This window comes from Eufriesea mexicana, unplaced genomic scaffold (genome assembly GCF_001483705.2).
Source record: "Eufriesea mexicana isolate 0111107269 unplaced genomic scaffold, ASM148370v2 scaffold1482, whole genome shotgun sequence".
Lineage (NCBI taxonomy): Eukaryota > Metazoa > Arthropoda > Insecta > Hymenoptera > Apidae > Eufriesea > Eufriesea mexicana.
The window spans coordinates 606992-742266 of NW_016909634.1; the positions used below are offsets into that span (position 1 = coordinate 606992).

The 135275-nt window shown below is 31.1% G+C and overlaps 7 protein-coding genes across 8 annotated transcripts; 3 read left to right on the forward strand and 4 right to left on the reverse strand.

Annotated features, from left to right (window-relative positions):
* Positions 1 to 3138: 3138 nt before the first annotated feature.
* Positions 3139 to 8155, forward strand: LOC108548267 (uncharacterized; the record flags this gene model as incomplete). Its single annotated transcript, XM_017901120.1, has 3 exons — positions 3139 to 3403; positions 4136 to 4414; positions 7980 to 8155. Coding segments are annotated over 3 exons (720 nt in total), but the record flags the coding sequence as incomplete, so codon positions are not given.
* Positions 8156 to 14133: 5978 nt separating this feature from the next.
* Positions 14134 to 16064, forward strand: LOC108548279 (uncharacterized). Its single transcript, XM_017901133.1, has 3 exons — positions 14134 to 14145; positions 14929 to 15264; positions 15774 to 16064. Exons 1-3 carry the CDS (start codon positions 14134 to 14136, stop codon positions 16062 to 16064), a joined length of 639 nt encoding a protein of 212 aa, XP_017756622.1.
* Positions 16065 to 22965: 6901 nt separating this feature from the next.
* LOC108548280 (pupal cuticle protein) lies at positions 22966 to 25808 on the reverse strand. The gene is made up of 3 exons (XM_017901134.1): positions 25744 to 25808; positions 24798 to 25069; positions 22966 to 23176 (listed from the first exon to the last, which is right to left on the reverse strand). The coding sequence occupies exons 1-3, from the start codon at positions 25756 to 25758 to the stop codon at positions 22966 to 22968; spliced, it is 498 nt and encodes a 165-aa protein (XP_017756623.1). The 5' UTR covers positions 25759 to 25808.
* Positions 25809 to 30795: 4987 nt separating this feature from the next.
* On the reverse strand, positions 30796 to 32807 carry Cpr92F (cuticular protein 92F). Its single transcript, XM_017901121.1, has 2 exons — positions 32787 to 32807; positions 30796 to 31215 (listed from the first exon to the last, which is right to left on the reverse strand). Exons 1-2 carry the CDS (start codon positions 32805 to 32807, stop codon positions 30796 to 30798), a joined length of 441 nt encoding a protein of 146 aa, XP_017756610.1.
* Positions 32808 to 44484: 11677 nt separating this feature from the next.
* LOC108548269 (cuticle protein 18.7) lies at positions 44485 to 46679 on the forward strand. The gene is made up of 3 exons (XM_017901122.1): positions 44485 to 44568; positions 45862 to 46182; positions 46482 to 46679. The coding sequence occupies exons 1-3, from the start codon at positions 44485 to 44487 to the stop codon at positions 46677 to 46679; spliced, it is 603 nt and encodes a 200-aa protein (XP_017756611.1).
* Positions 46680 to 46806: 127 nt separating this feature from the next.
* Positions 46807 to 48931, reverse strand: LOC108548287 (UPF0160 protein MYG1, mitochondrial). 2 transcript variants are annotated; one of them, XM_017901143.1, is made up of 7 exons: positions 48836 to 48931; positions 48584 to 48719; positions 48342 to 48437; positions 48036 to 48269; positions 47760 to 47961; positions 47274 to 47446; positions 46807 to 47210 (listed from the first exon to the last, which is right to left on the reverse strand). In XM_017901143.1, exons 2-7 carry the CDS (start codon positions 48694 to 48696, stop codon positions 47039 to 47041), a joined length of 990 nt encoding a protein of 329 aa, XP_017756632.1. In that variant the 5' UTR covers positions 48697 to 48719; positions 48836 to 48931; the 3' UTR covers positions 46807 to 47038. The 2 variants fall into 2 exon arrangements, with proteins under 2 accessions (XP_017756632.1, XP_017756631.1); XM_017901142.1 differs by having other exon boundaries at positions 47039 to 47210; positions 48584 to 48792; positions 48896 to 48931.
* Positions 48932 to 51126: 2195 nt separating this feature from the next.
* LOC108548296 (serine-rich adhesin for platelets) lies at positions 51127 to 121100 on the reverse strand. Its single transcript, XM_017901160.1, has 6 exons — positions 121052 to 121100; positions 62188 to 62249; positions 60618 to 60741; positions 58545 to 58701; positions 55462 to 56119; positions 51127 to 55328 (listed from the first exon to the last, which is right to left on the reverse strand). Exons 1-6 carry the CDS (start codon positions 121083 to 121085, stop codon positions 51366 to 51368), a joined length of 4998 nt encoding a protein of 1665 aa, XP_017756649.1. The 5' UTR covers positions 121086 to 121100; the 3' UTR covers positions 51127 to 51365.
* Between the last annotated feature and the right edge of the window lie 14175 nt (positions 121101 to 135275).

A 135275-nucleotide genomic window follows, 5' to 3' on the forward strand; every position in this document is an offset into this window, starting at 1 on the left:
ATTAGGAAGAGAAATGAAAACTGAAAAGAAAAGGTAGAAATGCAATTATAACATTAAACAGCGTCTCAGCGTGAACAAGATTATTTCTCATATGTAATTACGAACTGAGAAAAGTGTCTCGGATGTAACTTCCTCTGTCACGATATAACCTACTTCTCACGTGATGTACGAGTCTCACATGGTTTCTCAGGTTTCTGATTACCAGAAATGCAGTTGGGACTGCCTTCTCATTGCATTTTGCTCACAAATTAGACGATGTCGCAAGTATTTATCTTAACAGATAAACAATAACGGTACAAAATTTGGTAAATATTATTCTATCACTATATACAAAACTAAAAATAATTTCATCTCATTTTACATAGAAATAATTTTTACAACTTGAAAATCTTGTAATTATAGAGCTTTTCATAATTTAATATTTCTATTACTCCATAATTTTGCAATTTATAAATTTTAGGATCAATAAAATAAAATAAAATTCAATATATGACGATTAAATTAATTTATGATTTTGATATTTAAATTTTCTATAATTCCCTAGTGTCTTTTAGAATTTAAAAATCTATAATTTTATTATTTTATGATGTTACAAATTTAATAATTCCAACAACCTTCTCCTTGCCAATTATACACGCATTCTTTCCTCTACATCTACATAGGCTACCACTTGAACGAGTAAGTAACCCTAGTGATCTTCAAACACATAATTCCATAGTGTTCGAATCCCACGCCCATCTCTGCATGAAATTATTAATCTCGTGTCTGCATGCTGCACGTTACCCCACCTACAAAATGCTGTAACTTTTCCAACGACCATCCAATCCAATTTCTTTCAAACTCAACACTGTAACCCACTTCTGGACTATAATAATCATACTTGACTATGCAATGTTCCAACAGCATTTATAACCATAACCATAAGTTAATTCATAAACTTTATTTCATTATAATTCTCAAATGATTATGTTCTAATTTAATTCCTCGGTTATTTAATCGAATTTATTGAATTTAATTTAATCTAACGCCGATGTAAGTTAATTTTAACTCAATTCAAACATAATTTCTATTTAATCTACCCTCAACGTTGATCTATATCTGTATGGACCAACTTTAGCTGTTTGTCGTTATTAGTTATGGAATAAAAGTTCCATGACAATGGCAATATCATTCTAAATAACTCCATCTTTATCTGAATTAATTTCAATATTAACCCAATAATCCCAATGCAATTGCAGTTCGTACTAATCCTATTCTAATATTTCCAATCAATGGAGAGATTACACACATTATGTATGTAATATCATCTATCACGTGCACATTTCTAATTCAATCTTCGCCCAATCTATTTTTCCTACAATCCTAATCTAATTTTTATTGCATCCTGTTCAAAACAACTTACGTTCAAATCATGCGAATTGAACTCACTCATCAGCCTACTCCAATTTCTCCAACCAAATCCAAACTTATCCCAAACCATACTCATACCAATTCTAATATAATAATTCTCGTTCATGTCCCTTTTAATACCGACCCACGCAAATCTCAGCCCACTCGATCCAAATCAACTCCGATCCAAGTCAATTCCAGTCCAGTTCGAACTGACAATTGCGAATTTTTGCAATTGCACAATCCCTCAGTTCCACGATTCCTCGTTGCCTAATTGCACTTCTAACACGACCCACGCTCCCTGTGCGCTTCCTGGCCCAGAGACAAGTCGAAGCTTCTGCCCAGGGCCGATCATAGTCTCCCCAGTCCCATCCTTCCGGTCCAGGAATGCATGGACCCCGTTGAAATGCCAAGGTCCTGCACAAAGCAACCGAAAGGAGGGAGTATCCTTTTTCCTGTCGCGCTTCCCAGGCTACGTGGGCTAGCCGATCACCTCCTGGCTCCCTCCAGGTCGTGGCCAAGTGGTCCATATGGGAGGGGGCGGATGATCACTGCTATAAATGCTACCAACCGCCGTTCTCCAGGAACACAAAACGTCGGGCCGGGCCGGGTAGCGTGGCTGGAGCGGAAACGAGCGAGTACTGGCCACCAGCAGCGCTTCGGAAAGGGGAAACAAGCTCCAGAGGATCGAGCAGATATAGAGAAAGAAAGAGAAAGAGATTGAGAGAAAGGGACCATGAGGGGATTGGTGAGTCCTGCTTGCACTCGTGGATAGGTCGACGTGGCGAACAAAGGAAAGTGAAAGGTTAGGGTAGATCAGGTCAGTGGAGGCCCACGCGAACTGGTTGATATGATATGTATAGTGGATCTGATTTGGTATAGTCTTGGTATAGTAAAACTTTCAGGGTTTTGATCGATTTTGGAATTGAGATTGTCATTGATCAAGCTGGATAATAGAGTTGGATTTTTAAGTGAAATTATTTTTATCATTGAGAAATTGTGGATAGGTGAATTGGGATTTTATTTTTCCTTGGGATTCAAGGGTACCGAATTAGAAGAATTTTTAGCATAAGTTTTTTAGTTTGAATGGGAAATTGTATCTCAAAGTTTATTAAAATTAATAAAAATATATACAGTTCAATAGTTAGAAACTTCTTAACAGATGAATAATGAACTACAATAAGACTCTTCAAAGTAACAATTGTTTTTTCATTGTAGTCTATTAACTTAATATACCAAAATTTTTAATAGGTTTTTAATTAAGTTAAAGATATTATTTCTTCTGGAAAAACTTTTATAATAATTAAACAATTTTACCTATTAACATATTACATAAACATTATTCATTTCATAAAAATTCAAACTTAAATTTAACATTAATTTCCAAAGTAACTATTAACTTGTCTAATAATATTAACAACTATAATCCCAAAAATACTATCTTAAGTCCCAATTAAAAATTGTCAATGTTTAAATTTACATTAAATTTACATATATTTTATTAAGGAAATTGTAATTCTTTATAAAAATACTTAATTCGCGCAAATAATTTTCATTAAAATTAACCTACCCCAAACCCAGCCTTTAATTCTATAATTTTCTAATCTACCCTTCTTTTTAAGCACGCATAAAACTGCGATTTTATTTTAGATCGTATTAGTCGTCATGGTAGTGAGCTGCAGAGCGGGTTTCCTCGGCCCACCATCATTCAATGAACCCCAAGTGCACCCGCAACCTGCAGCACAGAGGTTCGCACCCCCTGCCCCGGTTGGCCAGGACGGGAACGTGATCGACACACCGGAAGTGGCCCAAGCGAAGGCCGCCCACTTCGCAGAATTCGCCAGGGCTGCAGCCAGAGCTGCCGAGGAAGCCAAGAATCAACCCCAATCAGCCGAATTCAACCCTCAGGTGCCGGCCCAGGCCTACAACTTCCCCTCTGTGCAACCCACCTCTCCCAATTTTCTCAGACCACAGAGTTATCAGTCTCCTGCACCTATCTACCAATCTGCTCCAGGTAAAATAAAAATCTTCGTTGCATATTTGCTTCAGGACCTTATTTCTAAAACTTTTTATTAAATTTTTTAGAAATAGATTTCGAAATATGTAATGAGTTAAATAATTTTATTAAAGATGAAACCTTTGAAGAAGGTAGTGTGAAATTAGAGATTTGAAGATTTCGTGATTTGGTAGAATATATTTACCAAGTATGGGGTTTTCAGTGTAAATTTTTAGAGACTTACTTTTTTAAAAATAAAAGGACACAATATACATGGTAGTTTCGATTTTAATAATCAGGGAGATTCATATTTTCAAAATTTGTATCCACTGAGAATATAAATTATTTTATCTTTGGATATTAATAATAAATTTAGAGTGAGTCTCTTTGAATTTAGAAGTAGGGGTAGTTTTATGTAATATGTTAATAATTTGATTTAAAAATTTGCGAATGTTCTGGAACAGAAATAAATTAAATCCACACTGTGTTCAAAAGAATTTATAACTAATACCATTACTATAGTAAGTACACTCAATAATATACTTATAGCTAATACCATTACTATAGTAAGTACTCAATAATATCCAGAAAACCAATGATATCAAATATCACCAATTAACCATTTCCACCACTCTCAATCCAATTCCAACAATCCACAGTACAAACTAAAAATTGAACACTTTGTTTCGAAAATTTTTTCAGACACTTTCATAATAACAAACCTTTAATGTCGATTTTTTTCGAATACAGCAATGAAAATTCCAGTTCCAGCATCGACGTACAACCAACCGAATCCAGTGGCCTATCAACCGCAGTATACCGGAAATTCGAACTTTGTCGGACAGCAAAGTTATGCTGCCAACGTAAAATCCACCCCGTTCGTGCCTGCACCACTCGCGGAGGATGGAACAGTAATCGATACACCGGAAGTGGCCGCTCTTAAAGCCGCTAGGTTGGCGGAGCTGGCCGAGGCCGAAGCCAGGGCGTATAAGTTCGCACAGGAATTCAAACCGGAAGTCCAAGGCCAAGGTACGTTCGCACAAGGAAATTCTGTCTGAGGATGAACTTGATATTGAGACATGCAAATTGATTTTCGAAATTCATGGACAATTTTCAATTTTTATTTGTGATAGTGAAAAGTTTAGTATATTTTTTTGTTTGTTTGTTTGTTTATTTGAGGATATTAATTTAGAAACTAGGGAATTTTTCGTTTTCTTAAATTTTTTTAAAGTTCCTTTATTGTTTATTTTATTGTCTTCAATACTTTGAAGTATTGAATTTCTCTTTTCTGTTGGAGAATATTAATTTTTTTATTGTTAAACTATAAAAGTGTTGAGATATTTTGTATCAAAAAATATTTTTTTAATTATTTTTCTTGATCAAAAGATTTTTCTTGATTAAAAGATATCAAATGTTTTTAATTTTATATTGGAGAATATTAATCTCTCTCTCTCTCTTTTAATTGCTTTATTGAATATTTGTAATTTTCTCACTTTTTATATGTAATATTAATTTTTAATTACGTATATTTAAGAATGCTTATTTTATTGTCACTGAATTTGAAATTGGAAATTAATTATTTTATTGGAGAATTTATTTCTTTAAAATTTGTGGTTCTCCATTAAATTTGTTAATGATCTAAAGAAAATGAATGTTATAAAATTTTTATAAAATGAACATGATTTAGAAAAACATAAAATAGTTTAGGGGTTGTTTTTCTTAGCAATTTTAAAGAATTGTTATTTATTAATCTTTTAAACATCTGAAGCATTATACATTTCTTTTTGTTCACTAGAAGATATTAATTTTCTTGTTATGATAAAACAACTATCTCAATTTTTATTTTGATACAGGTATTATGCACGGTCCTTTTATCGCAATATCTAAGCTAAAAATAATTATTCTGTATACATTGAACATACAAAACTTGTAGACAGTTTTTACCAATTATGTAAAGCAGAGCGTTACGTAAAATAGTTGTCATGAGAATGACACGAGAATTTAGGGTAGTCATATAATGTTGGACATGCTTGAATAGAAGTGGTGATAATTGCTTTATTAAGTACAAAATTAAATAGGAATTCATCAATGGGAAAAAATAACTGGAGCACATTGTTTCACTAACTAGAAAGTTTGTTACTATACACTTAATGTTAAGTTTATTAAGAAGCATGAGCAAAATATTGTTACATCGAACATAAAAATTTATCTGACTTTCAAAGATTTGAGTCAATTGACGATATTAATTTTATTCTTATCAACGATTACTAATAATTATAATGTATGTCAATAAATGACAGATAATTAAAATCTTACATTTCAATAAACTTCTTGAAAAATTTTGTACATACTCTATTTACATATAAATTAAACATGTAATGATTATTTCTTACAATCATTCAACTATTCTTAGTATATAATTTTGAATAATAAATATTTATAATAAAATTGAAATAAATAAATTGAGCTTTTAACAAGAGCGTATAACTCTTAACATCATAGTCATCATAATTATTTCAGTGATATCTATTAAAAATTATTTCACACAAAAACTGAAACATGAAAAATATATTTTAAAATAGAAAAACCTTTTTCACGATACACTTCCAATTAAATAAACTTAAATTCATTTATTTAATTATACATATATAGGTATAGTTAATCAATTAAAATTTGTATTAACTTTCTATAAATATTTATTAACTTATATTCAACTAATTAAATGAGTTCTGAAATTGATAGAATTATTTCAATTACTAAGTACACAACTTTTAAAATATTTATAATTTAAAATTAAATAAAAATTTCACCAAAATTCGAAATAATTTTTAATATTCGCTGAACGCTTTCAAATTAACATTGACAATATTTCTGATTCTGTTTTACTTGTAAAAAGTCTTACAAACAGTTGCTATCGTACTCTTGTCATTTATGTCGCATTATAACATTTATTGCATGTGTCGAAGAATTTCTATAGGAAACAGAACGATTGAACCCTAGCTATTGCTATAAATACATTCGTAACACCCTGATGCAACGTAAGAGTCGAGTTGTTGCTCAACAACTTAATCGTTCGATTGTTCCTGTGAGAACGGCCTGTATGGCCACTAATCGTTACGAATATAATCGTGACCCGGCCATTTCTTCTCAGGAATATCAAACAACGTCGTAGGTCACGAACGAGTTTCACTCTAGTTATTCGTAACTTATACTTTGCATAAACGCCTGTCTTCGAAGATCAGATGTTGTCTCGCAATCAGGTATAATATTCTTCATTACTTCAGAGAAAAGAAAGGATAAATAAGAAAATGAAGCTGAATTTCAAATTCGTTGAATTCATTAAATTGAAATTAAATGAACAGAATATTAAATAAAATTTATATTAATATTATCAATATTGAATTACATTAAATAACAATTTTACTAAATGGAAATTTAAATCATATACCTTTAAAATATTAAAAATAATTTACATAACATTAACGTTATTAGAAAATTAATTAAAATTCAAAGTTTCTTCATAATGAAATTTCGATTTCATTTCATAATAATTTGGATGCATTTTATTTTTCTTTTAGATACGAAATAAATTCCACCGTATTTACTAATAGTTTTTATGTAGGCTGGTCTTTTATTTGCGTGAAGTCGAAAGAAAAGCTGTTCTTAATTGAGCAACCCCTTTTATCTTGATCTCTTTAAATGGACAGTTGTTTCATTAATAACGAGGAGGAAATGCTCGATTGGAACCGGTTCCTCTTGCTTCGATTCATTCGATTGCCGCTCCCAAAAGCAAATCAAGAGTGATTGAATTAGTCGTACGAATAAATTACAAGAAGGAATTTTAAACTTCCTTGACATGTGTCTCGTTGATCGATTTTTTTAACCTTCATCTGATCATTATATTTGTGTCCTTTTAATTGGATATTAACTGGTGAATATATGGAGTATAATAAAGATAACAGTCAAGCTTCAATCCTGCTTTTAATATAATAAAATTTTAATAGTCATTTAGGTATACCATATTCGCAATGTTACTTTAATTAATAGAAACAGCCAATATTAATACAGTTATAACGAAAATAGTTTTACAACTTTCCTCAAGAATTTATATAATTACATTTTTTAATTTAAATTTGATCTTTTTCTAATCGATGATCATATTTATGCCAAAGTTTGGTTTCCTGCACAAATCAAACATAATGGAATCTTTGTTAATATCAAAGTGCCTTTCTGCGTGCTGTATAATATACAATTTAAGTTTCTTTGATACTTTTGAACTATTTCTGATTCCATATTAAAATACGAAATTTAAAAAAATATTTTTTTATAACGAAATTTTGCATGTCCATTTTGCTATTATATTAGAACATGAGATTTCATACTTCTACTTTAGAAATTATTTTGACATGTAAGCAATTTTATTCGAAAATGTAATAGAGTCAGAAAATATTTGCATAAATTATTGTTATAAATAATGAAGAAACAAATAAAGTTTTTATTTGTGTTTTTAAGGAACGAAAATTCCAACAAGAAAGAATAAATAAATTTTTAAAAATTTTCAGAAATATTTAAGGGAGATATTAATTTATTTCAGCTTATGCTGGCCCAGCTGCTGCACCAGCCCCATACAACGCTGGTCAATACAATTCTGCCGCGGCGCGAGTATTTCCTGGCGCAGCGCCCTCTTATCCTGCAGCTCAACCTGCGTTTGGCAAGCCTGCTTTCCAACCCCAGAACTACCAATCGCAGCAATTAGTCGGAGCATACTAACCTCAAAAAGTTCTCGACGTATTTGTACATAATTTAGGTCAATAAATTGTTTCCCCTCCTTTTTTTTAAATTGTCATTTTTTATTTCCCTCATTTCCTAACTTTGTTAATACCTCTTTCTATAGAATAATTAATTTTCAACGTAATATTAGAGATAATTAAAATTATTTCCTATTGACTTTATACAATATTTCTCTAGGATATAAAATATCTTAGAGAAGGAAAATTTAAGAAGAACGTGTTTCCATTCCCAAACTTTCAAAAATTTTAGGACTGTTTCCTTTTCAAATTAATTTTTGTGGGTTATTAATTCTAGTTCTCTTTGGAAAAATGGGGTACAAGTAAATATATATATCAATAACCATAATTAAAAAATTTTAGCATTTTTAGTTTAATGGTTCTAGATTTTTTAAATCAGGATGAAACATTTAGTAACAAAAGTAAATGTTTGTAAATTTCTAGTCAAATAACTCAATTTTGAATATTTTACACCAAACAATAGATGTCTCCCCTGTTTCTATACCTAAAACTTTTGTATCACTTATTTATTTTCGAAAATATATTTTGTTTAGTCTATCACAGTATAAATGACATTGTTTTTATATCTAGAATTATTAATTTAGTATAAAGTATATAGTACATAACAATATATTTGGTATAAAAAAATAATTTATTAATAAACTCTTACATTTATCGTACATTATAAATAAAATTTATATTCATTGTTTATATTTGTTAATAAAATTTTGTAAATTTTATAAGAAATATTTATCTCTTACTCGAATGTAATTTATGAGGTGACTGAAATGCAAGAGTTATTTAATGAATTTTTATTAAATAGGTTAATGCTCAATTCTCGACCAAGAATCCACCAAATCAATGCACTGAACAAATTACCAAGGTGTATTACTTAGTTGTCAGAAACCGCGAGTTAACCTACATTCGATTTCGCTATGCATTGCGGTTAACGTAATCCAAGAATTAGAAAGATGTCCTCATCTCGATCGGGTTAGCGAGAATACTTCTTCATGGCCATATAACATTAACTTTTTATGTATAAACATTGAAATATCCAGGTATATAATGCCTAGTAAACTTGTTATATATAATAAAATAACAAACCTGTTCATTTTCCGTTAGAATTTGTATTTCTTTTAAAAAAATAAATAAATGTAAACATGATTAAATAAATAATTCAATACTTGGATATTTATAAAAATATTATTTCATTTTTGAATACTTATTATTATTTTTCATTTGATTTGGTTAATATTCTTTGTTATAAAATTAAATACTGAGGCAACTAAACAAGCTATTTCCTATTGTAATTACTGAAATATTAATTATAATGGTATAAAGAAAAATGCACTATAAAAATCTATAATTGAAGTTCTTGCAGATCATAAAATATAAAAATTATCTGAAACATTTATTATTATTATCGATCAATAAGTCATAAAAGTTTCATTAATACTGATATTAATAAAAATATATAAGTAAATCCATAAGAGAAGAAGTATTATAAATTAGAATTAAATAATTAACGAATTCCTGTAATAAAAATAGCAAAAATTTTGGTTTATACAAGTAAATTATTTCTTCGTTAATTTGTGTTTGCAATCTCACATTTCCTAATCTAGGGAATAATAAAATTAATTAAAAACGAAAGATGAAATGATGATCAAGAGGATGATGACAAAATTCGAAGATGCATAATTTTGATTGAAGCAAAAATCGTAGAAACACGGTGAAAAAGAATTATTGCTTTGTCTGGAAAAGTTTCAGGGTTTCTGTCAGATATTATCGTAACGATTGTCTCGTGCGATTGCGGTTTCTGCACGCGTGATTTCACGCGAAAAGAAGTGGTCGCTGCAAAAAGTTTCACCATTAAAATACAAAAAAGGGTTTAGTTGATTGATCAACGAGAATGTGTACTTTTTCTGGTGTTAGCGACTTCTCAAGTAACAACGAAACTTTCCTATTATTTGTTGAATATCACGCAATCAAAGTTGGTATTAAGAAATTTCTAATTCAATTCATTTTATTATAATTTTCTTAATTTTAGTTTATTCATAATTTATAATATATGTATAATTCTGATGTACCTACATAATTTATTTTCTAATCTTTATGTACCAATTACTTTTCAACGAAATATATTTTTATTTAATTTTTCCTGTATAATGAAATTATTGTGCACTCTATTTTGTTTATTTATAAAATAAACAAGAGACAAATATATTATTAGACATCAAGTAAACGATAAGAAAACATTCTATTTATTTTGGAAATAATTTAATTCCAATTTATTTGATAATTTACTCCTTGTTTTTTAATTTTCGACTTCTATTAATAGATAATAATTTTACTCCATAAATTCAAATTCTGTTAATAAATATAATATAATATTAAACATAAAAATAGCGAAATATGAAATAAAAATATTACTTCGTCGTTCAAAAAATGCGAATTAATTATTCAGCAACTACGACACAAAATAAAAATTTAAAATTAAGGTCAATAATAAGCTTGAACAATAGGAAATGGATAGATCAATCTTTCTTCAACTTCGAAATTCTTCTCTTCATTGCAACCAAACAATTTTCTTGTAATCATATAGTGGATAATACACAGAAGAGTAACTGCAAATCTCATTCAAATAGGATTAACTTTTAGTTACAAACTATCTTCGGACCGTGGTACTTGCAACATAGGTCATACCGGTGTACGAAACACGTGAGAAGAAACTAACTGGGGAACGTGGATTCGTTCCTCCTGAACGAACTCGAGCATCGTGATTCGTCGCTTTTGGAAAGGTCGAGAATTGTAACTTGTTCCGACTGAGCCTATGTTCCTCAGCACGAGCACGTGAACATATTAATATAGAATTGAGCTGATAATTGTAATTTAAAATATTGAAAAATAATTTGCAAAACACAATTGAAGTTACGTCGGATTTGACTACTTTAATTTGCATAAAGTCAAGAAAAGTCGAGAAAAATTATTTAATTGATTAAATTAAATATAACAAAATAATCAAATTACAATAACAATACAAATTATTTCCTATCTGTTAAAATAAATTTTTGAAAATCTTGAATGCTAAATTAATATAAATAAGTGCACAAGTTTTTATTCACTTTTTACTAGGTTACACGAGTTTCTCTATTTTATTATATTTTTATTTCGATCAAAAAATAACGAAGGATTTCACGCATAAAATGCTGAAAGATTATGTTAATAAATTTCAAATTTCGTGTAATGTAGTATTTTGAATTGTACAATGTGTACCTTGGTCCGTTCACTATAAAACAAATTAAAAATATTGTTCGTACTTTCTGGTTGAGGATGTGAATATTATCGATGAATTTTAATTAAACATGATCTAATCGCGGTCCGCCCACATGTTAGAGGGCCCAGTTTATGTAAAAGTTTGCGCAACTGTCTCTTGAAGTTGCCGACTGAATTATATTATATTACATTGTGAACAGGGAATCTAAATTGACGTTAATTAATTTAATGAGATCAATGCGTTAATTTAATTGTTTCTATAACGTGAATTGTCATACAGTCATTTGGATTAAACGTTGAACTACGTTACCATCACAGCATATTCTAAAAACATACCTTCTATTGCTTGTATGTGTTACTTATTACTTCATTCATTCTTTGTTTTTAACACTAAATAAATTTTGTGAATGCAAAACATATTTTCATTGTATCAAATAAATTTGTATTATTTATTAACAAATTTAATACTACAAATTTTTAAGTACAACTTGAGGTAAAAGTTTGCTTTTACTATACAAACACATTATTTAATGCTATAGTTACTATTTCCTATTTCTATCACATTTTGAACCAAAAATAAAAATTGAATTACAAAATAAAGTAAGTACTTTAAAATTTTTAATTTTAAAAAACTATTGAAACTTAAAAATTTTTACAATTCTCTTTACTGGCTCATTTATTATATTAAGAATAAAAAAGAAAGAAGAAATGAAAAATTAAAAGAGAACTAAGAAGAAAATAATAAAGCTTCAACCTAAATAAAATATTCTAATTATAAATTTAATATTAATATCATCACAAGAAAGTCTATTTAAAACTACAGTTATAATTCCTTCTACTACATTTTCCAAAAAGAAGAACACATGTACAATTACCGGAATAAAAATTATTAGAAAAGTAAAATATACAGACCAACCCCTAAAAGTTTCCTTAAAAATTTAATTCCTTTCCCCAATATGAATCATAAATTTCATGCATCAAAGTATTCGTAAAAAAATTACCATTACAATTATTCATCGACGAGACAAAGGGAATGGAAGAATCTGCATGCATATTTCAAAGGGAGCCTATGAATTTTAAAGCGATATCGATGAGCAATTGGTGTGTCTGTATCTGGGCCATCGTTTATAAGGGAACGGTAGCTCATCGTGAAAAGAGGACTACCTTGAAGGGATAACTGGATCACTAGGAGGATCTATGATCCCGTCCAGTCGTCCGTGAATCGGGTATGTGTAGAAACCGCAGAAAAGTTTTGCCTAAGTTGCGTTTGCGGCGAGGGGGTTGAGATTGCAACGCGTGAAAACTGACCTCGAAAAGTCGAGACGAAACATCAGGGACGTTTGAGGACGGCTGTGAACCAGTTCAGCTTTTTTCATTGACAATTAAAGGCTGCCATTTTTTTTATTCGTTGTTTGTACACTTTGATAGACATATCTTGAGCTTTTATTAAAGAAAAGAATTGATCAATGACAATATTTCGATCCTTTTTAAAAGAAATTTTCAATTTTATAGTAACCATGATTTAATACTGTATATGGTTTAGCTATAAAAGAATTTTTAAGCTTCTAAGCAAAAACATAAAAAATTTTTAATTTTGGAAATAAGTTTTATAATTGAATTGTTTTTAACTCTCTTTAAAAGCTTACAGGAATTTTTAAGGATTTTTACAGAAATATTTTTAACTGTTTCTTAAAAAAATATTTTCACTGCTTATAGTAATTATATTGATATTTTGTTGTGAAAGAAATTTTTTAACTTCCTAGTAGTAGTGTTTCTTTGAACTTTTGTCATAAGAAGGAATTTATGAGCTTTTTGGTACGATTATGTTAAATTCCTCTTCCAAAAGAAATTTTAATTGCTTGTTGCAGAATTACTTTGAACTTCTATAATAAAATTAGTTTACCGGACAATTCACTGTTTATTTGGAGAAATAATTTTTAAACCTCTTATTCCAATTACTATAAGTTTCTATCAATGATACATGCAAGCCATTTGCATTCATCTATCATCAACTTCTATTATAAAATTAATTATAATACATCTTCATCTATTTTGACATTTGCTTACACATTCATTCATACTAATAAATATATTGTTTCATAACATTTACATTATTAAATTATTATATTTATACTAACCAACACATTATTAATTTATAATTAATTTATTCAATGCTAAATATCAAACAAATAATCCTCCTTAATAAAATCAAATTAAACATTTATCCAATAATAAACCTAACTACCCTTACCAAGTGAATCAATTCTTAAAATTCTATAAAACATCTAAATCAACCAAAAAATCATTATAATACCTAAATTATTCAAAATTAAAAATTCCAATGTAATAACTAATATATTCCCAGTTTTTAAATTGTTAAACTGTATACAGTAGCTACCGAAAGAAACCTCAGCTTCTTAAGACACTTGACAATGAGCCTACAATATTTCACCGCAACTTTACGGAGTTTTAATTTCAACACAGACGCATCCGACAGGAGCACGGTTCACGTTTGCATCATTAGCGGGAAAACAATTAAGATATCGTTTTTCATGTCAGGTGTTGATCATCGTAACGTGGTTTACCCGCGGATCGAAGCCGCGACGCTATAAAAGCTAGATGGACCGATCGGACAAGCCACACTCGCAACCGAGACGTTCGTTTCGTGGCCGGTGCTGTCCCAGCAGCATGAGCTTGCTTGTAAGTGTAATTAAATCGGGGGAAAAAATTCTTTCGTTATTATTAATGAGTTTCGATTTAATAGGAAGTTAAATGTGGAAACAATACATTTGGTGTGAAATTTTATATAATATTGGATTTTTAAAAAGGATCATTTAGGGCTATTTAAGGCTATTTCTAATTTTTCGACGTTTTTTCGTTGCAATTGATAAATTTTTAAATTTGATTCATATTTTTCTAATACCTTCTATCTTGCTTATTTTTATATTTATTTTATTTTGTTTATTTTATATTTATTTAGATTTGAAAAGGAAATTTGTTTCGTTACTTCCTTCTGTTTTTAATAACAAATAGGTATGGTTAGTATTGTTTATTTTCTCAGAATATTTTAATTTAATACCTCAATTTTTTAATTTCCTTCAGATTAACTTGTTTCTAGTACTATTTCCAGAATTAAGAACTCAGTCGTTGGAAAACATAAAATAAATAAAAAATAAATAAAAAGAAATAATTAATCAATATTAATAATTTGCGTCAATATTAAATTATTATAATAATCTCGAAACTACTAAATTTGAAATCTAATTCTTTGTAAACTAGTTTTGAAAATGTAATTAATATTCCTAACCTCAACTTGTTAAATTTTGCACTAACAATCAGACTTAAAATTTATCGTAACGTTAATTTTCAATGACTCACATTAAATTGTCAATCTGCTTTCCCTAAGTTTCTTCAATTTCTCACGTTTCAAATCTAGAAGGAAACTCATAAGATGCAACGTGATCCCTCATTGCACTTTTTCAGATAGTCTTGGCCGCATTGGTGGCGCCAACTATCGCCGAGACTTACGTGGACAGAGAATACTACCAGTACAGAGGCCCTCCGGCACCATTATCCAGCAATGGGATGGTCTTGGACACGCCGGAAGTGGCTCATGCAAGGGCTACTCATTTAGCAGTCCACGCTGAAACCATGGCTAGATTACGGAAGGCTCAGAACGATTATGAGATGTACGAGAATAACGAAATGTCGTACATGCCACAAATGATGGACCCCATGGAGGCTATGGTGCAAAAACGACAGAGACAAAGGTCGTTCCCGCCTTTGGATCACGATGCAAATTCTATGGAGAATCCTGCGGTAAATGAAATTATTTATTATTTATAAATTTGTTATTTTATATATTTTAAATTTTTATAATTTTTTGTACCATTAATTATTTTATTATTGTTGAACTATTAATCATTTTTTTATAGTTATAGAGATGTTAAGTACTCTATAAAATCTGGGTAATTTCAATTTTAGTTATCGAATTAATAATTTTTATTTATTACATTGAAATATATTTTGTCCAAATTATGTATCGAAATCATGTCTTTTAGTAATTTAAAAATTGATGAATCCCAATAATTTTATAATTAAATAGAAGAAGGTATTGACAATGTATTTTTAAATTGACTTAAAATCTAAATTAAGTATTGGACACCTACGAATATTTAGAATTCCATCCCTAAAATTCTAATTCCTTCTGAAATAAACAATTTATCTATTAAGATCTAGATAAAAGAAATTTCTGAACTATTAGTTAATAACTTCCGTTTTTAATCATTTTTTTTTTTTCTTATTTTTATATTTGTCTAATTTTCAAGATGACAGATGCAAAAAGCCCTCACTTAGCAACGCATGCACACGCAGCTTCAAAGGCATCCGAATTTTACGAATTCGACGTTTTCGATGGACGAAAAAATTGGGTTTATCTTACTCCTATTCGACTCACCTACAAACACACGCCATCGATGGGTTATCGAGGCCCACTAGCGCCACTAGGCCCAGATGGTCGCGTGATAGACACACCGGAAGTGATGAGGGCGCGCGAGGCTCACATGAAGGCGCATGCTCGAGCTGTGGCTCTCTCCACTCAGAATGATCTTTACTATTGAAAAGAAGAGGAATTTTTTACTTAATCAGACGATATTCAGGTAAACGGGTATGTACGATACATCTAATAAATAATTTTGATACTTTTCTTTTTAAATTAAATCTACAAAGGAAACATTGTGCAGAAAATATTAATATCATAAATATTACAAATATTATTTTATATTTATTATATTGCAAATATTATAAATATTATATAGAAATTTTATATTTTGAAATATGTCAACATTGAATGATTAAAATAACTATGGATAATGAACTGGAACAAATTAAGAAATGAAAAGAAGCTTTCATTTTTTTAATACTTCTATTATCTTCTCTCTGAATTTCTATTTTCAACAATGGAAATGAAAGTTATGGTATTTTATATTTTATAATCTGCATGGTTAGCATAAATACAATTCTAGTAAAGAATTATTTTTGCCTTTCTTCAAATTTTTACGAACAGTCACTTTAATTTATTTTCTTGAGAAACAAAAACAGAATAATTGTTTAAATTATTATAAAAGACTAAAGCTATCGATTATGCGTTTACCTAAATTTCGTTGAACTTATTGTAAAATTATATACGTATATTTAAGTCGATGACGTGGAATCGAGATTCGATCAAATCGTTCGATTTTCTATCAAACTGTTCGCATTCGTTCAACGAAAATCATGCAATGTAATTTTTGCAGCAATTACGAGAACATAGTTTATGTTGTACCTGATTTTTTACACATCATTTCAGACCTCGATTCTCGTTTGCTTAACAGTTTGACGAAACTCGAACGAAGATACACGTTTTGTAAATAATGTTACTTACACTTATCGTTAATATCGTTTCGGTTATTTTATATAACATAACCATATTGTTATTTCACGTTGCTGTTATTGCAATTTGAATTTTATTGCCATACAATTGTTAATAATTATATGATTTTAACTAGACCTTAAGATGATATATTTATAATAGTCGTAGATGTTACTTTTGTGAAACGATGAATCGTATGTTAATTAAAAAATCTGTCACTCTTGCCACCGTAGTGTATTCTGTACTTTTTATAGTCTTCGCAGTGAAATAAAATATGAATGTGGTTTTGGTGTCCTCTATCCTCCATTTTCTACCTTTCCCAGTCTTCAAATATATACATTTTTATTGATCATGGTACCGAATATACTAAATTTCATTTACCTTTTATTTTATTTTACTTCATTCAATACTTTGTTCAATAATCGATAATATATTTTCTTATTTAAATTTTGAAAATTTCCAAGCTTAAAGAGAATACGAAACTTCGAATTTTTGAAACACGAAATTTTGTTTCTAATTTAATTTATGACACAATTCAAAATTGCTATTTTCAAGCAGTCTATCCAAAGGAATTTGTAACCAAAAACAAAATACAAAACAATTTCTCTAACAACAAATAATTTGAAAATTACAAATACATTGTAAAATTAAATTAGAACACCCTGTATATCGAATAACTTTTCTGTTTTGCAAGTAAGAGGAGAAACAAGAAATACAAATCTCTTCCAGATGTTACGTGTGTACAGAGTACTCTCATTCTGTCATCCCACGGTGTAACATATTATGCTGGATTACTCATGCTCGAATGTAGGTAAATAAGTGAGCAGGTAAGATGGGCGTCGTCCAATGAGAAATCGAAAGGAAGAGCGCAGCCAGGTTGGCGTGAGTCTTGTGTAATATGAATTCCAATCGATAAGAGTTCCCTGACATTAACCGGAATTGGCGGATATTGAACGTTATGAATCCGGGCGGAGCCTATTGTTCAAATTTCTTTCGACATTATAACGAAGAAATTGAATAAGGTGCAAATTGCATCTGATGCCCTTTAATTTTTGCTCTAGTATATAGCATCGAATATGGGAACTTGAACAGTAAATTTTTATCATTTACTAGACAATTTTTATTTGGAATTTGATATTAATTTTCAAGAAAATTAAGATATAAAAATAATTTCTTCTTGGATAACTATGAGTGCTTCTATAGTACTGTTTCGATTTTTATTCATTTTTATTTATTTTCATTTCTATTCCTATTTTCATTTTCTTTCTTAATTTATTTCGTTTTGCTCCAAAACTAGTATTTAGAAATTTTTTAATTATGCGAAGATGTGTATATCAGTATATAAAATAATAATTCAATGAATCTAAATAATAAAAAATAATAATAGATTCGGTCTATTAATAAATCTTTACTTTAAATTATTTATATTACAACTCACCACTTGACTCACTACTTAATTATAAATTAATGAGAGAGCTTTGACACTAAAGCACTAGAATAGTCAAACTAAAACTAGTATTTAGAAATTTTTTAATTATGCGAAGATGTGTATATCAGTATATAAAATAATAATTCAATGAATCTAAATAATAAAAAATAATAATAGATTCGGTCTATTAATAAATCTTTACTTTAAATTATTTATATTACAACTCACCACTTGACTCACTACTTAACTATAAATTAATGACAGAGCTTTGACACTAAAGCACTAGAATAGTCAAACTAATGAAAACAATGGTTTCCTAGCAGTATATTTTTACCTTGACAACCAACACGTAGACGTTTATTCAAATAAAAATATAACTATACGATACCTAACTATATTTATCACACAACTTTAATTATTACTATACATATATATTTATCTTCCTTTTACCAAACTATTTTTTTTAATAATATCAAATCATTTTCATAAATTTCTTTAACATACTTTTTTACAGGCCACACTTTCTTGATTTAAAAAGTATCTCAGATTATAATAGAATATAGTTACTTAGAACACCCTTAACCATTCCAACACTCCCAGCCTCACCAAACCCTCCACTGTCATCTAACCTCAACTCGATATCCAATGACCCGTGATCCACGGTGTCCAGACATGATCCATTAAAAGAAAACGACCCTTCCAAACGATCGCCCAATCTCACCTACTTCATTGTGCCAACAGGAAATCTCGACCTTCCACGCCCCAAACGTTCACTTCCCTGTGTGGACAACGCTCGATTTCAATATTCACTGCGCTTAAGCAGCCAATTACCCGCGATCGTGCTGATAACGTCGCTGATCCAGATCTAGAAAACGATCCACGAGCGGTGTCTGCTACCGGTACAGTTCGCCTTGCACTTATCCAGCAGACACCATGGAACCGGTTCTGTCCGTGACTCGGCCACCGTGTATCCTAGACGCTGGTATACCAGCAAGGACGCGTCTGGTCAAGCTTGACGAGGAATGCGTTGGGTTTTCGGGCCAGAAAAGTATTGGCACGATGGTGTTACTTAATGGGATTTACAACCATGGGGTCGACGAGGTGCACCTGTGGACATGGAGAGTTTCAATGGAATAGTTACGTGGATTGGTAGGAGGATTTGTGAGTTTGATTTGGGTTTGGGGAGATGTGAGATGCTATTTCACAACGTTAGGTTTTCTTAGGTGTAAGTATTTTGGGTTTCGTGGAATTGTTTTTAGGTTAGATTAAGTATCAATTTGAAAATTTTATGGAGTCTATTGTTTAAGTTTAGGTTAAGTACAGTTGAGTTTTGGGTGGTGCTGAAATGTCTGGGGATGTTTCTATATTTAGATTGAACTTGTCAAAGTCTAAGAATATTTTTAATTTATGATAAATTTGTATTTAGGGTATTCAAAAATTCTTTGTCTAAATTTGCATTTGGATAGATATGATTGAGTATTGAAACCTTATAAGACATCCCTGTGTTTGAATTAGATTTGGAATAATTTTATTGAAATCTAAGAACTTTGGGTTTTGTGGAATTTCTTTTAATTTAGGTTCCATTCGAATTTTGAATTTTTACAAAATTCTTATTCTGAACATAGGTTAGGTTGGTTTGTGTCAAAGGAAAGGCGATAGAATGTTGGATTATGTTGAGACATTTATCTATATAAATTAGGTTTATTAATTTTACAATTGAGAAGACTAATTCTCTGTTAATTTTATCTGTGTCTCTTCATAATAATTTTATTTTTTGTAGAATAGCTCATTCAGCAATGAATGGTCAATGATAATGTATTCACAGGTAAAATCATAATTTATATTCTCATAGCTACTTATTACGCCTCCATGACAAGGTTAATGATGGATAAGAATGTCAAGAACGAAATCTTCTCCTCGAATCTTCTTCACATCCACTTTGTCATTCAATATAGTCTCTTATAATCATATACATATATGCATCTCGAACAATTAATCTAACATTAACGAAAAAAGTGTCAATATAACAAGAAGTGTACAGTAAACCAGAAAATAATTCTAAAAAATAATTTGCAGAAATAATTAATTCCCAAATAAATTTTCTACAAAGAATATCAACATTTCTGCAGCTGAAATATAAAAGACGACAAATAAAATATTTTATTTCATTACAATATTATACTAAATTATAAGTATTGTACTTATACACACACGTAAATTGTCATATTACCTGGATAATAACTGAAAAGGAACTTAAGAATAAATTTTATGAAAGAATTTGTACGTAAGAATAAGAGATAGGAGACAATTTTAGAAATTTAAAGCTTCGAAATCATAAATTTTCACTCAAAAACCGAATAAATCATTAGGTATCCTGCTTCCTGCGCCCACGAGTTTACCTTTAGAGTCCTGAATAAACTAATCGGCGCCGTTTTCACGCCCATGTACACGTGTTGGATTTCACTGTGCAATCAGATTTGCACGTAGTCGCTCGAACTCTAACTCATTTTCACTGCCGTGTTTTCCGAGGCGAGCACGAATCGATCTGATTCGTGTCACGGGCATGTTAGTCGACCACACGTGCCTGTTACCTGATTATCGGCTCGATTAGAACAGCGGCGCGCAACTTTTAATAGGCTATTAACACCCCCTGTGGTCGTTCCACGATTTTACGAGCCTGACTGACGAAGTATAGAGCATTTGACATATTATTATTGCATTCCATAATTTTATTTCCTTTTCCTTTTTCAAATGCAAAGAATTACGTTCTAAAAAATTTTTTTTTAAATTAATGTGTCTTTTCGTCGTCGTCTATGTATGGTTTTATTTCAGTTTTTAGAAAGGTCTGTGATAATAAATAACATTTACATTTCTTTTCTTTCCCTTTTGATAATGGATTACATTCCGAACTTTGTCAAATTAATGTGTTCCTTCTGAACCATCTTCTAAGTCTTCAGTTTCATTTTAGATTTCAGAATGATTAGTATTACGAAATTAAGTTTATATTTTCCTTCCTTTTCTTTTTTATTCCTACAGAAAATCAGTAATATTATGGAACTATTGATGAAATAAAAAATTTGTTTTCCACTTTTTCTTCATAATTTGTATTTTCGTTCTCTTCTCCTTCTTTTCTTTTTTTAATTTTATAAATTTTCGTAAAAGATTGGAATTATTGCGTAATAAATTAACTACAATAAGGAGATTCAATATTAAAATGGAAGTATAGAAGAAACTACAATTTAAATACGAATGTTACATTACTATTAGATTGATTTCTTTTAAAAAAATTATTAAAAAGTTTTCTTAATACCAAAATACAATTTTTAATAAATGCATCCACAATATTCGACAAATATTTAAATTTGAATTACTTTCTCTTTACAATCAGAGCACTACCATAATATTATAATATTTAGATAAATTGATATTTATGATATTACGATATCGAAAACAATATTCGAAAATTCCTTGGGAAATTTCCGAAAATTGATTAATGTGTCAGAATGCCCAATATAGATCCTCCAATTGAAAGAAATCTGTCAATCTTGTCCGAGCAAAACGTTTCACTGCATTTTATTCATTTTATTCGTTTCATAATCGTCTCCACTATGTACACGCATGATAATTTACAAATGTACATATATTTGTAATTAACAGAAGAGAGAAAATGATAACATAGAACATTGCTTATGAATAATTCACGTGCAAAGGTTAATTCCCACGCAAACGCAGACTTTCCTTGACTAACGAGCGCGAAAGCGATGAAGAGATCACCTTGAAGAAGAATGTGACAAGAGGACATTTTTACGGGATAATATCTGTAACGGTACAAGACACCGTTATTTCATTGACATTCAGCGACAAACACGCACTTCTATTTTCTATGCTTATCGCGATACGCCATTTTGCAAGTTTCAATTCTCGAAAATAATTCCCTTCGAAACACATATAAAACTCTTTCGAATCTGTACCACTGCGAATAAACCATTTCAAAAATTGATATCCTATTAGAATATACAAAAATTCATTCTCACTGCGATACTACGAAATTTGTTTTAATTTTATAATACGATATTAAAGATTATCGAATTTGCTTCGAGTCTAAACTTCCTTCAATTCATTTCCAACTGGAAAAAGAGAAATATCACAAAACAGTTGAAACACCACGAAATTCTTTTCGTAATTCCGTAATGCAACAATATCGAAGACTACATAGTTTCCTACAATTTCAAAAAATTCCTTTAATTCGATTTTAAATCAAAAGAAAAGTATTATTTTACCTAGTAGCGTTCCATTTTCGAAACAGTCGTTGTAATAAATACCAATGGCGTACTCGCAATGCAGAGGCAGGCAGGAAAAGGATCTAGGAAGATCCGAGAACAAGAGAAAAAGAGAAAAGGGAAGGTAGGAACCAGAGAACTGAACGAAAAACGGACGACAAAGAGGTAGATGAGACGGAGGATCACAGAAGAGAGGAAACTAGGAGGAAGGAAGCTTGTGTGTTGTAGAAAGATTCTGAGAAAGATACTTCGTTGATTCTATCGAGAAAAATTCATCCGGAGGTAGTTGGAAGTCGATGATACGAGGGGATTTCCCTAAATCCTCTCGAGCCATCGATCACAGTGAGCGAATGAATATTTCCTGTCGGCTTAGTCGATCTTCTGCGACTGTCAACGCCAGTTTAATAGTGATTCCAATTGTTTCCAGGATTCCAAGAGGGGTTGTAGCCTCCTGAAGGGTTCCATGATGGACTTGGGCCTGCTGGAGCACCCGGAGGAGCTGGGGCTCTCTGAGCCTCGGCGTTGAACAACGAGAAGTGCACTGCCTTGGCCTGCTGCACTTCAGCTGTGTCCACCACGCGGCCATCTGGTCCCAATGGTGCTGGTGGGCCACTAAAAGACAATAATTTACCAATGATATGAATATTTTCCACATCTCCTAAATTCTTTTTCATTTATATAACAGTAGTACTGACAACTGTTACATGAAATTAAATGAATATTAAAATCGAGATTATAATTTTAATTTTTATATATATATAATATATAATATAAAAATAGGAAAAATTATTAATCTTAAATTAAAAAAAATATAAATTATAGAATATTTATATTCATAAAAATTAATTAAATTAAATCAAGGATAAATTAATCATAATATAAAAGATAAAATAAATATAATTATTGGTCCTTAATAAAAATATTAAATTATAATTAAAAAATAATCATTCTTTTGAAATTAATTTAAATGCATCACTAAAAGGTTGTAATAATCCTTTATAACCAATTTTATTAGGACCTTTTCGTATTTGAATTATTGATATAAATTTTCGTTCCAATAATGTTAAAAAAGCAACTCTAATTAACAATAAAATTATTATAATAAAAATATTTATTACTCAATAATAATAATAATAAATACTTATAAATTTATAAATTATTATTTATTATAATAATTTATAATTTAAATTAAATCCTAAATTTAATACACTTACATGCTAAAATAATTAAAATTTTTAATATAATATATTATTAATTATTTAATTTTAAAATAATTTTTAAATTAAAGTCCTTTCGTACAATTAATTTAAATAAAATTATTATAGATAAAAACCGATCTGACTTACGTCGATCTGAACTCAAATCATGTAAGATTTTAAAAGTCGAACAGACTTAATTATTAAATTTCTCCATTTAAAATTTATCTTAATTCAACATCGAGGCTATATATATATAAGTATAAATAAGTATAGTTATGTTATTGTTTTAATAAGAGTTGAGATTTTAATTTTGAGAATTGTAAAAGGTTTGGAACCAGTTATTTTGACTAATTCCATAACTTTAGTATTATTTCAAAGGAACCAAAACCAAATTGTAGATAAATTTTGTTATAGTGAATTGATTAACACTAAACGAACCAAGTGGAGTTAAATGACCCTTTTCAAAATTTACTTTATAATTGCACATTTATTGTTATTTCTTTTGCTCATCTGACTTTCTGTAAATTTTTATATCACCTCATTGTTTAATTTCTCGGTTTCCGTTTTTCTTTTAACTTATTTTTCACCAAGAAAAATTCTTTGCATACCTTATGTATCACGAGGGGTCATTTGACCCCTTATGGAAAGAATAAGTATGTGTAAAGTTTAGTATTAATATTATATTGTACGTTTAAGACTGTACTGTTAGTAATTTTTTAAGTTAATATTCGAGGAAATGAAATAACAATTATAATGAAGATTAGTGAGATAAAATATTTTGGATATTTCCTTGTACGTGTGAAGATAAAAAGATGTCTGGTTAAATGAAATTTGAAAGTAACTTCCTCAAAATTTGAAAGATTTCTATTCTTACTTTGATAAAAGAAGATAATATGATTACAGCTATCTTTGATTACTAATTTTATTAAAATTCCGGTTCCAATCTTCGAAAAAGAAAAGATATAATAATTTCCGCGATTTGTTTCTAGAAGTTAGTTATAGAAATTCCTGGGATATGAGACAATATGCAAAACCTGTAATGCGGTGCATAGTTTCCAGGTGCGTAGGAACCAGCAGGGCCGGGGTAAGGACCAGCAGGACCTGGTCCCTTGGGTGCCCTCGCATTCGCGTCAGCCAACGCAGCCAAATGAGCTGCTTTCAATTGGGCCACTTCCGGCGTGTCCACGACTCTTCCATCTGGTCCCAATGGAGCTGGTGCTGCGTGCCCACCATAGGCGCCAGGATGCCCACCCCCATACCACTGTGGCGCAGAGTAGGCCACGTTGAGAATTACAGATACGAGAATCTGAAAGAAAAGAAAATTAAATAATTAATCTTGGCATTCATATTTTTTACCCTAATTCCTTCGTTACACTTCTGTGTAATTTCATACGAAATTTTGCGAATCACTATTTAATACAATTACCCAATTGTCATCTTGTAGAAATTTAACGAAGAGAGAAAACTATTTTAAATATGACATTACTAAAATTAAATGAATTTCGTATTTTAAAATTGGTATAGGAAAAGATATTACAACAAAAATTATTAATTTGTACTATCGAAAAAAATATATGAATTAAAATTGCTTATGGGGATAATAAAAGGGACGAAAGGAAGGAATTAAAATCGAAACTGAAACCTAGGAAGCAACAGAGAATAATCACTTTTCTCAAAATTTCATTCTACAGCCCGAAAGCAAACGCTAAAAGGAATCATTTCCAAAATCACTATAATCCAAATCTCAAGCAAAAAGAATATCTCACATTTCCAAAATCACTATAATCCAAATCTCAAGCAAAAAGAATATCTCACATTCCCAAAATCACTATAACCCAAATCTGAAGCAAAAAGGATATCTCACATTACCAAAATCACTATAACCCAAGTCTCAGGTAAAAAAAAACACAGGGCACAGGAAAAGTCTCAATAGGAAGAGAAAATGAAGGAATAAAAATAAAAAAATAACGGCATACTCACAAGATACCGAATCATGTCGTCGAAGCTCAGCGCAGGTCGATCCAGCGACTATCGACAGAGCTTGGGATCCGCATTATGACTTCCACTATCGTGGATCGTCCAATTTATAGGGGTACAGGGCGTCGTCGCGTGCCCCACCCCGTGCGCGACAACGGGGTACACAACCACACCCAGGAAAATGCTCTGCTTTAAAGGCTGCCTTGCCCTGCCCCGTAACATTTACCAGCCATTAACAATGACACCGCGTGTCCCGTAACCTCGTCAGGAATAAAACTTGCCTAGGCGCTATGCACTGGACGTGGACACGCACGTCATCGCGGATGCAGTCACGACGTCCTCGATATTCAGAAATGCCCGGAGACTTCGACGGCCGCGTGAGTGCTGGGATCGGCTGGGCCAAGTGACTCGGAGACCTCGACGCCCGCATAGAAGATGCGCTCTGAAGATCGTGGACGATTGATTCGTCTTTAACGAAACTCGAATTCGTGGAATAGAATTTTGGGAATTTGGGGGTTAGGAATGGGAAAGTCACGAGAAATTTTTAGTTATCACCTAACCCTTTAGTTATGGAAGCTATGTATTCAAATGATGGTGTCTTTATACTTTGGCTTGGGTTTTCTATGGATGATAATGATAGGTAGGGTTCCTCACCATTGTTGGCACACGTGGTTGTTTAGTGGGACAATGAACATTGTTTTTATTCTATCATTAGTTTAAATTGTTACGTTTGTGGGCTTTTCGAAGTTGTTCAAATAAATAAAATTGATAGATGGTGTGTGTGTAATATGGTTTTAATATTTAGTTATTTGTTGCTAGAAGTGTATCTATACGTCCTGTGTCCTGGAAATAGAAGAGGCTTTATGTTGGTTTGTATATGAAAAATTATTTTAATTATGAATATATAGAGTGCGAATTAAAGATAAGTATTTGAAGGTATAGATACTGTTGAATGAATGAATGTAAATTGCATATTTTCTCTGAAACCTAAATATATAGATTTGTAAGTGTGAAAAGGTTAAAAAGTTTCTTTTTAACTCGTTAAATAATTGTTCATTACTCAGAAATTTGTTTTATTAGTTATGCAGTTAAAAATTGTAAAAAAAAGGAATAAATTTTAATTAAGTTGTCCTTAATTCATAAAAACGTGAAAATTATATTATTCGCTTCAAATGGAGACGAAAAATATTGGAAAAGATTTTAAGCTTATCAGATTATAATTAACTTAATATAAATTACCAGAAAATCTACTAGAAATGGCTAGACTAGCAATAAATCACTAGAAAATTCAAGGAAATAATCGAAGTACTTTTGCCTCAAACATGAAAACGTATAAAGAAGGATAAATAAGACACTTTTATATTTTTATGATTACAAATACCGCAAAAATCAATTTAATTACTATGTCTGATATATTCAGATATCTATCACAGAAAACTTTGTTCCATGACAATAGTAAAAATTACTATTTATCATCACTGAATTCGATATTCTTTAATCCATTACTAATATACTAAACATGACTTTTGTCATTTCAGACAGATATTTCAAAACAATAACCATTTATTTATCCGATATTCTCAAAAATAATAATTTTAACATCACTAATACACCAATATTCTTCAATTTTCTTTCACGATTCTAAAAACGATTTTAGAATCGTCATCAATGCCGATATTCGAAATAAAAATCATTTGTTTCATCGACATCCTCAAAAATTATCATTTATTGTTACTGGTATATCAGTATTCTCCAAATCATCTCCATGATGTTAAAAACAACTTTTTCGTCATCAACACTGGTATACTAACAAATTACCATTTATTTTATCAATATCATTAAAAATTACCATTTGTTTCACTAATATCCCCAAAAATTACCATTTATTTCATCAATGTCCCTGAAAATTACCATTTATTTCACTAATATCCCTAAAAATTACCATTTATTTCATCAATATCCCTAAAAATTACCATTAATTTCTCCAATATCCCTAAAAATTACCCTTTCCCCAACAATCCTCTAAAAATTACCATTTATCATCAGTAATATACCAATATTCACCAATTCCTTTTCACAATCCAAAGGACTACCTTTTCGTCACCAATACCAGTATCCCCAAATAATCTGCAACAGTTCGTGATGCAATCACTGAAGAATGACACGAAACGCTGCAGAAACCTCCATCCTTTGCGTACATATGTAAATAACACGCTGCGACAACGTGTTTCACAAGCATTTCACTCCCTATGCCCTCCGCAAGCGATATTTCATCGGTGCCCACAGCAAGTGGACGAAACGAATTCCTTCGATCGTCGCCATTCCGTGTTCACCCACCTCTACGATCAGCGTGTTGTCACGCGGCGTCGCAAACGGTGCATTCGGTTCTTTCCCCAGCTTTTTTCCCCTCTTTCTTTCATTGAAAATAACGAACAGTTGCGACAGTTGTCCCGGTTCAAAGACCACCTCGCGCATTGTTCGCGTGCTGACCTGAACGGAACTGCGAGCTTGTCGCCAACGCTCTGATAACGCGAGACAAACGTGGTCGGGACGTGCACTGCCGTCCGTGAGTCTTCGAACGCATGCTGGGTTCAGGTCAATTTTTATTTCCATTTATTCTTCATAAGCAGCTAAGAATGATTTTACTATTAGACGATTTTACTGAAATATACTCTTGACTAAAAGGACGCACAATGGTACTATGTTTAGTTTCGATTAGGTTCCAGTTTGATTTTCTATTCGTTAATGAACCAAAACAGCTATTATTTTTGTCTTCGTGGTTAGTTTATAGCATTTTATATTTGTACTTATACGCAGAATGGTTCGTGTAAAGTGACGCCCTAGATTGACCTGAATTATTTAATTATTGGAGAAATAAGGGAAAATTATTTTCTCGTAAATGGCAAGATACGAAGGAGTAACGATATCTGGTTTTTGTTAAGTAACTTAGTAAAAATGAAAACAATCGAAATTATCGTGTTAAATGATTCACTTTGTATATATTCCATTTTGCAATTTAAAAATTTATACATTTTTGCTTGGATTTGTTCTATTTCTTTTTCAGGTTGAAAATTCGTTACTTGGGATTGTTTTTAATTTACTTCTTATTTTTCTTATTATAACATTTTCCCCTCTTTTTACGAGGTTTGTGATTTGTATGAAGTTCTATAAGTTGATACATACTTAAGACCCTTTTACAACTATAATTTTGCTATTAAAATTTCTTCTAAAATTTCTACTAAAATTGCTTCTAAAATTGGTATGCTCTTACTTTGGTTCGTACTCTTTGTTGAGTTCAAAACTGAATGCCAGGTTACTCACCTGTGTTTTTAACTTAATTTTTATTTCTTCTTAGGTACAATAAATTTACAGAATTAACAAGGCGTTGAAAGATGTAAATGTCTGGCTTTGTGATCAATGCACCAAAAACCAGTTGAGATCGACAGACCAAATCCAGGATTTTTCTAAATCTCACGTCTCAGATAAGATTTTAGGTATATTTGTTCTCAATTTGCAGGAGGTTTCTAACCTCTTTACACCCTAAGATAGCATACCCCAGACGGCCCTGAGTATTCTCATATCAGTAGGTGTTAGCACTCGAGGGTTTCATGTACGATCACACTAAATGTTTTCCATTGTCTATACACAATATACACAAGTTTTTAAGCAAATGAATACAAACATGGTAGTGCCTTTATTTTCAGTGAGAGACCTGTGAAATAATTACTTTCTTGTAAATTGACAATAAAGCTTGACCTAACCATATAACAAAATTCTGTAATAGTGATATAATAAAATCTAATTGCTAACAGAAGGTATCTAATTCTAGCTACAAATTTAAATAATTATACGAAAGTAATATAATTTAAGACACCTGTATTACCTAACTCCCACATACTATGAAAAGGGTCAATAACCGTCGAGTTGAATAATTTGAGCACATAGTTTCAAAATAAATTTGACACTTGTGAGTTACTTGCCCTATCAGAGAACCGTATTACATCTTTGGACGTAGTTATTGAAGGTTTATTTTAGCACAAATTTTGTTTAAAGTTAATATACATGTCTGGTACTAGTCAAGTCTGACTCGTGAATAGAACTGGTTTCTGTCACTCCTATATTATCTCCTGCTTTTAGACTGTAATATAAGAAGAAACAAGTTACATTAGGTCTGTTGAACTCCATCTGAACCCTTTGTTTCTCACAATGACATAAGGAGGAAGAAAATGTCACCTAAGAAACCTCGCTGATGCCAATAACTATGACTTATACTGAATAAATCACGTTGACTTCGTGTGACTGATTAGGATAACAGTTCATTTAATTCCTGACTTGGAATAAACAAACTCAAATTCAGTTAAAAAATATTTTATTACGTTAAAAAGCAGTATTTATATTCTTAATCATTTTAAATTTCAATCGAATTTTTAGAACAAATGTATACTTAAAAATTCATTCAACGATATCTATGACTATTTAAAAATTGTATAAATTCTGCAAAACGATTTTTCCAAATAAATTTCAATTTTAATCAAATTCTCATAAACACAGGAGTGCTATTTCTAATTCCATAAAAATAAATTAAAAACATATATTTTATATTTTATATATAAAAATATAAAAGGAATAAAAATTTATATTTTATTCTATCGAGGTATAAAAGGAGAAAGGATTAAACACGAAAAGAAACGAAGACCAAGTGTTTGTTAAATACTTGCAATCACTTTAATCAAATACCAGTCGAACATAATAAAAACACCATCGTTACAATCCATGATCTACATCTAACTTATAAAAAGCCTTTCCCACCTTTCTATAATATTATACACAACTCCATGCTTCGTAATGTTACAAAACCAGACTATTGTATGAACAAGAACATCAACAAGATCTCTAGAACGTACATCGACTTGAGAACGACGGAAATAGAAACCAAGAGTCTCGATTAATTTACAATCTCGTGAAAATGTTGCATAAATCAGAAACTGAATTTCCTCCTGGTATACTGATCGAGATTTCACGATTCCGTCGTCAATGGCGTCGTATGCATCTCGTTCACCAATGTGGTTGAGGATAGGGATCGGCGTAAGAAATCTGAGCTATTTTCGAAATTTGGTCCGCGTGTGCCGCTAGGTGCGCTGCCTTCGCATGCGCCACTTCCGGCGTGTCGATCACCCTTCCGTCGTGAGCCAAGGGTGCCGGAGGTCCATGGTATATGTTCTGAGCGGGAACGACGTAAGAGCTGCTATAGTCTTCGTATTTCCCATCGGAATAGTCGCCGTAGCCGAGTGGGCTCGCTTTAGCAGCTTCGGCTGCGTGAGCTGCTAAATGAGCTGCTTTCGCGTGAATCACTTCCGGTGTGTCAATCACCCTTCCGTCGTGGGCCAGAGGAGCTGGAGGACCGCGGTATGCTGCCCCATAGGCTGCATAACCTGGCACGATGGATACCGAAAGGATGAGACACGACAGAGGGAGCTAAAATGAAACACAAGGTGCAATTGATGGTTGAGTGAAATATTTTATTGCTAAAGTTCAAGTTATTTGGAAATGAAGAGTTAGATGTTGAAGTAAGTATTAGGAAAATTTGAAAGTTGGTGGTGGCCATGGGGAACGTGTTGACAGTGGTTGTAAGAGAGAATTTATTATTTTATTCAGTGTGTTAAATTTTGTGTATATTCATTTTTTAATGTAATATTTGTAATAATATTGGAAGTAATAAGAACTTGGGATATAAATAAGATATTAAAACATTATGATATCTTATCGAAAATATTTTGATTCAGTTAAGTATGTCAGCATTGTAGTACTTACTCTAGGTATGTCAGTTCTAAGAATTGTAGATGAAGTTTCGATTAATATTAAAATTTATTCCAAATGCAAACTGGCTTTGTTGAATCTGAATTGTATCAGTAACATGGTGTTGTAAGTCAAGACACTAACTAGAATATAGAAGAATTCGATAAATTTGAATAAAGGTGTGTAGGGAGTAGATTGAAATATTGTTGTTACTAAGAAATAGTTGATTTAAAACATTTTAGAAAGTGTAATGTAATTTTAAATATGAGATGATAGGAAAATGTGAAATTAAAGAAGGAGTTTCTATAATTATCAGATAGTAGTTAAGCTTAGTAGTGACTCTGTAACATTAATACAATTTTAAATCAGATAAAAAGCATATAAATACCTATAACAACAATAATAATTTAATTAATAAATTGAAATAAAAGAATATAGAAAATAAATTTTAGAGAAGACTGAGGAAATTTTAAGGGTGAAAGAATAAAAACAATTTTGAAGATAGTAATAATCAAAATAAGAATTTAAATGAAGGTATGTAAATTAAAGTATTAAAAATATAATTGCAATGAGAAGTAATTAAAAATGAAGTTATTAGAAGAGAGGAGCATTGAAGGCAAATATGAAAGAAGATACAAAGAAAATATTGAAAATTATTGGTATAATAACAAAAAAAAATCTAAAACTAGGAATACTAATGATAATGAACTTCAAATGAAAGTGTATGAGAAATGTATTGAAACAGATAACAATAGAAAAATAATGTTATTATATACGAAGAATTATACTACAGTAATCAGTGACTACTTTGAGATTAGTTACAAGTTTAATTACTACTTCATGCTTCCCGAGAAACTGAAGCTTTAGAGACTATATAGTAATCACAAAACAATGAATTAAGAAACAAGATCTAATTGAAACATATGAAACTTATCATGTTACAAATTATCTTACTACATGCTACTATACCGATGTTAACTTAAACAACCAAGCACCTGAACCCGATCCCATCAACCACCAAGCACTCTGTCAACCCTTGTCTAACTACATACCGTACAACTTGTACGAACAAAACTCAACCAAACCACAAAATACTCATCAGCACCCTATCTATACTAAATTGCAACCTAACCCTAATCCCAATACCATTACCATTCTCCAAACCACATACCAAGCTCCATGATCAATTACAAAGTCCCTGTTACCTCGTCGAACTATGTCAAATGTGTAATCTTATGGTCGTTACTCACGAGGAGCCTCATGTTAGCCATGATCCACGACCTGATGCTTTTCTGCCGATCGAACGGGCCGTGGTACACCTTATATAGTCGTGGAACAATACGGGCGCCCACTTAGAGCAGCTAAACAAGCGGACACGCCGGTGTACATGAAATATTCGCGCGCGCACACGCACGCGTTCCGCTTGATTTTCACATAATAAGGGGTGGGGAGAGGCATTTCTGTTTGGCAATGCGGGAAAAGAGAGTCGGTTGGTCGATCGCCGGGGAAACGATATCGGGATCGCAAGAAGAAACCAAAAGCAATGGGTGAAATAGGTGAAATAAGGACGATTGCACCAATCTCTGGCGAGAAAGATTGCTGTGGACGAAGAAGAGGCAAGGGTAGGTCAGTTGTGAATTTTAGGTTGGTTAGGTTTGGTCTCCATGGGGGTGAATTGGTATACATGAGTGTCATAAGTAACTTATTTGGGATTTGCAGTGGGTTTCCTACCTTGATAACTAAATTTTAATGGATGATAATTATTTATTGTGCTTTTTCCGTTATTTATCCCACATTGGAATCTTCACTTTTCATTTCAACAAATTCTTCTGAGTTTTTCGGGTTCCTTGAGTTAATGGTTTCCTTGTGATGGGGTTAATGTGGCAAATGCTAGTGATTGAATGATGGAAATGTATAATTGAATTTAGGGGTGTCTTATTCCATTTTTCTTACTTTACCCCTTTTCTTTTTTTCTTTAAGGAAATTATATTTAATATTTTTTGAAGGGAATCAAATTTCAGTAAAATAAGTGACTTAATGAATTGGACATTTAAATTAAATGATAATAATATAATATAATATAATATATATAATATAATAATATAATATAATATATATAATATAATAATATAATATAATGATATTAGAATATTGTGTAAAAAATTGACAATAAATACATTCAATATTTATACATTTACTTCAGCACATATAATCTTATTCAATAATTTTATTTATTCAGAAAGTTTTGTAAATTAGAAATGAAAATTTCAAAAGTTTTCTAAGTCTTGTAGACTTTGATGTCTTTCTGTAGAAAAATTGTATATATGGGAGAGATTATCTGCCTATGATGTACTCAAATTATAAGTACCACTAATCACTCTATTATGCAACATATGATTATCCAGCCCACTTCGGTCAACTTTCATGAAATCAAACTCTAGCGTTTTGTAATTCAGCTCAGCTCTTATGGTCAATGGCAATGGCAGTCTGAGATTCTCGAACGTGATCCTTGATGCAAATTCTGTAAGATTCCATCACGTGTCATTACACCCGAGTTCTTAATAAGTCCTCAAGCAATTACACTTTGCGAAACGCAAAACAATGGCAACCAATAGCCGAACAATCGTTTCCAACAATCGTCCATGGCTTAATTGGGACAAGTTCATTACGATGAAATCATTTTCCAGCGATTATTCGAGATCTGTCTCCAATGAAAATGGCGTAAGGCATGGGGTATGGTTGGTGGGTGTGCAATTAAATTTTGATACGAATAGATATATATTCTTTCTACAATTCTAATATACTGTAGGTTTGTGTAATATAGTATTGCACGAAACAATAAATCATTATTTCTTGGACATTTTCCTTGATCGATAATATCACTTACGTATTTGTTATTTTTCTCAATTTTATTTTCATAGTGATCGAATCGTATCGATCTAACATTACGTATCTTTTACTTTTTCATATCTCAAAATAATATTAATAACTTTTTAAATTATTTGTATAATAACAATAGAGTTAAAACATTTTCACATTTCAATTGTATTAAATTTAAATTTGAAAATGCTTTTTGTATATTTTTGTAAGGAGCAAATAGTTCCCACCTATACGTTGTTCCAATAAATACAAAATAATATAATAAAATACATAATAGGATTTAGCAAAGAAACTTCACTTCCTATTACTATGACTTAACTTAATATCAGCAATAAGTAAGGCTATACATAATCATATAGTCAATATTAATATAAATTATTGAGATTAATTATTACTTAGCAATTAGTATTAAAGAATTGTTTACTAATTAATAACACAATTATTTAGTATTGCTGTTACATTAGTATCACACATTAGTTAGTATAATCATTACCCAATTAGTACATTTGCCAAAAACTTTCAAATAGCAATTAACAAGAAATTGTAATCTTTTATAGTAATACAACGATCTTGTTATATATCACTACTGTCAAAAATATTTCTCTGTAGTTCGTCCACCACTTTCCATTCATTTTGACTAACACACGTAACCTTAAGGAAACAAAGAAAGAAGGAAATATAGAGGCCTTAAGACACATGTTAACAAAAAATGATCGAAGAAGTTATTAACCCAAACAGATTGTGTGGTGTAAAAATAGAATTGTCGTAAACTGGCAACAGTTTGCTGTAATGATCGTAGAAATATCGTTGTTGGGTAATTGATACCGAAGTTCTGTGTAAACCTGGGCATTTCACGCACGAATGACGGAAGACGAAAGAATTCGAGGAACCATGACGAAGGAATTTGCAACTAGCGACACCCGCTTGGGTAAGCTTGGGATTATGATGTACTCGAACACCGTGATTAATGCAATGTTAATGGTTTAACGTCAATGTCAATGACGTGGTTAAGGTAATAATAAAAACCGAGTTGATAGTAACATAATTACTTCAACGATTTCTATTCATTCCTAAAAATTTTTACTACTTTTCCATTGTTTCCTTATTTCTATTTTTTAATTTCTCCTTTTGTGCTATTATCTTCCAATAATTTTTATCATGACTGATTTCTTTTTTAAATATACGATGTTTAAAGGTTCCTTCAAATAAAGAGTAATTATATGTTTATAAATTTTGAAAAAATAATTACATAATAACTACTATTATATTATTATAAAAATGAAAAGTATGTTGGTAATAAAAATAATAGAGAAACAATGAAACACCAATTCTATGGCGCAAGTTTTCATGGGAATCTTAAACAAGATATCTTAAATTCTTATGATATTGTTTTCAAATTTCTTTATGCATCATACTTTATTTCATAAACATTAATTTTATAAACAAAAGCTAATATAACGTCACATAATTAAGTACTCGCCTAATAGAATTAATTTAAGTAACAATTAATTCTAATAATTTGAAGTAATGATTAAAAAAGTAAATTTTAGAAGAATGTTTTGAAAGAAATGCAACCATGCCAAAAATGTTGTTGCAAAGTAATTTTACTGTAAAAGTGTCTCTACTATATCCACTGGTTAAGATACCCCACGAGATTAGGTTAAAATCCAGCTTTGACGAGATTATTCTATCAGTAGCATGCATTCTCCACTTAACGTAGATTATCCCAGTGGCTCTATCTGAACCTATCAATCATAGTAATCACGGTATTATTATATTCCATCAATAGGGTACAGTGATGCGACAAGCCATGGAGCAAGGATCAATAAGCCATCAGCAAGAAGGTTACCTAGCTTTCCAATACTCCATTATAATTAATTATTTATCCGAATAAACATTTTCTAAATAATTCGAAATATTTATAAATAAATTTAACACGAATAGTATGAAGCTAACGTAATAAAAACAATAGTTACTGATACTAAGATAGTATATCTTACTACTAATAGTAGTAGGATACATTGATTAGAATATTAATGTGAATTAATAATAAACAATATTAATTACAATATGAATGAGAATTAATAATAAAGAATATTAACTGCAATATTAATAAAAAGACATTAACGTCGATTAATGTGAACGAAAAAATACTAGTAAATATAAAGGATAAAATAAAATAAAATAGAGGTATTCGAAAAATTTGTTTAATATTCCAAAATTCTCCTCCAATTTTTTATTCACTTATGAAATTCCATCAAGCATCAAATGAGCCGTCCACTGCACAAATTGATTAACTCCACAAAACAAAAAGTGGAGAAATGCAATGAAATAATGTACATTGTTTTTTAAAATTCCCTTTACAATTTAAATCAAAATAAATATCGTAGAATGCATACGACTATACCAAGTACTTTGACACTTAAATTCAAGATTTTTCAAAAAGAGAAGTTAATCGATTTGTGCAGTGAACGGCTCAAATATGCGTTGCTTTCGACCTTTTGTATAACGAAATTTCTCAAGTATGGTTGCTTAACATCCTAAATACATCGTTTTCACCATACACCTGATTTTCTATTGACGAATCGATATTCCAGGGTGAAAATGATCCATCATTGACGCTTTTTTCATTCCTTGTCCGTTTGAATACCAGTTCGAAAGAAGTCTAGTCCGTCTTTTATGACATCCGCTACTGGTGCACAGCAGCGTAAATAATCGAGTGAATGTCGATGCTCGATACGTGCAACAGGCATTCGCTGTCGATAACCGTCCCTGGCCTCGTCCAGGCCAATGTGTACCGGGTTAGTGACACGCCTAATCGTCCCATAGTGTTCGAGAATAATCCTGGATCAGGAAGGAGGAAGTCACATTCTCTTGGATTCCAACGTCTGCTTTGGAAAATCCTTTCGCTATTATTGTGCGTTAATTCGTGTTATCCAGTGCTGGTGTTATTCAGTTTCAAATAAATTTTGGATAATTATTAATCGTTAACATATTTGATAACTCAACAACAAGATGTATATCTTTTTTTCTGTCTGAAGTAATATAAACATGAAATATATAGTAATTAATATATGGTAATATGGTAATATATGGTAGTTATGGAAATACATGGTTCAACTATGATTATTTCGTTAATTATTATAAACTTACTTTCATTTGTATCAGTCTTATAATTTTTTTAAAAAGTTTTTGAAGTTTCTGTCAGTATCGCTATCATTCAGTAATATACTTCTTTTAAATTCTTTTCTTTTTAATTCTTCATTGAAATTGTTATTTCTATAACTCATAAATTAGTTAAATATTTATTTATGTTGATCTATTCGAATTTTTTGAACAAATCTGTTCAATTTAATATCTTCCATTTCCATTTTGAAAATTCTCATTCCTATCCAATAATACTCAAATTTGTCTCCTTATAACATATGAAAAAAAATTTAAGCATGAGTGCATGAGTGGCAACCATTTACTGTATACCCCAAAACGATAGCACATCCACCTAGCTCACAATTATTAAACAGTAACACGAAGTATAGTACTACCTTGAAAATTAATTGAAGTTCAGGATCGAATCTGACCAACTTTAAAGGACGATAGATCTTTTAAAGAATCTCAAGTATCTTTTTCATTCATTAAGAACGAGACAGATGGAAATACGTGACGCAGAATATCCAACTAACAATAAGTCTCATAATAGGCACGCTTGGTCACGCTTGTTTGTATGCTTGAGAAAGTAGATAAGGTTAGGGATTTGCTTCACGAAGCCAGTTCTAAGATAAAGGCCAATTTCCAAGGCACTAGTGCGATTAACGCCATCGAAATTTAGTCAGTTCATTAAGATGCTACAGGACAATTTTGGCTCCTCGAGCTATAAACAGAAAACGATTCGTAAAATTATTGCTAAATACGTGTGAATATTAATTACTCGTATAAAATAAAGTGTGAAATAAAATATGAAGGTACTAATTGTAATAAAATAATTTAAAGTTTATTAAGTTTAAATAAAACTTATTATAATATGATTTATTAATTTTATTCGTATTAGCTTTTATCTAAATTTATTATTCCAGATTATGACAATAATACACCTTGATCGTAATTTTGGTTATTCAGATAGAAAAATTTGCATACGTATGTTGTAATTGGCACATCATAAATATAACACACGTGCACTGTTTTCTCGAAATTACGAAACTTGGTATACTTTATTGATGCAAAATTATAGTTAGTATTTGAACTTTTATTTTTAAAAACAAAGCGATTTTTTCGAATGGAAAAACAAGATGAGAATTAAAGTATACAAATATATTGTCTGTAAAATATTCTGTAATAAAAGCAAATAAATTTTCAACGATTTTATTACGATTAACTCATTGTGCTCTTTGTCAGTTACTTATTTTGACTTTAAAGATAACTTAACGATATTTTAATACACCGATATGCTATTGAGGTACCGTTAAATTATCGATAATTTATCGTTTATCGATAGTGTATCTCCGTTCCATAAGCTTCATTCCCCAGTACTTTACAACTGAATAGGCAACTGCTATTGAACCAACATAATTTACATGTCTCAAAGATAATTCGCATTATCAGCAGTCCCATACATTGAACGTTGTGACGAATGAAGATCGCAATGAACTTGTGAAATACTACAATTTCGTAGATCAGTATTGCTGATAATGTACAGCTAAATCAAAAATTTATATTCAAATGCCGCAAAATAATAAACACCATTTTCCCCAAAATTTTAATTTTATAATCGTGCTCAATATCCAAAATTTTCTATTCGTGCCCGAAAAATAAATATCGTTTATCTACAATCGATCCATGATATCAATTTATTCTCTGGTTCTACTGCCAGATCTGGGTGATCAGTTCTCAGAGTTATTAGTTCAAATTGATATCATTTATAAGCAAATCGATAACTAACATTGCTATTTATTAAATAATAATAACATTGTTATTTCCATATTTCTTTATTTCGTAGTATAAGGTTTTAGACTGTTTAAATGAAGTAAATAAATATTACTGGTTTTTAGGAATTAGACAGAAATCGATACCCAACACGAGTCTATGAAACGATGCTTCGTGGTCACAGGTTAGGTTCTCGTTCCTGCTGCCTAGTTCGCGGCGCCACCGCCCACGCAACGAGCGCTGCGTGCCAATTAATGGCATCGCGGCGATCGTTTAATGCGGCCCTTAACCGACCTGCGTGGATAACAGCCGATTAAAAACAATGCCGCGTGACGAGATTCACTGGAATCCCATGGATAGGGCTTTTGTTCCTCGTATCGAGCGATCTGGGCATTACTATGACACCCACGCGATACGCCACGCGAACTACGCTATTTTCTGACTATTTTTCAAAGAAGAGTGAACCTTGGTAAATATTTTTTTATTTTTGTTCTTGCATTTTTTTTATTGGAATATCTGTTTCTGAAGAAGAATTTGGAATGTTTTGATTTGTGATTTCGAATATCTTTTGAAAACGTTGGAAATGAACATTTCTTTGTGGGTGGGCGATATAGAGTGCTGTTTGGGAGTTATGGTTTGGGATTATAGCATTGTGAGATTTTGAATTTTTATATTATTCGAAATAATTGTTGGTGGGGATCAGAGATCGTCAGGAAGGGGAATTTTGTGTGGACCAATAGCGTGAAATAATTTGTCATATTTTGTGTTCGGAAATACTAATTTTTGTTGTGTCATTTCGAATTTTTGTTTCTTATGTTATTTTTGAGGTAATTAATACAAGAGAATGAAAACAAGCGAATTAATAATATCGAATAAACTAAAGTTTAGAATATTCATTTGTAGCATTATTTAAAATAATTTATGCACGTGAAATGTAAGAGAAATGTCGATTCTCCATAGATTAGTGATGTAAAATCATTTTTCAATATCTTTTGAAATATTAACTTCTATTATAACATTTCGAATTTTGATTTATTAAATTAGTTTCATAAATAATAAAAATGACAAGCAACGGAAATGGAAATTCTATAAGCATTGAATATTTTATTAGTATAATAAAGTATAATAAAATAATTCAATTTCCATTTATTCAAAGTTTATTAGATTTACTATCACATAAGGGAATATCGTTTCTCAATTAAATATTTTATAATCAAATATATTTTCAATGCAAATTTTCTTCCACGATTTTCGACTCCCATGACAGTATATCAATTATTTAAATTAAAAAATCATATACAATCATAAGCTTACCAAAAATCATTCCCATAAAGCAATTTTATTGTAATATAACATATATATAATTTTTATATTTGAAAAAATTCTAACTTCATCCTGTTTGGAAAGTTCCAAAACAGATCTTCAAAAAAAAAAAAAAAAAAGAAATTTCGCCTGTGTGATTTAACGACGAAAGTCTGAATGATAAAGCAAACTTAAAACCATACAGTTTCGTAACTTTCGATAACTTAAGATATCAGGAAACTGCGATCAAAAAGAGAATCTACATGCATGATCGAAGGCATACGTGCGTGACGATAGACAAATTTCTGTTATGCAAAAGGAAATTGTTTGGCGATGAATTTCACGTGAATCGCGTAATCACGTTTTTAATATGACGACTATTCTTTGGTTCTTTGTTTTGTGTCTCGTGTCCTGTATGTTTATTTATTTTTATTACAAGGTGTACGTCTTTGCTTTTTACCTTGCAAAATGGTATTTTCCAAATGACATATATTACAGTAATCACGTGAAACCTCGGATGGTATTGGGTAAAAATATTTGTATAGGTTAGGTCACTGAAGACGAAAATTTATCACGAATTTCATTGAATTTCTAAATATTCAATTTCTAAAATTTGAACAACCGAAAAGGGAAAGCTGAGAAATTTCGTATAACATAGAAATAAAATTAAAATTAAAAATTAGAAATTAAGGAGGGAGATTAAAAATTTTTTAAAATCGAGAATCTAGTAATTAAAAAATCTAATATAATATTTTACAGCAAGCCCTGTGTGACAAACAATTCGACAAGACATAAATTCGTTGATTTAATTCAAATAATTACGTGCAAATTGTAACGTAACTTACATACTTAAGTTCATAAGTAAGTTTTATTACATTCCATCACTGTAATTTATATATCACAATAAAATATCTTCGGCAACCACCATAATTTAAATTCTTTCAAAATTCAGTCTCGTGTTTCACAAACATGTACACCTTAAAAACAGTAATCATCTTGTTTTCTTAAAAATAATTTCAATAGTCGTGTCTTAATTTTGCACAAATTTTCAATAACTCCATCGACCGACTCGCGTAACGATATACCCAAACAAAACAACTACATTATTACCAGAAAGAAACGAGCTCGCACCTTTTCCCCCCCATTTCGATGGCAAAGTGCGTAAGAAAAGTTTCATTTCAGTCAATCACGTACGATTGATTATTCCGAGGACACGGGACAACCTTCGTCTCGATCGATGTACCAATTTCCCACTCCCCCGCCCCTCATTGCCACGCCACGACCCGTAAATCTTTTCCCTTCTTTTCGTCTAATTGCATTTCGTCCCTGTTTTTCCCCCCCTGAATCTACAGATTTCAGCTCGAGGTCGTACTCTCGATTTACGGAATAATTGAGAAATTAATTCGATAATAGCCTCTTTCGCGTGTTCCTCGGTGATTTATATTTTCCCGCCAATTTTCGATCGATCGTTGTAATGTGTCCAGAATATTATTATTATTATTATTATTATTATTATTATTACTACTACTACTACTACTACTACTACTACTACTACTATTACTATTGTTATTATTATTATTACTATTGTTGTTATTATTATTATTACTATTGCTATTATTATTGTTGTTGTTGTTGTTGCTATTACGGTAAATAAAAGCAACACAAGTCGTTAAAGGAACGATGATTGATTTCTTCCATAATGATTAGCCATGTCGAAAGTGACGATTGAAATTACCTACTTGTATAACATTTCATCGAACGCGCAGGCGCCGATATTTACATGGAGGCGTGTCCAGTTAATGGCGCACATCCACGTTGTAATTTAAACTACTTGGGAATTTTGAGAAAATTGAAAATAACGGATGTATCTCCTTTTTCATTCCCTTCTCTTTCATTATTTTATTACGGGAAAAAGGATTAATTTTGTTTCTATTTGTATGAAAAAAATTTCTATTTGTACGAAAATTTTGAGATTTTCTCGGTTAGAACTTTATTGAACATAATTTTATTTCCAACGTATTTCAAAATTTGTCTTGCTCGCGGCGAATATGGGAAATTCCAGCACAAATCATGAGAGTATATGTAAATTTTCAATTTCTTAAAATGAGGTATAACCTAATCATGTGTATCCCTCAATCTTATTTTTTCTCCTTTTTTTCAAATGTATCACCTTGATAAATGCATAAGCTCGTGTTTTAATAAAAACTTCCCAATTAGCCCTTCCATTACTCATTTTACAACTTTCTTAATAACCAGATGTATCTTGATTAACAACCAGTTACACGTTTAATGACTGGTCAAGGCAAGAAAAATTAAATTATGGTATATTAAAAATTTACTTCTATACGCATTATAAAGCAAGAAATTGATAAATGCAATTAACTTAAATTCACATTACCAAATATCGATCGAGGTAATGATAATAATAATAGTTTATTAGTATTGTAAAGTGAAAACAGAAAGAAAAAAGATGTAAAGGAAATAAGAAGATAAAGAAAGTAGAAAATTATAAATACTATAGTAATTCATAAGCTTTTTCGTAGTTTATTTATAAAAATTATTTATAAGCTCCGTATATTTCTAATAATATAGATGTTCACGAAAAAGACCATAGCAATAAATTAGAATCAAAAACTGTTTCACTTTGGACACTGTCAACCACATATTGCTTTTACAAACATATATAAAAATAGACATGGCTTGTTACAAAATTATTAAAATTTTATAAGAATGCAAACATTATCTAATTGGTATAACAATAAAAATAATTTTAAAATCATTATGGATCAGTGAAATTTTAAGAAATAAAGTGATTCAGAGATTCTTACTGCTATTACATACTGTACTATCAAATTTCAAATTTATGTAAAATTGTAAATTAATTTTAATAGAGCAAGATTATCGATTAACCACGACTAAAAAAATAAAAAGATAGAAAATATTACAATTAAAAAATTATAATTTATTGTAACTTAAATTATAATCATAATATCCAAAAAAATAAACCCAGCATATTTTACATATCATTTAGTATATTTATTACATTTCGAGTAGACAAACATTACCCATTTCATAAAAATCCTGTTATTTGAAACTAATAAAATAATCATACCTCACTTTTCAGTTACTTGCACAATTTTTACTTATGTATACGTAACTTTTACAGAATAGCTATCACACATCCTTTGCAAAATTGGAAGTACTAATTAATAACTAAATACCGCATACCAAAAAATTAACGAATCAGGAAGAAAATATTTTTCCACAAAAAATTTAAAAAATATGTACGTAAAATTTCTGTGAAAGATCTAAATAAATATTATATATAATAAGTATTGTTGGACTACCACCAAATGCCTTAGAAGTCAAGTCACATCACATTTTCAGAGGTATGAAATTCGAAGAAATATATAACAAAACAGTACTGTACACTCAATATATCCGTTTCCTGTATCTACAAATACATCGTTAAGAAAAAAGGAGAATGATTGTCGCTTTTTATTCAATTTCAACGAGGAAATCACATGTTGTACCTGACCTCGAGAGATCCTTTGAAAGACGAGCAGACGAGAGACGGACAGCCCGGAGTAATGTCAATGTCACCACTTTAGGTGTACCACTTGCTTCTCAGGGTGTGGTCCCCTCCTACGGGTCGTCGACTCCCTACCAGATTCACCTATATAAAAGGGGGCACCGTGGCTCGACAGGGCAACACATCAACGTTGGTACTTTAGGGCGAGTACTGGTTGCAAAATTTCCATTTGAATCGACCAGCAGCGTTCTTTCTACACGATTAACCATGAAAATAATAGTAAGTATGAGTATACAGGGACTTTTCTTTGCATAATGATGGTACCTTTATTGGAGAAGCTTTTGAGGGATGTTGAAGAGGTAGAACTGGGTGGGTTTGAGTTGGGAGCCAATGACAGGGAAGTAAGTGGAATTATAAGTGGAATTTATTAGGTCAAGGCTGGCTGGTACAATATTTAGAATTGATTATTAAATTGAAAAGTCTATTTTAAAATTTAAAGTTAGTTAAATTTTTGTTGAAATATGTAAAATTAAGAAATTTAAAGTTAGATACATTTAGAAATAATGATTGGTTTTAAAACTGATTATTGATCAATAAATATTCAAATCAAGATAAATGAATTACAAAGACTTAATTATTCAAATGATTAATTTGTTGGTCTTAATAAATTTAAAGTTGATCATGATGTAATTTTTAAAACTTTCATTCTATATAGATTCAGGGTAACCTTGATTCTATTACTGCATTTATGTGAACATTTGTACAAAAATTTGTATTTTTCATTTTGTATATTATTATTGTAAATGCATAACTTTAAAAAATTTTTTCATTTATTCTGTATAAGAATTTGACAATTAAAAAAGGAAATTAAACTGATGTTAAAAAATGAGGACTGTATTGAATATTAATTACTAAAAAATTCATTATATATTACAAATTAACTACTATTTTAGTAAAAAACAATATGAAAGAATAATCTATAGTCATTATTTATTAACGGCTAATCAATTTTCCATACCACTAGATTTCTCTGTATGGACATATTAACATCCCACATTCTTGCAGAAGCTTCATTACATAAATGATTACACCTTCTCATTCATGGAATCAGTCATAAAAAAAATTCATTTTATACTTTACTACTTTTCCACTAACCTATTTCTTCTTTTTTCCACTAACTAGTTTATAACTAGTTTATAATCATAAGCTAATTATATAGAAAGTATTTTAAACACTAACACAATTTGAATTCATTATACCAAAGCCTCATCCTATAAGATTAATCCAATTAAAAATCCTTCTAACTTCCCACTACACTTCCTGCATTCCTACCTTTTCTAGATTTCTTCCCTCATTTCATTACATTCTACGCTTTTAAAAATCATTACTACCATTTTGACCCAAATCTTGATTATAGTTTATCAAATATACATCATACCTAAGTTGAAATCAAAACTTCTGAACCACAAAACTATCGTTCTATTACCCATATTCTTATTATGTCCTTTCATCAATGTAGATCTTTCAATACTTTTCCATAATAATACATATTTCGAAAAGATATCCCAGTTTTACTTTATTTAATACACCTTTACCTATTTTTTATATCGTTTATCTATATTCATTCCAACAAATACATTCTATTAAATTAATTTAACCCTTTTAAAACATTAAACTATTCTTCTAAATTATAGGTCATTCTTGTCACAATTTATTGCCTGGTCATCGCAAAGGCCGAATATGTGGGTTCAGTGTTGCCGTACAACCACCTAAACGTGCGTTTAGTTTATGATGACAAAGTCTTAGACACGCCGGAAGTAGCACATGCAAAAGCAGCACACCTCGCGACTCAAGCGTACGAGGCAGCAAGGAATACGCTTGGTTACGCTCACGTTCCGGCTCTACTCCGTGTTTATGCACCTGCAGTTGGCGCGCCCATTGGTGTTGATGGACGTGTTGTCGATACACCTGAGGTCGCAGAAGCAAAGGCTGTTCATCTAGCCACACACGCGCTGGTAATTGAAAACAATTATTTCCTGAGAAACTGAAAATGCAATGGTGATTTATGGTTTAAACTAGGGTGAAACTTTTTTACTCCTTTTGTGACATTCAGTTTCCCTTAGAAAAAATAATTTATGAAGGAATTATTGAGTAACAATGAAGATGCAAACAGATTTTTCAGGATCTGTGGTTATAACATTATCTATGAAATATATTCTTCTAACTTTTCAGTAAACTAAATATTTTATTTTATTTATATCATAGTGAATTAGCAATGACACTAAACTTCCTACAATTTTGTTTTGTTTTGAAGGAGGCTGCAAAGAAACTAGGACTATACCCATATGGTGCTCTAGCCTATACCTCAATACCTTATATTTATGGGTCTAATCATGGTGCCCCCCTTGGTCCCGATGGAAGAGTAGTGGACACCCCAGAAGTTACAGAAGCAAAGGCAGCTCATTTAGCTGCACACGCTCAAGAAGCTGCCAAAATTTCTGGAAAACGCTAATTATTTTTAACAAAGAAATTTATAACGAACAATGATGTAACAATAAATCATAAAATTATCTTTTATTCGGTTCCTTTCCTTATGTATATTTTCAAAACATTCATAATACAAAATAAATTGTGTCAGCGAGAAAAGTAAGTCAGGTCACAAAAATTATGCTATTTCTATATGGGCCTTGTACAATGAATTTCGATAATGAATTATTTTACCATTACACAAATTAAATTTAATATCATTGTTTTTAAATAACTGGAATATAATAAAAGTACAGAAATTGATACAAATTATATACAATTTTTTTATTGGTTAAATAAAATTCTGAAATAATCATTCCTATTCTGAAATAATAGAAATTATTGTTATGTAGCTTTTCCTAGTTCAAGAGCTTTATGTGCCATCATTAGTGCTCCTTCTCTGGTTAGATTTCCACCAATAAATTTGCCTGGATGTACAAATATAGCACCTTCAATTCCAGAGGCTTTTACAAGCATCTCATCTCTTAAACCTCCCCAAGGTTCTGGTAGACATAGCCTATAAAATCACAATGTGTTATAATAATCCTAGTAATAATTCAACTGTCACTTGACTAAATACCTCATTATAAAACTCCCAACATGCACAGGTACAGTGTAAATCATATAAGGACCATTCTTACAAATAACATATTTTATCAAAGGCTGTATATTTTGTTCTTTTTCTATTGTTATAAGATGTTGACTCCATGGTGCAAATTGTAATAATTCTACAACTTCCCCACTAGGATGAACCTGTAATTATTTATTACAACTTCTGCTTAAAAATCTTCATGAAGTTTTGTTACAAAGAAATACTCAGAAAAGTAAACATCCATTTTAACATATACAAAGTAAATTATTCTTATATAATGTATTAAGAAAACAACTATGATACATTTTAATATAACTAATAGCCACATATGCTTATTCTGTACTTATTCTATTTAAATTTATGTAAATATTGCTTTGAAGATGCACACTGAATTGCTATAATCTTCATACCAGTACTATTATTAATTAGAAATTGGCAATGATAAATAAAATACAAAATTTTTATTTCATCTACCTCAAAACGATTTGCAATAGATTTCTCCACAATAGATCTAGCTGGTAACCAAACATTTGCTGTGTAATTTATATGCTGCAAAAACTCTTCCCCAGTTAATTTAACTGCTTTGAGAAACTGTTCATTAACATCAGCATTCTTGTCATTCCACGCAAGGTTTAAGAATTTAACACGAGAAGATAAATCGGTTACAATAGAATATCTAAAATGTGTAATATATTATAAAAATTAAACTTGACACCTTAAGTATATATAACAATGATACTCTTAACTTACACAGGTTCCTCTTCGAACATGGGAATCCCATTATCAATACCATCAACTTCTTTAATGAGGGTATTATAAACTTGTTTAAAAATTAATTCTACATCATTGTCACTTGCTTGCGGAACCACTTCTTTAATAATTTCATGACCAAAATGACAATAAATTAATCCAGCACTACTTAATTTAATTTGCGAATCATAACCTGGTTTCTTTATTACAGTGCTTAATGATTCTACAAAATTCCTGATTTGTAAATTAATAAGAGTTAATTCATCATATTTTCTTCATAAAAAAACGTGCAAAATCAAACCATACTTCATATGATGATCGTAACGATGCTTGGAAGGATCATATTCAGCACCAACATCAACCACAATATCACAAGTATCTAAAATACTCATATCACGTGATCTATGAGTATAAAATATTCAATATTAAATAACACATACAAATTCACTACAATAATATACAAAATTCTATACTTTTATTCAACTTATTCATAAATATATTTACAGTTTCTGTTGCAAAAGCTATCTAGCTTTATTAGAATATCTTACCTCACTATAACAGCATCTTTGTATCTTGGTAGTAGTTTCAACATAAAACAAGCCAGCGCTTCATCGCAATGAAAAGTATTGTCATGTGTTCCGATTTTCACATGTTTCGTCATCGTTACAGACTTCCACGTTTTAGCTGAAGTATGAATTAAGTTGCTTGGTTGAACAAATAGCTTTATGAAATTCCGTAGAATCATACCAAAAGTTCCCTTAACCGTAATAACCACATTAATAATTAAATTATACTCTCACCCTAATAAAAAGAAAGCTCACAAAATATGATAAGATCACTATTATTTTAATTTTGCTCACGTATACATAACCTTGAATCAAGTCATATGTACAGCGTGTAACCGACAACTATCTAGTAGGAGTTTAGCATAATCGGCCAATCAGAAATTACACGTACTACACTTGCGTATATACGAGTTTACACTATAAAAGTACAACATAATACGACATTTAACTCACAAACAATTTGAAACAAATAACACGTATGATTTATATCTTATTGTAGGTTGAAAATGTGATCTTATATGGTATATAATTAGGGATATTCTAATGAAAATATTTATTAAAAAAATGTTTGTTTCTCAAGCACATTTGAAAACATGATATTTACATAAATATATTTTTGTTGGTAATATAATATACAGAAACAAATAATTTCTCACGAGTTTTATTATTTTAGACTACAATAATATTACGATACCGTGACATGTGTCTTGAAAGATGAATATATTTACAATTGTTAAGGGTACTTATACGAAATTACATTGATCGAATGACATTACATATTTCGAACTGCCTCTTCCGACATTAAGTGCGGAATACTATTTAGGAACGAAGATTAGATTAGATTAATCGTATTAAACTTGATGTTACAGAGAAAATTATATTTTTTGTAATGATCTCATTACTATGCTCGTTTCGAAAAGTTAACAATCATATCTTCGATACAAATATCAAAGGGAAAGGGAGAGGTAATTATGATGTCTTATGACGATGAAATAAATAAAAAAAAAGAGAGAGAAAGAAAAAGAAAGAAAAATGATCATCGTGCAGACCATGAGAATAAGAGATTGCACGTAGTATACAATTATTATTAACAGCGTACAGGGCTTCTTAACATCGATTACGTGTTACTCTACAGAGGTACACATATTTACAGAAACTATCGAATGTACACGCTGAGAACCGTTTATTAAACATTCTATACGCTTATCGACCGCATTAACTATCTATAACTGCTAAAACTAGAGCGGAATAAATTTACGTGAGAGCATGTATATATGCATACATGCATTTACTATATATACATATATACACGCGTGCAAAAGTGTAGGTATGCGTAGTGCGTATATATATGTATACTGTGTGAGTGTATATTATGTATAAAATAATATACACAGGTATATAGACATATACGCATATATTCATGTACACAAATACAATGTATGCAGACACATGCGCGCGCGCGCGCACGCACAACACACATATATGTATATGTTTATGGAAACTATACATTTATCAGTATCGACAGGAATTTCGATTCAAAGAATTATTTTTTCCGCTAAGAAGAACAAACATTAAGGATCTATGAATCTAGATAAGTTTGCAACGAACACGATTGATCTGAAAAATTATTTTATCGACAGGGCAATTCGAGTATTTTCAGAGAGTTTCTTCTTCATTTTTCTTTAATATTACTGTACATCCTTGTTAATCTACTCATGCAGTTGCATCTAGCCAGCTGATACGAATATTCGTTCATTACATACGAATTTGTTGAGCAACGCGCGACAAATTTATTGCTGTATCCCTAGGGGTAATTTTCCACTGACGTTACGTCGTGGAAAACATCGATGCGACGTAGGAACAGACGTAATTCTCTTTATCCTAAAGAAAATCGATAGAGGTCTGTTGTTCGACTATTAGATTCAATAAATTTGTACGAGAAAGATTCTGATCTGTTAAATAAATGCAGAATGCTTGCTCGTGTATTCCTATGTTGAATAAGGACAGTGCAAGTCATGATCGTTTATCTAAGTTTGATATTTGGATGCTGTTGTATTTTGAGTTTCTCACTTGACTTTCAATTCATAAATTCTTCATAAAATAACAATAATTACTAAATATCAGATCACAAAATTATAAAGGATTGAACCACAATGAAAGAAAGCAATAAAAATTCAATATAATTATCGATGAACATAAGAATACAGTTATATCCAAATATCGATTTCTACTTTATCGTCCGATCATCCTACTTTATCGGCCAACTGATTACACTTTATCATCAGAGCAATTACTCCACTACTCCATCTTATTTTTCTTCTTTCTCTGTCTATCACTTATATGAAAAATAGAATATACAGCTTTGTAATCATGTACTACCTCAAATATTTTATACGCTGAAAAAGGAGCGGGATCACTCGTAACATAATTAACTTCGAGTCAACCGATTGAAATACTACATAGCACTGTCATTCAACCATAAGTTCTCTTAAGTTTATCGTTCCCGTCTCCCAGTGAACTGCGTGTTCGAACTTCTGAAGCATATTAATTTTAATAAGTGTGAATCCATCATCGTCATGTACAGGGGTTATGGCAAATGCTGAGGGAAAGAGGCGCCGCCCTTTTCCACGGGATCTTACCTATTAACAATATACATAAATATACACTAGGGGAGGCCGCGGATTCACCAATCACCAAAATCAACGTTGCCAGCAGACACGAAGGGGAGGGGGTATAAATCTGTCGAAGATCCTGATTTTCCTCGTTACCACTGCCTCTTCAGGCATTCCTTGTTTCGAACGTCATGGCGACAGCTTTGACTTTCTTCATCAAAAGCGGTCCCCTCTTCGCATACAAATCGGAAGTCGAGCACCTGCCTCGAAGTGAACCCAGGAGAACAATAATGAAATAATCTGCAGTCTCTATTGTCGCCGTAAAAGCGATACATTTCCTTCTCCAAGCAATTGAATCCATCCTGCTTCTTCAGGGATGTCGGTTTTCGACTTAGGGATCTCATCGTTGTTGATTCTACATCTTCATTTTGCTTAGAGGTGGTTTCCGTAGCAGTTGTCGTTTGCGGAGCTGAAGAAACTAGAGGGACCTCCGTCACATTCTCATCCACGAGATTGGTAGACGAAGCAATTGACGTTTCTTCCTCTGTGGTTGACTTAACCGTGGTCGAGGATGGTTCTTCAGATTTATCTGGCTCAATCGAGGTGAAAGTCATCGGCAAAGCTGTAGTACTGACTATTTCTACGTCTACCAGAGTGGAATCTTTAGGCTCAGTTGCCTTCTCGGTCTCTGTACTAGTATACTCGACTTCCTTCGACATTTTCTCTGTAGTAGAGGCGAAGGTAGATAGTCTAGAAGTAGCATAGGACGTGAAACTTTCCTCTTCATCGTGTTTTACATTCGTTGGAGACTTTTGTTCGCTTGGACTAGGGATTTGATCGTCTTTGCTCTTCAATTGGACCTGGTCCTTGTGTACTGACCCATTTGGAGACTTCGATTTATTCGCGAACACATTCTGCTCAGGCCTGCTAACTTCCGTGGTAGTCATTAACGTCTCTGTGATCGCCATTTCCGTAGTTTCCGTCGAATCCTCGTCCATATTAGTCATTGTGGTTATCGCAGTAGTCGGTTTACGAGATAGTAAGGTGAACTTTCTGATCACTGGCTTGGGTGCCAGTTCGTTGTATGATTTAGGTGGCTTCGCTGGCTTCGGATTTAGTAGACTCAACCTCGGTTTAATAACCACGGGATTCGGAGTCGTCGTTGGAGGGATGTAATTATAATTCTTCCTGGCAGAGATCGGTTTGAATAATTTTGGAGGTGTAGGACGAACTGTCGTTGTCGTGGTAGTGGTTGTTGTAGTCGTGGTTGTAGTTGATGTTGTCTGTAATAAGTCGGTTTTCTCTGTATTGGAGTCTTTTGGACTCTCAGTTTTTTCTGTGTCGTAGTCTTTTGGACTCTCAGTTTCCTCTTCCTGGCCTCTTTCAGGTTCTGTGGTGGTTTCTGACTTGTCTTCCTCGTTCTCTTTCTTGGTGTTCTCCAATTTGCCATCAGCCAGCATTTCCTTATTAGTTTTCTCGTCGCTTAAACTGTTAGAGTCCGAAGAGTCACGCTCTTTATAATTATCAGGCTCATAATTATCATCGACGTAATCGTGAGCAATATTTTCGACAGATTCCGATTGTTTCTTAGTCTCTGGCACGTCTTCCTTTTTATCTTTAGGCAACTCGTCGGTGAATTTGAGGACACCTTCGGTACTTTCCTCCTGATCACTCAAAGTATGCTCATCTTCATCGCGATATTCAGGGGTCTCTTCTCTAGCACTAGTTGTTTCTTCGAAATTAAGATTTTCCGAAGTGACAGTGGCATCTTCGGAACTTCCAGAATCCCCGTAGTCATCTTCTGCGTCCATTTCATGAGTACTTTCGTAAAATGCCTCGGTAGAGTCATGATACTCTGCGGACGTTTCCTGAGAATTGATCTCTTCGCTCTTGGTTGTTGAGTACTCTCGGGATTCCGTCTCTTCCTCTTTCTCACCTTCAACTGTTTTACTCTTATCCTCTTTGTAAGACAATGTTTCCTTCAGCGAGTCATCCAACTTCATACTCTTCTCCTTGCGAGAACTTTTGCTTACTTCGTGTTTGTCTTCTTCGGCATCTTCGTTGTTTAAGACTGTGGTTGATTCATCTTCGACAGCTTCGTGCTCTATCGAAGACACTTCCTCGTAGTAGTTTTTCTCTTCCATTGAAGAGTTCTCCGTAGGAGCTGCAGGCTTTTCTACGTCATCATCGAACGCTGGTTCTTCGACATCCTCCTCTTCTTCAAATACTTTTTCGTCCAAGATCGATGTCGTTGTTTCGTCCTTATCCTCTAGAATTTCCTCCACGTTCTGTTCATCTTTCTCCGAAGTTTTAGATTGCTTCTCCGAAGTTTCGTATTCGTTAGCCTCACTTTTTCTATTCTCCTTTCCTGAATCCTGATCCTTGCCAATCTGTAGATTCTTCAAGTAACCACCATGACTATTTATAGCCCTAACATCGACTTCCTTCGAAGTCCGGGATTCTGGTTCATCGAATATGTGCTTGTCAATCTGTTCAGCTTTAGAATCGATCGTTGCTGCAGTTGATTCTATCTTCTGGTCAAGAACATCAGGTAATTTGACAGATTCGTTATTTCCATTCTTGGTCTCCTTTTTCCTGGCAGATATTTTAGCTCTGGAAGATCTGATCCTGGAACTTCTTCTTTTAGCAGCTGGTTTCGACTCCATAGGTTTCTCTTTCTCACTCTCCTCCTGTGGATTTTTTCCCCGGTTATTTACACTTTGCTTCAGCTCTCTGCTTTCTTCAACAACGTCTTCCGAACCTTTAGGGTTACTGGAGTTAAGTTCCCCTGTCGAATCTTCTTCTATTACCGCTTCAGTGGTTTCTTCAGTCGTGGAAAGTATTGGGATTTCGGTGAAGACTTCAGTAGTACTCGAAGAGTCCTCATCTTTGGATTTCAACTTCGTATATTCGTGTGGCTCGAGAATGACCACATCGATGACTCGTTCTGGCTGTTTGGATATAGAATCTGCTTTATCTTCATCGTTCGTATTGTTATTCACGTCAGAAGAGGTCTCCTGTTCCTCTTCTTTCTCGTAGTCAGGTGTTTCCACTTCTTCGTCCTTTAAATTTATCTCGATATTTCCCTTCTCATCAGCATCGATATATTCTTCGGCATCGGATTCCTTAGTATTTAACTGCAAAGGAATTTCAAGCCCTTCTGGATGTTCCTCAGCCTTGCCTTCCTCATTTTGTTGTTCTTCTTCGGCCTCGTCGTCATACTCCTTCGCCTTAAAATACTTGGAAGCCTTTGTTTCTAGATCCTCCAATGAATCCTTCTTCAGTTTATTCGTGCCCCTATCAGATCCAATTCCCTGTAACCTGCTTCCCTCGAAAACATTGCGAATAGTGTCCTCTGTGAACTCTCCTCCAAATAGGATATCCCTAAACCTCATCAGGCTCTCTTTGATCGACTTGAAGTCCTTGTTGTCGTTCTGAGTATCGACATTTTTGTCCACGTCTATCAATTGGCCGTCTTGTTTCCTCTTAGAATTGCCACCATAGACGAAGGAAACCATGGAACTTTTAGTCTGGCCAACAGACCTCTTGAATCTCCAAGTTCTTTCACCTTCGCTGCTCCTCCTAGGAATTCGTCTGCTGCTTCGAATCTTTGGAACGTCTCTGTAGAATGGGTCAAAGGACTCGTCACCCTCTTTGTAATCATCGTAGCTAGCTGGAATCGTTGGAAGAGGAAGAGTCACCAACTGGGTGGTGTTCAGAGGTCTGCCAGACTCGTCACTAACGCTTGCCTTGGCTGTTACGATGACTCTTGACTGAGAAGGTAGCAGGGACGATGGATTCTGAACTATTCTTTGAAGATCAGGAGGTGGTAGGTTGATAGTGATCTGGTGGGGCTTCAGTTGGGGTATCTGCACAGGGGGCAGCACGTGTATGTGTTGGGTAACCTGTTCAATAGTCGATTGAGAAGTTTGAGGAGGCTTGGAAGAGGTTCTTGGCGTTGGATAGAAGGACCTGATCGTGGTTTCGTCAGTTGCTGGAGTAGGTAGGAAGTTTCCTGAAATTCTCTGTTGCTGGGAGCTATGGCTGCTGGTTTTCGTTTGCACTGATCTTGATGATTCGGGTGTTGGCACCGGAGATATCGTTAACTTTGAGACCTGAAAGGAATTTGTCGATTAAAATTTGCAGGTATTTTGCAAAAAATATAATTTCTCATCAGTGAATTGGTTAATTGAAATATTGCTAACTTAAAAATTTTTAAGATTGAGATTCCACTCGAATTAAAATTACCTTTCCTTTGTTGGTCGACTGGACAGCTTCCAATGGTCTAATACTCTGTTCTCCATTCTCACGATAGTCAGATGTTTCCCTAGGATTATTACTGTGAATAAATTGCTCCGTGGTACTGGCAATTCCGTGATTATGAAAGATAGGATTTATCAACGCTGGGCTGTTTCCATTGCTATTTAGCAGTGTCTGGATAGTGGAGGAGGTCGCATGGAACAGTGGCGCCACTGTCGACGGTTCGTTATGGATGATTTGTGGGCTCGAGGTCGAGCTAAACCTAATCTGATGAACCTGAGGCGGCTGGACAGTGGTCGAACTAACACCCTGATTGCTGAATAATTGATAAGAAGTAGCCTGTTGATTATTATTCCTTTCTCCGTTATGGAAAATATATTGGTGATGATATCCGCCATTTTTGTCGTCATACAGTGATTTGGATTGGCTGGTGTGGACCTGAGGGAACGGAGGTTGAGGTTGGAAGTGTTGAGGATATCCTGTAGGATGGGAAAAGGAATTGGGGGATGGTGTCGTAGATGGTTTGTTCGGTTTCGAAGTTGTCGTGGATGTTGTAGTTGTCGTAGTAGGTCGTGATGACGTAGTGCGTTGATGGTCGTCCAGTCCATCCGATGACTCGATATCATCCTCGCTATTTTCGTGCAAACTGTAAGCAGTTCAATTATTAAAGCGTTATTTATAATAATGCTCAATTTAAAAACAAAAAAGGAATTTCGAAAATTGAAGATTGGAAAATTAACTTTATTAGTATTGCTTTAATTATAATCCCTTATAGATTGAGTAACTGGAATAATTGAATGGAAATAAATTATCAATAATAAAGAAAACAATGAAAGTATTAATAGAAGGTTAATGGGTAAATACTATTCAGATTACAATTAATAACACAGTCTGTAGCACATAACAAAAGGAACAATTTTTGTTCAGTAGACATATGTTCCATCTCTTTCTATTTTTTACTAATAAATGTCCAAAAATTAAGTAATTAGGCGCCTGACATCGAGCAACCCGGCAGCGTATTCAGGCGGCGCGTGGCTGCCTAAATGGTTGCTCATCTCTAGGCGTCTAAAATTTCAATCTTGTAACCTCAGTTGCTCAAAAATGAAACGAGATCGGATATATATTTATTAAACAAAAAATATTCCTTTCCTAATCCTCTATTTTTTCATGCTTAATTAAAATATCTGTGATTCTTTTTGTTCTTCCAGTACCTTCAGACATATTGTAATTTATCTGTTACCCTATCCATCTTTCCTTTTCAATTTTCCATTTCATATTGTATATCGAAGAAGCACGATAAATAAACAATAATAAATTTCAATTTATTTCAAATTCTGTTGCAATTACCGACACTCTTCGCATTCTCAGTGTCTCGAAAGATAACACACAGGATATATAATGGCAGTATGCGTCAAATAAGGAACGACCGATCGAAAATCGGTAATATACGCAATCACCACGCCTCTCGATCCTGTATCACGCGAGCTACGTAAGTAAAACCGGCAGGTATGCGAACGAATGCACCTTTGGTCCTTACGAAATCGTGTTCAGTATAGGTGAACGTCCAGATAGTCGCGGGCAAATATTTCGTACGCGACAGCTGAACCGAGTCGCGACAATAATTATTTTCACCAGCCAATGAATTCCTGTTAGTTATGTCCTGCCGCGAAAGGGTACCAGGAGAGCGAAAATGTTATACACCGGACTCGTTTCGGTAGAACAGAGTTGATATTAGCGAGTTGTAACCGGATAAGAAGCTTTTAGTAGAAAATGGAACTGTTGCATATTTTTTTTTCAGATAGCAGATATGGCGACTTCAATTACGTAAGGCGAACAGTTGCTTTCCTCATGTTGATTCGTTGAGTGTGAATACTGAGTTATACTTTCAACATTCTCAGGTATTATACACAGTTTAATAGTTTTCTCAATAAGGAAAATGATCGAACCACTCATAAATCGGAAAAATTATTTATTATGTGTGTTCAACAAGTAGCACATCCCACCATTGTTATACATACACTATTGTACTATATGTACTATACTATGACATTTGATGATGACTTTAAACGTATTACTAATCGATATCATAATTTACTATAATAAATAATTATCCAGTATACTTTTAGAATATAAAATAAAGTAAATACAAAAGAATGCAAATTTAAAAGTGATTTAAAATAAAACAAATATGAAATGAATTCGAAATAAAATAAACTCAAAATTAATTTAAGAAGGTATTTTAGTAATACGACTTAAAAAAATCAATTCTTTCTTTCTTTTATATTTTCTCAAATGATATACTTTGAAAAATGTCTATGTGAAAGGATTTGTTCGAATTCGTAAAATTAGCAAAGTTATAGATGTTTAAAGTACTGCGTACAGGTATTGTACAAACAGGTATTGGAAACCATATTTTTTGATATGGCTGATGGAATATCTCGCGTTTTAGTTGAGCAATTGACTTAAAATTTCGAGGAGATCTTCACTGAATATTACTTTATCGTATAAACTACGGATTTCAAAGTCTGACGTTTCTTTCTATTTTTGTTTATCACCCAAAGGACAAAAAGCACAAGGAAAATGGATATTTAAATTTCAAAATGCTGCCATTATTTTAATCTTGGAAATTTTGCTGTTTCAGTGGTACATACTATAGCCGTATTTATACTAATTAAGATGCTTTTTAGTTTTCTCATTTTAGATAATCAGATGGTCCAGAATCGTATCAGCCATTCGAGCCCGTTTTTGAAAACATGATTTACCTAAGGCTATATAATTTCCATAATTTTCAATAATTTTGTTAAAAAAAGAAAATGGAAATATTCTTTACGTATAAATAAATATGAGTGCGAAAACTGTATATCAGAATGTATTATGGTTTCCTTAGAAAATATTCCAAAAAGGTCGATTTTTATTGGCCGGATTGCAAGAATATTCGTTTATGATAAATAAAATTTAAAATCAAATTAAAATAAGGCACGTCTCAATGAGAAATAAATAATCGAATCAAGCGAAGAATAAAGCAAAGTTATCGTAAAAATGCAGTTAAATTGATGTTATTATCAAATTACCTGAGAGTGACCGCATTGTTCCCATAGAGTTCCAAGTTCAAGTTGTAGAATCGCTCGCTCTTGCTGCAATCGACCTCGTCCACCCTCTCGCAGACCCTGGTTTCCTGATCGAAGACGGTTCCATTCAGACAGAGGAACTTTATGTCCATAATCTCGTCTGAAACCAAGTCTCATGGTGAAGGACAGGGTCATTATTCGGGGATGCTCTTCTGGGTCATGATTGTCGAGACGTTTTAGACGTCTCTCACCACTTCAAACTAAGTTTAATTACCCTAGCAATTTTGTAATGTATGTACACGTTTGTATGTATTGTAGCAAATATTTAATAATAATAAGAACGAGGAAATTTTGCTTTCAGGTGAATATTTATTAATGGATGTAAAGGTTCAGATTAGAAAGTAAAGGACAATCGATCACTATTTAGTGAGTGGAAAATATTTCTGATTTGGTGTACTTAGGTATGAAATACGTTATAGATATCAGAAATTATGCTTTTCTAACAGTACTATTAAATATCAAAAGAGTGTATTTTTGCCATGAAAACGAGAGTTTATTAGTAATTCTACAAAACAGACAAAATTTATAGACGATCATGGAATTAGAATTTTTATAGAAATTTAATTTTACAAGAAGTTTTTATCAAAAAGAGGTGAAATCTTTATAGAAGCTTTATATTTTAAAAAAGGGAATAAAAATATGTAATGTAAATGTGATATAAATATGCCAAAATTTTTATGGGAAATATACGATATATTATAAATATTGTACAATTATTTCTATAGCAAAGGTTGTACCAAAGCAATTAAATTCGAAAGTAACAAACTACATGTACGATTTTGATCAAAAAATCAAAAATCATACCAAGAAAATACTTCTTTGTTACTTGAACTGTTTCGAACAGTTTAATGCATGCAAAAATAATAAAATATGTTAAAAATATTGCATGCCAAAAGAATACAAGGTCCTAAAAATAAAAATACAAAATTCAATACATGAAAAAACTATAAAATAATGAACTATAAAAAATTTGCATATCAAAAGATCATTAATGGATCAAAAAATATTCGAAAAATTTTGGTGAAATATTACGTCAGTGCATCAAAATATGACGAAGTTTCTAAATATGTTTTGTCAAAAACAAAAAAACAAAAAAAAGGACAAGATAATAAAAAACGACACTGCTTCAGATTTAATGCAGATACTCGAGCAAAGGTTAGACGATCGAATCGATCCCTCGTGACGAGTCGAAGCCAGACGATCTCGACTTAGGTCAGTAAACGTTCCTCGACGACCGTGACATTCTCTTCCGAGTGATCTCTCGATCGATTACAAAACTTCGATCGGCGCTCGCCAGGCCCCCGGGCGGGCCTCTCGATCCTTCGATCGCTCGATCAATCGATTTGTCGAGTCTCGACACCAGTTCTAGCTGACGTTAACTTAATTATCGATTCTAATTGTCACGACACCGAATTAACGATAAGTCGATCGATCGATCGCCTGGGGAGTCAGTCTAGGATTAATCGATCGGACATCGATCGTTCCAAGCAGCAATCGAACGTTTAATGTCGACTCTATTTTTTTCAATGGGAATTAGAGAGGTAAAAATGATATGAAATACTCGATTTTGATTAATTAGTTTTTCTTTTTTGAGAAATGACCTGGAATAATTTATTTTATTTTCTTATTTACCATCGTTCTCACTTTCGTTATATTTTTTCTCGTAATTTATTTTATATTTTTGTTTCTTTATTTTTGAAACAAAAAATAAAATAATTTAGTTTGGAATAAGGAGGGAATTTTTTAAGTATGTTTTGATGTTTGTTAAGTCTGCTTGAAAATGAAGTTAAAATGGAGGATTTTTGGTTTCGATTAATGTATTATTTATGGTACTTAGTTAAGCTTGTATGTTAATTAAGAATAATTAAAATGAGTCTATAATTGAAATTGGAATAATTACAGTTTTGTTTGACTATCGTGTTCTAAGGAAGAGAATTATTCTGAGTCGAGTACTAATTTAAATTATTTAACTTGAATCGAGTATAGGAAAGTGTTGTAGAAATATTGCTGAATTACCTTTTTGACCAATTGTGCACACGTGGAACATCTGACATCCGACTTCAACATCTGCATAATACCCACCAATCACCTTCCCTTGACACGAGAAATTCGTCTCTGGCAGGTTGTCGAAGTCCAAATACTTGGGAAATAATTATTACAAATGTATAAAACGTTAACAGTAAAATCACTCTATAAAATTATAAAATTATTCGAAAACAATTTTTAATTTCGAAAATATTATTTCAAATTAATGAACAATGACTATTTTAAAGAAATAAAAGTTGTAGAAAAATGAGCATAATTCATATTTTCTTTTTAATGCTCTTTAATCTCAAAAATGTATTCGAAATAATACAAGAATTGAAAAAAATGAAATCCAAAGCTAAAATCTGGGACACAACTATATTACTACCTTCTTAGAAATTTCGATATTTTATTTACATTTCTATATCGAAGAATTTTTCATATTTTATTTGAGCTTCTAACCTCATTAATTTTTAATTTAAATTTAAGTCAGTCACTGTATTGAAAATTTAAAAATACTTTATTCGAGTCTCTACTTTCTCGAATCTCTAATATTTCAATATTTTGTACAAATTTATATATATTCAATATATGTACAGTATAAATATTTTTAATATATTTTAATATTCATTCGTATCTGTACTGCTCGAAATTTGAAAAAATTTCATTTGTATATATTTTACTTTAATATTTTGTTTTTTAAATATTCTGTATACTTATATGAATTTATATAATACTGTTAAATACTTATATGAATTTTGATAATTCATATCCTGTACATATCTTTACCTATTTATATATTTCGATATTTCGATATGTTCATATTTCGATACTACGGTATTTCAATATGTCCATATTTCGATATTTCGATATTTTAACGTTTCGATATCTCGATATTTCAATATTTCAACGTTTTGATATCTCGATACTTCGATATTTCAACGTTTTCATATCTCCATATTTCGATATTCCGATATTTCGATATTTTAACGTTTCCATATCCCGATATTTCGATATCTCGATACTTCTATAACTCAATATTTCGATATTTTAACGTGTCGATATCTCGATATTTCAATATTTCAACGTTTTGATATCTCGATACTTCGATATTTCAACGTTTTCACAACTCCATATTTCGATATTTCGATATTTCAACGTTTCCATATCCCGATATTTCGATATCTCGATACTTCGATATCTCGATACTTCAATATCTCAATATTTCGATGTTTCAACGTTTTAATATCTCTATATTTCGATATTTCAACGTTTTCATATCTCGATATTTCGATATCTCGATACTTCGATATCTCGATATTTCGATATCTCGATACTTTGATATTTCAACGTTTTGATATCTCCATACTTCGATATTTCAACGCTTTGATACCTCGGTACTACGATATTTCAACGTTTTCATATCTCAATATTTCGATATTTCAACGTTTTATTATCTTGATGTTTCAACATTTTGATATTTCGATATTTCGAAATTTCGATATTTCCAAGATTTTAAATATTATGAAATTATGCAACATGTCGTTTAAGATATACTCACGCCAGGTTCCCCCGCGCTGCATAACAAGGAGCCATGCTGGAGGTTGAGGATCGACAATAAAACTGCAACAAGGAAATAAATTGCACCGAAATTAATTGGACAATCGAAACTTTCACATATATACATACAAATAAAATAACGAAAGTTGCAGAATGAAGGTGTCGCGCGAAATCGAAAATTATTTTCACGCTACAGAAACCAAAAGAAAATATACGTTCGGCACGAGGATAATTTACTGAACTAATTTATGCGTTTGCGTAACACTTCTACCCGGAGACCCTGTTACACCAGTTACAGTTATAATTACGAGCAACTATCGACACGCACCGAGGTCGTTGCTCTGGAATATTCTATACTTGTATCTTGAAAAATTTCATCTATTTCTAACAACCACTGATATATCGTATGCAATCTTATTAATCATAACTTTCGATTACGTTGTTGACAAATAGCTTGCTACTCGGTGAAAGATCGAAGAAAGTCGATCAATACGTGTAGCCTTTTATTTCACTCTTGAAAGTTTAATTTACCTGTCGTTGGTAAAAGGTTGCTTATACAGCTTATGGCAGATTACGAAATTCGAGAACCGTTTTTCATTTTTCATAATGAAAACATATTCTTTCTTACAATATATCATATTAATTACAACAATTAAGTTGTACCTTATTAGATTCTACATCTCACCTTTCCTTAAAGATGACTTTATTATTCATTCAAATTATTTAAAATGGCAATTTATGTCTTCTTTTTAATAAACTTAAAGCTTCCAAAATTGGTTTAAACCATAGGCAAAATTTCCACGTTTATAAAACAGAAATTCTTGCAAGATCTCTAGAACCAAAATTCCCCAAGTCCCGGAAGAAAATCCCCAATTAATAAAAGAAAACGATAATTTCTAAAATTTCAAAGAATCTTTTAAATTCCTGACAGAAAAATTCCAAAATTCCAAAATTCCAAAATTTCGAATTCGTAAATAAAAATTTTCAGAATCTCAAAGGAAATTTCGAAATTTATGATAATCCAAAAATATGAAAAAGTCCGGATTATTAAAAAATCTCAGGATCGTATATGCAATAAGCAAATTCCTTTCCCTTGCCACACAGGACACGTCACTTTGCCAGTGCCAACCAGTGTCAAACCGGATCGACTTATAGAAATGGGCGATGGAAAAATGTGCCGATTTCAGAATCACTTGTCATCGGATCCGGCCAGAGCATTGATTTCAATCGGTGTTCGTCAGAAAAATGATTATTAAATAAAGTAGAATGTCCCGGCGGAGAGAATCGATCGGCGATCGAGTGGCCAGTTGTAGGCCGAGGTTATCCGGTGTGCACGCGGGCCATCCAATCAGAAACGTCCCCGGATCCTGTCGATCTCTCGCGAATCTAATATTCGCGATCGAGGTCTTTCGCATAGCTGCAATCGGTTTCCACGATATCGTGGTTCTGTCGTGAATTCGATCGAGATCGTGTGAAAACGGAAGTCCTCCGTTTGAAAGGGGGTGAGAGGTGGGGGGCGGGGATAAAGATAAACGTACGTAGGTAATTACGAGTTATGGGGTAACGCGATTAATGTAAATTGTATTCCAATAATGTCAACTATCGTATATCAATTGTCAAATTAATATTAATTTTCGAAATGTATTATAATTTTTTGATTATTATAAATTTAATGAAATTAATTAATTTGAAACAAAGTAGTATTATTTTAAAGCTATATTATAATTACTCTATAATTATAGAAATTATGTAAATAAATGATTTGTAACGGTGCTGATAGCTTTGATGACTTCTTGGTTTGAAAGGGGGTGGGAGGTGAGAGAAGGGGATGAAGATAAACGTACGTAGATAATTACGAGTTGTGGAGTAACGTGATTAATGTAAGTTGTATTCTAATAATATCAACTATCGAATATCAATTGTCGAATTAATATTAATTCAGTATTAATTTTCTTATAACTTTTTAATTATTATAAATTATAATATTTTAATTATTATAAATTTAATGAAATTAATTAATTTGAAACAAATTTGAATTATTTTATAGCTATATTATAATTACTCTATAATTATAGAAATTATGCAATTGAATGATTTGTAGCGGTGTTAATAGCTTCGATGACTTCTTGGTTTAAAAGGGGGTGGGAGGTAAGAGGAGGGAATGAAGATAAACGTACGTAGATAATTACGAATTGTGGATTAACGCGATTAATGTAAATTGCATTCCAATAATATCAACCATCGAATATCAATTGTCGAATTAATATTAATTCGGTATTAATTGTTTTATAATTTTTTGATTATTATAAATTTAATGAAATTAATTAACTTGAAACAAAGTTGAATTATTTTACAGGTATTTTATAATTACCCGATGATTATAAAAATTATGCAAATGACTGTGGTAATGGTTTCGATGACTGCTTGGTTATCAATGATGTGGCTGATTGGTCAAGCATAGGCGAGTGTAATCGTGATGTAAGTCGAAACTGATGATATTCGATTGGCAATCGTCGAGTAAATTGGTTAAATAAAATTGCATTAGTGCTGTGATTCGACGTTTTTACGAAGTTCGTTAATGTTATTAAAATTGTGGAAAGTTGGTGAGGTAATGTGTAAGGTGTTTAGGCATGGAGGTTGAAGAAATGAGAATTTCAGTGGAAGATGTAAATATAGGCTTAGGATCTGATTAATTTAAATGTTGAAATACTTAATCTATCCCTAAATATCAAACATATAAATAATTCGTGAATTTAAAATTAATTAAATAAATATAGTTAAATTATTTGATATTTGCAATTTTCTTGGGATAAAGGAGAAAAATATTTAATATCTCGAGCTATGAAATTTATTGAAATAGTCACCATTAAAAAATCAGAAAATATTCTGTTTGAAGATATAAATATTAAATATTAATATGAAGTGAATATAAATATAAAATAGTAAAAGTATTAAAATATAAATATTATATTATTTGTGTTAAAACGATTGATCATTATTCATTACAGAAATTATAAATCTATAAATTACAGGAGTTTATAAAATGTATAATAATATTTATAACAATTTCCAATATAATTAATTTATAAAATTCTACTTTTCTATAGCAAGAACAAACTTTATATAGGGAAATTAAATATTAAGGTTTAGGTTTTTGGAAATTAATATTTATAGTTATATTTAATAGTATAGCAAATTAAAAAAATTTTGTTTTTCTTTTAATAATTCGTGGAATTTTGGTTTCTATTATGGAATTTTTTATGTGGGACCGTACTTTCCATTTCTCTTTCCTTTCCCTTTCTAACCTTCCACGCAATATGCTCCATTATATGTAATACATTCATTTTAACACGGTTTTTTAACAATTCGTCTCGCTGTGGTGAAGTATGTCATTGATCCAGTTGCTTAACAAGTCTTCATTCCACATAAAAGCTGAACCTTCACTTATAGTATATTATATAACAATAAAGTAGCGAATTTATTTTAAACACAGATTCTTAATAATTCTTTCATTTGTCTATTTATATAAAGAATGTCAAACGATGCAACGAATTTTTAAACGAAATATTTCTAAAACATTCAAAAACATTTTTAATTTTTAATAATTTTTAACAAGCTTTTTATTGTAGTATATTAATATTGACAATTAATATTTGGTTGGTTAAATTAAATGTGTAGGATATCTAATTCACGCATTTAATATATTAATTAATGTAGAACAAATTAAATCACTGCAAAAAGCATACTTAGAAAATTTCAACAACAATTTAGTAAATAAAATATTAAATCTAGTATTACAAGGCAAAGAATAGAGATTTTCTATAGTAAAATATCGTACATACCAATTTAACAATTTTATAACTAGATAAATGTAAAATTTATTTACCATATTCTAAGTTTAAATTTCTTTAATCTTTTCCATTTTTTAATTTTATCTTTCTTCTAAAATAAAAAATCCACTTAACCTAAAATTTGTATGGGTTACTCTTGTTATAAATTTCTTTTTATCGTAAAAATTCAGAACTGAAATCATGGGAGAATAGTGAAAATATTTATTAAATTACACGTTTAATAATTACAACACATTAGCATAACGTGAAAACAAGTGAAAAAGTATATGTATATTTCCCTAGACTCTCGCCTTGGAAACTGATGATCACTCTTTCATCTCTAGAAAGCTAGACGGAGTTATTAATGACATTGCCTGAGGTGAAATTGACGGAAACTGTAGTCACGTGACATAATCAGAAATGCCTGGATAAAAGGTCAACAAATTCTCGAAGAAATTTTAGGGATCAAAAAGGAAGAAAGAGCTTCATCATTTAAATAAATCTCTTTTTATTCCTTCCGTAGCAGTAATTTATATTAAAAACAGAACGTCCTTTCTTTTTTATTATCCTACGTTATATTATTTGTGATAAAAATTTTAATTGATTTGATAGCACAGAATAGCGCAAATTTTCAAGAATTGGTAAGAAAAAGAAAGATTTTTATTTGACTATTCACTTGTTATTTCCATAATCTCAAATTCGTTTAATTACTTTTTTATATTCGTTTATGAATATTGTATTACACATTTGTACATTTACTTATTTATGCACGAGCGTCCATGATTTTTTTTTTTAAGTTCCATAGGATCAGATTAAGAAATATAAAATATACAAAATGCTAATTTCAAATAATTTAAAAGATTAAGTAATAAATACAAGTGGTTTTATATTCCTGCCTAGGTACGTCACTTATGAATCATCCTATATTTTCGTCGAAGAAAGATAATATATAAATCCAAATTTGTGAAATCTCTACACTTGGTAACATATTAATTCGCAAATCATAATGTGAACACTTTTTCTGTAACATTTTCATTCTTACACAATTAGACTGCACTTTTGAATCAACCTATAAACAAATCGAAACAAATAATTTTAAAAAATCGAATTCATAGAATTCCAACACGTTACAGCCTGTCGTTTACAATGCAAAATAAATACCATTTTTTCAATATTTTTCTACTCACAACCTCACATTTGAATCAGCCTATACTTTCGTCGAAGAAAAATATTGATTTTCAAAACCAAATTCTTGAAATCCATTTTATACCATAATAATTCGCGATTCGTAATGTTACCTTTTCTATAATATTTTCATATTTACTATTGAACACCACTTTTGAAGCACTCGATAAACAAATCGAAGTAAATAATTTTTAAAAATCAAATTCATAAAATTCCAATACGTAACAGATTGTCAATTACAACGCAAAATAGACACCATTTTTCCAATGTTTTCCCACTCATGGACTCTTGGGCCTCACATTTGGATCAGCCTATACTTTCGTCGAAGAAAAATATTGATTTTCGAAACCAAATTCTTGAAATCCATTTTATACCATAATAATTCGCGATTCGTAATGTCACATCTTCCCTAATATTTTTATATTTACTATTGAACACGACTTTTGAATTACCCTATAAACAAATCGAAGTAAATAATTTTTAAAAATCGAATTTATAAAATTCCAACATGTTACAGCCTATCGTCTGCAATGAAAAATGAACACCATTTTTTTCAATAATTTTACACTCACGATTCCCAGACCTCATATTTGATTCAGCCTATATTTTCGTCGAAGAAAAATATTGATTTCCAAAACCAAATTCTTGAAATCCATTTTATATCGTAATTCGCGATTCGTAATGTCACCTCTTCCCTAATATTTTTATTCGCTATTGAACACCACTTTTGAATCACCCTATAAACAAATCGAAGCGAATAATTTTTAAAAATTAAATTCATAAAATTCCAATACGTAACAGATTGCCAATTGCGACGCAAAATGAACACCATTTTTCCAATGTTTTTCCACTCATGGACTCCTGGGCCTCACGTTTGAGTCGCCCTGTAGACACTCCGAAACAAACAATCAATTAACACCCTAGTGTTCCTGGTGCCTCTCGAAATGCTAGACAAGCATCGTCGTCAATCATCAGCATCGGGAATCAGTGGGATCACACGTTCCACTTCCCGAGCGCGAAACTCAATTTCGTATCGAGGCAAGACATTTCCAAACCAGATTCCACCGTCTAAACGCAGTCCATTTGTCCATAAATAATTTGACATAAGGAGGACGGATCGGGGATCACGGATCGTTGCTGCTCGCGTCATCGGCGTCTTTCATAACTCCTCGTCTTCGTCTACGTTCGCGTAATTTATCTGCCATTCAGATTCCGATCGTTAAAGTTCGTTAATCGAAACCGCGTGCACAGTCCTGGCTCAAGTCTCTCAATCTTTTTCCCTATATTTTTTTAATTTTTTCCCCACCTCACTAGAGCGCTCTTTCCGTCTCTGTCGTTCTCGTGTTATGCGGTAGCATCGTCCGATGAGGCAGTGATATAATCCCTTCAGCATGTAACGCCTGTGTGAATCCCGTGACATTTAGATCTGCCAACTAGCCGACCCGGTGCTCGTCTTCGCGGGACAAGTTCTTGACAGTCCGCTGCTTACGTCTGGTTCTCTCAGTGCATATAGGCTACAGGGTGATAAGAGGCACGTCTGGGATCAAGAATTTTGGGCGATGGACGTTGGATGGAGGATTAGAACGGTTGGGGTGTCAAACATGTTAATTTATTTCTGGCTACCTGTATTCGTCAATTCGTTATTTATTTATATAGTTCACGTTCTTACTTTATAATTATGATACGATATGGGATTAAGGGTTTAGGGTGATGGGGGTTGGGTGGATGATTAGGGTAGTTGGGGTGTTAACCCATTGCACTCGAGAGGTGAGCTTGGGTCACTATTTCATAAAATTTGGAAGATCGATATTAATTAATATATCAAATCAAAGTTAAATAATTCTACAATTTTATTATTATACAATTCGTTATTCACTGCTCAAAAATGTATCGTCAGTTTTTTAGTAGAGAATCTTCGAATTTCAACTCTTCTCTAACCAAAAAATCGTCGAGTGCGTTAATCGAAAATAAGTCAACCATTTGCACTTGAGAGACGCCCTCCAGTCGCCATTTGATAAAATTTCGAAGATCGATATTAATTAACAAGCCAAATTTAATGTGCGAGATATTGAAATTAAATAACTCTACGTGTTAATTATTATACAATTTCTTATTTACTGCTGAAAAAAATGTCGTCAGTTTTACAGCAGAAAATCTTTAAATTCCTACTATTCCTTAGCCAAAAAATCGTCGAGTGCAAAGGGTTAACTTATTTTCGATTAACGCTATTTGTGAATTAGTTATTTATTTATGCAGTTTATGTCGTTATATTATAATTATGCAGTATATGTAGCTTATTTTGATTACTTTTGTTATATTATTATCTGATTATTTATTTATGGCTTTATTTATATGGTCATTTGTTTATTTTCGTTGTCCCATTATCTATTTATATTTGTTATATAGTCAAATAAATAGATGAGCAAGGAAACAAGAAATACAAGTGAGCGAATAAATAAATAAATAATTTGATTAAATGATAAATGAATACAAAAATGATTTACAGGAAGGAGAACAAATAATTGTGTAGAAGGAAAACAATTTAGAGAAAATTAGAAATTTGGGTTTATATATCTACTATAATTTGATTTTCGAGCTTGTATTGTAACCATCTATATTAAATGCAAAATATTGTGCAATATTATTATTAAATATTAAACCTTTCATAATCATTCCTTTTTCTACAAATAATAGTATTCAAGAATTAGTGTTACAGTATTAATTGCAAGTATAAACTTTGAAATCATTTTCTCAAGTTCCACTTTTGAGCGAATATAGCAGAAATCAGGAATAATTGATATGGAAAAGAGGGGAAGAAGGAAAACACGGAATTAATGAATAGTGATAATAATATGACAATGTAATAATGAGAAGAAAATAAAAGATAAGCATTAGAGAGTACATAAAGATTCGTGTGCTTTCCACATGGAAATAAAGAAACAATTAGCAAATAAATAGAGTGAAACTGTTGCATGATGGTATTAAACAGCAGCAATTAAATAATACTAAAGAGATTATTTTATTCTTCTGAGGCAATGTGTCGTGGAGATAATATTTGAATTTGGTTCCCATTCGATCTTGTCAGATGTTAATTATACCGACGACCAGTGATTCAGTGAAAAAAAATAATCACCTTAATGGAGACCACTTTCTGCTTAAATGTAACACCTTGTGGAGAATTCGATTTCTAGATGGTCCTCAGTAAATTAGGTCAGTTGCGTGATGTAATAAACATGTTAACCGTTTCAATAAAAAATGGATCACCTTGACACAGGTAACGAATTCCTTTTATTATTTACAAATTAACTTATTCCATTTAATTTATTATTTTACATTTTATTTATAGCTCGTTAAATACTTGATCGTAAATGGAAGAACTCAAATGAATCCTATGATTGGATCCCATAGAAATTTGGAATTTGGGATAAATTTTGTTCCAAATTAGATATATGGTGGATGCAAAATTTGGATTTGACAAATACGAAATTTTTAAAAATTTCTAACTTGTATTGATTTCATAAAATAATTTATGCACCTAATGACCACATAATCAGAGTGAGAAAAAATATTCTTACAATTAATTTTCGTTTTTTATTCAATATTTTATTACAATATTTTATTACAATATTCCATGGAAAAAAATTATATTGTGGACATTAATTGAGTTTTGTATACATATTAAAATTAATGCAATCTTAAGAAAATAATTAATAATGTCATTCTATAAAAATTTCGATAAACCTTTACTTATAATCTTATACGAATAAAAATGATTTTATTTGAATAAATAAATGGAATCTGACAATTCATTTCTGAATATTAGATTTTCTAAAAATACAAAAAGGTATTTCCTTTCAGTGAGACATTACGAGTGTTTAAAAAATGCGAGAAGACGTGGTAACTGAATCTCATGTGATGAAAAGTAATAGTCTTAAACTGGCGATTACGTAAAATCATGCAAACTCCACTGTTTAATTTTCCGAATGCTCATGCTGCTCGCCTATGGGAAATTCGTTCGGCTAACGTTTCCAGCGTGTGGGTGTACAAACGACTTCCGTTTGTTTAACGAGCCTCAATTTATGAAAACGAGCTACTCGATTCTACTATAATTAAAATAACACCGGAGAAATATCGTTGCTCGCATGATAATCATGGGAATTGTCTGGTCCTATGTAATCATAGTTATATCCATTCGCGATTCGAATTTAATTATTTACTGATCATTTCCATAAATTTCCATGAAATTATAGCATTCTTATTCATTTTGCTATTCGTATCAAACACTGTAAAAATATCAACGAAAATTTCAATAAAATTATACCACTTTATTTCGTTTTACGTTTCATAATTAAATTATAATCATAATAAAATAAAATTATTGTGATAAAAAGGATAAAACTGGTCATTTTCATAGAATTATATCGTTTTTAATCATTTTGTTATTCACAATAAAAATTAGAAAAGTAATAATTAATATTTCTACAAAATTATATCGTTCAATTTTATTATTCGTGATAAAAGTGACAAAAATAGTGATCAAAATTTCTATAAAGCTATATAACAATGATGACGATGATATAAAAGTAGCAATAAAATTATAGCCATTTAATCTATTTTATCACTCGCAGCAAGAGTTGTAATAGCAGGAATAAAATGGAAAATTGGAGATAATTTACGAAAAGGATTATCGAATTATATAATCGACCAATTCGAGAACGTGCGATTGGAACGATTATTCGGAATCGTGACCACCAGAAACAATCGAATTTCCCACAAATTATCAAACAAACAAAACAATTAGTACCTATGGCCATTTGCAGTCGTGGGTCTACAATAGGACAATTAAACCTTGAGAAAGAGAAAAGGTCTGTTTGGGGCTGTGCTGGGCAATCGCGAATTCTATTCGACTACCGAATTAACATGTCGATTAGCGCTCGCTCGATACCTTTGCTTGAGAGTTGCTTAAAGAATTGAACACTTTAATTTAACCTTACCTTAAAATATTTTAGAAATTTTCTCCAAATTTTAGAGAAAGGAAAATTAAGGTAGAAAATACAAGAAAAAAATCGTTTAATAAATTTTCTGGTTCAGAATTAATCTTAAACGATTAATAAACAATTTTCCCACTCGAAAAATGGCAATGAAAAAAAATATAAAATAAGAGCAGAATGAAAAGAAAGTATAGAAGGGAAATAGAAAAATATTTTCAAAAATAATCGACAAATTTGAAAATTGTCATAGCTCTATGAAACAGAAAGCTGAAAATTTGAAAAATATACTATGTTTCAAGTCCAATAAAAATCTAAATAAATGTGAAATATAAATTAAATATTTCACATGAATCTAACAAAAAGGAGGAGAATATAAAAATGGAATTTGAAAAGGATTAATATAGCAGAAAAATTTAATAAAAATCCAAAACGAAGTTCTAAGACAAATTTGATAAAGAATTTTTAACAGAATAATTTATATACTGTCGTAAAAACTATAGAAGTTTCTAGAAAATGGAAAATACACGTTTTCCTATTTTCCATTTTCCTCTTTTTGCTCGAATTTCAAAGGAAAGAATGGCGTTCGCGAAACGGAACAAGGTGAGCGAAGAGGAGACCAAAGAAGAAACCGAGGCTCGATTATCGCAACAGTTACAGCCATTACCGTGATATTACCGTTACAGTAGCGTCTCTAAGACGTTACTACATCTAGCAAGAAGATTACTCAATGTTGCTCATCTCTCGAACGCTCTCCATTCTGCTCGCGATTCATTTCAATGAAGCTGTGACTTTTCAAACGGTGAAATCTCGAGCTTCAAAGAATAAATTTTTATTTCTGTAATAACAACTGATTTCGTACAATATTTGTTTATTTATTTATTTATTTATACGAGATTAACCCATTAGAAAAATTACAAGAAAATTATTACAAAAATTTATAAAATTAATGGCAACAAAGAAAAATGAAAATAAAAATAAAAATAAAAATACACAAATATACAAATATGAATGGCATAATATATAAATTATTGCACATTTTGTTATTATGTTAACACTAGAATTACCGATATTTAATGGTTAACTTAAGCATAGCTGACATATATGATAGTAATTTTAGTGGTACGACGAATGGAAGTAAGTGTATTAATTACAGTTTAATTAATATTTTAATAAGAGTGGATATCGATTATTTTCTAAAAATTCTGAGAAGAAATTGGTAGTTTCTTAGAATAGGTGGTCAGTGTTGCATAAATTTCTTGGATGCAATTATAGGGTTTTCCTATAATTCTTCATTTTGTGACCAATTTTGAAATTTATTTGATATACTCGATGAGTTTATTGGAATGTGTCTTGATTAACGAAGATCGAGAAGTTACTGTTATTCGTGGAACTACCGTCTGCATGGTTGGTATAATTGGAACGCACTGTTGGCTAATTATACTTGAATTAGAGGCTCGTTATAGTTGGTTGAGAGGAGAAAAAACGATTCAATTTACCAATCTTCGATTCTAGTCTATTAGTCTCAATTTTATATAATATCAGGTATTATTTATTATGCATTAATTTTTGCAATTTTGACAGATGAAGTTTTACTTAAGACGATAATAGTATAAAATATGCTTCTTGTTTCTAATCTGATGACTTATGAAATTCTTTCTGTTATAAAACAAATCTTAATTATGAAAACGAAACTATTTCGTAATTAATTTGAATACCTTCTATATGCTTTACTCAGATTGGTTTTTATCTGATAACGTAATCGTATTTAGAATATTACAATACACCATAATTTTAATATTGAAGATATTAAAATTAAAATTAAAATTGTTTAGAATATTCAAAATAGGGTGCTAAAAGAATACTATTCAATTTAATGTACACTAGGTACACTGTTATACACTATTATTTGTATTATTACATTATATGCAATATACTACTACATATACTATTCGTACATTGCAAACTAGCAATTAATTAATTTTCCTCCCAAAAAGTAAATGTATTCTTTTTCTTTTTGAGACACACTTCTTTTATTTACTTAATTTCCAAACAAATTTCTGATATTCCTCATAATGAATTAAAATCAAAATGATCGAAAGATAAATGCAAATATTGTATTCCTCCTAACCTAATTTATCCTCTCATCTAATTCACATTTTCCAAAACCATATCAACCCTCGTTCCATGCTTATAATTCTTTTATCACCCCCAACAATATTACTTTTTTACTTTTCTTTTCTTTCTCAATATTTCCAATGAATTTTCGAAATGAATATAAATTATAAAATATAAAAAAATATGAAAGTTTAATAAAATAATATAATAACAAATATAAAAAGCTAATAAAATAATATGAAGAATATAAGAACCTAAAAAAGTAATATAACAAATATAAAAACCTAATAAAATAATGCAAAAAATATAGAAACCTGATAAAGCAATATAACAAATATAAAAACGTAATAAAATAATATAAAAAATGTAAAGGCTAATGATGAAACAAGAATAAAAATCTGATAAAATGATACGAAAAGTACACAATCAAAAATCTAAAAATTCAAGTCAAAAGTAAACGCGGATTGATCGATCGAGGAACTCCTTGTATGACTGTCCAGTTACGTACGGCACTGCATTTCCTGGATCGATAGATCGCCTACGCTGGCCGTGCATTATCGACATTCAGTAACCATGGATATTCGGTATAAAAGCGATCTGTACGCGCGATCGAGAAGGTGAAAGGTGCTCTTCTTACGTGATTTTACAATACACCCGCGTGCCAGAGTGCCCTTTCGACTCTAATAAAACCAGCTGGCTTTCAGCCGATTCGAACGAGCCGCTTCCTCCTGTTCTTCGTCCTCGAGAGAACGCCTTTCGAGGTTAGAAACATTTTTAGGTTATTCAAGATGGCTCGTGCTGGTGGAAGTTCTGATGTGGAACGTTGAAAAGTATTGGGGTATATTTCTAATCTCGTATGCATATCTCGTGATATAATATTGTGGTTTTTTCTAAGTTTTCTTTAATTATGTGAAATCAAAAAGTGAAAATAAAGGTATGAATATGGAAGCAGACAATTTTTATAATAACGTTTCCATTCGTTATTGAAGAACATCTTGTAAAATACAAGATTCTATTTTATTAACATAGATAAATCATTTAGGTATTTTACACAACTCTTATGCAAGTAGCTCATATGCAATTACGTACATTGATGTATACATACATGTATGAATTATTGTAATATTTTTGTTAATTTACCGTAACGAGCAATTAGTTATTAACATAATTAATATTACATAATTAATTCAAGGTTCTGGTTTGGAATACTAAGTTTTTGATCCCCTTTACAGAAAGAAAAAGAAATACTTAGAAATATATTTGTTAATATTTATAGTACTGTAAGGTCTGTGTTAATGTTCCTGATCTAGATAGTAATCTGAAAAGTTGTAGCAAATATTTGATCAACTTTATCAAATGTAAAATCTTTTTTTTTATTTTAATTGTCTTTATGAAATTCTATTTTTCCCAGCAAATTTTTTTCTTCCATTCAAGATTTGACCAATTCAATCTTTATAACGAACTAATCTCTTATTAAAAATTTATTACATTTCAATTTTAATAACCTCAAAAGATCTCCTGCACCAAGCTTCAGATTTCTAATTGAATTCTCAATTCCAATTAATTTTTTTCAATTAACCTACTTTTAACTACTAAGTTTTCTTTCACTAAAAATTTCTATTAAACATGTATATTTTCTATTAACATATATTTATATAATAACATAACCTAAAAACGAAGCTTTACTTTGCACAGGAAAGATCACATATAATTTCCAACATACTCTAATAAAAATGAACCTAAAGATATCCCATTACTCGACTAAATTTTTCAACCAATTCAATCTCTCTCGTTGAAAGTTGATAAAACCATCAAGATTGGTAAATAAATCACATTTGATGAAGATTTATGGCTCGAGTTAGGGAAGAATCGTGATTCTCGATCAAAAATGATTCCTTTCTTGTCAAATTAACCTTCTACAACTAAACTATTATAATTTTTTAGAATTTTTTTCCATTAAATGCTTCTATTAGTACAAAATTCTTCCCATTCCAATATGATAAGTTACAGAAACATAACCTCAAATACGGCACTGGAAAGATGTTAAATATCATTTCCAAAGTATTTTACTAAAAATAACCCTTAAGAAATCTCATTATCCAACATTTTTCAACTAATTTAATTTATTTTCAACCAAAACTAATCTATCAAACGGAATATATTAATTAAAGAAAGAGAATATTGGTAAATGGATCACATTTGACGAAGATCTATGGCTCGAGTCAGGGAAAATTCGACATTCTCAATCAAACATTGACCCTTTCTTGTCGAATTAACCTTCTACAACTAAACTTTTACAATTCGTAAAATATTTCTCTATTAAATACTTCTATTAGCATAAAACTCTTCCCATTCCAATATGAGAAGTTACAGAAACATAACCTCAAACACAGCACTGGAAAGATGTTAAATATCACTTCCAAAGTACTTCAATAAAAATAACTAATCTATCAAACGGAATATATTAATTAAAGAAAGAAAATATTGGTAAATGGATCACATTTGACGAAGATCTATGGCTCGAGTGAGGGAAAAATCGAGGTTTCCAATCAAGAAAGGACAAGACCAACGCGGGAAAAAGAACAAGATCCACGAGGATGAAAGTGAAGGTGAGCAAAGAACCGTTGCAAAATCGGGCCGTGATGGTAAAAGGACGAGAAGCTCGCAATTTGGTCGATACGTCATCACTTTCTAACGATTATGATATCGCGACGCGTCGTTCGCGTAAATGGAGCGTCGAAAAAACCAGGCTTCGCGTGTAATTGTTACATAAAACGTCCGATTGACGTGTTGGAGTTTTGTTGAAAGTGTTCCGAACGAGTTTTAATACAGATGTTAATAACCCGACGTTGCATAGTCGGAGATCTTTAGAGCGGAGAGTAACGAGTATAATTGAAAGTTTTAAGATAGTTATGTTTTTATTCCATAGGTGTAATCCTTTGATTTATGATAGGGAATAAAAATTTTTTGAATTTTCTTTTACATTCTTTTGCTTTAAACGCTATTTTAATTATTTTGTGTACTTGAATATTTTATCGTTTGTTTATTTATTTCAAATACTTTTTGAATTTTTACGTCGAGGATAGTTTGATTAGATAATTTTTGAATAGTACTTTCTTTATAATTTAATAGCAAAATTAGTATTATTTTTTAAATAGGTTTAACTCTTTCTTTTTACTTTGGAATAGGGAAGATTAATCTTTTAAATTCTTTTTCCTTAATATATTGTTTTATTTTACTCCATATGCAGTTTTAATTATTTAGAGTGCTTCATTGATTGTCTTTCCCTTTTTCAATTTTATATCATTTATTATTTTAATATTATTTTAATAAATTATTTTCCTAAATATAATATTCGAAGTAGAAGAGTTTTCTATTTTATAGTGAATGATTAAATAATAAAAAACAATTTTATTATCACATTTGTTGTATGTTATATTATTTTAAATAAATTTCATAGCGAAATAATAGTCTTCTTATTTTTAAATTCACCAATGACAGCAGTAATTTGTTAATTGAAAAGAATATCTTATTAGCGACCAAATTTGTTTCATAGTAATAGAAATAATAATATTCTATTAGACAATAAATAATTCTAATATTGAAAATATTATTCAAGTAAATAAGGATTTCTTAACAAACAAATTTCATGAATACACCAAATAAAATTGTTAACAATTTTGGAAAGTACCAAATTAATTAAGTTAACAGAAAAATAAAGAAGTGCATAGAAACACTTAAAAATTCCTAGAAACGTTTAAATAACTTTTTCAAAATTTGTAGCCTGGTAACTCGAGTAAAGGATTCTTTTACGTAACTCGAAATTCACGAATCTCCATAGGTCGGTATAGATTTACAACCAGTTGCATAACACCTCTTCCTTCGACCTTAAATGTTAGCATAATCATCTTACCTAAAGAACAAAGCTGCTTTATTTCCTTAACGTGTTCCTTTGTTATCCATCTCTTCCCTTTACAATACATACAGAAACATAGTTTATAACTGATTACGACTATCTTCGGTTATTTTTAGTCAATGTTTTGTATTGTAATTGTCAGTCGATCAATCGAGTCATCAAGGATCGAATCATCATTAAACAAGGAACTGTTTAATGCATATTATATTATGTATTTAATGCCTTTTTGTCTAGAATTTCTTTGTGGTAAATATGTTGACAAAATATGTAAATTTTGTTTGTTAACAACAACTATTAATCACTAGCAAAATTCTAAGATTAAGATTAATAGTAAATAAAAATATTTCAGAATCTTTTGTAAATGGAACTTTAGGTTTCTTCTTTTTAAATTCCCTGCAATTTCATTATTATTTTAAGAGAAATCAACAATTTGCAGAATTCTATGACTAAGTATAATAGTAAATTAAAATATTTCAGAATCTTTTGTAAATGGAACTTTAGGTTTCTCCTTTTAAAATTTCCTGCAATTTGAAAAAGAAATACGTGTTTGTATTTTTGATTTTAAAAATATTAATTAAACTGGCCAAACGCCATCTGTTCTCATCTTCAAGAAACAGTATACATACTAGCCTTTCGACAAACATTAGTTTTCTATATTAACCATATCCATTTTAGAAATTGAAATTTGCTTTTCTCCATACTCTTTTAAAGACGATAATTATTTTTCTAAAAAAGAATGCAATTACTATTCTCAAATTCTACAATTAATTCGAATTTCGTATCTGCCCACTTCCTCGAAATATGAACTACTATCTTTTTATCAAACATTCTCCACTATTAATTGCTTCTAGAAAGCAAAATAAAATTTTTCTTTCAAAAATTTCTAAAAGTACCCAGTACAATTATTTTTAAAAATATTATTATAAAAATTTATTTATTGTATTTCTGTAAATATTACTACCTTCTGTTTGTCCAATATTCAGAGAATATTTAATAAGTAAAATTACCTCCTTTCTCAACAAAATATTCGTAATTAGATATTTAAGTGGTATATATTCCATTCGAATTTTTAAAACCCCATCACTCTCTTCCATAATGAATAACATACTATCATTTTTGAAAACGAATCCTTCTTCTATATTCACTACGCTCGCGAAATTTAATCATTTCCTTTCTAAACGGTGCAGAAGTTATAGTAATTGCTTTACCCAAGGAATGCAATTACCATTCGAATTCCATAATTGCCATCTATTTCTTTCCCCAAGTAGTAATTTACTACCCATCTTCAAACATTATTCACCCAATTTTTTAGAAAATAGTATTAACTTAGATAAAAATACGAATAAATGTATTAAGAAAAAAATAAAAAAGGAAAAGGAAATTAAGGCTTCTGAAGTTATTAAAGGTAAAATCAAAATTTGGTAAGCACCCAAAGAAATAACCAATTATCACTGTTACAGATGCTCCTCCCTTCCATTGACCATATCCATTTAAAAATCTAAAATATAACTTTCTTTCTTTTCAAATCCTCCGAAAATTTCACCAATAAAAGGAAAAAAAATTAGAAACTTTTACTGACCGTCCATTTTAAAATTAATGAATTTCTTTTGTTCCTGAATTCCTTGAAAATTTGATAAAGAAAAAGTTACAATTGCCATACTTAAAATTCTATGACTAATTGTAGCATTATTATTATCCACCATTGCAGATGTTCCTCTACATTATTAATCATATCCATTTAAAAATCTAAAATATAACGTACTTTCTTTCCAAATCCTCCGAAAATTTCATTAATAAAAAAAAAAAAGTTAAGAACTTTTACTGACCGTCCATTTTAAAATTAATGAATTTTTTTGTTCCTGAATTCCTTGAAAATTAGATAAAGAAAAAGTTAAAATTGCCATACTCAAAATTCTATGACCAATTATAGCACTATTATTATCCACCATTACAGATGTTCCTCCCCTCTATTAGATCATATCCATTTGAAAACCTAAAATATAATGTTCTTTCTTCCCAAATCCCCCGAAAATTCGACCAAAAGGGTAGAAAGGTTAAAAACTTTGACTGACCGTCCATTTTTACATCAAAAATTGAATTTCTTTTGTTTCCAAATTCCCCGAAAATTTTATAAAAAGAAAAGAAAGGTTAAAAATTTTGACTGACCGTCCATTTTTAAATCAAAAATTGAATTTCTTTTGTTTCCAAATTCCCCGAAAATTTTATAAAAAGAAAAGGAAGGTTAAAAACTTTGCCTGACCGTCCATTTTTAAATAAAAAATTGAATTTCTTTTGTTTCCAAATTCCCCGAAAATTTTATAAAAAGAAAAGGAAGGTTAGAAACTTTGACTAACTTTCCATTTTTAAATCAAAAATTGAATTTCTTTTGTTTCCAAATTTTCCCAAAATTTTATAAAAAGTTACAATTGCCATACTTAAAATTCTGTGAACAATTTTACAAGCATTGCCCACTCCCTCCTCCAAGAAACAATCTACAACCCGTTCTCCAAACATTTTTCCGTCATTATTGCCAACATGATATCCCGCAATTTCCCTAGTCGTATTTTCCACGTCTAGGACAGAGATCCCCATTAGGTCTATTGTTCGCACTTATGTATTGTACATTCCCCAGCTGCTGGAGGATAAATATTTAACAGGTGGCCAAGATGACTTCTCGTTGTAGAAAGTCCACGGCGCTGTGCTCGACGACGGGTTTCTAATACATCAATATTTCTCGGCGTTCCCGCGGCGGGAAAAAAGCGAGAGCACAGTCGGGTGAAAGTTTACAAAGGATGAGAATTTGGATGGTGCTCGAACGTCCTCATAAATATTTAACAGGCCGGATGATCCCAGATGGGTCCTTTCTTTGTGCCTCTCACGAGTGTCTTGTTTGGCAGTGTCGAAACATGTTTTGATACCAGTTAGCATGATTCAAGTTTTTGGAATTTTTCCTATATTTCTTCTCCTCCTTTGTTCTTTAATGGCGAAATAAAGGTGAATTTTATATTCGTCGTCGGTGTGGAATGGTGGATTCCTTGACTAAATTTTACATACATATTTGCGAGTGGAAGAGATATTTCACTCGAAATGAATCGAATTTTTATTTTTCCTGCATTCCTGGACAATGAGATAATAGCTTATGGCATTAGAGATTTGCGATTGGTCGCATTCCATTGAAGAATTTTTATAATTTTTCATAGCTAAATATAGGTGAATTTATTTTTAGGTTCTGTGAACTGGCTGATTTATGAAAGCAAGAAATATCATTCAAAATGAATCTGATTTTTATTTTTGGACGGTAGAAGGGAACTGATAAATTATTACAAGTGTTTGAATTTTTCGAACTCTGAATTTTTACATTTTTACCTTCCATTTTTCCCACGACATTTTGTACCTGAATATTGCTGAAATTTATTTCACACGAGTTCAATTTATAATCATTGCACGTACATAAATTATTTATAAAATTAAAAATATATACACTGGTAAAATACAAATTCCTTTTCTTAGTATCTATTTTTAACTTTTATCTCCAAATATTTTTAAATTAATTCAGAAATTTGATTAAACGATCTTTCAACTTTTCTTAATTTAATAATAATATTTTAATTATTTTATATTTCAATCTTTTCAGATTCTGTATAAAAATATTAATATTTTTAGCGTACGATCTAGTCGAAAAGTACAATCCTTTTTCATTCGATTAATTATTGTAATTTTTTCTGGTTCCTTTTCAGTATGGACGATGATACAAGGAACTGAGTTATTCTAAATTGCTGGACATGCTTTCGTACATCTTGTCACTTAAGAAAGAACTTTCCGCAGTACATCGTCTTCTATAAATAGAGTTTATTAGCATAATTATGTGTCCGGACAATCAGACCGACGTGCTTGTTCGACAGAGTAGGCAGACAATGTCAATCCAGGTCAAATAGTAGAATGAGACACGAGCCTCGTTGGTGAAACAACGTGACTTGTACGTTTGCATAAATTTTTTAAAATACGGTCCCACCTTGAGTCATTAATACCTCAATTAGCAAGAACGATAAAAATCCTCATTATTCAACTATTATTAAAAAGAACAAGATATTTCGTGTTCCGAAGAAATTAAAAACCGTAATTAGAACGCTTATAATCTCGTGTTAAAAACTGAATGAAAAGCAAGTAATACGATTTTATCATATGACTCGTGCTTTTCTGAGGGAATTAATTTTTAACGTTGGTCGCGCTCGTATCAGAATTTTTGTCTGAAATAACCCCAATAACGGATATGAGTGAAAATTAGAAATTAGAACAGAGTAGAAAGTTGTAGAGAAATTTATAAAATTAAAGGAAATACATTAAACCTGCATAAATTTTCGATATATTAAAAAAGAGAAGAAGGAACGGATAATAAAATAGCCCGAACTATACTAATTTCGTGAATTAAAAAATTTGTAGGAAATCGAAAATTTTAAGTAACAGGTAAATTTTTGAAATCGACTTTATCGAAAATTGAAGAGCCAAGAAAATAATGGATATTATTTTAAACTATTTATAAATTTTTAAACATTAAGTTTCATTTACATGGAGGAACCTCAGTCTGTAAAATAAAATAAAATAAAATAAAATAAAATAAAATAAAATAAAATAAAATAAAGTAAGATAAAATAAAATAAAATGCAGTAAGATATGTACACCAGATAAATTTTTAATTTCGATTCCAAAATTAAAGTATCGAAGGAAAAAATATTATTTGACACTTCGTACCTCTTTTTCACAAAGATCGTCAACGATTCCATTAATTTAAGTAGAAACCACGATATTAATTTCGAAGCTAATTTTCTGCAATACCAAGCCTAGTACAAAAAAATCATATTGCAAATATTCGACGCACTTTTTCACGCGAAATTACATGGTCACCAATCATATTCCCTGTCTGAAATCACGTATGATAAACGATAAAAAGTTGTCGAAAGAATGATAAACCCGTGAATTTAGTAGAAGAATTTTGCTCGAACAGAAATTCCACTGTGCGAACCGTATAAAAATACACGAGTACCAGGAGAAAAAGAACAAAACCGTTGCCATACCAGTTTCTAATGTCCAAGAGAACACCGCTCGAGGGAGTTCATAAACGAAAGTGGCGCGACTATCGAGCGGATCGATTTATTTCCCAGCTGGAACGTGCTGATCTCGATTTAACCGATCTCTGTGCACTTGCAGCGGCGCAAACACGCGTATCCCACTGGAGCATGGCCGCGATCTATCGATCTGTGCACGCGTTCCACGCGGATACGTGAAAATCGGCTGAGCCGACAGTTACGAGTTTCGTAACTCGTGTTTCGTGCGATCGCCGCGAGTCTACCAGCTTTCCTGCACGGTTTGCATACGTTCACGGGTTATACTTGTGTTGCAGACGGGTATGTATATCGGTGGTTTAGTTATAATGATTTCCTTGTACGGATGGGTTGTACGTCTCAGAGAAGTATCGCGAGTGTTAAATATTTTTAAACGAATAATTGAAATTATCATAGTCATACTGACACTACTCACGATGCTATTAATACTACCCTATTATAGTGTAATAGTACTACTTAAATCACTATCACTGCTAGTAATACTATTGCTACTACTATAGTAATATAGTAATACTAATATTAATACTAATACTATTACTGCTAGTAATACTGTGAAGTTTATTTTACTACTATAGTAAAAGCTACTATAATACTATAGTACTGTATAGTTTATTTTAGATCGGTATAATATTACAGTAATATAAGAATCATGTAGTAAGTAGTATAGTAATGAGATACAGTATGAATAGTAATAACGTGCATATAGTAATAATATTATTCCTTTGCACTGGGATTTAATTGTGAAAAATTATACTACAATTGAAAAGCTAGATTTAAATAAAAGTTTTAGAAATTATTCGGATTTCGTGTTGAAGTATGTTAAATATAGTTGTGGTCACGAGGAACTATTAATACTACTCCATTATAGTATAATAGTACTACTTAAATCACTATTACTGCTAGTAATTCTGCGAAGTTTATTTTACTACTATAGTAAAAGCTATTATAGTACTATAGTACTGTATAGTTCATTTTAGATCGGTATAATATTACAGTAATATAAGTATTATGTAGTAAGTAGTATAGTAATGAGATACAGAATGAACAGTAATAGTGTGCAGACAGTAATAATATTATACCTATGTACTGGAATTAAATTGCGAAAAATTATACTACAATTGAAAAGCTAGATTTAAATAAAAGTTTTAGAAATTATTCGGATTTCGTGTTGAAGTATGTTAAATATAGTTGTGGTCACGAGGAACTATTAATACTACTCCATTATAGTATAATAGTACTACTTAAATCACTATTACAGCTAGTAAATTGTGAACAAAAACAATGTCATGTACACACTATCATATTATGTACATATTACTAATATTAATAGTATTTCAGTTATGCCACCAATAGTTATTTTACAGTGACTATAACTTGATAAAAAATTAACACAAACCTAATTAATTTGTCAATGATCTTTTTATAACGGTTATAAAATTGTAAACAAAAACAATGTAGAAGAGAAAAGTAGTTTATCGCATTTTTAATTTCATTTTAGCAAACATAAGTGTTCAATAAACTCTAGTATTTTACAATCTTTTATGTTCATTGATTTTACAATCAATTATATTCATCTTCGTTTACTAACGATAAGTTGAACTCATTTCTTCACCATACAAAAACTTCCTTTCATGAAAATCGGTTTTTATTCGCAATTCTTCTATACCGAAAATTTTAAAAACATTCTCTTTCTTTTGAAATCACATTTTTCAAACATTCTGGAAAGATATTTTAAAAATTAGGTTACCAATTCACTTGAAATTTTGCATACATGTACTATGATACATATACCAGTCGATGAACCTAAAAATTAAACAAATAAATAATTTAAACAACGTTTATATACATAAATAGACGAAACATTTTCGCGAAAATATCGATATTTTCCTTCACAGAGGCCTCGTCTATTTACTACTATAGTAAAAGCTACTATAATACTATAGTACTGTATAGTTTATTTTAGATCGGTATAATATTACAGTAATATAAGAATCATGTAGTAAGTAGTATAGTAATGAGATACAGTATGAATAGTAATAACGTGCATATAGTAATAATATTATTCCTTTGCACTGGGATTTAATTGTGAAAAATTATACTACAATTGAAAAGCTAGATTTAAATAAAAGTTTTAGAAATTATTCGGATTTCGTGTTGAAGTATGTTAAATATAGTTGTGGTCACGAGGAACTATTAATACTACTCCATTATAGTATAATAGTACTACTTAAATCACTATTACTGCTAGTAATTCTGCGAAGTTTATTTTACTACTATAGTAAAAGCTATTATAGTACTATAGTACTGTATAGTTCATTTTAGATCGGTATAATATTACAGTAATATAAGTATTATGTAGTAAGTAGTATAGTAATGAGATACAGAATGAACAGTAATAGTGTGCATACAGTAATAATATTATACCTATGTACTGGAATTAAATTGCGAAAAATTATACTATAATTGAAGAGGTAGAATTCAATAAAAGTTTTAGAAATTATTCGGATTTCGTGTTGAAGTATGTTAAATATAGTTGTGGTCACGAGGAACTATTAATACTACTCCATTATAGTATAATAGTACTACTTAAATCACTATTACTGCTAGTAATTCTGCGAAGTTTATTTTACTACTATAGTAAAAGCTATTATAGTACTATAGTACTGTATAGTTCATTTTAGATCGGTATAATATTACAGTAATATAAGTATTATGTAGTAAGTAGTATAGTAATGAGATACAGAATGAACAGTAATAGTGTGCAGACAGTAATAATATTATACCTATGTACTGGAATTAAATTGCGAAAAATTATACTACAATTGAAAAGCTAGATTTAAATAAAAGTTTTAGAAATTATTCGGATTTCGTGTTGAAGTATGTTAAATATAGTTGTGGTCACGAGGAACTATTAATACTACTCCATTATAGTATAATAGTACTACTTAAATCACTATTACAGCTAGTAAATTGTGAACAAAAACAATGTCATGTACACACTATCATATTATGTACATATTACTAATATTAATAGTATTTCAGTTATGCCACCAATAGTTATTTTACAGTGACTATAACTTGATAAAAAATTAACACAAACCTAATTAATTTGTCAATGATCTTTTTATAACGGTTATAAAATTGTAAACAAAAACAATGTAGAAGAGAAAAGTAGTTTATCGCATTTTTAATTTCATTTTAGCAAACATAAGTGTTCAATAAACTCTAGTATTTTACAATCTTTTATGTTCATTGATTTTACAATCAATTATATTCATCTTCGTTTACTAACGATAAGTTGAACTCATTTCTTCACCATACAAAAACTTCCTTTCATGAAAATCGGTTTTTATTCGCAATTCTTCTATACCGAAAATTTTAAAAACATTCTCTTTCTTTTGAAATCACATTTTTCAAACATTCTGGAAAGATATTTTAAAAATTAGGTTACCAATTCACTTGAAATTTTGCATACATGTACTATGATACATATACCAGTCGATGAACCTAAAAATTAAACAAATAAATAATTTAAACAACGTTTATATACATAAATAGACGAAACATTTTCGCGAAAATATCGATATTTTCCTTCACAGAGGCCTCGTCTTAACAATTTTCGACTTTTCCAAATTTTTAAAGGTTTATTGATTAATTACGTTCATAAAGCTAAGAAAAATCTTCTTTTTTTTTGATAAATAGGGGAAAAACTACAGCTCCTTCCAATTTCAAATCTCGTTATGAAGGAGCTACACATATAACCGTATAACTCCAAAGTGCAACATTTTTTAAAACGTACAGAAAATTCCTCTTACACTCTTCCAGTTACTCAATAAAATCTCGTAGTTTTCAGAATGGTCAGGTAAATACTTTCGTGGAAAAAAATTCCCAAGTATACGCGATCTGCTGATTGACCTCGGAACATTTCATCGAACTTTCGCTTGAAACGCAATGCAAATCTCGAGTACTCTCTAGAAACTTACGACGCAGAACGGCGAAACGGTGTTTACAGTGCGTGCGAGAGGATAGCGTGCGCGGCCGCGGCGAACCAGTGTAACTGGTGCCTCGACTTCCGGTTCGATCCGGACGCGGTGTTCACGGGCCGCGTTTCCGTGGGTTTCTGGATTACGTGCCGCCGCGACGGTGCGTGCCGGTTCATTATGCCGAAGAAAACAAGAAAGAGGCGAGAAGCGAGTCATTGCTATTCGAGGGCCGCCGCAGGAAACGGAAGTTCCCGATTATCCACGAGACACGACAAGTATCCTCGGATCGCCGTGTATTCCCGCATTACCGACGTCAAACTGTCAACGTAACGGGGGTATTGTTAGAAAGAAGATGATAAATCTTGGAGAAAATTCTAGAATGTTGGAGAGTGAGTTTAAAATTTTTTAGAAATTGGAAATTTAATTTTAATATCGTTTGTATTATCATATGAATGTTCGAGGAATTTTAAATTCTTTTATCGAAGACGACTGAAATATTCGATTGACATTACAAACTATAATACACTGTAATGTATACCTAAATATATAAATTAATATATACCTAAATATAGTGCACACAATTAATATTAATCAATATGGTTTAATAAAAATGAAGGAACGCGTGAAATTGTGATCCCATTTGGAGAAAAGTCAGTATAATTTTTATCAAAAGCAGCATTACCGCCGTTAAACTGTGAACGTAACGGGGGTATTGTTAGAAAGAAGATGATAAATCTTGGAGAAAATTCTAGAATGTTGGAGAGTGAGTTTAAAATTTTTTAGAAATTGGAAATTTAATTTTAATACCGTTTGTATTATCCTATGAATGTTCGAGGAATTTTAAATTCTTTTATCGAAGACGACTGAAATATTCGATTGACATTAGAAACTATAATACACTGTAATGTATACCTAAATATATAAATTAATATATACCTAAATATAGTGCAGACAATTAGTATTAATCAATATGGTTTAATAAAAATGGAAGAACGCGTGAAATTGTGATCCCATTTGGAGAAAAGTCAGTATAATTTTTATCAAAAGCAGCATTACCGTCGTTAAACTGTCAACGTAACGGGGGTATTGTCAGAAAGGAGAAGATAAATCTTGGAGAAAATTCTAGAATGTTGGAGAATGAGTTTCCAATTTTCTAGAAATTGGAAATTTAATTTTAATATCGTTTGTATTGTACGTATGTTCGAGGAATTTTGAATTCCTTTATCGATTGACACTAGAAACTGTAACACACTCTAATGTATACCTAAATATAGTGCACACAATTGATATTAATTAATAAGGTATAATGAAAATGAAGCAACTGCATATTTTCAATTAATTAATGTGATATGAAAATAAAAGATATTGACAATCTATTTGACAAAATCTATTTGACAAAAATCAGTATAATTTTTATCAAAAGCAGCTGCATATTTTCAATTAATATAATAAGATTATTAATAAGATTATTCAATTAAAATTAATATAACATATTAATATAATAGCATTATCCATTTAATATAATAAGATACAATGAAAATAAAAGAGCATGTATAATTGCAAACGTATTTAACAAAAATCAGTATAATTTTTATCAAAAGCAAATGCATATTTTCAATTAATTAATGTGATACGAAAATAAAAGAGCATATGTAATTGTGACCCTATTTGTAGAAGAATTAGTATAATTTTTATCATAAGCAGCTACATATTTTTAAAAATCATGAAAATAAAATATCGTTTGAAACAAGTCGTTTTGACAGTCACGATAGTTCTGCTATCAAATGACTTCTTGCAATTTTATAATGTAAATTGATAGATAATAAATCTTGAATTTCTGCGATGATTGATTTTTTGAGAAGGTTTAGAACAATAGTCAACAGACAATTTCTTAAATATTGAGAATTTATAGAATTTCATTGGAAATATATTTTCACTTTAATTTCTTCGTTTCAATTTAACTTACAATTAGTAAAATTTAAATGATTAAAATTTTCTGTATTTTCTCTTATTTCCTACTGTTTGTTGTCCTCGTTGTTTATATTTCTATATTCCTTATTTATTCTCCTATTAGCAGAAAAATATTTTCTTAAATCAACTATGTTCCTTTTTTATTGACACGAATTGTAACACGAATAAAAATAGAGCTGTCATACAGTTCTGAAAAATTTTTGAAAAATAACTTAAAAATAACTTAAAGACTTCACAGTTGTGTCATACTTATATAACAACTGTTATTCAAACAATCATAGTCGATTATTTATTTTATTTGTATATTACATGCTTATTTCAATTCTTATCGAGCTTTAAGAAATAAACCAAAACGTTTGTTACTTTTTTCCTTATTAAAATAACATTTACTATTTGTTAAAAGAGTTTCCAAGTTCCTAATTATTCGTATTATTGTAAATTAAATGGATAAAATATTTTGAAATAAAATGTAACGTGTTTAATTTTCCTTGATTAAAGTGGATGTTCGAGTGATTCATGCTTGTGATTTGACTTTTCTGACACATGTCGTCATCGACGCGCGTACACAGGAACACGTGTCTACTCACGCAAGCGCGTACGAAGAGGCGAGGGAGTTTCATTGAGGAGCAGAAAGATGAATGAGTCGAGGAAGCGGACGTCATTCACAATAAATGTCACTCTCGCGGATACTGTCGATAGTCACGTGAATCTTCGAGCAATCTACTACCATCGCACGTGCTTCATTCTTAATAGTAATACATCTTCATTCGGAATACTATTTAACAATTATAAATTTTGTATGTTCTAAAAGTAATACCGAAAAAAAGTTTCAAGACAATAAAATCAAATTAATAATTCTCTAATAATCATAACAAATGCATAAAACAGAAAGAAAATAGGATTATTGTAACTAATCGAATTTTAAATATTCCTTAAAAATTGTTTTCATATTTCGTTCTTATTTCAAATAATTATTTATGCAATATTATATTTTAAACAATCGCTTTCCTTTTTCTAAAATTAATTCAATCGATATTTCAATTTTATTTGATGCTTTAATAAATATTATTTAAAATATTAAATAAAGAATATGGTATATGTAAAAATTTTACATCTGCTGCTAATTGGTAGCTCAAATAATTTTATCAAATTAATTTTTTCAATTTATTCGATCTCTTTATAATCGTTTAATTATTTAAATTATTCAGGTTTCCAATTAATAGTAAATATTATATTTTGTAGAATTTTAAACGAAAGTTCTATAACAACTTTTCTTATATATTTACACTGGAATTCAATTTTCTAACATTTTTATTCAAATAACATTAATTAGAAAAAGGAAAAACAATTTCTAAACAGTCAAATTTCATTTTTCCCTCTCCATGTTAAAACGATAACACTGAGAACACAAATAAAATATCTCGTTTTATGTTTCAATGGAGTAACTCCAAATGCAAAAAGAATCTCGTTAATTACATAATTACCCTTCGTGGAGAATTTTCTCAAAGTATACAAACTCTGCTTAAACCACTATTATTAAAATAAGCCATTTCGTTTCATTTCTTAACGAAATATTTCTCTTAAAGAACGAGCCTCATTAATTATATCATTACGACAAAAACTGCTCCAGAACGTTCACAAATCGTGCAACGAAGGAAGGTGGGGTATCGCGAGACTCGTGAAAGGCGGCCAGTTACTTCGATTTGCGTTAATTATCGAAAAAAGGAGAGGAAAAAAGGAAAATGCAGAGAAGGGGAGAAAGAAAAACGAAAGAAAAGAAGGTTCCGTTTCTCGATTATTAAAACAGCGTTCACTCGCAAGGGTTTATTACCTCCTGGCCAGGAAACGAATTGCTCGAGGTTCCTTCCCGCATTTCCTTTCATAATGGAACGCGAATTTTATTCGCTTATATCTGAATTTTTCTTAACGATGCTCCTAGATTAATTAATTTTAAGAAATCGCTAAGCAAAAATTAAAACTGAGAGGAATAGAATATTCGTAATAATTTATTTGCAAAATTTGTTGCGATTTTTTATTTTATTTGGGATCCAAAAATAGGATATTGGTAATAACGAAAGAGTTATTCTTCATTTTTTTGTAAGAGAAGTTGAAGTATAAGCAGTAGTATACATTGGTATTTTAATTACTTGTACCTCCGGGATACAATATTTCTTCGAAAATTAATTGCTTTGTATTTTTGTACTTATAATGAAAATTCGGTATATATGTTGGTGTTCGAAATATGGAATAATCGAAATAGTTAACTTTTGAGAAAATCGAAAATCCTTTACAGCCGTGAACCTCCTTTTACATCACTATTTATCCCTTCACTTCCTTCAACAAGATATCTCGAACCTGTTTTCATTCGTCTGATGCTTTGATCGAGATATCTAGCCTCTGTAATTACATAATTTTTATTTCAAAATTCATTAATCTTTAACCCTTTCACGATCGAGAAATAATGTATGAAAATGAAATCCATATCGGAAATTTGTAATCTAAAATTCGTTGCCTAATACGTAGTATTCCAGAAAATACTTGGACCACTTGCTTATCAAAGAAAAGGAAAATTAATTCCAAAAAGTATTTATTCGATTTTATTATATATTTATTTAAAATATTTTAAAGATTCGATTTTTCACAAAATACTGTTAATTTCCTGTTCTCAAATTAACGATTTTCTGTATCAGTATAATGATATACTTTCAGTGAATATTCTAAAAATGTTTCTACTAAAATTTTTAAGTCAAAACACAAGATTTAGTATCGAAACATTCACTAGTAATTATACAGGCAAAATACGAAAAGGAATTATGAAATTCCTTGTCAGAGATAGTGCAAAAATTAATGGTAATGTAAATAATATTCACGACAGTAGAGAGTTCTCAAAATTTTTGAAAGTGAAAAATCAGTGACAGAAAATTACGAACACAGGGCTTGTTCTTACCTCTATCTATATTTTGATCAAGTGATGGATGTTGTAGCAAATATGGAAATATAGTGCAATTAATTTTGCAAGAAATATGGTAAACCAAGTGAACTGAAATATGAGTTTGCAAATATGGAAATGTTGGGCTATCAATTTTGAAAGAAATAACATAAAACTAGAAATTCAAATGTACGAAACGAGGTCAGGCAATATTTCACAAAAAAATTGATGAAATTGAGGAAGTATATGACAACGTGAAATTCCAAAAAGCATAAATTGCAGTGATGTCATGAACGCAGACTCTACATTTATTCAAAAAAATCGAAATTTTTTGTAGTAGAAATACGTAATACCGAAATTATAAATAAAATACTTAATTAATTCAGTGAAACTAATTATTATGCACGGTGAAAAGAAGAAAAAAAAAAATCCAAAATGATTCTAAAAACATTTGAAAGTTAAAAATTAATTTATAATACTTGGATATACAGAATCACGTTTACTATAAGGAATAGAATTTTTCTCAAGCAATGCACAACATTGTAGTTACGGACACAATGGCCAATTAATTCTGTGAAACTAAAAATCCAAGCCCATTATCCACGAAACGCAAATAAATCACATGCTAATTCATTAAGAACCATAGAAAACCACATTCCCGAAGAATTCAGGAAATCCAAAATTCGTTTTTTACTCGGTATCGTGAACACGGAATGGAATCTAAAACAGAAAACTTTCATAAGTAATGCATAACGTTTCCCTCATTTTTCTTCCGATATCGTGAATACAGAATCTATTTTGATTTAAAATTCTGAAATTCTTCATAACCGAGGAATACTACTACAGTTAGAAACATAATGCTTAATTAATTCGGTGAAACTAAAAATCCAAGCGTGTTATGCAGGAAACAAATAAATCACATGCTAATTTATTAAGAACTATAAAAAGAGACTACATTTTCAGATAACTCAGAAAATAAAAAATTCGTTTCCCATTCCACATCTCGAGCAAAGAATCTAACCTTAAAAGTGAACAATTTTTCGTCAGTAACGTACAACGTCATAGATAGGCACACTATGCTCAATTAATTCACAGAAACTAAGAATCCAAGTCCATTACCCATGAAACCCAAACAAATCACATGCTAATTCATTAAAGAATTCAGGAAATCAAAAATTCGTTTTCTATTCCACATCTCGAGTAGAAAACCTAACCTAAGAAATGCAAAATTTTTCGTAAGTAACGTACAACGTCGTAGATAGAAACACAATGCTCAATTAATTCACTGAAACTAAGAATCCAAGTCCATTACCCATGAAACCCAAACAAATCACATGCTAATTCATTAAAGAATTCAGGAAATCAAAAATTCGTTTTCTATTCCCCATCTTGAGCAAAGAACCTAACCTAAAAAGTGTGAAATTTTTCATCAGTAACATACAACGTCGTAGATAGAAACACAATGCTCAATTAATTCACTGAAACTAAGAATCCAAGTCCATTACCCACGAAACCCAAACAAAGCACATGCTAATTCATTGAAGAATTCAGGAAATCAAAAATTCGTTTTCTATTCCACATTTTAAGGAAAAAACCTAACCTAAAAAATACAAAATTTTTCGTAAGTAACGTACAACGTCGTAGATAGAAACACAATGCTTAATTAATTCAGTGAAACTAAAAATCCAAGTACATTATACACGAAACGAAAATGGAGAGCACGGTACTCGTTGGTACAGTCCGAAAGGGTAAACTCTCCCCTTATCATCGCCTCCGCATCTGTTATCTAACACCCAACTCGGTCATAGGAAATCATGCGAAAACACCAGACGGTCGACCACTTTTCCTCGAGAAGGGAAAAAGGCTGTCGCCGGTAACGCGATTCGGCTGGTTGAGCTTGGCGCGCAAAAATGCGCGTGAAAGGACCCCGAACGCCACGTGGGCGTTTTCGACGGCTTCTATTTTCACCGAACGGCCGCTAGGGCTCGACAGCTACACAACAATAAGAAGTCGACGCGTCGATCGCGTAACAGCGCCATCTACCCGCAATACTGTCGCCTTGCTTCAGTGAACTCGTGTAAGTACATAGGAACCGTTTGATTCATGGCATCGATACTGGCGACTTAATGGGGTCAAAGCCGCGATTTTTGGATGAAAATTTTAATAACCTATAATGTAACGATTTTCAAATGTCGTGAATATTATTCGATTGATATTTTTGCTTTTTGGAATCTTTAGAAAATAAATTTTCGTTTCAAATTGACACTAGAATTATTAAATCTTTCAAAATGACGGGTTCCTAATTTTTCTTTGTATTTTATTTTGCAATAGACAGGTGTTTTTGGCAGAATTACTGTTCTGAATTTTATCGAAATGAAAGTATGACCATGTATAGTTAGTTTCTATAATATCAATTAAATTATATTTTTAGGTAGGCAATTTCAATATTGATGAAATTTGGGAGAAATTCTATAAATATAATAATTCTATAAATTCTATAAATTCTATGAAATAATTTCCATTCTATAATAGAAAAGAATTTTTCATTGGGGGTATTTCAGTTCCTGCCAAGATGGCGACCAGCTATCGATCTTTTATCGAAAAAGATTTTTAAAACAGCTGATATTTCCACCATTTTATTTTATAATATTTTTACTTGGAAAAGTGTGAAATATGAAATTCTAAATTTTAAACGAATACAATATTATTAAATTTGCTTGTTAAAAATACTCTACAATATTAAATAATTTTATACATGTCCAAGGTGGCATACCCATTTAAAATAGTATACTGTCATTGATGTTACGAGTTGATATTTGATATTGAAATTATTCAAGTATGCTGAATTATTACATTCATGGTACGAATTAATCAATTTAATTAAATTAATTATACGTTGTATGCTTGAATTATATGTTAAGGAGATATGTTTTATAAAAAGTTTAGGAATATAACGTAAATTCACTCAATTTTCAAAAACTCGTTATCTCGACGCTATAATAAAATGACTTCGCACTAGCAATTTATTTACTCCAGTAATCAATTTTCATTTCTGCCATCAAAGTGATAAATTAGTTAAGCATATGTATTTTCCAATAATTAAGAAAAATTCGATGATAATAGGATTAAAATTACAGAGTAACTATTTGGCAGATAATTAATATCGTTTATGGCATTTTATGTTATGACTTTGTAGTGGTATTAAAAATTTTGTAACTGCATTTACAGCAATTTCAGCATAAATCATCGGCTATATCCACTAGGTTTAAATGAAATATGATACAATTCAATTTTCTTCATATTATAAATAATTAGTACTTACCATCTTAATTGCACGAGTATAACATAGATATACTCTTACACTGAATCTGTGAAGCGTTTCCTGATTTATAAGCGAGAACTTGCAATTAGGATGATAAAGTTCGAATAAAGATAAATGTAAAAGAATTTTTATATCCATAAATTATAAAGAATAATTATTTAAGAATTTATAAAAAATATACAAGCATAGCTAATTAAGACAGTAGTGAAAATTATTTTATAGTTCTTTCAAGGAAATTAAAACTATCTTTGAAGCTAACCTAATTAATATTATATCTATCAATATTTTCGTTATGTTCAATTTAAATACTCTGCATTATGATATTACAATATTTCGAAATAGAAAATAAAAAATATCCAAATTTCATTTAATGTAATAATTATTCTATCATTAAAATAATTATTACGAAAATACAATTTCAAGGATTTACAATCTTAACACAACCAATATAGTTATTTTTATCACTATTAAAAGATCTTCGAGCTAATGTAACAGAAGCTCTCAAGAGAAGAACAAGAGTATGAGAAGTTCATTTTCAAATATGAAATAATAAAAATAACGCTTTAAATTAGTATTAACTAGGATAGATACGAGAATTTCGTGTGTCCTTCAAAGCATAATGGCAATTATTGTATAATTATTGTATAATTATATTGTATATAATATCTTGACAAAGAATCAATATACCAATATTTTTCTAAAAACTTTTCTCAGCATCAATGAAAATTTCAGGTATATACGAAAATAAAAAATATATTTCGAAATATATATATACTCGATCAAGCTTTGAAGTTTTCTCGAAATTTCGTTTTCATTTTCGAATTCTATTTTTTTATACAATTCATATTTTATATATATAATTATAAAAATAGTATATTAAATAGTATTATAATAATAATACATATATAAGTATAAAAATAGAATTCGTAAATGAAATCGAAATTTCAAGAAAACTTCAAAGCTTGATCGAGCATATAGATATTTCGAAATATATGTTTTATTTTATATATAAATAGAATTCGAAAATGAAAACGAAATTTCGAGAAAACTTCAAAGCTTGATCGAATATATATATATTTCGAAATATATTTTTAATTTTATAAATAAATAGAATTCGAAAATGAGAACGAAATTTCGAGAAAACTTCAAAGCTTGATCGAGTATATATATATTTCGAAATATATTTTTAATTTTATGAATAAATAGAATTCGAAAATGAGAAGGAAATTTCGAAAAAGCTTCGAAGCTTGATCGAGTTTCCTCGGAATAAGTTGTCAGAAATTATCGAAAGGAGCTTCGATATCTCTCCATTGTACTCTCTATTAATTAGGCGACCGTCTAATTGAAAACGCCGCGCGTTGGCTCGATTTTCTTTCGCAGCTCACAATGCAGGCAAGGTGAAACTCGAACGCAGAAACGACGAAAGGTCGTCGGACGAACTTCAGGGGCTTCGAGTGAAACACGCCATTGTTCTCCCCGGGCGGCTATTAATTAGAATTAATTAGGAGGACGCGTGGAATTCCGTTTCGTATTCCGGCATCCTCGACTTGGTGAAAAATCGAGTCCGTGAATGGGAGAGATTATGCAAGGAACATGGAAAATCCGAGGGATGAAAGTTGATTCGTTGAAAAGCTGCTCGGACTGAACATGGCGGGACGATTGTTCTGCGTTGTGATTTATTGTAATTAAATCTCCGTTCACGTGTTTCGCGATTTCGATTCGAGTATCGAGGGTTCGGAATGGTTTGATTTCTTCATGGGCTGAGTGTTCGTTGTCAATCGTTAATTGGTTGCAGTTGACTGGCAGGCTTTTAATTAGAACATGAAGCATCGTCGATGGAACGAATTAATTTAATTACCGGTGTTTTCAATTACAAATAGAATTTCAGTTTTCGTTGTGAACGTCGAGATTTCAATTTCAATGTATTGTAATATACATACAAGAGCTGTGAAAACAATTAAAATAAAATTTAAACATCTCCTTGTATATCTCTTGCATATTTTGTACAATATATTAAATATCTGAATATAAATATTGATTTTATATACAGAGTGTCTGTTTTAATTAACGATAAATATAGTGAACTACCCTTTAGGGAAGTGATATTAGGAAACAACATTTTTTTGAAAATTTGTGTGGTCTAGAAAGAAAAAAAGTGTTATGTGACAAATATTTTTACAAAATTTTTCTTCGATAGAGAATTTGGAAATTAATTTATTTTTCTTAAATGGAATACTGTAATTATTTTATTTAGAATAACAGTGTATACAAATTTTGCATTCCAAATTCACCCTTTTGCAAATCAAATTAAAAATTTCAAAAATGTAAAATATATGTAGATGGAGTAAAAGAATAATTTATAATCTATTTGAAAGAAAAATAAATAATTTATCAGGACTGAAATTCAATGTAAGAATATTTTGATATTTTTTTACTGAAATTCCACGAATTCCAATACTTGACACATTTGCACGCAATTTTTCAAGGACCTATTAACCCACTTTTCCCACGATTTCCAAACACCTTCATGACCCACGATCCAGCTCGATATGCACGAAATTTTCCTCCCGACTGGTTTCAACTCGCGCGTGCGAATTCCTTTTGGTCCAGCGAAATCGAGAGAAAAAGGAATCCCATGGAATGGTTTGCAAAAACCTTCACGACCAGCGCAAGAACAAACTTATGCAAACATAACCTCCATTCTGCTTGGAGATCGGGATTCAAAATGGCGGCGGAGACTTCATAAAATTCGACAAATTCTGTGGTCGAGATACCTCCAATAAAATTTTATTTATTTAAAGGAGTAATCAATTGCTTGTTCGACCGAGAAGATATACGAGTGTTTTATGGTGTATTTACGAAGCAAAGTAAACAGGCTGGAAATTATTATATAATGTATCGTCGAAGATGGAGGCGATCAAGGTAAAGACGCAGCCACGTTGCATTATTTATGTCACATGCATTGTCTGGTGGAATATGTGACACGTTTGATATTTTATAGTTCGCGCATTTCACCCAGTGAATTTGAAGTCTCGTTTTATTACTCCCTCAATGCCAAGCAATTGTTCGGTTTATTTACTCAACCAGGTAGACATTTTTGGGTGCATCAGTTCTTACATAATGGCTTCTTGTGTCTCAATATTTCAAATATGAAACGTAATATATGTTCTTGTAACGGTTTCCTATTTTGAGTTTACAAGATTTCTATTACGATAAATTTCGAATATGAAAATTGAACAAACTTTTACGGTGTTGTGAGCATTTAATGTAATTCAATTTGGCATAGTAAAAAGTCAAAATATTATTTAAAATTAACGTAGTATTTCTAAGAAGTTTGAGCATTTAAATTTATTTTTATACAGAAAAAATTGTAATTCATAATAGTTTAATTTTATGGAAATAAATAATTTTCGAGGAAATATAACGGGGGTAAGACCATCTGCAAGATTTGCAAGGAAAAGATTAGTACAACTAACCAAATTTAGAACAGGACACGCAAAGTGTGTGCATTCGTTTATTATTAAAATCCAAAAAATTTGAAAAATGTAGTCATTGTGATATTATCATTGATACACAACACATAGTAACACGACATTGACAAAAATACAATGATATAAGGAAGAAATTAAATACATATATCAATATTTATTCATTTTTTAAAAATAAAATGAGAAACAAAATAAAATAAAAAATTTGAATCCTTCAAAGAAAGAAATCCTTTGGATTTAGTATGCAATTGGAATAACAAAATAGACTGCTATGAGCGTATTCATATAATATTATAATTTAACCTCAATTACATAAAACCTAAGCAATTTGTAACTGAAATATGGAAACTCTGGTTACCAATACCCAAGTATGAGGTATAAGATTAAATAAATAAATAAAAGAATCAAGTTATAATATTTTTACACCTAAACTATATTATTACTTTATAATACAAATATATATATAAATAAATATAAAATTCTTAAAAATAGAATCATGCACTTCACGATAATAAAAAAATAAATAATTGAAAATTAAGTAAAAAAATTAAATAAATAAAACATTAGTTAAATGGAAAAGAAATAAATAAAAATTAATAATTCGGATCACGGTCGTCTAGGGAATTTCATAGCTTCGATCTAACCTGGACGTTGCTCAATCGGAATTTTCTTCATCGCGGGAATATTTAAAGCGATTTTAATTCGCGGATATATTTCGCGATTAACAGCGTTCCGCTAAAACGCCGTCGAATTATTCCCTCTTCTAGTTTCGCTTTCCTTTTTTTCTAAACATTCCTCGCTACGGTTGGTACACATTATTGGCGCGAGCGCTGATAACAACATGGCGACGTTCGTGTTTCCCCTAGACGCGAGAACATGCTCAACAGGCTATATAATTGTACGAGATTATAGGCACGTAGCCCGGAAATCGACGGAATGGAAAAGCAGTTGGCCAATTAATTTCTTTCCAGGAATTTCCACGTCGTTAAGAAAAAGAAGCGTTGCTGATTACCGTCCATTTTCGATTCAGTTTCGGCACGTTTATTGCTCGAGACAAAAAGGTTCATCTGGATGCAGTGGCATTAGAAGAAAGACGTTCAACTTTTATTTCCACTTTGTTGTGCAATTGGTGGTTTTTAAAGGTCTCGTTTCACGTTCAGGCTGATTTTTATTGTTACATTGAAAGTGGAACGTAAGATTGCAAGTATTAATAGGAATATGAGTCGTTAAACTTACGTATAGTTAGCATACGTGTAATTTATTTTCGGAAAAATAGTTTGATTTTTGAAACTGTTTTTTGTATTTCGTTGTAATTGTTTGGCTTATAAAATTGAGATATATTGTGAAAACTGAGATACATTTATACGATACCATTATATGTTCCAATTAAATGTTATGTAAGAGAACATTCACTGTCACTGTTATAAACATTTGGAATCAATTACCAGCTACTAAACCTGCAAGGTGCACACAATGGATCATAAAACAAGTCCGGAAGTACCATAACGACGCTCAGGTTAGTCATGTTTTGCAATGAAAGTTAACAGCAAAAACAGTCAAAACTAGTTCTGCTTTTGTCGAAAGGTACAATGTACCAGATTCGTGTGTCAAACACCAGACACCAATCCTCTCTTATTTCCCCTTAATGATCACAAATCCTAAACAGAAAATTGTACAAAATTTAAAAGAAGTAGCAAAATACACGATGTCAAGTGAAGAAAAAAGCAGGAAAGCTGTACTTAAAAAAAAAAAAATGGAAAAATTGTAAAAGCTCTTTGCTCGAAAAGGTAAAGAGGAAAGCAAAGAAACTTTGTACCAAAAAAAAATAAAAAATCGAAAAAGCCAGAAAAATTGACAAAATTGGAAGAAGTTATTTTCATAAAAGATTATAAAAAATAAAAATATTTCCCTTTGAAAAAAAAATTAAGAGAAGAAAAATACATTTTCCAAAAGATTGGTAATAGTAAAAATATTTCTTCCGAAATAAAACTGAAGAAAAGAAAAATATTTTTTCTCCCAAATTGTAAAAATAAGATAAAAGAATATTTCAAGAAAATTCGGGGACAAGTGGAAAAATCTGAAAAATCTGTAAATTCTTTTCGAAAATATTAAAAGGAATGGAAAATTTCTTTTGGGAGAAATATTCAGGGTACAGATCATCAATGGTGAAGATTATTCGACAACGTGAGAGAGTGAAATTAAGATCGTGACTGACTGACTCGCGTCTTACGTGACATCGGCCAGAGACACGCTTCGAAAGGTCTAACCGCATCCTTGCGCCGCAGTTACGCGGTTACGTAAGGAGAAAAGTCAGACAGGCAGTCAGCGGGAGCAGGATAGCCAACTGAACGCGAAGTGGGGACGAGAAAAGTCGAGAAAAATGCCTAGAGTCCAACGAGATTCCAGAAAATGCGCAGCTATTGATAGAAAATTCTATACACGCTGTTTGCACTGCTTTCCGTTTTCTTGCTTGTGAAAGATTGCTCAGATTGATTCTAAATAATTGGCAAGAGCCGTGTTTAGGCTTGGTTCGAAGTCTCGAAGGAAACAGCTGAGACTCCGTGGTTACTTTTAAGTAACCAACTGTATTTAAGTACTAGGACAAGTGTTTTTAAAATTTCATAAATTATTTATATTTAATTAAATTATTAAATTATACTATACTTATAAACTACAGTTTATTAATAGAATAAATAACAATTTATTAGTATACCAATTTATAAATAAATATTAAAATAATGTTTATATTTACTTATATCAGATATATAATTTAATTCATTTGTAATTTATTAATAGGATAATTAATCTTGCGATCCGTTGAAAATTATCTGACCTATTTGAACAACCTAGAAAAATTGACAAAATGTTTATATCATTAATTCAATTAATTCAAAAATAATCATTAATTCAAAAATGAGGTAATTGAACTTCTGATGTATCGAATTTCTTTTAAATATTTAAAAAATTTGAAAAAATTGATGGAATGAGATTATTTAAAAATAATATCATCTTGAGGTTTCAAACATTATTTTTAAAGAAATTTTTCTGTAAGAATTCGGAATCGCAATCGTGAAATTTATGGTCCATGGGGTGGTTTCTGAAATTGTATAAGAGATATGGAATCTTGAAGATTGGGAATACCCGTCTTACGAAAGGTCACACGCATCAATGGAAAGAATCTTAAAATCAGATTTTCGTATTAGTCGAACGTTTGGATTAAAGCGATTAAGTTTTACACGTGGATAACGTGAATAAATTCAGAACTTTTAAAATTAAATTGTGTCGTGACTAATTGGAGAGGAAGTGAATCTGTCAGAGCAACTACAACGATGAAGGTCGTTATGGGATCACATTTCGAGGCCAGTATATCGTTGTGGAAAACACGTGTGCCATTACAATTAATTAAATGTTCACTCGGAAAATGTTGATTTTGTTTACCGATTAATTAGAGAAAATCAGAAAAATCCGTGACGTTTAAACCATCTAACAAAGATTTTTGTTTAATTTTACTGATTACATTAATATGTATTGTATTAGTCTTATTAATTGTATTAATAATAAAAATTATTAATTTTATATACGTGACATAGAGAAAATTTGGAATTCTTTGAAAATTAAAAAGAAAATAGACACTCTTAACGCTAATTCATGATACGTTTCGTAAAAATCCAACAAAATTTGCCAATCAGAAGTCGAAGACCTTAATTTATAACAAGAAAATTAGTATACTAAGAATAATAAAAATTTGAATAAACATCTGTAAAATGTACTAATAATATATGTGATTTAACTCGCATTTCGGTTATACAATTGTAACAAATATTCATGCAATGGAAATTTACAACCTCCAGCTGAAACTTGTAAATTTGTTATCATTATTAATGGGAAGATTATTATGCAAGGAATCACTGATCCTTTGAAACAATTTATTTAGTAGAATGGCAAGAATTCGTAATACCAATGGAAACCTACCGCAATTTTTATTGCGAAATGGTTGAATAAATTATTAATAGTAGAATTATTGAGATCAGATTCTGTGTTATTTTCTACAAATAAAATCTTTTGAATAACTTTTCGTACTGCAATAAACTTCACATCCATGGAACATGACAATTACACGAACATCCTTATTGACACATTCGTCGTTATTGACGCATACGGTGCATCGACTCAATCATTTAAGTGATGCTGCTAACGCAACTGTTGCGTTTTTATTCTATGAGTTTCAACAGAAAGCCTTAGAAAGACAAATAAAACAGCGAGCAATGTGGAAAAATAAATATTATTCTTTAAAATGCAAGATATTTGGCAATAATGACGGTAATAATATAATGATAATAATATATAAGTTTTAAGGTGGAGCATTTTTAATATACACAAGCATGCATTAATAAAATTAGTATATACTAGTACCAAAAATATTTTTGTATGCTAGTAATATTAGTATGTACTAATATTCTACAGAAAAACTAGTCTATAGTAACTTTTACTAGTATCAACATAAATTGACATTTATTCAACATATTGGTAAGTATTAGTAGTGTTAGTACTATTGTTATGTACTAGTATCTTTTAGTAAGATTAGTAGTACTAGTATTACTTACTACAAGTACTTATGTCTGTAATACCAGCGATATTAGTATGTTCTAGTCTATAGTAATATTTACTGGTATCAACATCAATTGGCATTTATTAAATATATTGGTAGGTATTAGTAGTACTAGTACTATTAGTATGTACTAGTATCTTTTAGCAAGATTAATAGTACTAGTATTACTTACTACAAGTACTTATGTATGTAATACCAGTGATATTAGTATGTTCTAGTCTATAGTAATATTTACTAGTATCAACATAAAGTGGCATTTATGAAACATACTGGTAGGTATTAGTAGTACTAGTATTACTTACTACAAGTACTTATGTCTGTAATACCAGCGATATTAGTATGTTCTAGTCTATAGTAATATTTACTAGTATCAACATAAAGTGGCATTTATGAAACATATTGGTAGGTATTAGTAGTACTAGTACTATTAGCATGTACTAGTATCTTTTAGCAAGATTAGTAGTACTAGTGTTGCTTACTACAAGTACTTATGTATGTAATACCAGTGATATTAGTATGTTATAGTCTATAGTAATATTTACTAGTATCAACATGAATTGGCATTTATTAAATATATTGGTAGGTATTAGTAGTACTAGTACTATTAGTATGTACTAGTATCTTTTAGCAAGATTAGTAGTACTAGTATTGCTTACTACAAGTACTTATGTATGTAATACCAGTGATAGTTTATTCTAGACTATAGTAATATTTACTAGTATCAACAAATTGGCATTTATAAAATATATTGGCAGGTATTAGTAATACTAGTACTATTAGTATGTACTAATATCTTTTAGCAAGATTAGTAGTATTAGTATTGCTTACTACAAGTACTTATGTATGTAATACCAGTGATATTAGTATGTTCTAATACTCTATTCTTCAGTAACATTGGTTTAAGCTAATATTTACCAATACAGGATGGCCACTGAAAGACTGGATAACATAAAACAAAAATAACTTTTACAAACACGTTTCATTAACTTTTTATTATTTAATTTGGAAATATAATTGATAGATTTTTTCAGTATTATGTGTGAAAAACATCCCTCAAATAACCACCATCTTTCTGCACACAAAAAGAGAAATAAGCAACTAATTGTGACTTTCATAAACTCTTCAGATTTTCAATGGCCACCCTATATTAATATAAAATAATATTTATTAAAAATATTACTGTATATTAATAATATTAGTAATATGAATACTAATGTTCTCTAGTGATATTAGTAATACATATTAGTACTTACTAAAAATATTTATCTACAGTAGCAATAATATTTACTAATATTCGTATAAACTAATATTTACTAAAAATATTACTATATATCAGTAATACTAGTAATAGAAAATACTCATCTACACTACCAATTCAAGTAATGGATATTACTATATACTAGTATTTTCTAGTAACATTGGTCTATCTAGTAATTACAAATAATATTATTATAACCTAGACTAAAATTGATTAAAAACAACAATACATGCTACTAATATTAATGTTACTAGTATTCACGAGTAATATCGATACGTATTACTGTCTGCCAGTAATGTCAGTACGCATTAACGCTACACCAGCATCGAATGTCTTAACGAACCACTTTACACAGCAAACCGAAGCAAGAAGAACAGCAAAGTAAAAACCATACCACCTAGACTTCACGTCTTCCAGTCAGGTGATTAATTGAACTTCACTTCGGTACCCCTAATTAGGCGGTCAATCGATACCTCATAGTGACGCGCGACTATACTAACGGTGTTATGGTCGCGCTCGGACAAAGACCGCGTGGCGAGCCAAAAGCGAAAGTCAATTATTTCGTTCGGCCGGTCGTTATGCAAAATTCCACCAATACACGCTGCGCTGGTTATTTATAGAGTGACTGGCCAATTCCACGGACTTTCTAGGCCTGTCCCCTGCGACCGGGGTCGTAATTTTGACGACCTTTCGATTAATGCCCGCGCATTATGCGTGGTTACATAACGCAGTAAGAGATCCTACAAAGGAAAGGAAGTAGAACTCTATTTATAAAGCACGTCGAGGAACGAAACAGTTAGGATGTCTGGGTCGATCACGTAACAGGAATTCGCTGATCATCCCCACTGCTCATCGCTCTTCGTTCGAATAACCGCTCTATACCACTGCTTCACTGTGTCAGACGTCTTGGTGACGTCTCTAATGGTAGCTCTTAGGCTGTCCGGAAATAAATTCCAGTTTTCAGCTACGACGTCTGCAGGCCTGCAGCTCTGCTTCCAATGAACTTGTCCGATGAGGATTAAGATGCTTAGAGTTCGTACAGTGTTCAGAGGAAGATTGGTTGTTTCACCTGATCGACGAGAAAGTCTGGTGGTCGAGAATCGATGCATTCCTTCAGAGATTTCAGCGTAGTTAGTGTCATGGAAGACTTTCTGGTATAGAAGCTTGATCAACGTGTGTTCGACAGTTGTTCCCTTATTGGGTATTTAAATATAGGATTACATTGTGTGGCATATATCTAAATTTCTAAATTGAAATACTTGTTATGAATATTTTGGATGTGTTATATTATATCAGATATATTTCAATTTATAAATTAAGATATTAATTAGAAATATTGGATGTGGAATATATTTTAATTTATAAATTAAAATGTTTTAATATAGAGTTATTGTATATGAAGTATGAGATTCGTGTTTCAGACAGTATGAGCTGGTTTATGTATTGCTTTGATATTTTGTTGAAAATTGTAGGAATTTTTTCCTTCCCCATTCTTCCTTCTCTATCTCCTCGACTTCTTCTTTATTGATAGGCTAAAGTGGTAGTAACTGAACAAAGCAGAGAACAAAGATTTATTCAATGAATGACTGTAAAGTATCTATGCACAATAGATCAAGATGAACCATAGTTAACCTTGAAAATTTTTTTGGGATACCCCACAGAAATACGACGTTAGATCACAAAATTAAGTTGTCATACATTTCTGTACATCTTTTAATTCGTCTTTTCATGCTCTGTAGCAATGTATATGAAAAGAGATATGAATGTGTCAAAAAAGAAAGTTACGGTTTTGAAATTTCGAAAATTGATTTCGAAGAAAGGATTCCGTTTTTGGCGTTGCATTTGTTTTATCTGAATACCGAAACTCAGATTCTGTTTCATTTAATGGTAAATAAATTTATCCTATAGATTCTAATATAATAATCTTAAATTAGTTGCCAGTGAGGACGTACTTTCAAGGGTTATTAAAGATTATATTTAATTATTACATTTAATTCAGAATAATTTACGTATGATTAATGAAAGAGAGGAAGAGAAAGAGAGAATCTTTAATAATTTAAACACAGAATCTATTTTAGAAAAATAATTCTTTGTTACAAGCTACAACAAATTTGAACTATTGAGAATTACTAACGGAACTCTATCCTTTTGAAATGTCTTCGTTTTAAATGGGATTGGTGTTAACGGTGACGCTGTTATGCGAGTCGAAGACAAAAGTGTGCTTTTTATTGGTGTCTGATAGCTATTGGAATTTGAAAAAATCATAAAAAGACTTGAAAAAAACTTGAAAAAGAATTACCAGAATTTATAACGATAGAAAGGTAAATGCCACGTGATATGGATAATAAATGAGTAAGTACTTAATTACCAAATCGATCAGCAGAGCGATAACAAGCATTCCGGATGTCCAAGTACGGCTAATGATTCGAAGTGACGTAACTGTCAGGTGTCATACGATTAATCGTTTGAAAGAAGACATAAGAGAGTTAGGTGGCAAGCAAACGAATATTGTATTATTTTAAAAACCACAAACGTCGAATCCAATATAGTTTTCCGTAATGAGAAACCGTTTTGGTCTATAATTTCTGTAAGTAATTAATTTAAAAAATATCTATAAGAGTTAATTAATCATCTAGCAGAGTGCTTTAAAACTCAAATGATAAATCGAAAGGGAAGAAACGTATTTGACATTAATCAAATAAAAATTTATACGAGTATCAATCTTCCCGGAGACTTGCTTAAAAATCGAAGAATAAATCGCAAAAAGGTGAAACGCATTTTCGAACAATTAAAAAAGAATCGAGAATAGCATCAATCTTCCAGTGGACTTATGTAAAAATCGAATGATGAATCGAAAGGAGGAAAATGCATTTTCTACCAATTAAATAAAATATAGCATCAATCTTCTACCAGACGTAGTTAAAAATCGAATGATAAATCGGAAATAGAGAAACGAATTTCCAACGATTTAAATAAAAACTTGTATTGAAATTAATCTTTTGCTATACTTACTTAAAATATACTTATTTAAAAATGCGAGATACAAATCGGGAAAAAAGATATTGCATATGCAAGCAATTGAAAAAACTAAACTTAATAAAAAAAAGGAAGAAAAAAATAGATTGATGAATGTAAAAAAAAGAAACTCATTCTAAATTAATGCAATAAAAATTCGTAATAGTACCAGTTTCATTTTGTTAAAAATATCTTTAAATTAAAACATCCAATTAGAAAAGAATTCGGAGAAGCAACGATCAATGGCCTTGTTTAAAAACCAAATTGCATTTTAAATCAATTCGATAAAAATTTACAATACCATCAACCTTCAGCTATACTTATCGAAAAAGAAAAAAAGGAAACGTATATTTAATTGATGAAATAATAGTAATTATCTTCCACATTCTAAACTAATTAAAACAAAAAATTCACGATAATATCAGACTTGCATAAAACTCGTTTAAAAATAGAAAGATGAATGAAAAAAAAAGAAACACATCCTGAACCAATGAAAAAGAGAAAGAAAAAGAATTGAAAATAATATCAATATTATACTAGACATTTAAAAATTGGAAAAAAGGAAACATGCTGAACCAATTAAGAAACACTCACAATAGTCAACAATATTCCACTATATATAATTAAAATTCGAAAGATAAATAAAAAAAAGATACACATCTTGAATTAATTGAAAAAGAATTCACGATACTAGACTTATTTAAAAAATAAGAACCAAAAAGGAAAAAAACCATCGCGAATCGATTAAAAAACAATCGGTCATAATATCAACTATTTAATAGTTATTTAAAATTTGAAAGGAAAGTGGAAAAGAAAATAAATATAATGAACACCATACCAGTATCTAAACCATAAGTAGTATCTAACAATGTATAAAAAATATACACGTTTCCTATAACATATAGTCATTTCTATTTGTGTATATAATACCGCAGTTACGTTTTAATAAAACAAATAATACCATAAGAGTAAGAAATTAAATATTAGCTATTTACCAAAAATTCCTCCACTTTTAAAGCTACCACAGTGAAAGAATTAAAAATCAGAACAGACAGTACAAGAGTGAAAAATTTGATTTCCTCTGTTAACCAAACATTCCTTCACTTCTAAACCTACCACAGTGGAAGAATTAAGAACCAAAATAAGTAAAATAATTTTGGAAAGTTCATCTTTATCTATTTACCAAAAATTCCTCCACTTTTAAAGCTACCACAGTGGAAGAATTAAAAATCAGAACAGATAGTACAATACTGAAAGAATTAAGAACCAAAATAAGCAAAATAATTTTGGAAAGTTCATCTTTGTCTATTTACCAAAAATCCCTCCACTTTTAAACCTACCACAGTAGAAGAATTAAAAATCAGAACAGATAGTACAATAGTGAAAGAATTAAGAACCAAAATAAGTAAAATAATTTTGGAAAGTTCATCTTTGTCTATTTACCAAAAATCCCTCCACTTTTAAAGCTACCACAGTGGAAGAATTAAAAATCAGAACAGATAGTACAATAGTGAAAGAATTAAGAACCAAAATAAGTAAAATAATTTTGGAAAGTTCATCTTTGCCTATTTACCAAAAATCCCTCCACTTTTAAAGCTACCACAGTGGAAGAATTAAAAATCAGAACAGATAGTACAATAGTGAAAGAATTAAGAACCAAAATAAGTAAAATAATTTTGGAAAGTTCATCTTTGCCTATTTACCAAAAATTCCTCCACTTTTAAAGCTACCACAGTGAAAGAATTAAGAACCAAAATAAATAAAATAAGTTCGAAAAGTTCATCTTTACCTATTTACCAAAAATTCCTCCACTTTTAAAGCTGCCACAGTGAAAAAATGAACATTCAGAAGCTAAATCGAGGAACTCAAACGCATTCCTAACCAACAAAATAAAGATCTATGCCAACATCAATCTTCCATCGCACGTATTTAAAAAACGGGGAGAAAAGAAGGAAATCCATTGCTCGATTCGCATTTCGAAGCGATCGTCTCGATCCGTTTTCCTTGATTCTAATTGAAACGCGGAAACTGCCGGTATCTTTTCGATCGTTCGAAAATATTCTTCCGCATTGTTCACGCTTCTGCTCCGAGGCGGCGCGCCACGCAACCCGGTTCGTTCACCAACGGGGCAGGGACTTTCTTCTCTTGATTGCGACACTCCGTGATCTGCGGCGCTCATTTCCATGCGTGGCGACGACACAGCGCACGCCCTCGCATCGTAAACGCACAAATGATTCAACCATTCGCGAATGATTCATTCGCGACGTTGTTCGCGACTTCGTGCTATCCATCATTATTTCATCACTGATCATTTTCGACCTGATCTTGATCTTGATCGCGTCCAAGCCTACAGCTGATCTTGGGTCAGTGACATTGAACTCTGATTATACATTTAACCTAACCTGCAATTTTTTTGGAAACTCAGTCGTGAGTCATTGAAATGATCCTCATTGAGGTACAGGTACATTACTGGTTAACTTGGAGGATGAGATATTTTTGGATTCTTTATTATAGCCTAAATTAGACGGATGAATTTTATTCGGTTGATTTAAAATTATTTTTTAATTGGAAAATTCGTTGTAATTATTAATATGTGGATTATTTTATGATCTTTTTAATCAATATGCGAATTGTTGGAATTTTTATTATGACAGACCATAACGATATAGATCATAGTATACGAGATGTTCAGTACAGTAGATCATATAGATCACATAGACCATAAAGATATGTACTATTTTAAGATATAGATATCAAGTTCAAAATTAAATAGATGAATTTTGTTCAATGAATTTAAAGTCATTTTTCAATTTAAAAGTTTGCTTTTCATTTGAATGTGTGATTTACATCACAATTTTTTAACGATTACATTAAAATTGTTAGAATGATTGTTAAATAATATCTTACAATTAATACATTATCGATGGTATACTAATTGTGGGAATTGTATGTAATTATATGGAAATATGTAAAGTATGCATATACTCACTTGAAGTAATGTAAGCATTTTGTTAACGAAATTCGATCCTAAAAACTGGTCAAAATAAAGCAATAAAATTGAAACAGGTTGCCAATTCTGTCAATAAGACAAGGACAAAATTTGTGAAATATTTTTTTAAATACCATGCTTGTGCAAGATTGTTAATTGAAATCACATTGATGATTCGCAGAATTTGAAATGAAGTGAATTTACATCGGTGGCAACCATAGTGAGGATTATAAATGACGTGGATTCACGTTAGCGGCAACCACAAAAAGGATCCTAAATGACGTAGATTCATGACAACGGCAAGAAATATTTTCAAAAATGCTTTTCGTATATAAGATGTGAATTGTCTCGTGTTTTTAACGTTTGAAGAATGGGAAACGCCGGTCCACGTCTTTCATCGGCGATATGTAAAGCGAGGAATTTTGTTTTCGAGTCTTAGAATATGGAATCTGAGCCTGAGTTGACTGACTTTTCAAAGCTGGAACTAGTAAACGTGTCGAATCATGAGAGAAATGAACATTGAATTAAGTTTTATTGAGATGGTACTTTTATTAATGATCCTATACTTATTTATTTTCATCATAACACTTCAACTATTATTATTGAAACTAGAGTTGTCAAAGGAGTTAAAATGACTTGTTTCAAATTCTTTATTTTTGAAATTGCTAACAATATGCAATTATTTTTGGCAAAATTAATATTCATTTTTGTCCAAATACACTTATTTATTTCCACTGCACCATTTTAATTATTCTCACTTACGTACACTATGTTTAGATATACATTACAGATCGGTATTTCTGATGTTAACTAAGTACGCTGTATTTAGATTAGATCAACGTTACAGATCAGTAGTTTTAGTGTTAATGGATCTTAAAACTACACTCGAATGATCAAGTCTTTCGAGAATTAATGAGCTCTGTTAGTGGTACTTTTAAACTGATTTTAGAATCAATACTATTCAGCTATTTTATACTCCATTCGAGATATTTGGTATTCAAGTTAGGCTACTTAATCTTGTAACTTAGGTCAGGAACTTTGGAAAATTGTTTCTGTAATTCTCTCCTCCATTTCTTCAATTTATAACGTAATTTGTGGAATCAATAGCTATAGTCCAATAAGTATAATAAAATTAAATTAAAAGTCACGTAGTATATTTGAACGTGTGCTCTTTTATTAATAAGATTATTTATTTTATTTGCGAAATTACAGAAATCAGTTAGCATTGTATCGTTTCATTAATGAGATTCGAAGTAATGAAGAAATGGGACTTCTTACTTGGTTCGTCAGTTTTATGAGCAGAATTCCATTGATGGGACTATCCATGAAGCCATTAATCACTGCAGACTGATATTCTTGGAAACCTTATTCCATTCACAATTTGCAATCGTATTGACGGAATCATACGTCAACCCACGACAACGTCGGGCCTGACCAAGTTGCAACTTCGTTTCCTATCTACTTGATCTGTTTGCTAATTTATTCACGACTCTGCTGGTTAGTACACGATTTCCTCTGAAATCTCCTTGACAGATTTGTGAACGCTCTGATCTCGTTCATCGAGCCACTGGTTGCGACTTTATTTGCAAACTTGCTTGAAATTCCATCGGCGGATTTGAATTTTTCCGCCATTAAACTAATTTCGTAAAATTATGTCACTGCGAAATTCTGTGAGAAATATATTACGGAAATTCCGCGAGGAATATAAACCAAGGATTAAAGTGAAATTTGTATTCGTTCTAGAAACTGAAATAAAAATTTGACCTATTTTATGGATATCATTGGTTGAATATTTAAGGAATATCTTGCCTAGTTTAGTGATCAAATAAACAGTGAAATGAAATGAAATGAAATTTAATTAAATTTCGAATGCTATATTGTGGACTATATAAATTAATAACTAGTATACATTTTGTCTCTTTGATTTTCTTTCAAAATTTAAGGAATGTCTTGACTAGTTTAGTGATCAAATAAACAGTGAAATGAAATGAAATTAAATTTAATTAAATTTCGAATGCTATATTGTGGACTATATAAATCAATAATTAGTATACATTTTGTCTCTTTGGTTTTCTTTCAAAATTTAAGGAATGTCTTGACTAGTTTAGTGATCAAATAAACAGTGAAATGAAATGAAATTAAATTTAATTAAATTTCGAATGCTATATTGTGGACTATATGAATTAACAATTAGTAAAAATTTTGTCCCTTTGATCTTCTGTATGAACAGGAAATTAATTGAAAATTCTTTTCTATTTTATTTTACTGTCATGTAATTCCTATTTTATTATTATTTATATCTTTATGTAATTTTTATTTTATTCCTTTATTATTATTTTTATTTTATTTGTTACAAACGAAATAAAATTAATTTCAAAATGAATAAAATATTTCACTTATATACCTCGTAAATTAAATTTTAAAAATGGCACTAAAATTCATATATACATCACTGCGACATATGTGTGACAGCAAAATAATAATTTCACAGTAAGTGTTTGCTGCACAAACAAATGCATAATTTCTTAAAAATAGTTGTAAGTCTTTCTCGAAGCATCCCACGAGTGCGTTTACCCTCAAAGATGCGCGAAAAACGCCCTCGTGATTGCAGTAAGATTGCAATGATCAGTGAGTCATTGCTCGTCTACGGAGCTCTCGACGGTTTGCCTTTTATTGGTATCTGTCCGACCTCTTTTAAGGCCGTTTGTACGCTTTCTCGTTATGATCCGTGCAGTCATCCTATGCAATACTGATCGATCATCCTCCACGCTCAATTTTTTCACATTCATCGTATCAGAGGTCATGCGTTCACTTCACTTGGGTGAAATCATCTAACAATATTCTCTAATGAAATAGAGAAACGTCGAAGAACGATATTTTTATTTCTATGTACAACTAATTAATTATCACTCGATAAAAATTACATAGAAAGTCGAAAGTATAAAATAAGAAAGTGGGAGATGATTTTACGTGAAAAAGCAGATCATAAGTGTCGAATAAAATTTTTCAATACGAGACTTAGTTTTCGAGATAATCGATTTTGAAAATTCATTGGGTATGTACTTACACACGTTGTTACATGGTTGAGGTACTTAATCGATACAATAAAGTATTGGTGACATTTCTCAGTGCTTTCTTGACCCTAATAACTCTTAAAGTCGTGTAGACATTGTGTACAGAGACAATAGGCATTCTAGTGTCACTCGATGAACCGTGGCATAGCTATGCAAGTGCATGCATACGCAATGATATTCGGAATCGATTTTCTTGGAAACTATGCCTCCGATGAAAAAATTGTATTCCACATTTTCGATCTGTTTCTATGTGAACAATGTGTGCCATAAAGGAAAAAAAGAAAAAAATTTTAAATGTCATATATTTTCTACTTTACAATTTAAATTTCGACAGTTGAATAAAATTAAAAGAAAAAAAATTGTATATCTAAAACTAAATCTTGCGAATTTGAAATCGCATATATATATTTGACATATATATTATTTTTATATAATTTTACCTCAAGAAAACTTTGCATTTTATATACTTCTAATTTTCAAAATAAAATTAGAAGATAAATTGCAATAAAATAATACAAATATATTAAATTCAATTATTCTATCTTAATGTCTGACGTATATCATAAAAATTACAAATAATATCAACTTATTTCATATTCTCCACTAAAAAAAAGATTTAAAATACAGTGTTAAATTTTAAAAACTTAATTCAGTTAATATAAACGCCAAATTTTAACAATACCAAATTTCTTAATTTATTTATGACACAATTGACAATTTTACTTCTCATAAACATAAATCCAACTTCGTTTTCCATTTTCCAATCTTCAAGAAGAAAATACTTATGAAAGTGTCCGGATTAAAACGCTGAACTGTGCATTAGGAGCAATCATACCAAATTTCAGGCACGAGCATGCTGGAAATTCGTACAGCTTTATTAAGTCGTTCTCTCGTGAACCAGAAGTAAAAGTACGGAAAGGATGAATTAAAATGCATAATACGTGGCCGCTAATTAAGCCAGTACAGACGGATAGATAGACGAGAGTCACGGCTGCATAATGCGCTCGCTCGATTTTCTGCAGCTGCGTCGTGCAATGCAATCAAGCTGTAACAGCGCGGAGAAAGTGCTAGGAAATGAAGGAAAAAATAAAACGGGGGGAAAAAGGTGAAAAAAATTTGGACACCTGAGATCCCGGAATTCGCTTTGATCGCGCGTAAAATGCGATCGTTAACGCGTGCAATATTATGACTGGTTAGTAAACCTTCGATGGAATTTCGAAATTACGTGGCAAAGGAATTGATGTCAGTAGAAGAAATAATTATAATCAGGTGAAAATTACTTCGATAAATCGCCGATTTGTAATTTTACACTGTTCAAGATTATAGGGGAAATCTATGAAAAATGCAATTCTCTTTTTTCTCCGAGGCAAATAGATTTTCATTATTACCATTCCTTTAAAGTTATTTCTAATTATACGATATTAATTGTAGATTTGCCTGAATCGTTACTTTCATAAAAGTTTGACATTATGTTTTAGAAATATTGAGTAACATATACTGTTATGCAAACAAAATTATGAAAGTAATAATTATTTGAGAAAATCGTAATATTTCTCTTAAAAAAAAGAAAAAGAAAAAAGAATAGATAATTCATTTATGATTTCTTTGAATAATTAGTTATGATTATAAATTCTCTGTAAATTGTATGCAAATTTCCAGACATGAAATTGTAATAAAAATTTGTCACAATTTTTAAACAAATTTTATTTACCACTGCAACCAATTCTCATTTTAAAACAAAGAAATTAATAATTTTAGTTTCCAAATTTTATAATTTTTCTTATTACTGCAAGAAGAAAATAATTATTATATAATTTATTATATATTATATTACAGAATATTATATAATATTCTACTAAAGCATTGAGAGTCACGGTTCATTGTTAAAAGTCTATTTCACGGTGGAAACAATCTTGTAAGGCACTAGAAGCATGTAACTACCAGGATAGTGTACTGACTGAATTGACTATGGAACATAACGAGATGTGTACATGAACTGGAAGTCGATTAATGGTATAAATCAACGCAAGATCTATCACAGAGACTTTTAAAAGTCAACCTGTATGACGTAAACATTGAGATACGCAAGAAATTTGATAACTTACGGTAATTGGCGTGTATATACGTCACTTCCGTTGTGAATTGATTTTGGACATAACTTACGTATACGACATAAACGCTCAAGAGGTTAAATCAAAAGAAACTTTCCATACTTTCCCACAGTAAATACCATTCGATACCATACAAACTTCTCATACTGCTACAAAACAAAATTCTATTAATTGTTAATTAAACCTTTTATAATCGACCTCAAAAATCGAAAGAGACTACCTACAATTATTTCCAATGAAGGAATGAAACCAATAAAAATAAATAAATTGAAAGAAACTTTCTGTATAATAAACACCATTTAATACCACTTAAATTTGTTAAATTGTTTCAAAACGATCTATCGAAAGGGATTATTATCAATTAGTATTAAAACTTCCTTCTACTATTCAATAATTCAAGAAAAGATTTACAAGAACCATAATGCCATACAAACTTCTCAGATTGCTACGTTAATTGTTAGTTAATCCTTTGCACTCGGTGAGTATTTTCGTTACAGAGAAATAGCAATTGAAAGACTTTCTGCTGTAACGTCGAGGATATTTTTGAAACGGTAAATAAGGAATTGGGTATAAATTAAGACTTAAAATTCGACAGGTGCGTTCTGTTAAACAATTAACACTATAAACTTCTCATATCTCTTTGTGAGCCTCAGCCGCATTCTTGCCTTCATGAAAATAAAAAAGTAAAATGTGTCGAAAATGCTTATTTTTGCAGTCCATGTTAAGACTGACCGTGAACTGACTGTTATAAACGAAATTACACGGAATTTCACGAAATAGCAACCTAAAAGTATCGACTACCACATCTCAAAAGAAAAAAATTTTAACATTGATAAAAGAATAACTAAACAAGCATAACATTATTTACCGATGCAAACCGAAATTACATTCTTGCCAACCCAATAGCTGAAAATAGCAAAAGAAAGTACCTCTAGAACGTTCTCCAAATCTAGAGGCTTCCCTGACTTGCCTCATGCCAACGATAGGCAAGCAAATACCCATCTGCCATTGGCAAGGAACCTAAGCCACGAAGAGTAAAACGAACGGTTCATAAAATTGCCGGTGGAGACGCAAACGATGGGATTTGTATTCATTACACTCGCTATTCGCGTGTACCAAGAGCGGCGTCTCTGGACCACCAGGCGCGAGACGTGCGAATCCACCTTTGTACAAGCGTATTTACATTCACGTAGGAGCTAAATGGAAGTTGCATCGGCCGTGGAATGCAGCCTCGTGGGACATCCGTCCGTGAAACGTATGCATCGCGGTCGAAGCACGTGGGACGTCTGTACATCCACTTGTTTGCGATTTTATTGCGGCCTGTACATCCTCCTGCCTTCCCAGAAAATCCCCTGCGTCTGTCTTCGGTGAAGCTGCGCGCGCATCTTCCTTCTCGCGGGCCCGCTGAGTGCGTTGAATGTTCCTCGTGGAGAACAGCGAGCTTTCGATTTGGTCTTAAGGCGTGTACATTACGCCGTAGGCAGATTTTTGTGGTGGACAGCGTGGGAGTACGGTCGAGGGAGAGGTTAGGTTCGAGAATGGCCGTTGCGGTTAGGGATTATGTTTGACAGGTTGTGAAAGGTAAATGTTGCTTTGCACTGATCATTTTGGAAGTGCGGGGTGATAGGTTAGGCTCTTATAGGTTAGGTTTGTCTGCAGTTCCTTTTCAGTCGGTAGAAAATTGTTTTTAGTTTGAGAATATCCTTTTTGGGGGCTTGGAAGACTATTGAGTTAGATTAAAGATAATTAGAGGGAAATATTAAGGTAATAAGTTCTTTTTAATGACTTCACACTGATCGAGTAACGAATTATAGTGAATCTTAGACTGCATTAGATCAGAGAATTTAGGTTAGGTTAGAAAATTGATTAGAAATATTTTTGGTAGAATTTAAAATAACGGATTCTTACAAATAGCATAGTTTTTATAGGTTAGGTAACTTTTTACGATTCAAGAAATTTTTATGAAAGAAATTTTATGAGTCGAATATTTCAGCTAGAATTAAAAATTTGTTTCCGTCTCGATGAAATAATATTTTATCATATTCGATTATAATTCTTAAATAGTTTTTTCATTATTTTTAATTAAGTTTATTCCTCTTTCATACTCTTCTAGAAATATTTATTCGAAACTGGAATTTCATTATTTGACAGAAATCAAATAGTGAACAATCTTCTTTCCAGAAAAAAATATTTTATCTCGTTAATTATCAAAAATACTCGAAACTTTTCGGTGATTTCAATCTAAATTATTTAAATGATTAAGTTATTACATTTCCTACGTTTATATACTCAAAAAAATCATTTGCTTCTCTAAAATAAATGTAAATAGTAATTTTCTTGAAATTTGTCATTATTTTAGGGAATTTTTGCTATCCACGTGCAAATATGCTTTTTATCTCTATCTCGAGAGGACAAATACCATCTTGCATAAGAGTTTGATTCGAACGTAAGGCATCGTGAATTTCCCAGTGTCCCAGAATACCACGTGACTCTAATTAACGCATCTAATCAAAGATTGCGACGATCGATGCGACTCGAGAATTGCAATGAAGCAAATGGAGAAACTAATCGGTCGTTCTTGAGCAATTAGTGCTACCTGGACGGAATTGCACCGAAACTATTCGCGATTCCCTCATCGTACGAGATTCTCTCCTCTCCTCCCGTCAGCTCGATTCATTCGCGATTCCTGCATCGTGGCCGTCGTACGGTCTCGTGTTTACGTTCACGTAGGAAACACCTTGACTCGACACAAAAACCTAGTTACCATCTCGATACGCTATCTGTACACGAGGACGACACATTGTACTAGGAATTAGGAAATTTGATGGGTAACTCGTGGATTTACTGTTTCAGTGTTATCTCTTTTAACGTTGAAAGAAGTGACTAAAGTGAGGAAATTGTAGAAATTAATTAGTTTTGACTAATTTAGTCTTGATTAATATTTTGATCTTATTAGCTACAGTTTTAGATAATAAATTATTATTTCATTATCTATAGTTTGTTTTAATAATTGTTTTTGCAGCGAAGAAAATTTGATTAATTGTTTTAGTCTCAGTTTTATAATCTTTCAATGGTTACTGCTTTTAATGTGTATTTTGTTTGGAGTCCTTAATTACTTTAGTTATTTTCTTTTATTGGTACTCTTTAGGTTACTTGGTATTTTCAGTAGTTTCTTTTCTAGCGTTTTGGATGACTTAATGCTTCTATCTAGTGTTTCTATTGCCGTCAGTTACTTTAGTGATGATATTGGTGATGATTTTTCTTTTATTTTGATATTATATAATTTATTTTGACAATTTGTGGTTGCACAATTCCAAGCCTAGTATGTATATACAAACTTATTTTCTTAAATATTTTCGTGAACTCCAAAAATATTTAGTTATTAATATTAATCAATTGTTAAATTTCTATAAAAGGCAGAATTAAACAATCGTACAGGTATAGTATTTAAACATAAATATAGATAATAACATTATTTATATTTATTCTTCAAATTCCTGCTAAAATCTGCAATTTTCTTGAAAAATTTCTGAAGAAACCCAGAGGATTGCCAATCCTGATTGAAAATTCGAAATATTTCTTAATTAATATCTAAATAGAATATAATTTATTCTACATTTTGGTTCCTGTGATCCATACCGTTTTTCGCGACAGTTACTTGTGAAAATAAATAGAAAGGTGAAAAATAATAATAACAACAATGATAATAAAGGAAGAAAATTCGAAGCTAGTAGAGCAACGAAAAGATGCAGTGCTGCCAGTTGCATACTCTGCACTTCCTCCACGCATTGTTTCGTTCCCTCCGACTTTCGAGGACCTCGTATGCAACAAGGCAAGTTGAGTTAGGTCAACCCTCGATCCGAGGCTACGAATTCCTCCTCGGATGCATTGTTCCAACGATGCACCATATTGCATTCCATTATTTCCAGCACATGCGTGCAACGGGGGCAATTACTGAGTCGCGAGGGGGTCGTAGGTTTAATCCTCGAAATTATTTGCAGCAAACGTAAAATTTTATCTAGGTTTACTTTCAAAACTATTTTTCCTTTTCCCGCTTTTTTTTCTTTTTTTTATAATTTGGTATTTACAAAATGGCAAATCACATTTAAATTCAATTAAATAATTAGAATTGATAATCAGATTATGAATTTTTTCCTGAATATTGAGAGTTGGTAAATTAATAAATTATTATAATAATAATTGACGTAGTTCATTAGGAGGTCGAAGGTTTAATCCTCGGAATTATTTACAGCAAATGTAAAATTTGATCTAATTTTACTTTGATAACCATTTTTCCAATTTCCCATTTTCTTTTCTTTGTAATTCAGTATTTATAAAATGATAAATCACATTTAAATTTAATTAAATAATTAGAATTCGTAATTAGATTATGAATTTTTTCCTAAATATTGAAAATTAGTAAATCAGTAGATTATTATAATATTAATTGACGTAATTCATTAGGGTGTCGAAGGTTTAATCTTCAAAATTATTTACAGTAAACGTAAAATTTTATCTAGGTTTACTTTCACAACTTTTTTTCATTTTCCCGTTTTTCTTTTTTTATTTATGATTCAGTATTTATAAAATGGCAAATCACATTTAAATAATTAGATAAATAGAATTGCTCATTACAACACGAATTGTTTCCTAAATATTGAAAATTGGTAAATTAGTGGGATAATGTAATAATAATAGATGAAATTCACTCATATTTTTTTCATTTTCCCGTTTTTCTTTTTTTATTTATGATTCAGTATTTATAAAATGGCAAATCACATTTAAATTTAATTAGATAAATAGAATTGCTAATTACATCACGAATTGTTCCCTAAATATTGAAAATTGGTAAATTAGTGGGATAATGTAATAATAATAGATGAAATTCACTCATATAGGTTTATCTTTGTCATCACTGTTCGCAATTTACTTTGAATATTAAAAATCGACATAACTCACCCTGCAACAAAAATCCATGCAGCGCGAGGTTCATGGCTACGATCAATTCCTTCAGCCTAGAACAGAAAAATATTTTATTAATACTCGAATTTAGGACGAAAATTTCATTTCTTGTTCTTTATAATTAAAAATTGCAATTTTTAAAATAAATAGACGAATTGAATTATGAAGAATGTACATAATTTTCTCCACATTTTCAATCCTACTGCTTCCCATGCTCTACCAAAAATGAGTACTTGCATTCATTAAGAATATACTGAATAAATTCTTAAGCGAAGATTCTAATTTCTACGTAAACTTTTCTCTTAAATATTTTAAATCTCTAATTTTGAACCATTTTATTCAAAAAATTAGAATTACTAGTAAATTCTTGAAATATCCTTCTTTCCTTTGCACTTCCTTTTAGCGCAAAAAGAATCTATCTCTATGGTAAAGACCTTTCAACATCACTCCACGGATAGTCATAAATTAAAACAAATGATTTTCTCAGGCTCATTACACAAGAGCGCTACTATCTACCCAATCACGTGCACGTCTCACGTACGATCAACTGATAGTTCAATTTCCTAAGACTAATTGCTTTTAATTGATCAGATAGACGCAATCGACGGTCAAAACCGAGGGATCGATCAGAAAATTCCTGCTTTTCAAGACCTACGAATGATAGATGATGATAATGCAACGCTAAGCGATGCTAATTGCGGCTAAATTGCACGGAGGCGTACAGGAATCTCTGAACAAAGTAAATTCGTTCCTATCCGCTTGGGAATTTAATGTATTCTCTCTCGAAACTGGCCATTGCAGCTTTGGAAATCGGTAGCTCGCGTATTGTGACCATTAATAGGTGATTTAAAGGCATTCGTGGAATCGGTGGTAATAAAGAAGTGCGTGCAATGGAAGATTCAATTTTTATTATTAATGACACTCTATCGAGAATTTCCAGTCGTTTAACGTAGATTTTATGGGTAATGAAATAATAGTCCTGATTGAAATTGAGAGGGATTTAAATACAAATGGGAATGATGAAAAATTCATGTTTATTATTAATGGCAAGCGATTGCAATGCTCCAATCGTTTCTCGTTAATTTCCTCAGTAATATGATAATAGTCGTGACTGGGACTTTGAAAATTCGATGATTCAGAATGACAGTGATTTCAATTTAAATTGGTTGTAAATCAGGATTGTCGATTTTATGACTTCGTGTTACTGTGATGCTACTGGATGAATGCAAGTGGTAGTAAGATGAGATCATATTGTGTATGATAAAATAAGAGAATTTGGTTTTTGTAAAGAGCAAAGTAAAGTTCAAAATTAGTACAGATTAGTATGCAGCAAGGTTGCGATTGATATAGTAAGATATAGTGTTATTTAAAAAAAAAAACAGTGAAAGAAAATGTTCTAAAAAATTTTATGGTCATCATTTATGTACTAAATTCTTGTTAACAAAAAATGTCTTACTATTTAAACTATCATTTTTATCACCATATAAAGAAATCTAGAGGAATTCTAAAAATTACAGTAAAATAATATATTTCCAAAAATGTCAATATTACATACTATTTTAATTATTTGTTACAAAAAAAAAAATGTTTTCAATGTATAAGTATCATCTTTATTACTAAGTCAAAAAATCCAGGGAAGTCCCAAGAATACCACTGTTACTATGTTTTATTATCAAAAAGTATACTTCTTTATTTCAGATACATTTTATTACTGCAAAAAGATTGGAGCGAATTCTAAAGACCAGAGAAAATAAAAATATTTTAATATATATATCCCTATCATGGAAATTTATCCTATGGAAGTGCGACAGTGGTTATTGTTTATGAGAAATGAATAAATATTCGAATTTATTATTAATAAAAAATTAAAATTATTAATAACAATTTGTTGAGATCGTAAATTTATAATGAAAGTGAAAAAATTAATAAATTATTGATTATTACACGAATTTAAAGAGTACTTGTATTAAAATGTACATATAATTTACAAAAAGTTTATAAATTATTACGCTTATTGTTAATAACATATGTATATTGTTACTAACAAATTGTTCGCAACGTATATTTATAGTAAAAGTGCAAAAATTAATAAATTATTTTCTATAAGAGCGGAAAATTAATAATTAATAGAATCGGTAAAGTTTGAAAATTTCCGATCGGGGTGGGGAGCTTGGCCGATCGAAGGCTATATAAAGGGCGACGCGACGCAGCAGAAGCCATTTGTCAGTTCGTCCTCCGAAGTGACACATCTAAACTAAGTGCGCGGAAGGGGTGGGGGTCCGAAATGAGATTAGGGCTAGCCACCCCACCCTCACCTCACCCCATTAAACAATTTACTAATAATTTTTATTTTGTTTTCAGGAATTAATTTTTTTTTTATTTACAGGTTTAATTATTTTTCCTTTTTCCAGCTTTTAATTATTTTTTATACCTTCAGATTTTATTTTCTCGTTTCCATTTATTTTTATTTAAGCATTCGAATATTTCGTATAATATTCGAATGTTTCGTCGTTGGTTTTTTTGTTTATCATCGTTGGGTTTTGCATAGGTTCCTTTTCAGGTTCTAATTATATATTTTTTTCAGCTTCTAATTATATTTTTCCTTTAGATTTTAATTATTTTTCTTATTTCAGATTTGATTTCTCCCTTTCTATTTATTTGTATTTACAAATTCGAATATTTTGTCTAATATTCGAATGTTTCGTCGTTGGTTTCTTTATATCTCATCGATGGGATGTTATTGTTTCATCGATGGGTCGTTCTTTCTATTTGGTTTCATTTCTCTGTTTTCTATTCGTTTCGTTCTTATCTTCTTTCCTTCCATTAATCCGTTTCATTTCAGATTTATATATATATTTTTTTTCACGTTTATGTATTTCCTTTTCAGGTTTATATATTTTCTTTTTAGGTTCTCAAGTTCTTCAAGATTTCATTCGGAAGACATCGTTGGACGACGCGGGATGCGAGCGTTTAGATCTAAGTAGTTATAAGCAGTTATAAGATAGATCACTAGACTAAGTCTCATGTGAGCGTTATCTGTACAATGGTAAGCTACCTAACTTGGAGCGAATATAGACATTTCATATTTTCCCCCTCGTTTACCAAATAGAACATAATTGTTCTCGCGATAATCGCGATCGTTCTTAAGTATCAACTAGCCTACGCGACGTACTCTCGTGTGCTCGATAACTCCATGTTTCGTAAGTCATCCAAACGATCGTTCCGATACTCACCCTCGCCACTGCCACCCTTGTCATGTATCGGCTGTAGGGTGGTCGGCGGGCTGGCACTCACCTGAGTCAATTCGAGGGTCTGTCGGCCTTAGTCGTCCTGGGCACCAGCGCGTGCACGACCGGGGTATGGGTCCTGTAGCCGGACATTGCATATGGGTCTCTACGGTCAGACCCCATGGGATGATTAATTTCTCCCCCATGTGGCAGGGGCCTGCGTGACCGGCTACAGAGCCTTGCTAGGGACCCTCGGCTTGATTTTGGGTGTTTCGTTGGTTCGTCGATCGCTCTCGTTCGCGAGTAAGTCATGGCAGGGTCTGTGGTGGCTGGGGGGACTAGGTTCGATCGGGAGGGTGCCGAGGCATGAAGTTGTCTTGTACACGAGAGTACGTCTCGTAGGCTAGTCGGTCTTTCGAATAATCGCGAATTCGTTCGGGCGTGTCGCGATTTTTCACTTGCTCGCGTCTTTCGCATTTCGTTCCTTATTTTTACGGGAACTTAGAAATATTAGAGTCTGTTGAAATAAAATATCTTAGCGTTGCGACAGTAGAGTTTTAGTATACCGAATCGAAGTACCCTTTGTAAGACACGAAATATAATAAAGTGTCAGTAGAGTCGCTTTAACCTCTTTCGTTCCAAATTAGGTTAGGTTGCCTTTGATACAGGTAGCGCCAGTAGGATGCGCCACTAGGGCGCACGTCCGGGTCTCGATGCGTAGCCACCTCCACGTGGTGGAACCTGGTAATTGGTATGGTTTCCCACAAAATAATTTTTGGGAAACGATACCAAGCTAAGAGCTACGCACCAAAGTTGAAATATTAGTTATACGTTAGTTACAAATTATTCATTAATTAGTTGTAATTTAATTATAGATTACATATAAGTCAGTAATAAGTCCCCTTTAGAACATTGAAGATAAAGAGTGGGTAATATCTGCTGCAGTAATATGTAGATTAAAATGAATTAAGGTAAGTATGCTTAGCAAGGGTGGGTCAAAGTTAAACAGCAACAAGCTACAATCTCTATAAAGTTTCCTGCTTATCCCAACACTCATCAATTTACCTAAGCCCTAAAGCAAATCTTAACTTAAAAGTACCTCTAAATCCCACCACCTATCCATCACATTTAGACCTAGAGTCTAAAGCAAAAGTGAAACCTAGCCTAAAGGTACTTCCGAATCTCACCACTTATTAATCACATTTAGACCTAGAGTCTAAAGCAAAAATCGAATCTAGTCCAAAGGTACTTCCAAATCTCACCATCTATTAATGACATTTAGACCTAGAGTCTAAAGCAAAAATCGAATCTAAACCAAAGGTACCTCCAAATCTCACCATCTATCAATCCCACTTAGACCTAGAGTCTAAAGCAAAAGCGGAACCTAGTCCAGAGGTACCTCTAAACCCCATCCAGCATCTCCACCCACACTCTTCAAACCTCACAGCCCCATATCTCGCCATCCATCATCGCAACAACCTCGCATACCAAACTCGAACAAACAAGATCCACGCCAAAGTTACCCAAGGATACCACACACTCTCCTTCTCCCTCTAAAGAGAGAAATCTCTCCTAACGGCTCCGAACGAAATCACGTCGGCTCGATCATCCGGATCGATAAAGTCCGAACATGTGCAAGGCGATCGACGGTGGCGCACTCGAAAGTCCTCGTGAAGCACAATGGCCGCGTTGCAGCGGAATTAATTCAGGTCGAGCACGTAGAAACGCGAGCGGGTAACGGTGCCTCTCTGCGGGCACAAAACGGCCAACGGAATTGTTTCTGGCACACCGCACTTCTTTTCCCGTTTCTCAGCTCCTTTGGCCGCGTTCCGCGATCCTGCGTCCTGCTCCAATTACACAAAGTGCGTGTGTACTTTCGAAAATCATCACCAACCGGGCCCTCGATCGAGGAAACCGCAATTTCGCCGGCTACGAGGCCGGCAGGTGGTCCATTCGCTGGGCCCTGCACGTGCATGGTAGATCTCTTGGACTCGGGCCTGGAGGATGAGGGAGTTCTGTGAAAGTTCTCGCTGATCGATGATGGCGAAGACGTTTAATAGGCGCGTAAGTCGAGTCTGCATTGGGGATGACGATGCCGAGGTGTTGGGTTCTAGTCCTGGGTAACACAGTCGAACCTATAAATATATTCTTGGGAACACTGCGGTTGGACCAACGAAACGAGTCAGGAAAGGAGAGAAATGAATATGATTGATGCATAAATTAAACGGGATTCAAGTGGCAGACTGTCTCTTACTATCACGTGAGTTTCTAACGAACATCTGTTTACTTTTACCCACTCGTCTCGTTGGATCGAGTATAGTCAGCGTCCTTGATGATGATAAGTATATTGCAGAAATGAAGAAGGGAAAGCTTCATCGATGTTCGTAGCTAACATAATAACGTACATAATAACGTGTAACAATTTCTCGAGACACAAATAGAATTAATTCCTTCGAAATGACAAATTTCAAACACATTTAGTGGATACAGATTATAATGAAAATAATTTGGGAATTCTTGACCGATTTTTAAACCGAATTTTTGTAAAATGGTTGGGTTTGTAAGGGGTTAATTAGCCTCAACTGTTTGTATGTCTGAAATATCTCGAAAAGAAATTGGTAAATTATTCCTTTGTGGTATTCGATTCATTTTACTGCTCGATAGATCACTATCAACGTGGATTGGATTATGTGTACACTTTGTATTTCTTTGTTAGATTAGAACGGGAGCAAGCTGGGCCATTGTCACTCCCGAGACATTAGCACTCAATAGATACTATTGTGGTTGGTAATTAAGATGAAAAGTGACAGGGGCAATGCGCTTCAAGATTTGTTATTGGATAAATTTCTAGGTCCAATTGAACCAAAGTGTCTTAGGTAACGTAGCTCATAGAATACATTAATACCGATGAAATACTAAGATACGAGTTAATTTAGATCTAATTCAAGTGTAGCAAGTACAGATATGATCTGACATGTCAGAGTCGTGTTTAAGAATAGATTGCTGAATCCACGGAAGTTCTACATGGTCCGTTGCCTCATTTTAAAGTATGTGCCAGAAATTATTACGTCTCTAAATGTTTATTACGTATTCTATTCTGAAGAGGGTGTTATCTAACCTTCGATATAAATCTAGTTCGGATATAATCGTAGAATGAAATTAAATCCGTGAACAAAAATATCCATTTGCTATGATGACATTGACACTGGAACCTAGATCCATTGATTTGTAATGTGAATTTGAATAGCATATATATAGACAATAATATTAATTAAAATATGTAAACTAGTGAAAATAAAATTGAAAATTCGATAAAAATATTTTATTGAGAGTAATAATTGACAATAATTAAAAAAAAATATTAGAAATTAATAGAAATGATTCATTTATTCGTTTAAATAGAAAAACAAAAGAAAATGGAATAAAAATTTGAAATTATAGTATTGAGATTAAGGTTAAGTTAATACGTGGTATAGTGATTGTTTAGTGGTCTATGATACGAGATATCCAAGGTGCCATTAAATATGTCGAAAACAAATTGAATATGAAAAATTGGAATTTTATTATTAAGTATGAATTAACAGAAATTATATACCAATAAAAATTAATAGTAATTCTGTCACAAACATAAGTAACTATATACCATTAGTGATCTTAAACACAAAAGATCTGAAGTCAATTATTTTGACTGATTTAGTAGTTTTAGTGTTACTAACTTGCAATTTATTTCATTTTGCCTTCACCAATAAATATAAAATAAATAAAAACGTGTCAAAAGCTACTGTATAAATAAATTAACAGTCATTTATACGATACCCTTTTTCCAAAATAAATTGTATGTTTTTAGAAAACTTTTAAATGCAAAGATGTGTTGGAATCGCAGATTGATGGAACTAAAAAATTCTCTAACAATAAGAGTAAGAGTAAATCTTCATTTCCATATTTTTCTTTAAAATTTCTTAGAGAGGAGACTTTAAGAAAAGAATTTCTACCGAATTATGTTCGTTTATACCAAAAAATTGTCTGCTGCTAGTATTTTATACGAAGGAATAAAATACTGGTATTTAATGACGTAGATAAACGTTCGATGCAAGAGTGACTTGGATTCGTCACATCGATAGAAAGCATTAGGAGCGAAAAGTGATATTGGATCTAGAAAAGCGACAGGGAAATAGTTCTTCTGGCATAAAGTGAAACACGGAAAACTTTCTTTCTGTCTGATATGGAACTCCTCCAAATCAAATTTCCATCTACCAACCTGGATAATGTGTCGATCTGAATACTTTCTAGAAAAATAAAGCACCAAGTTCCTCGAAAATCGTTTCAGTTGGAATGAAGTTTGATTCCTTTCACGAAATTTCCATCGAAAACGTGCACTCATTCAGTTAAGAAACTCGTAGAATTTGAAAAGTTTCCAAGTTCAATTATTTCTCAATTTCTCAATTCCAAGTTTTGTTTCATGCGTTCCACGTACCTTCAACTATCATCTAATTCGCCAATTTTCAACAGTTTTCATTTCGTACTACGTATAAACTAATTACTAAAATTCTGCAATACACGGAAAATTAAATTATACTTTTTGCTCGTATAATAATAATTAAAAAAATAGATACAATTTTGATTGATATATAAAATAATAATAATAATGGCAATTATTTATCACTTTTTTATATCTTTATTCGAGTATTTAGGAGAAAAAACTTTAAAAAATCGAAAGTCTCGAAATTCAAAACGCTAATTCCATTCGAAGAGAGGAACGTTTCGTTTTAAGAACTCAAGTTTTAATAGAATTCTTGCATAAATTTCTTCTTACTACAGTTAAACGAAATATAAATAAAAACGTAATAATATAAGACACTTTAATAATTCGGTTATTTATTAAAATATTTATTTATTAAAAAATTTGGAAGAAATATTAATATTTGTACTCTTTCTAAACCATTGCATTATACATTAATTGGTTTTCTTTTATCGGTTATGGTAATAAAGAATATTTAAATTTTCAAAATTTCAAATCACGAAATAAGTTTTAGAAAAGTTTGTACTTTTCGAAAAACAAAACTTAGTTGGACCTTAAGAGATATCGAAGATTCTGCTGCCCATGATAAAAATCCATATATATTTAAAAAATTGACATTATTCTAACTCATTTATCTAACTCATATATCAATTTTATTTGAAAATTTTCATTATCCTAACTCATTAAACGACTCTCTAAATCATTGCAGGATTAAAATTCGCCTGACAACTTCCATAGATCCCATGCATTAAGCGAACTATGAAAATAACCCTTTCTAACAAACTCGATTAAACCACGTCAAACTTCGTCAAACCTCATCAAAACCACATGCAATTACATCAATCCTCGTCAATTACATCAAACCACGTCAAACCATGCCAAACGTTAATGAAGTTATCAGTCAACGATACTAATTATCGTGACATTCGTCATAACGCTCAAACTAATAAGGAATATCCGAATTTTATTGAATCAAACCATCAACAGTGTTGCAAACATGGAGAAGAAGCGACAATTCGAGTAATATGCCAAATACCACAATAAATCTTCCCCATTAAGCAAACTAAGAAAATGATCCTTTCCAACAAACTCAACTGAATCACGTCAAACCTCGTCAAATCATGTCAAACCTCATCAAATCTCGTCAAACGATGCCAAACGCTAATAGAGTCATTAAATAATCTCACAATGTAGAGTCAGATTCGCGTTTGCAGATCTCAGATTCCAGAATTCAGTTTGGAGTATGCAGAACGAACAATCAGCTGACGAGACTCAGTTATTAGGTATTTATTATAATATTAAAATCACAAGAAATATCTGAATTTCGTGGAATCAAACCATTGACATGACGCAGACATGAAGAAAAAGCAACAATTGAAGTAACATCACAAACACATCCATAAAAACCATCTTTCACATTAAGAACTATGAATTTTGAAAATGATCTTCCTACAAACACAATAAAACTGCGTCAAACATCGTCAAACATCGTCAAACTGCGTCAAACATCGTCAAACCTCGTCAAACATCGTCAAACCTCGTCAAACCTCGTCAAACCTCATCAAACGGTAATGGAGTCATCGGGTATCGGATCTGCCAACGATGCTCATTAGCCTGGCATTCGTCCCAACGTTCGAGCCGCAAGAAATATCGGGATTTCATGGAATCAAACCATCGACGTGACGCAAACGTGAAAAAGAATCGACGATTCGAGGAATCCAGCGGGAGCAACACGTCAAACAGTTTCGTCAGAGCTTGTAATAGCAGTGAACCATCCGAGTGTGGTATTCCGTTTCGCGTAACGAAAACGTCCACCGACGTTACCCTCTCTTCGCCGATCGTGGTGGCCCTCGTTGTGAATACGAAATCGGGGAACACGGCCGCCATTAACGTGCGTGCAATTCCTAATGAGTCGTGCTCTTTCGTCCCTTGTACCGTAACCACTCGTCGAGGACTCGTTGGGAATTTTACGTGTCGCCTCCTCGGGGTACCGAGGCAACAGAAATTTAGAAATTTGACCAATTTTATTTTTCCCCCTTTCTCTTTCCTTCTTCGAATATTTTTCACACTAACTAAAAGTTTAGGTTCTCATACACGGTGACTTGAAAATTATTTTTCTGGGAAAAGAGAAGAAAGTTTTCTACTTAGAATTTGTAACAGTGATCTCTATTGCGGAAATTATATTTTTGGGGAGAAGGGGTAGGGGGAAGGATTTTATAACTAAAATTTTTAGCAGTCACCTTCGTTATGGAAATTATTTTTTGGAAGGAATGGGAAATTTTTTAAATTAAAATTTGTAATAGAAATCCTCATTGTTGAATTTTATACATGATTATTTCTTGAAAATTTTATGGTGCTTTTGTAGAAAGTGAATTTCTTTGGTGCGATGCTATGTATTATACAATTTATTTTTCATTTTTGAATAATGGATTGGGATATTCAATTTAGTAAATCGATAATTCTCTTATATAAATATAAATAACTTTTATTAGGATTTCCCCTGCTTTTTTCAGAATTGAAAGGAGTTAGATAAATTAAAAGTGGTTTCAGGCATGATTGCTTCTGATTCTAGGTAACCTGCAGTTTAATTGCTACCGACTGCAATTTATTCTGATTTATTGCAGACTCTTGATCATTTACTGCTACTAGCATTTCCAGTAACCGTAAAATAATTATGCTTCTCAGCTTCGTAATAACTTATTACTTATAGCTTTAACAACTGAGAAACTCGAACTCCTGAATTTTTTAATTTTTCTACTTTCATGTGCTAATAATAACCAAAATTAATCTCAAGATATTAAAATAAAATCGAAAAATGAAATTTTTACAGTTTAAAAATAATCCTAACATATTTTTCTGATCATTGCAAAGTATGAATAGAATAATAAAATATTTAAAAATAATTAAAAATATTTAAAAATACTACATGAGAGATCCATATTCGCAAAACATATTCACAAAATTTGTTCTCTTAACGAAAAACAAAAAATTCAAAAATCAGGGTAATAATTTCAAAAACAAATTTCTCATCTCGAAGTGAAAAAGAAATTTTGAAGGATTTGGACAAAGTAAATACGAGCTTTGACAAATTCGTTGCATTCCTGTAGCGTGAAATGGAGGCACCCAGGTATTTGAAAAATGTGATTCATGAAGAAGAAGAATGGCTCGTGTGCATCGTTGCTCCATTTCATTCTCTCCTTTGCATCCTCCGTGTTCCTCCGCCTTAAAGACGATTTTCACCTTACGTAAAACCGGCACATCGGCCGTGACTCGTTTCCATGGCGAACGACTTTCCCCGATTCTGTATCGCGAACGTTGTACAGTTTAAAAACGATCGATGCCACGCCTTTGGCTACTTGCCAGAGGATCATGCGGTTATTTTCGTCATTAAAACGATTTAACACCGGTCTTACCCGTAAGACGAGTATCCTTTACGTGGCTTCCAGTGTTATTTAATATTCGTCTCTTTTTCTCACCATACTTTTATCCCAATCTTCGTGAGATTAATTTTTTGAAAGATTCTTTGAATTATTTAACTAGGAATTTTAGTATCATTCGAACTTAATTAATGTTTCGTGTGAATTGGAATAGAATTTTATTCTTCGTGATATTAATTTTTTGAAAGATTCTTTGAATTATTTATCTCGGAATTTTAATAACATTCGAATGTAATTAATGTTTCTTGTGAATTGGAATAGAATTTTATTCTTCGTGATATTAATTTTTAGAAAGATTCTTTGAATTATTTATCTCGGAATTTTAATAACATTCGAACGTAATTAATGTTTCTAGTGAAGTGGAATAGATTTTTATTCTTAATAATATTAATTTTTTGAAAGATTCTTTGAATTATTTATCTCGGAATTTTAATAACATTCGAATGTAATTAATGTTTCTTGTGAATTGGAACAGATTTTTATTCTTCATAATATTAATTTTTTGAAAGATTCTTTGAATTATTTATCTCGGAATTTTAATAACATTCGAATGTAATTAATGTTTCTTATGAATTGGAATAGAATTTTATTTTTCGTGATATTATTTTTTTGAAAGATTCTTTGAATTATTTATCTCGGAAATTTAATATCATTCGAACGTAATTAACGTCTTTGGTGAATTGAAATAAATTTTTGTTCTTCGTGATATTAATTTTTTGAAAGATTATTTGAATTATTTATCTCGTAAATTTAATATCATTCGAATGTAATAGATGTTTCTTATGGATTAGAATAGATTTTTATTTTAAATTAGAATTTCTTAGTACAAATGATTGTTAATGCATTTTTAGTAGAGGCAATTTTAATATTATTTAAATAAAAGAGAATTCCTTTTTAAAGAATAATTTTCGTTTCGGATTGGCACTGTCTTATTGGAACCATCTAGTTGTTTCTTGAGTTAATAGTGTTAATTTTTCGATATAATAAGATAATCTTAATGTTATTTAAATAAACGTTTCTTTATGGAATAAATTTTTATTCTGGATTGAAATTTTTCAAAATATCAGTTCAAATTACAAAGAAAATCGTTCGAGTGCAACATGTTATATTTTCGGTTTTAAAAATTTTTATGTAAACAGAGAAGTTTCATTTCACACTTGCATAAACACATCCATAAACGAAACAAATTATTATATAAAAGTGCATTACAATGGACAATGATTTTCATCTGCATGTTCTACAATATTCTTCCTCGAGTTACTTAACGCGTTTTGATTAAATCTTACTTCAAAATTCCATAGCGAAGTTTATGTAATCCTTGCATACTCGATACTTTCCACTTGAAGAGCAGACTAGGATTAAATAAACTAAAAACCACTTCTTATTTCACTTTACGGGACCTTCCAACGAAGCAGACACTCTTCAAGGATATTCAACCCTTAAACGTTGAATATCTCATTTTTCTACCAAAATATTTTCCGTGAAAGTTCAGTGTTCCTAAAAATACTAATACGAATACTAAATTACTAATAGGATACTAATAAGAATACTAAATTACTAAATTACTAATAGGATACTAATAAGAATATTAAATTACTAAATTACTAATAGGGCACTAATAAGAATACTAAATTACTAAATTACTAATAGGATACTAATAAGAATACTAAATTACTAATAGGATACTATTACGAATACTAAATTACTAAATTACTAATAGGATACTAATAAGAATACTAAATTACTAATAGGATACTAATAAGAATACTAAATTACTAAATTACTAATAGGATACTAATAAGAATACTAAATTACTAAATTACTAATAGGATACTAATAAGAATACTAAATTACTAAATTACTAATAGGATACTAATAAGAATACTAAATTACTAAATTACTAATAGGATACTAATAAGAATACTAAATTACTAAATTACAAAAAATACTAATAAAAATACTAAAATACGAAAGAAATATTTCAATAAGTTATCAAACTTATGTTTAATGACATTCGATTTTTCTAATAAAATTTTACAGTGAATTTTTTAATAATATCTCTACTTTAATCAAAGAATATATTGTCAGCAAAAGACTTTTCGATCGTATCAAATATTGCGCCACTTTTCAAGAAATAGCCAATTTTTCTTCTAAAACACTTCCTCGAGTGTTATTCAATCTCTCTATTCATAAACGCCTTTAGAGAATACTTGATTTCCAACATTAGCTAATATTCGCCTAAATAAGAAAGCCATAAAACCTATTTCACCGATTTCCTGGTATTTTTTGCTTTCTTTTTAATTTGCTTTCGATACGGAATAAAGATCAATCAAAACTTCACAATAACACGATCGAATGAGGTAAGGCTGATTTGGTCAACTGTATATATCGATTTCCACGGGACTGGGTACTAATTCTACGACTGAGAAGGAAAGTGAATTCCAAATCAAGCGTGAAACTCGTAGATGGAATGATTGTTTAACGTAAATTCACTGTTGCTATCCCTCTCTTGCTACTTCGATCAGCTTCTTTGGATATTCTTTGTTCCGGTTGCAGAAAGTGAAAAATCGAAGGATATTTGGAGTATGAAATAAACGCAAGTCATGGTTTAATTATAGCTAAAGTTATGCTAAGAATCTGAGATAGTTTTTGGTAGTTGGCTAGAAAAATTGTTGATTATTATAAAACAGTTGCATGCTAGAATCTTATTATAATTTTTAACTTTATCATTAAAATGTAAAAATATAGTTGATTTTAATTTGTATACAAATTGAGATATGCAAGGATTTTAATTGATTTCAATATTAATTTTAATTCAGATTTTAATTCATATTTTTTTAAATAAAAATAGACGTCAATATTAAAATCATATTAAATAGATATTCAAGAGTTAGAATTATTTTAATTCTAATGTATTTTTGGAAATTTTATATTTAAATTTCCTGAAGTAGGAGACAGTCTATACATATGTATAAATTATATCGCAATATTTGTGAAATAATATGTATAATAAAATAAATTAATTAATTTATATATAT

What these genes read in the sequence shown, in the direction of transcription:
- LOC108548279 (XM_017901133.1), top strand. An exon ending in ATTCTATGGAGAATCCTGCG is followed by an intron (nt 15,265 to 15,773) that starts GTAAATGAAATT and finishes CTAATTTTCAAG; the next exon opens with ATGACAGATGCAAAAAGCCC.
- LOC108548280 (XM_017901134.1), bottom strand. An exon ending in AACTATGCACCGCATTACAG is followed by an intron (nt 23,177 to 24,797) that starts GTTTTGCATATT and finishes ATTGTCTTTTAG; the next exon opens with TGGCCCACCAGCACCATTGG.
- Cpr92F (XM_017901121.1), bottom strand. Translation starts at nt 32,807, where the DNA reads ATGGCTAACATGAGGCTCCTC. An exon ending in TGGCTAACATGAGGCTCCTC is followed by an intron (nt 31,216 to 32,786) that starts GTGAGTAACGAC and finishes GTTTCATTTTAG; the next exon opens with CTCCCTCTGTCGTGTCTCAT.
- LOC108548269 (XM_017901122.1), top strand. Translation starts at nt 44,485, where the DNA reads ATGGTACCTTTATTGGAGAAGCTTTTGAGGGATGTTGAAGAGGTAGAA. An exon ending in TGGGAGCCAATGACAGGGAA is followed by an intron (nt 44,569 to 45,861) that starts GTAAGTGGAATT and finishes TCTAAATTATAG; the next exon opens with GTCATTCTTGTCACAATTTA. An exon ending in ATCTAGCCACACACGCGCTG is followed by an intron (nt 46,183 to 46,481) that starts GTAATTGAAAAC and finishes TTTGTTTTGAAG; the next exon opens with GAGGCTGCAAAGAAACTAGG.
- LOC108548287 (XM_017901142.1), bottom strand. Translation starts at nt 48,780, where the DNA reads ATGATTCTACGGAATTTCATAAAGCTATTTGTTCAACCAAGCAACTTA. An exon ending in CGTTACGATCATCATATGAA is followed by an intron (nt 48,270 to 48,341) that starts GTATGGTTTGAT and finishes TTTACAAATCAG; the next exon opens with GAATTTTGTAGAATCATTAA. An exon ending in GTTGGGAGTTTTATAATGAG is followed by an intron (nt 47,211 to 47,273) that starts GTATTTAGTCAA and finishes GTGATTTTATAG; the next exon opens with GCTATGTCTACCAGAACCTT.
- LOC108548296 (XM_017901160.1), bottom strand. Translation starts at nt 121,085, where the DNA reads ATGAACCTCGCGCTGCATGGATTTTTGTTGCAGG. An exon ending in GCATGGATTTTTGTTGCAGG is followed by an intron (nt 62,250 to 121,051) that starts GTGAGTTATGTC and finishes TCCTTGTTGCAG; the next exon opens with TTTTATTGTCGATCCTCAAC. An exon ending in GCAGCGCGGGGGAACCTGGC is followed by an intron (nt 60,742 to 62,187) that starts GTGAGTATATCT and finishes TTATTTCCCAAG; the next exon opens with TATTTGGACTTCGACAACCT.